This window comes from Perna viridis, chromosome 2 (assembly GCF_037379345.1).
Source record: "Perna viridis isolate PV_CMFRI_1.1 ecotype Kerala chromosome 2, ASM3737934v1, whole genome shotgun sequence".
Classification (NCBI taxonomy): Eukaryota; Metazoa; Mollusca; class Bivalvia; order Mytilida; family Mytilidae; genus Perna; species Perna viridis.
In genome coordinates, this window is record NC_142446.1 from 37081701 (window position 1) to 37203596 (window position 121896).

Here is a 121896-nt window from a genome sequence, read left to right on the forward strand (position 1 = left end):
ATATTTAATAGGTGATACAGGTATTATAATTATTTAATTAGATTATTTCACTACTTTAATTACCATCTTGATATGTCCTAATACCTAATATCCACATTACTTTTGTAAAATTTATAAGTTTTATAAGATTATTTACAAAGTAATAAATGTGATATCTACTTCTGTATTTTAAATTAGTTTTTATTGGTGATATAATTCACACCTTATTTTTTTTTATTTATTTATTTTTTTTTTTTTTTTGGGGGGGGGGTATTTCATTTAATTTCATAAAGTATTTTTATTGCCTCATATATTTTCCCATTTTTTAAAATAATTCAGTGAAAATGATATATAAAGTGTGTGAACATATTTATATTGTAAATGAAAAAAAAATATTCAGGTGAAATTATAAAACATTTTTCATCACTATTAATGCATGATATGTCTTGCAAAAGGTCTTTAATTTTATAGCCCCGTGCAGGTCCGGGTGTTAAAAGAATAGGCCTGCAGCAGCGCTAAGCTTGTCGTAAAAGGCGACTAAATAGTGCTCAGAAACCTAGCCGGGGGCTAGGCGCTCTGCCCACAGAGCAACTGGGATGTGTGCCCCAGGTGGTGGAATGGGGTACCCCTGGCATGTTACATGCTGGGGTTGTCAGGCTATAATACGGAAAACCTGACCGCAAACCATAGTGGTGCACCGTGTTGGGAAAGATGCCACGTTCCTCGCACGTTAAAGAACCCTGCTGTAGTATTCGCTAGGAGTAGGAACCTTTGCGCTCCGCCACAGGAGGCTAAATTGCCCTACCTTACCCATCCCCCCTTTTTCCAGTGGCAATCAAAATTTGTCGACCCTATTATCCTTGTGACCCATCCTTTTTTTTTTCTTCATTTCATGTTCATTTTATCATCCATTTCATGTTCATTGTCTGAATATAGCTGAAATATTGCTGCTCGGACGTTAAACCCCAACAAACAAACAAACAAACTTTAATTTTATATCTATCCAAAATAAAAACCTCCAAAAAATACCAGAAATAATACTAATTATATTAGAGGATTTGTTTTTATATCATTAAATGATTACATTTATGGTGGGTGCCAATTTAACTATATACAGGTGCCGTTTTGACCAAGTGCCATTTTGACCAAGTGCCATTATAAACAAGTGCATTATGACTAGAATTTATGCTCCCTTTTTAAAAAAAAATGGACAAAACACAAGTGGCAAATAATATCCTGAAACCCCTTTCTTTATACAAATTTCTTGATCGTAACCACTGCCCCTATTATCCGCTAGGGCCTGCATGAAATATCTGAAGACAGCTCTTCCAGTTGGTACTCAGCTCAGCATTCCTCTTTATATTTCAATTATATGATTTATGGCTATTTATAATCTCGCAGGGTTTTCGTTTCTAGCTAAGCATCAGATGTTTTTTGAAGCTTCTAAAAATGAATAGGCAACTTGATTATATCGACATTGAACGACTGCTTTATTCGGGTAAATGCACAGAAACAAACAGGTACCGATAAGATTATAGCTAGTTTATTGGGTTTGATTATTGGCGTAAAATTATAATCAAATTTCATGTATTAGAAATACCTATAAAGTGGACCTAACTATCTGCATTTGAACCTTAGTGGAATATGCCAATGGGACTATTTTCTGCGGTAGAGTACGATAATTGCGGATGCTATCAGGCTTTACAAATCTAAAGGCTCTGGCGACTGCTATGTCAATTCCGATCTTCGAACTAAATTGATGATAATACTTCTTGTAAGTTTAATGGTACCTGTTGAAAGTATAATGTATAATAATACTTCTTATAAATATATTTGGGACTTTTTGAAAGTATAATGATACTTCTTTTTAGTATTATACTTATTGAAAGTACAGTGATACTTCTTGTAGGTATAAAGCATAATAAAAAGTTCAGGTTTAGAATACATTGTTAGACATTAAATGTCAAGACGGAATTTTTAACGAAAAAACAACCACTGCAACACACATAGAGTTAAATCAGTTCATTTCCCCTTCTTTAAACTGTTCAGAAGTACATTTGTATAATCATAGACCTGTAGGTCTCGGGTATAATTCAACAAATAATTATACGAATTCTTTATTCTATATTGTGTTGTTGTAAAACTCTTGAATATGTAAATATAAATAATTGAAGTCCTCAATCCTTGAAAATCTCTGGATCAGCCTTTAACATGTCTACACAAACCATAGTTATGGTCATGTATATTCTCAATAAATATAGTGGTTAAAATGCATCCAAATAAATTGATCTTTATGTCATAGAGTGTATAAAATTAATATTTCTGCTTCGGAGGTGAGAAGTTAGACAATCTAAATCAAGCGACGTAAACTTGTATCAGTCCTGTAATTTTAAATCAACTACTCGTATTTCATCATCATCATCATCATCATCATCGTCATCCAGTACGGAAGAGTAATCAAGGGAACCAAGATTATAGCGGTAATCAAAAGAATGTAATCCAGGGACAAAGACCAGACATGGAAAACAGACACACACAACAAAGAACATAAAGTAACTAAAATCATACATACAAAGTAACAAAAGTAAATGAGCAACTCGGACTCATGGACCAGGTGCACCGGTAGGGTAAGCGTCCACTGCTTTTCTAGAAACACCCGCCGAGTTGCTCATAAAAAGTCAAGTCCGGGAGGAAAAGCGAACTATGACCAGTTGAATAAATCAGTTTTCATGGTGCTGATGGATACATCATAACGATCCACGAGTTAATGACGACGACCATAAAACTTCTGTAGTGATGACTTCAATCTTGTAGCAACACAACCCTTTTCCAGAAGCCTATTTGTTAGACTTCTAGCGCGATACAAAAAGTCTGCGTAGTTTCGGCAAGCTCTGGCATAACGTATGAGTTGTGATATGAACACTCCATACGCAGGAGCCGAAGGGATGTTGCCACAGATGAAAGGAAAGTTGACAATTCTGAATGAAAAGTCTGAAAGTTTGATCAATAGTTTTCCTTTACCATCGATTTCTAAGTGTAGGTCAAAATATGAGGCTGACTTCACAGTGTCTGTAGTATCCTTTATCTCAAGTTCTTTTGGGTAGATGCGATGTATCAAATCCCCGAAATTAGGATTGTTTAAAGATAATACGTCATCTATATAGCGGAAAATGAGATTGAAGGATCTAGCCAAATGAAGTACACCCAGCAAGGCGTGTAGAACCTCCCGAAACTTGCCCTGCTATATACATGAAAATGGGGGTCAGAAATTTAACGTTAAAAGACAAGTTCGCAATTCATTACAATTAATGTTAAAATATATAACATAAAAGCTAACATATTTACATTATGAACAGTGGTTGGGGTTATTTTAATATATTATTCAGCTAGATAACGTCCTTTAAATGTTAAAGTGGAGCTACCACTTTTGAAGAACTCCAGGGAAGGTGACATACAGATAGATTCTTGGAGATTGTTCCAATCTGTTATAGTGTTTGGGTAGAAGGAATACTGATAGAAATCTTTGTTTGTAGTAACTTCCACTAACCCCCCCCCCATTTATCTTATAAAGTAAAACAAGTCTTGCTTTTGTTCTGCGAAATTGAAGACTCTCCCAATTAAGGGTGTTAATCATGCCAGTCACTGCACCTGGTTTTTTTTATTTATGTAGTCATTGAAGACATACCTTGCGGCTTTTCTCTGAATCTGCTCAAGTTGGGCAATTTGGTTTTGTTTATATGGATCCCAAACTGGCGAGGAGTACTCTACGATCGGACGCACAAGTGGCTTTTAACCTTACGTGTGCAGTGTTTCATATTTCTACGTAAAAGGCCTAAGGTTTTATTGGCTTTTGCCGTTACATGGTTAATATGTGGACCCCAATCGAGATCACTACTTAAAGTGACACCTAGATATTTGCTGTCTGGTACAGTCTCAAGTATGTGGTTACGCAGTTTATAGTGAAATGAATTTGGTTTAGCATTTTTAGAAATATTTATGACATAGCATTTTCTGGATTAAATTTCATTTGCCATTCTGATTCCCACAGTTCAATTTATCTTAATGTGACTCTAGTTTGAATTTCGAGACAACAACAGTAAAAAAAAAAAAAAAACAACAACAACAACAAGGTAAGGAACTCGCGATCGGATTGTGTATGTTTGTTTTATATCTTTCTGAAAACCGGAAGTTGTAGTCTGAAATCGAAACGAATGACTGGGAATCGTGTGACAGATGGAAAACAGTGAAACAAAACAGTTACCAGGCAATTAAAGATCGAGTATTGATATTTTTCAAATATTTATTAATTCATTACTAAAATTTTCCAAGGACCAAGTATTGTCAAAGGTTATGATTACAGTTTTTCACCCCTATAACTTTGTAGCCAATATAGGTAGCAAAAGGTTGGGAATCAATTAAAAAAAATCAAAAATACTGTGTATCCAAAGTTAGTCACCCTAGTGGTCTAATTACCTTTATCATTGTCAAAGCACATAATGAGTGCCTTTAAAAACTATGTCCCATTAGAACTTAAAGACTGTCATTGTGATTTGTGGTGTAATCGTTGAACAGTTGAAGCCAATAAAGGTGGTGTTGTTGACACAGATGTGCAGTGTTATCAGGACTTCATCTAATCACTTTCGGGATTCAGGGTCCAGAGCTGTTTTCTGAGTTGGCCAAATAAGAAAATAGCTCCAGACACTGAATCCCAAAAGGGATTAGACTTGATCATCTATGGTATTGAGGTTCAATATTCTTGAATTTTTTTTAAACCTTTATAATGTGTAGTTCAAGCTACATCCTTTGAAGTTTTAGCCAGTTTATGTGCAATTTCGGAAATATAGCAGTTCACCACAGATGACGGGAATATTTTACACATCACCTGTGATGTTAACAAATGCAGATCAAACTGATGCATCTCACAGCTTTGCATAAATTCCAGAAATGATTGCCTTTTCTATTTAAAAAAGCTATGCTTCAATTTGAAAAATATGACTGGAGTTATATGTTTTCCAAGGCAGGTTAGGTTCTTGAAAAGCAGGTGGAAGAGCAGAGGAATATTCTGTATACCATGCAACATTTCCTGAACTTTTCCATTCATACATGTATGTATGAAAATGAAAAAAAAATTGAAAGGAATGTATTGAAAACGAGTGTATATTTTCAATGATAAATTAATGCTTATCTATTTTCCTTTATTGGTCTTAATAAGTGTCAATTTCTTATTTTTTTCCGAGGAATTTTCCTGTTAAGGATGTTTCTACTGACTACCAAATGCTATCCAGTCTGGCTGATAACTCTTACTGGGGACCATCTCAAGGATGTTATTTTCACATACACGAATGCTGCTTTTGAGGTTGCTTTGTGTTCATTTTATAAGGCTTCAGTTGTAAGAATCATATGATATGCATGCTTACATGTTATAACATATCAGTGATTCAAACTACAAAAAGACAGCAACATCCCAGTCACTGCACAAAAACTACTTTATTACATCGACACGTATTGCGGCTTCCTGCTTTTGGCAAAACATGTTGACGTAATAAAATAGTTTCCATTCGGTAAATGGGATGTTGTTGTCTTTTTGTAGTTTATATTTATGAGTTTTAAGACAACTGTAGCATACCCCGGTCTCCATCATGGTTACTCTACCTACCATGTACCATCTGAAGGTGTTGGTTCACTTGACTTGGTATATCAGTGGTTGTTTGGTACAAAAATGTATGGAAATTTTGGAATGTGTGTGATAGTACCTGTCTCGAGTTATTACAATGTGTTATATTTGAAACTTAAACTTTTTATAGATTTGATTGTCTCTGTCTCTAAGAATTTTTATAACTTATAGGAAAAAGGGTTTTATGTGCATACTAAACAAAATTTATATTAGAAAATAATTGACAATACATTTATGTAGTTGCTTGTACCAAGTATTTGTAGTTCTTATGGGGTACATTTATAAAATCATGTGAAGTAAGTTCAGATCACATAGCTTTTCAAATATCCTATTGCACCTCTAATTAATTAATTCCTCTTCGTGGAGCTGCTTCAAATATCAGCTGTCAAAATCTCATCTTGCTTTGTAAGGTTTTTAGGACATTCAAATGCTATCCAAGGATCAAATATTATATTCTGCTATGAATTAATTTACGTTTATGTATAATAGGTGATGGACAATGGCAGTAGCAGAAGATGATGATATGGATATAAAGATTCCAAAAGAACATGGGCATCTTGATTACCTATTATCACAGATTCCGAAAAAAGCCCAAAAGGGAATGCTCATGCAATGTGACCTCAATCTTTTGTCTTTAGATGCAAATGAAAACTTTATTGCACTTGGGTCAAATGTTGGAGTTATATTTTTATACAACAGGAAGTCTAAAGAACTTGAAAGACTTAGAACACATGTAAGTTAGATTAGGGTTGTAGAGTATACCATTTGGATTTTATTAATTTAGAGCCCAAATAGAGAACTGTCTGATCAATGCTTACTTTTCATTTTGAAAAACAGTAAAAATGTGTGTAAACAAAGGTTAGAAAAACTTAATCTATGACTCTTTGTAATGATAATTGATGGACATGTATTTTTGTAAATTAATTTGTACAAGTATCTTTTAAAAAATCATTTCAGTCCCATAATGATGTTATTATTTTCCTGGCACTTCATTCTGGACTGGAACAACAGGTTGCCGCAGCTACAGAGAAAGGCGTGGTTTATCTTTTTCAGCTGCCATCAAAGTTACCCTCACACAGCAAACAGGTATGTGTGCATGAGTAAAATAATGAATAAAGAATTATTATGAATGGAATATGTTTTATGGTTGATTCATAATCATGCAATAAAAACTGCATGACATCCTTTTATTTGTGGGTATCATTGAAAAAAAGTTTTAATCCATATATATGTATTAATTTATTTCATTTGGATTTAGTGGTATAAAGGGACCATGAAAACAACAAAATATAACCCAATGAATTTGTTCTTCCACAGTATGTAATGTATATCTTTCTGTTAATATAATTTTAGGTGGGTTATTTTGGTGAGTTTAAAATTTGGCAAATTTTAGGCAGAAAGGTATGTGTAAAATTTTTGCCATTTCTTATTTTGGCACATGCTTAGTGGTGTACAAAGTACTTATGCCCAGAGTAAATATTTTGTGAATTTATTTTTTTTTGCGTTTTAAGACAGATCACTAATATAGCCAAAATTAGCACTCTGTGAAATTTACCTGCTTTACAGTGTTGGATGGAACTGTTTGTACACAAATAATACAAAGGCATTGTCAATATTGTCCTACAGTGTTGTTATATCACTAATGTCTTGAGACCAATAGGAATATGCAAGACATCCTATAACATGTACTGTACATCTGCATCAAAAGTTCGAACAGTCACTTCCTAACTGCATACATCATTTCAGTAATAAGTCTTTTCTGACAGAATGATTGTAAACCATTCATATTTCAGAGTATCTACATGTATATACACTCTACCCCTGCATGTATAGAATGTTGCTGATGCTCCATCTCTATTAGTTTATGTTACACATGTACTACTTATGAGAAGAGCAGCTTTACAAGGTGTTCTTATCTTTGCTATTACAAAATGTATTATAGTAAGTCGAAAGCCATAAAATTTGTACCTGAAAAGTTAAAATACGACATAACAACCATGTTGTTTGTGTTCAAGAGATGAAAGTCCTTGACTTTTGCAAGTTTCAAATCAAATGTCTGTTTGAAGAAAATCAAAAGTCCCCAATAACTGTCAGTTAAAAGGGTTAAAGGTCCAGGACCCATGTAAATTTCAAAAGTCAAAGATCAGAAATTGAGGGTCCCAAACTTAGGACTACCACTAATCTGAACCCCTGAACAAGCATTTGTTCAGCTAGCTGTTAAAACATAACCATCTGTATCTAATCTACTATAAAAAAATCATTTTTCTATTGGCTTGTCTCCACAATGTCTTTTGAAATATGAGGTATGATTGTGCCTTAAAGGTTTACTAATTACTCCATAAAATCAAATGCTTTCAGTATAAATAATTTATTCTATATTTTTTAATAAGTGTCTTGTTTGATTTTATTCCTGAAAATTATTTATTCAAAACTATCTTTTTTCTACCAGCTTCAACAGTTTGTTGTGAAGGATGTACATAGATGTGAGGTAACATGTTTGTGTTGGAGTATGAATGGTATGAAACTATTTACAGGTGACAAGAAAGGACAAGTGTCATGTGTAGAAGTTGACTTTTATGCTGTAAGTCATATAAATAAATAAATAAATAAAAAAACATGTTCAACTTAAATCTTTTACTCATTTGAAACAAAAAAAAACATTGTTAGAATATGTTAACATGCTTAAATAAGTGTTGTTTAAGCTAACTGCTTTTTGAAAGTTCATGGGTTTGAATACTCTATAGAACTTCCCAGTTACCATGGTTATATAGAGTTGCTGACTACAAATATATCACTTAGATTGTTTACCAATTAAGGTTAATTTTTTGGTTCTTCATCCATTTTTCATGAAAACCAGTGAGGGACTGTTCTATTGTCAGGAAAAAGTGATGTGGGTGTATTTTACATTGGTTGGCAACAAGAAAATAGAAAGGAGACTCTATTATTTTCACTTTATTAAATGCTAAATGGCAATTAAAATAGGTTATGAGGTACCCTCAAAAGAAACAAGAAAGGACATGAAAACCCCTAAAATCTTTAAATTTGGCCTTAGTCAGATTGGTGGGTTTTACTTCTCCTAATATATGACTGACATTAATAATTTATAGTTGTATGTCTGTCCACTTGTTATATAAACATTTTGTCTACAAAGTCACTTCAGGAGGCTTCATTTTTCCTGACTTATGAAACTGTTTATTGTCTCTCGCGACGCATCATAAAGGGACATGAAAATGCTAGGTGTTGTTCTTCCGTGTGTTTGTCCATCTGTCTGTCCGCATTTTCCACACTTTTTTTTGTAATGCTTTCACCAAATAATTTTGTTTTTGGTATGTGCCTTATTATGAAGAGTTACAGGTTAATTTTGACTTTGGTTATGGTTAATTGATTTTTACGGAAGTTATGGCCCTTGGACTTGGAGAAGTTACAGATTAAGTTAGACTATGGTAATAGTTGAATGATTTTTACGGAAGTTACGGCCCTTGGGCTTAGAAAATTTCAGTGAATTTACAGTTTTCCGCACTTTTTTTTATCGCGGGGACATTGGTACGCTGTTCTTTTATTGATATACATATATAGTATTCTGTTGGACAGATTTTGTCTTTTACTTTTACCCTGCCAATGTGGTTGTTTTTTTTTATCTGACATGGTTGACTATACTATTATATATTTCATTTTTGTTTATTCACAGGTAGGTTTAGACTACTTTGATTTTACTATTTATGCCATTTGTTTCAGGGAGTTTGTGAGACAAATATTTGTTTGATAGAAAACAACAGTGAAATTGTGCAGCTCAATCATGCCCATAAAGCGTTATTAATATCAACCAATCAGAGAACTGTTATTTATAGAACAGATATTCAAACAGGCATGGTGCAAGTAGGACAGAAGGAGAGAAAAATGTAGGTTTATGAAACTATTTCAGTGTTTTTATTATCGCAAAAACAAAAAGTAAGTTTTTTATGTACTGAAATGGTAAGAAGTGAAATAATCTTTGATCTGTTCATAATGTAGTTGATTTGTTAGGGAACTTTGAAGGAAAAATGTTGTTAGTAAACCACACTTGATACAGATAATACCTGTGTTTATTTTAAATTATTATGAATTTAACATACCATTGGAACAAAAACATAGTGGGATAGTATGTTTTAGGTGCTGCCCATCTCATAGATATTATCTTGTTTCTACATAAAGGTCTCAGAAACATAAAATATTCAAAAATAAGTTCTTACAATGATATATAACTTACAGTATTATTGTAGAGGAAAATTGAATATTATTATAAAAACAAGGAAATGTTTAAACACTTAAAACTGACAATTCTTTATTTTGTATATACAAGTCAAAGTTTGTTCTGTAGTATAAAAAACAGGAAAAGATACCCAAACCTATCCCTGAACAATCACTGTTGTATTCAAATTATGAAACCCGTGCAAGGAATCAACATGTCTGATAGTCCGTCTGATCACTCTTCCTAAACTGTTTTGTAAATTTTGATGAATTTTTAGGAAGGTAAGGCACCATGATGTAGATGTGCAATTACATGATGCGTTTAAAGAGAGAAATCACTTAAGGATTTAACTTTCATTTAAGTGCAACTTCTCTAATAACCAGATAGATTTTGATGAAATTTCATGAGGAGGTTAGGAACAATATATAGACGTGCATGAAAGAAGATATTTAATGTCAGTTCACTGACTGGAGAGATAGTTAAAAAACAGCATTGTGATTGTGCTAGTGGAATACGTATACCCAATAGTTTCTGATTTACCCTTGACATTTGCTCCTGATGATGTGAGAATTGTCTTTGGCTTTTTAGACATGTGAGAAACAGTACAATTTTAGTCTATGACTATTTTAATTTCTCACTTGAAAGAGAATTAGAGCGTAAAAACTAACATGAGAATGTATTTTCTTTTGCAATGGTTGATTTTCAAATTTAAATACGTCTTTGAAATTGAACTTTAACAAAGTATTGAATGTGCAAGAGACTCTTCCTGTAACGTTACTGGGGTTCAAATTTACAAGTGTGGATGGTTCTGGACTTTTCCATGTTCATCAGGGAAAACTTAAATTCATTGAAAGGGGTTGAAGGCCCAGGACCTTTTGAAATTATATGAGGTCTTGGGTCAGATATTGAAAGTCCATGACCTTAGACCTATTCTAATTTGACCCCTGCATTATATTTGAATGATTGTAGGGCAAAATTTATTTTATTAGTCTATGTCTGTACTATTCTGTTAATATTAGAATTTGAAAAATGGATGATTATCCTTATTCAGTGAAACCTGTTTAAAGTAATATGGGATTCACAGGTTGCAACAGAAATTAGAACATAAAAAATTGATAATGTTATGTCATTTTAGATTTGGGAAGTTTGGTGCTATATTCCTCCCTGGACTGTGTAAGCCAGAAGATGCTGAATTATATGCCTGTCGACCTAGTCTTCGTATATGGAAATCTAAAATGGATGGCTCTGTTCAGAATACATATCTATTTAAAGAACTTATCAACAATCCTCATCCTAACTTAGAATTATTGCCATTTCGACACAAATCCAAAATGTTCCTCCCAGAAAGCCAGTTTGGACCAATATATTTGTATAAGGAGAAATACATAGTGACCTGGCATGAATCTAGTCTGTTTTTATTGAATCCATTAAATACTTCTGTGATATGTGGATCATTTCATGTTGGCAATATCAAGACTGTTGCTGTAACTAATGATGAAATATTTGTGCTGCGGATGGGTACAGACAGAAATGTCATAAGATTAGGGGAAAGGCCAGAATCGTTAGCAGGTAGACTGTATGATCATATCTGAGTGCTAATGTAAATGTATATATTCATGAATTGATTTACCATATACATATAGTGGAAAATATTTGTGAGGTTCTAATTTTTGCCATATTCTAAAGGGTAATCATGAAAATAAGTCCAGATATTTCACAGATATCTCCCCCATTAGACCATAAGACAGCCAAAATATAATTCCCCCTATTTATAGAGCAAATGGTGAAAAGTTTGAACTGAGAAAGCCATGTAAAGTGGTCCCACCAAAAATACTACTCTCTCAATATTGTATTATGTACTAAAACACAGCCGGGAACACCCCTATGTTAATACTGCTGATTTATAATTAGTCTTGATTCAAACATACTCATAGTCTAAAGCAGTGCAGCTGAATTATCATACTTCAATAATTCTAACCGTCAAATGGGTTTTAAATGACCTGTTTTGTTTATAGGTTCTTAAAGATTGGAACCTTGTATTGTAACTTGAGAAATTATGATTTTTTTTTATGCACATATGATTTTTCAGTTACTTCTGCCTTTTTTCAGCATTGAAATTCTATCAGCCAAGCTATAGGCTTTGATAAACAAGTCTTAAATCTCAATAAAAACCTAAGGAAAGCAACTAAAACTTAGGTTTTCATTTGTATCTTGCATTTAAATAAACTAATGTAAAATGGTTTGAAAGATCAAGCAAGACACTTGCAGGAAATTTTTTAAGTTGTTGATTTGAATTACAGGAAGTACATATCATCGACTTGTTAAAGACAATAATATGCCTGACTTTGTCAAAGAGCAACAGGTCAAAGAAGAAACTGCTCAATCAACCCCATCACCTTTGCGATTTCTAAAAGAAAATGTAGTGGACAAGCTAAAGAACATCGAATTAACTTCTGAGAGAACAAGTTCTGTCACAAATCTGGCCTTTGTTGTAGAGAAACATTCTGATCACTATGGTGAGAAGCCAACTGCAGAGAAAGATTTACCTCCTGTAATAAAACTTGACAAAGTTGATCTTTTGACAGTGGAAATTTTTAGTGGATCTCCACCAATGGAGAATGATGACAATGTATCTCCAATGCGTCAGGGTAGATTTAATCCATTTATGAAAGAAGATTCATACGATGATAATGCTGAAGTTGATACTTCAGCTCTTGCTACTAAAGTTGGTTTAAACTCTAGACAAATTAGTCAGGACTCATCAAATCAATCAGAAATTGTTGATTCTGGGACATTTTCATTGCAATCTTCATTTAGCTCCCATGAAGTACCAGTAGAGAAGACAACTACAAAACATGATGCAATGAAGCTACGCACAACACCTGGTCACCATGGTAACAGTCCAGATAGTCTAAGCAGGATTCAGGCTATACCTATCATTACACCGGGTGATGACATTGCTGTTAGTGTAAAAACAAAGAAGAAGAAGAAGAAAAAGAAAGGTATTAATCAAATGGTTGTCAAAAGGTATTTTCATGGAAGAGTGCTAGAGGAGTAAAAATAAGAATAATTTTTTAAAAAAACTGTTATGTTTACACAGATCTATGTAGGGAAATGCAAGTTAATTTTTTTTTTTTGGGGGGAGGGGGTCTCAGATCATTTTTCATAAAAAAGCCAATTAGGAAAGGAAGTATTTACTATTTCATTGTTCCTAGAGTTGGGTGAAGGTGTACAGTGTTCACAGCTAAGAAATTGTTGTGTTAGGTACTTTTTTGTTTTTATTTTATTGATATGCTATTTGGCAGTTATAAATGGTAATGTGGCATCATGATAAGGGGGGGCCTGAAAACCAAGTAACGACTAGTAAATAATTTTTAGTTGGCCTTGGTAAATGAAAGTTAGTTTGTAAATTACGGGGTACTTCTAGCATTTTTTCTAGCCCTGAGATTTTATTCATTTTGATGGTGTTCTCATATAAAATAAAGTATTCATAAGTAGTGTATACTGATTTCCTTGAATATTAATATCTAATGTTCAATTGAATTTAGTACAAGCATGAAATCACTTTAATATTTTAGCATTATATAAACTTTTTTATGTTTTATTATTTTAAGCCAATTTATTAATTTTGTGCCCTAAAAGCATAAATTTGATTCAGTGATTTCAAGAATAATCTGTTTTAAAAAAAGCTTACTCTGTTTTGCAGATCCAAACAAGTTGTCTGCAAATATAGATTCAGATACACTATCCCAAAACTCATTTGAAGGAGAAACATTTGACTCAGAAGAGTCAAATGGTACATCAGAATTGCCTAAGAAAGAGAGCACTGATGTAGATATTTCAGATATTGTTGGACTGAAGCCTAGGAAAAGTGATACAGTGATAGCAAAAATGGAATCTGAAGAATCTCTGGGTTCATTGACTCAGAAGCAAGAGGATTGTGAGGATGCAAATTCCTTAAACGAGAACAAGACTGAAAATTATTTAGGAAAGACTTCAGAAGGAGGAAGTGAAGTATGTCCTCCTGTTATTACTCAAAAAGAAGGTGAGCCACAACTTGGTTGTAGACAGTCTCTGCCAAAACATGATGGACAGTCATCTAATAATGAAACTAGCCAAGTTAAAGGGGATAAACCATTACCACCAAATTCTGATTCTAGCATTAGAGAACCTCCACAGTCCCCTAAGTCAGCCTCACCAATGCTTGAACAGAAACTATTGCCAGAGATAAAACTAGTTTCCACACATAGCAATGATTCTGACCATGCTGCTAAATCTACTGTTCATTCCCTTTTCACTCAACATGACAATCATAATGCAGATATTGCAGAAAAGGTGCCAATACATTCAAAGAAAAACAAATCATTTTCAAAACTTGAGAAAAATCTTGCTCATTTAGAAGAGGGGTTAAATTTATTTGGCAGTAGTACATCAGTGTCAGAAAAGAAGGGTGGTGAAATGCATCAAAATATTGATAGTGTCGTCACTAAAATAAACTCAGAGAATGACAGTGAGAACAGTAGTATGTTAAATTTATCTTCAGTAGAAAGTGAAAGTGATAAAGGTTTGGAGTCGCCTAGACAAGAGTCAAGTTCTGTTAAATCGCCAGTGTCACCAATAACTGATAACATTTATAAAACAGGCAGTGGTTCATGTGATGACTTCTATAGTAAATATAATATTCCCACTCCATCACAAAGTGTGAATAATTTAAAGGAGATTACAGAACATCCTTTGTCTGGCATTAATGCCCTGTCTGATCCTCAAGATAAATTTGATGATAAAACTGAAAGTGTACATGTCTGTGATCAGGAGACTGCCATGAAAAGTAAATCCATGCTGAATTTAAATAACTGGACTGAGGTTTATATGTCAGGAAACCTGCAAAGCTTGGCCATTTCAGACACTCATGTATGGTGCACAGACAAAAGTTCTAATATTTGGTACTGTAGCTTAAAATCTGTAGGAATTAAATGGACAAAGGCTACAGGTGGTTATGCTAAACAGATTTCAGTGTCAAGATCAGGAATGATAGTATGGAGACTATACAAGGATATAGTCTATGCTGGTACTAAGATTACTTCCAAACATCCTGAGGGAATGAAATGGGTTGAGGCAGTAAAAGATGTCCGTACTATTGCTGTTGATAACAATTGTGCATGGTAGGTACTTGTTATATACATATGTACATATTTTGCATTGACAGTATTGTGAAAGAAGATGTAAATTTAACCAGTAAAGACCATCTAAAGTCATGAGTGCATTTTCTTGAACAGTGGAATTATAGATACTGGTAATGTGTTGAGAAATTAAAAAACAACTTCAAAGTTGGCTTTTGTCTCAAAATTCTTCCATGACGAAATGTTTTCATTACCGAAAATTAAAGATTTGATAGAAATTTGTATTTGGAATAATTTGTTTCACTAAACAGACTGTGCAATCATACCCTGCGATTGATAGAAGTGGTATAAAAGTGAAATTATTTTTTTTTTCAGAATTAGATTTGTTAGAAATAAACCTCTTGATCCTGAGAGAAAAAAATAAAATGAAAGAAAATATTTATTGTTGTTTATTAGTTTGCAGGCTTATTACAGATTTATGGCTTGTGTGCACATTTTTGTCTTTTTGTCCATCACTACATTCAGGCTTTGTTTTACAATTAACCTGTCTGCTTCAAAAATGCAGACACGTCTACATAGACTTTGTCAAATTTACATTTGCTTTAAAAGTTACAAAATATATATGTGCAAATTTGATTGTTCAAACCAAAAGAAAAATGAAGCCATAGGCCTAATTTTTACAGATAATTAATTTTTCTAGTTTCATCAAACCTATTTAGATTGGACTTAAATCTTATATCAACAGGTATATAAAGACCAATGGAGATGTAGCCATCCAAAAAGGACTCTCAAAAGACAGACCATGCTATAAGTCAACCTTAGTTGAGCAATCATCATATATAATCAACTTCATTGTCTGTAGAGCTGGAGTTGTTTGGGCAATTACTGACCAGTGCAAGCTCATATACAGGGCAGGCATCAAGAAAAACTGCCCAGAAGGCAAGGAATGGGCAGAGTATACACAGTAAGCTTTTCCTAATTTATATTCACAAATCCTATCCTACATTTTTTTTTACATGAAACCTGGACTGAACATATGTATTTCTTTGACTAACTGGAAATTTTTTTAAAGAAGGTTTGCATTAATTTGGAGGGTTATTTGTTTAACTGATTGGGAATTTTGGGCTGAAGGGAAGTCAAAAACAAACATTTTATAAAATTAACTAAATTGATTTGTACGTAAATGGATGAATATCAGTGATATTTTTCTAAAAGGTTCCATACCCCAAAGGTCTGGAAGGGATCAAGTTTTGAGATTATAGGCTAAAAAGACCAAAAGCAAACATTTTCCAGGTTTCTGGAAAATATTTTGTGTAAAAAGGTCCTAACTGAAATCAAAAGAAAGTAATCCAGGGAAAAGACCAGACATGGTAAACAGACAAACACAACAAAGAATATAAAATTACCAAAATAATATGTACAAAACAACATAAGTAAATGAACAACTTGGACTCTACTAAAAACTAGTTGGGATTGATTTTGGGGGTTATGGCTCATACCATTTATTCATTGGAAGCCATTAGACCCAAACAAATGTTTTATCTAGATTGCAACAAAATCTTAACTAACTGAATATCATAGTATTCATGCACCATTTTTAAAATTCATATATTCTTTAAAATAACAATAACCCAATATTTGATCATTCACTACAAGTTTAATCTTCATGTACTTCAAATTTTTTGAACAAACTGTAGTCATTTGCCCATTTTCTTACTGTCCTGTAAGTATTTGTTTCAATATTATTATTGCACATTTCTAGTCCTGATGGTATGATGTTCTCTTCTGTTTCCCTTGGAGATGGCAATGTTGCCTGGGCAGTGGATATCTTAGGGAGAATTTATTTCATGACTCGTGTAAGCATGGAAACACCAATTGGAGACAGTTGTTGGTGGCAGGTGGGTGCATATTTATGTTGACAATAATCTATATTTATACAGTTTTAAAAAGCACAGATACACTCTGCAAGTCATATGTTTAATAAACAACTTTGACAAAGAAATTTATATTCATTGCAAACTAAGTATGTGGGTTTTAAAATAATCAAAATTCAGTGTTGTCAGATTATAGTATAAGCTTTATATTTAGTCATATTGCAGAACACAGTCCGTAACAAAAATCTTTTTAATCTACTCTGTCGAAGACCAGCTTTAAAAGTTTCTCCCTATTTGTTTCTTTTATACAAAGTTAGGGGCAAAGCGCTACTGGCTAAACGTGCAGAATGCATAATATCTTTCTCATTGTTTCTTTCAAAGGTACCAGTACATACTGAGGTTGCTGTCACTGATTATACTCTTGTGAATACCATAAAATCCATGGCTAAAGTATTTGATCCTCAGAAGTTGGCACACTTAATTAGTTCACAGAAAGGTGGTTTGATAGCTTCAGGAGCAGATGGAATATGGATGTGTCCAGAGTTTAAAAATACTCTTCTAGTCTGTAAAAGTTCTTTTGAAGGTAAGTTTTTATTGGGTACATATGTGTATCTTAGACATAACTTCATTTGGACTGGATATTTTGGATTAGTATTTAAGATGGTTGATGTAAGTGAAGTAAAAGTTTTTTGGATCTGTGTGTATGCCCTTCAGATTATAAATAGATTTAACATGTTTCCTGTTACATGTCAGTTATATGCAAATGAATAGAACCAAGTATGTTTTTGTTTAAAAAAATTCTACAGAAATCTATAAAATAAACACAATGTTTCCTGAATAGCTGAAATGAGAAATACTAATGGAAATAAAATTATTTTTTCATATCACTTAAATTTAATAATATACATATAGGTCATTTTTGGAATGAAATACATCTTAGTGGCATTGCAGCATCAACAGCATGGAAACTGATATCTGTGACAGCTTTACATATGGAATGGGGTATGGTTAATCTGAATTCTGACACTTAACCATTTAAAACATGTGTAAATTAATTATGACATTGTTCATTTCTTTTGTTTTGTGTTTCTCAGATTAAGCTTTTTTTTTTTGAAATTAAGTATGGTACCAATATAAAAGGAAAGTTAAATTGATTATGGAAAATTGATATTCTTACAGCTGGTTTATATGTATTTTGTCTATGTTTTTCATTGCTTACAGTCATAGTTTTCCTTTCCTCGTTTGTCTATCCCGGACTTGACTTTTTATGAGCAACTCCACGGGTGTTTCTAGAAAAGCAGAGGTCGCTTACCCTACTGGTGCACCTGGTCCATGCTCTCAGTTTTTAGCGGAGTCTGAGTTGCTCATTTACTTTTGTTACTTTGTATGTATGGTTTTAGTTACTTTATGTTCTTTGTTGTGTATGTCTGTTTTCCATGTCTGGTCTTTGTCCCTGGATTACATTCTTTTGATTACCGCTATAACCTTGGTTCCCTTGATTACTCTTACAGATTATTAAGGAAATATCCAAATGAGAATACTATAAACAGTTTTCCCCTACCAGGCAGGTAACCTTAATAGGCTCAAATCATTGTGAATCATTTAATTTTATCAGATTGAGCACTATTGGTCATATTTTTGGCCTTATGTCCTACTATGAGAGGAAATATAATAGATATTACCATACATGCAGATATTTTCAGATATGGTGGTTTAAAGTGAACTTCACATTTGGTAGCCTACAACTGTCTTATTTCCGTAGAGTTTTTATTTTTCTCAGTTTTGAGACAATGATACTCATATTTATAGCCATGTGAGATTTCCTTACCTTCAAAATGGATGAGATAACATGCATTTTTTCATCACAACCAAAATCTGTAATATGCCTGCATACTAACACACACGGTCAAATATGTTTTTCTTTTTATTTTTTCAATCAAGAGGTTTATTTCAAACAAATCTGATTCAGGGTCAAGATGTAATGCATTGCAATTCTCTTTTTCACAATAAAACATTCTATGAGATATTGTAAATACAAATTAATTTGGCAAGCAAGTTGTTCTGAATAGGAGTACATTTGTACTACTCACATAATCAACATTAAAAGTGAGAAAAAGAATCAAACACCACTAGAAAATGCCAGACCAGGAATCTCAGACACACTTGGGGAAAGATTTCAATGTTTTCTTACTTGATAGAGCCTTATTAGAGAACTTGAAATCTTACCATAGGGTGTCTGAGATTTCTTTGATTTGCACTCAAAGTAGTTTTAGATTCTCTTTACATTTTGCAAGAAAAATTGAAAATTACCTGTCTGTACCATATTGTTTAGCTATTTGGAAATTTGGGTTCCTAAACAAGAGCGAACTAATTGCTTATATGTAAAATTTCCAACAATCTAATTCCATGTCAAAGTTCAAATTCAAATGCTTTCATGGGGTTTTATTTGATTATTTTAGGTCTTATATGGGTTCAGCAACCAAATGGTGAAATATTCACATTTACTGCGGCTAAAAGGAGTGTTAAAACAGTAGAACCCCCACAAAGAGGACAGTTCATATGTCTGTCTGTCTGTGAAGAAGCAGCCTGGGGACTTCATGAGAATGGGAATGTTTTTATAAGAGATGGTGTAGCAGAACATTGCCCAGAAGGAGCTAAATGGTTTGACCTTGATCTTAAACAGCTAGGTATATGCTTACTAAGTTTCTTTTTATATCACATTGTAAAATAAAAAGCTTGAAACAAGGTTTTGACAATTTGAAATATGCACCTGAAGGCCTTTTCTCATTTTTGGTCATATAAATGTGAAACTAGGAATGTAAGATTATTTGTACCAAGGAGATACATCTTTTTCCAAAATAATTAGTATCCATAATACTTAAAATTCATAACATATTGCAAGCATTTATTGTTGTGTTTTTGTGAAAAATCTGGCATTAGCTTAATATGGTAAAAATTTAATACAGGTAGTTTTGATTGTTGCAATTTCAAGTCGGCCATTTTTCTTACAATGATAAAAATATCAGAGATATCTCTTAATTACAGTTTTTTCTACTCATAACTTTGTGTAGGTGATGCCCAATTAGTCCATCTGTCATGTGGAGCTAGGAATGTTTGGGCTGTAGACAGTGACGGTGTCGTTTATCAGAGGATTGGAGTGAGAGCTCCATCAACACATTCCCTTCAGGCTGCCTGGCTACCTGTGGACTCTGGACCATCAGGAACTACATTTCTACAAGTCTATAATGGACCCACAGACACTATGGTAACAGCTTTTGATAATTTAAAAATTGTCTATTGCATTTGTTATAGAAAATTCATACATTTTTATACTCTGCCCCACAAAGTGGCGAGGTATTATGGGATACTGTCAGTCAGTCCCCTGTTATACATTGTGTTTAGTTTAATACCATAAAGTATGGGTTCAATTTTCAGCAAATACCAAAATGCACTTTTAGAGTTAGGCCATTTTGAACATTTTGCAGCTCCCCTTTTTACTCAGAAGTCACATGACTTCTGAGAGTTAATACCATCTGATGTCAATCAAAACAATTTGCGGTTGATAACCGCCTTAAAAGTACTTCCACCGCGAAAGAGATATGGCAGATGAATATTAAAATGAATCAAATTGATTATTTTGTATAAATACATTGCCTGTTTTTACAGTATTAGATTGAAATTATATTTTACATGATTCACTGGCAAAGAAAAAATCAGATACATATATAGAAGTGTGAACTTTATTTTATAAATGCCTTTAATATCCACATATGGATTCCATGTGATAGGCTATGTTTAAAACTAAAAATAGGTTTTCAGTATTACACATTGAGAAACAAAATGAAAATGAAATGAAACGAGACAAAAAAAAGAGAAAGAAAGAGAAAACGAAATTGAAATTGAAATTTCAAGTCATCAGATTTGTGTGGATGTGTAGTTCTATTAGTGGTGAAAGCATTGATCCTGTTGTAAATAATTTATCTTTTTTGGAAATAAAGAAAAAACAAATTACCATCAGCGGATTTAAAGTTTTTAAAATACCTATAAATGTCTCATGACTTCTGAGGTTCAATGCAATCGACGCTTTGATTTCACCATAGCATGGTGGGTATCACTTATTACTCCATTAATGCCTTATTTTTTTTCAATCAAGTAAGGAGTTGGCCGAAAAAGACAAGTGTAAATCTTGGAAAAAAACTTCAAATAGGCCCTAAAAAGGTTAATTAGTTATCAGGCATCTTTTTCCTTAGTTTGAATGACCATACTCCTATGTACATCAAACTTCATACATATTTACACAACAAAATTTCACTATTGGTGTCTTCCTGAAATACTATTTTTAAATATCTTGTAAGTTTAATAGTTGTAAGTTACATGTATTTGAATTTTTAAATTCTCTTTAGGTATGGGCTGTGGATAATAGACGTCAGACTTATGTCAGACTTGGTGTCACAGATGAAATGCCAATCGGAACATCTTGGCTACATATTCCAGGTAGTTATAATTATAGATTCCCTGTTCTCAAATTAATTTATACAGGATAAAGCCATCATAATGGTAACCTTAGAAGCACTGAGAGCCTGATTTCAATCTGACATGAGGTCAATCTGTAATACTGAGTAAGGGCCTTTACTATTTCATATCTTAACATAAACAAAATATTGCTCATATCTTAAAGTTTTGTTAAATTATGAAGAAAAATAAATACATGTTGGTGTAAATGTTAAAATACCAATATATTTAACTGTGTTCTTTTACAGGGTACACCTGCCTCATTTTATAAAACAAAAAAAAAATTAGTGGTCAATCATAATTTAATTCTGTGTTTATACATTGTAGTAGTTAATGAAAAGCTCTAAATTTTTTGTCACAAAGAAAAAAAAATTTCAGACGTACAGCTTGGAATTTGAACAACGATCTAGGAATCAAATCAAGAGCTTTATAATCCCAGTATCTATCTCTTGAATGGAAAATAATCAAGAAATATGGGTACCAACAAAGTTTTCAAGATACTTATTCAGATGTATGGTTTAAATGTTCACACACCTAGATAACAGAACATCAATGTATACAAATATAGTACAATGTACCAATATTTATGAACAAAAACTGCTACCTCAAACTTTGATCTCTACTGCTTTCCATGCACTGTAGGTTAATAATCAATGTTAGACAGATAAGGAATGGGATTAATGTACGATAGACCATAAATGATATCTAACAATAGATGAATCCAAGGCTGATATTCCAGTGAGGCTGGGTGGCATAGTCTTTTGTATTTTATAAAAAACATTAAAAATATTCAGAATGTGATATAAATCAATACATAATTAAGCAATTTTTTATTTATTATTGTATTGTATACAGGTGTAATTCCTGTTTTTTTCACTTTTTTCTGGAGAAAAAAAATTAGCCCATCTTTTGTAAATGTCTGGAACTGCCACTGTCTCCATTTCAGATGTTTAATTGCTGTTTGTTGGTTAAATGATATAACATTTACATTTACTACAGGCAATCAGGTTCTCCAGTTAGCCATTAGTGATAATTTTGTTTGGGCACTAGATCCAAATGGTGAAATTATGTGTCGTCATGGTATTACCACAACAAATCCAGGAGGAGATTACTGGAGAAAGATTCCAGGAGTATTTAATCAAATATCATGTAAGTTCAGGGTGTTTAAATTTAATATCTTGGTTCTCAGGCCATCTTTCATCTCTGGGGAGGTATCTCCTCATCAATGTTTGCCAGTAAACAGTGTAAAAAACAAACTTCATTACTTTTTGGATGATAAAAGGTAAAAAGAGTGATCAAGGGAACCAAGATTATAGTGGTAATCAAAAGAATGTAATTCAGGGACAAAGACCAGACATGGAAAACAGACATACACAGCAAAGAACATAAAGTAACCAAAATCATACAAAGTAACAAAAGCAAATGAGCAACTCATTCTCCTTTAAATACTGGGAGCATGGACCAGGTGCACTGGTAGGATAAGCGTCCTCTGCTTTTCTAGAAACACCCGCCGAGTTGCTCATAAAAAGTCAAGTCTGGGGTAGACAAACGAGGATAGGAAAACTATGATCCATTGAATAAATCAGTTTTGATGGTGCAGATGGATACACCATAACGATCCACGAGTTCATGATGACAACCATAAAACTTCTGTAGTGATGACTTCAATCTTGTAGCAACATAACCCTGTTCCAGAAGCCTATTTTATAGAGTTCTAACATGATACAAAAAGTCTGCGTAGTTTCGGCAAGCTCTGGCATAACTTATGAGTTGTGATATGAACACTCCATAAGCAGGTGCTGAAGGGATGTTGCCAGAGATATAAGGAAAGTTGACAATTCTGAATGAAAAGTCATCATGTTTGTCGTAAAGTTTGGTCAATAGTTTCCCTTTACCATTAATTTCTGAGTGTAGGTCTGAAGTATCCTTTATCTCAAGTTCATTGGGGTAGATGCGATGTATCAACTCCTCGAAATTAGGATTGTTTAAAGATAATACGTCATCTATATAGCGGAAACTGTGATTAAAGGATATAGCCAAACGATATTCTTTCTTTTGGATATTCTTTCTTTCGGAAAAGAAATGCCTCCCTTTATCATAAGCTTTCATTTAAAAATTGGCTTGTGAACCAAATGTTTAACTTTAAATGGCCTTATCATGATTTACATGTGTATAAGAATAACAGAATACAATTAATAAATATCTAAAATTGATTTAAAATAAAATATGAAAATAGAATTCTTTTATTGTTGTGGAGAAATTGAAGTAATATTAAGAAAGTTGTTCATGGATTTTTTTAAAAGATCTTATTTGCAAAATTTGTTTTTAAATGATGGACAATGAATTAAATTTTTCTTTTGATAGGTTCGAAAAGTGACGAATTATGGGCAATCAACAGTGATGGACTAATTTTTTGTCGAAGAACGAAATATTTGATAAGGAAAGATTTTTCTCAAGATGCACAAAGGCAGAGGAAGTCATCCAGTACATCTTTAGCAGAGGATTGGGAATTAGTCTGACAAAACTTTATTTTTATAACATTCTGGATATTCCTTTAAATTCATTTATCTTGTGCTTTTTTTCAGCTCACCTGACTGAAGGCCATGTGAGCTATTGCTATCACTTGTATCGTCGTTAATAATTTTACAAAACTTGGGGTCTCCTGCATAGAACTGATGTGGGGATTTTTGATCTGTTGAAAAATATGGCTGCTGTAACTGAAAATAGAACATAGGGATCAGACAGCAGTTTTTCGCATATATCTCCAAAATCTTTAGGTTTAGCTAAATTCTGACAGAAGGTAAAAGTGTTTAGCATGAGATCTATCTGTGGTCAATTTTTATTTTAATCCGTTAAGCCATGTTGGAGTTACTGCCCTTTTTCAACATTTTTTGCTATTTTTAATGTTATTTCTTTCAAAAATCTTCTTCTTTGACACTACTTAACCAATTGGAACCAAATTGTGTATGAATGTTTCTTGGGGTATCCTGCATAGAACTGATTTGGGGGATTTTTGATCTGTCAAAAAACATGGCCGCCATTACTAAAAATAAACATAGGGTCAGACAGTAGGTTTTTGCATATAATATTTCCAAAACCGTTAGGGTTAGCCAAATTCTTTCAATAGTTGTAATGATCCATATTATTAGGATTTCATAAGTCTTCAGGGAAAAAAGTTGTCAGACGATTCCTTGTAAGAGTTATTGCCCTTGAAAAGGGAAAAATAACAGATTTATTTTAACAGTTTTCAGCTAATATCTTGAAAACTATGATAGACAGAAATTCTTCTTAAATTTACTGCTCTTGAAAGACAAAATTGAACCAGGTGAGCAGTTCAGGCTTGTTTGTGGATAGGACATTATCTTGTCTTATAAAGTGTATATTTAAATATTTGAAATACTGTCAATATAGTATTTTTCTGTGTGCTCTTAATTACCCTATATTCATAGAAGATAAAATATACCAAAAGTTGTACAGTCAAAGTGAATATTAATACAATGATTTTTTTCCTATTTCTTTTTCTTTCCAAATTTTTTAACTTACTATCGTTAGATGTATTTTCATTGGAAAGTATTTATGAAAATTAACAATTTTTGTAAATTCATGTTTGGAAACAGAACATTTTTTTTTAAATTGACATAATCTCCTTTGATCATTAATTAGTTTTTTGTTATTATTAATTTCAGTCTATATTTAAGTTTTGAGATTTTTGGTCAAGAGGGATCGTTGATTGTAACTTGGGCTTTTTAATGTTGTATTAGACATAAGCTTTAACATTAATGTAGAGAAGCTTTAGTTTGTCTTTTGGATTCTATTTTAGAACCTAAGTATTCCAGAATCCTGTATAAACATCCTCTCTTAGTAGAAAGATTCTACTGATGTAAAAAAGAATCCCAAGAGATGAAATTAAAATACATATAAGTATATATAGTTTTTGAAAGAAATCCTGACAGATATTTATTTAAATTATAGTAAAAATTGTTGAGATTGTATGCTGTTTTTTTTTAACTTTCAACAAGAAATTGCCATTATTTTGTGGAAATTAACGAATTGTTAGCCTTCAATTCTAGAGTTTGGATTTACAAATAAATGTTTTTTTTTTGCATTTGCTACATGTTGACTGTAATGTGTGATAATAAAACTACATTAATAAATTCTATACTGCCTCAATGTAAGCAAGGTTGCTTTGAAAATGTGATATGTATATAAGATGTTATTTTTGTTGTGTTTTACTGTCTTGATTAACAAGTGAAGATAATTGTGATAAATGAATAATGGAACCAAATTTAGTATGAATGTTCCTTGGGGTGTTCTGCATAGAACTGATGTGGCGATTTTTGATCCCTTGAAAAACATGACCGCTGTTACTAAAAATAGAACGTAGGGGACAGACAGTAGTTTTAAGCATATATCTCCAAAACCATTAGGTTCACCCAAATTATTTCAATAGCTGAAATTATCCTTATTATTAGGACTACAAAAGTCTTCAGGGGTAAAGTTGTCAGATGACTCCTTGAAAGAGTTATTTCATTTGAAAGGGGGAAAAATGACAGGTTTTTTTTTGTTTTTTTTTTCTTATAGTTTTCAGCCAATATCTTGAAAACTATGATAGATAGAAAGAAACTATCAATTGCTGAAATGATCCATATGGTAAGTCCCACCAAAGTCTTCTTGAGTCAAAATTGTTGGAAAACTTCTTGTTAAATTTACTGACTTTGAAAGACAAAATTCAACAAGGTGAGCGATTCAGGCTTTTTGGAGCCTCTTGTTTATTACACAATACAGGTAATTCTTTTATTTAGTTCAGGTGAAAAAATAATTTTTCAATGGATAAACCATATTGCAGAGTTCTTTGTTTTCTCTGATTGTTTTGGTTTATGATGTCATTTTACCATCCACACCAGAATAGCCCTTAAATATTGATCCCACAACCACTTTAACCTTCATAGTATTAATTAATAAGGACGGAGCACCAGCAACATCATATATATGTAGATGCTCTGAAAATGAATGGCTCAAAATCATTCTGTTGAAACTGGCATATTTAGTAGGAAGTGATTGCTGGAGTTTTCAACACAGACACATAGCATAGGAAGTCTTAAATATCTCTGTCGACATTTGAGTACAAGTAGCTCTGTCCATCATAGACAAAGCCTAAAATCAAGTTATTTTGGAATTGTACTTTCAACAGCTTTTGTGTCAAGGCGTCAAAATTTCACATGGAAGAGATATTGGTAAGATAATTTAATCATACAATGTGGTTTTCTTTTTCATTTGAATGTTACCATTATTCTTGATTGCTAGCATTGAATGAGTTTTATTAACAGTGTAACTGTTTACTGTGAAAGCACTTAATTTTAACTTAATGCACGAATATTTGTGGTTAAGGGGGAAATTATCAGTTTGTAGATTCATTAATTCATGGAATTTTGAATGTTATATTTTTCAATTTGATTACTCTTTAAAAACTTGTGTATACTGTCATAAAAATCATGAGAGAAATTTTATTGATGTGCTTTGTTTTGTTTAATTCATTTATATGTATATAAACCTATATAGTGTTGTTCAATTGGTGTAAATGTGAACACATTGATTTTGTTCTTTAAATCTATATAAGGGATATGGAGATGTCTCAAAACAAAGAAAAATAAAATAGTGGTGCTTCTGTTATTATTTATCATTACTTTTATGATATTTTTTAAATTATTATCTAGAAATGATGAAAATTCTTGTTTTTGGCTGCATGTTCTAATTTGGCTCATGTCACAACCCTTAAAATCATGATGCTGAGGATCGTATGGCAGTATATAGATTGGTTGGTTGCCCCAAAAAATTATATGGTCCATTGAATTTTGGGGGCAACCATCCAGTGTGGTTCTATTTGTTAAGTTTGTGGGGAGAACATTAAAAATATCAAGCCTTTCAATTATATTTCTCTTGTGCCAAGAAGAAAAATTCCTAGTGGTATGCATTTTATATACCTGTAATATGAAATCCATTTCAATATTGCTTAGATAAGACCATTTTTAAACTTAGCTTGATAGCTTTAATGAGCAAGTCTAAATGCTATTCTTTGTTAAAATTGTTGTTTTTATTTTTCAAAATATTCGTATACATGTACATTTGAAATAAACTGAATGAAATTTTTTTGCATTTTCCTTTTTTTCTACAGTTAAACAGTTTATGGAAAAACTCCCATTTGTCAATATCTCAAGTAAATATTCAATTAAAAAAAGTACATGAATTGTATACAATGTACCAACGAGGTAAATAGAAACAGAAACAGATATGCAACAAATGCACCATCAAATAATCATTACAAAAATAGTGATCACTGCACAGCTTAAAACAACTACAGAGCTCAAACCCTGAACAATTTGGGGAAGTATGGGCACACCATTCAAACTTGATACAGCTTTGAATTTTAATCTGAAAACAGGGTAAGAATTTTTATCAGAATTGAACTTTTTTGCCCTTTTTTCCTAAATGGTTGAAGTTGAAAACTCAAAAATCAATCCAAACCTTCCTTTGGGGGAGTAGGACTGGGTGCAATTTCAAAGTGAATCATTCCCTTTTATGGCACCTTGTAGAAGAATTTAAAATCCATTTATTTTTTCTCAAGTTATTGTCCAAGCTTAAGTAAAATTGTTATTTCAGGTCCAAAAAAGTTCAAGTCTTAGTACCCTTATTCAATCCCAGCCTCCCTTTGGTGGTATGGCACCTTGTAACACAATTTCAAAGTGATCCATTCAGTAATTGTTAAGTTTTTGTCTGGACATTGGGAAAATGCATGTTTCTGGCTCCTAATTGTCCTGTTCTAAGTAAAAACTATCATAGGGAAAGAGAGGAGTACTGGATACGCAGACTAGGTACTGCAATACCTTATGGATGCAATGACAACATCAAAAGTATAGGAAACCTTTCCAGCCAATATAACAATAGCATAAATGTGATGAATTTATTTGACAAAAATCTTAGACGGGAAAGGAGTCATGGCCATCGACACAATACGTCACCTAAGTTACATGATGTCTCCATAGATGGTCTCCTTCCTTTCATCCTAAAACCTCTTGGACTTCATCACATTAGAACCAAACTTTATTCTATACCTCTCACTCTACTACACTCCCTTTACGAAACAAGTCTTGACACTCCTGTTTCTGACCCCACCTCATCATTATACAGACTTGTTGCCATCATTTTGGATATTGGTTTCCACAGACTCTTTAAACCAGTTTGTGTGAAAAGTCAAAATGAAGAAAAACGATCATTTCTTCCACTACCGTTTGTTAACAAAGGTATAGATGCAATTAATTTGGCTAACATCCTCCATAACAAAAATGTTACCAAAAAAATTCCCCCATATTTCGAAGACAAATCCATACCAATTATTTCATATTCCTATACTTCACCCATAACATCCAAAATTTTCAATTATAAAAGGCTATTGGAGTACCTCGAGATTGAGGACTTCAAGGCTAAACCACCTGACTGTTCTTGCAAAAACTCTCCATTCAAATATGGTCCTTCTGGTCACGTCGTTTGTTTTTGTCTGCAAAACATTTTACATCCAGTGTTTATTATCAGAGGTAGACATAGAAAATAATAGCAGTGATAAGTTCTATACTGCTACCACACTCTCCAAAGAAGAGATTGTGGAAAACCATAAATCTGTGCTATCCTCTTTTGGTCGCTCTACCAAGGACAATGATTGTGATTTACGTCTATGTACTGGATTCCTAAACTTCACAAGAATCCATACAAACAATGTTTCATAGCTGGATCTTCAAATTGTACCACCAAACCTCTTTCAAAACTTTTAACTTCTATACTCACAACTGTCAAAGAGGGTCTGCAGTCCTACCACAACACTTGTTACTCCCGTAGTGGTATTAATTCAATGTGGATCCTGAAAAATTCGAAAGATCTTTTGGAGACAATCAGTTCAAGACTATTATCTGAATATAATAGCATTGAAACCTATGATTTTTCAACACTGTATACTTCTATTCCCCGTACTCAGTTAAAATCCCGACTTAAAAACATTATACATCATTGTTTTTCCATAAAAGATGGTACACCTAGATACAAATATATAGTTCTTGGTAGAGATTCCGCATACTTTGTAAGAAATACTTCCAAATCATCTTCCAAATATACAGAGGAAGATATTTACAAAATGCTGGAATTTTTAATCGACAACATATTTGTCCAGTCTGGTGGACGTATTTTTCAACAAACGGTTGGCATTCCAATGAGAACAAATTGTGCTCCTTTACTTGCTGACTTGACTTTTTATGAGCAACTCGGCGGGTGTTTCTAGAAAAGCAGAGGATGCTTACCCTACTGGTGCACCTGGTCCATGCTCCCAGTTTTTAGTGGCGTCCAGTGTGGTGGACGTGTTTTTCAACAAACGGTCGGCATTCCGATGAGAACAAATTGTGCTCCTTTACTTGCTGACTTGACTTTTTATGAGCAACTCGGGGGGTGTTTCTAGAAAAGCAGAGGACGCTTACCCTACTGGTGCACCTGGTCCATGCTCCCAGTTTTTAGTGGCGTCCGAGTTGCTCATTTGCTTTTGTTACTTTGTATTTATGATTTTAATTACTTTATTTTCTTTGTTGTGTATGTCTGTTTTCCATGTCTGGTCTTTGTTCCTGGATTGCATTCTTTTGATTACCGCTATAACCTTGGTTCCCTTGATTACTCTTTCTAAAATGTTAGTCTTAATCCCCAAAAATCAATACCAGTCTGACCATTGTGGAGCAGCATAGCAAACATTCCTATGCTTTTACTGGAGTTAAATAATTAAATTCTATGAAATGCTTGTCTTTGGCCCCCAATTCTAAATGGCAATAAGTCCCAAAATCAGTACCAGCCTTCCATTTGTGGTTTGAAACCTTTGTTATGAAATTTCATAAAAGGACGATCATGATGACATTTAGCCACATCATCATACAACCACACATTTTTAGCAGTCATATTAAAATTAGCCTGGGATTAATTTTGGGGTTAAGACTTGAATCATTTAAGAATGAGAATCCAAAAAGGGCCAGAAAGAAGCATTTTCTTGATGCCTTGATGATTAAAGGGGCATCCACGATTCTGGTCAAATTCTTATTTCATGTCAAATGTAAACACAGTCAAAACTGATATTAAGTTTTTGAATTTTGAATTGTCTATAAGGTAATTAAAAATCTATTATTGAAGTAATACAAAAAATTTGGCTTCAATATAAAATTGCAAAGAGACACCTCTTAATAGATGGGAACACAAAGTTCTTGAGCTAGGCTACATGTACTATTCCATACTGTGCTACCTACTAAGTTTCATAAGATTTGGTTGAGTAGTTTAAATGGAATTGTAATTACAAGCTGCCCTAGTTGTATAATTTGGTAAATTTCTAGGTTCAAAGGGACATAATTTAAGCATAAAAGAGAGAAAAAGATTATATTTTCTTGGTATTATGCACAGCTACGTATCGTGTCTGCTTCTCACTACCTTCAAAGTTCCATGATATTCAGAGTAAAAGTTTCCAAGGAGTTTTGGGTATCTGGTATGTACTGCCACTACCACCCAGATATATAATGCTAACAAACAAGGCAACATACAAATCTTCAAGTGCAATGCTAGGAAATGCCTTACCTGCCCTTGTTTAGTTTTTGAAAGTGAAGTTAAATCAGCTGTTGACACACAAACTTTTTCACTTATTTTTGATAATGACTAACCACTTATTGTAGTCTATTTGATAATTTAAATCCCACCACTAATTTCATGTGCCTACAGTCAGGAATCTTTGGTCATAAATGTGTCTTTTTTGTTGTTATATAACTTCTAAGTTAGATTTTGAAGAATTGTCATTGTTCTGTTACCAAGGATTTTATTACTTATGTTGTTTGGCCTTTTAGAGATAACTATATGGAGTGCTTATACTTGTTGAAGACCTTTTGGTGATCCATGAAAGTATTTACCATTCTGTGTTAAGGTTATACACTGGTGCATTTGTTACATTTCACCATATCTGTCTTTTTTTTCTATTCATTAGTATATTTCATGAAAACCGAAGTTCAATTGGGCATTCCTCCAACAAAATTCAGCAGATCAATAGTTCTGGTAATATTTATAATTATATATTGTGTCCTCAGTTCCTACAGTACCAAGGTCTGAGAAGTTGGGGGTTACAATCGGCTTCATTGGTACATGTATATTGCATAGAAGTTCTAAGGGGCATAACTCCCACAAATTTCAGTGAATCAAAAATTCCTGATAATATGCTCAACTTACATATTGCATCCATAGATTGTTCTCACTACCTATAAAGTTTCACAAAATTTGGTGCAGTTGCTTTTTAGGAATTGTGCTTACAAAAGTATGGAAGACAGAAAGACAGACAGGACAAAACAACTAAGTTGGGGGAGGCAAAACTCAAAGCTGTATCAATCTTGAATGATATATCCACACTAACCCCAACTGTTCAGGATTCAACATAAGTGGTTGTATCAAGCAGTGCCCTGCTAGGCATTCTATTATCATTTAAAATAGTTATTATTTTGCAGTCATTTAAAAAAAGTTTTTGTCCATGTGGTTAATTTTTATAACAAAAATTTATACCATTTAATTAAATTGAATGATTTGTTAGGTCAACAACTCTAATGAATGACAACCCTTGCAAATGGAAGTAACTGTATTTTTGGCCTGAATTTCTTAAGAATGAAACAGAATCAATCATCCATATGTAAATGTATAGATCAGCCTTTTGTTAACTTTTGTTATAATTAATCTAGATTTGAGACAGAGCCACCCACTTTCTTGGCATCAGCAAAAGGAATTGTCATACACAATTTCAAATTCCTGCTCATACTGGTCCCTGCATTAAAAATCCAGGCACTTACATGTAAATTAACAAGTGGAGTCTGGGTTATCAAGGCAAAATGAAACACAGACACAAACTACAGCTCATCTTAACAAAAAATGGTGGACTGTAATACAAACAAACATTATATTCTTCAATATATTATACACTACATATACAATCAATAAAAAACAATAAAATGGTACTGTGTCAATCTGAGTCAATATGCACACAAATCTAAATTCTAGTTTCTGTTGCAATCAACTGTGAATGTTTAAGCCCTCATAATACCCTGTAACTTCATTTGTCCAAAAATCTGCAAAAAGAAGAAAAAAATAATCAAATAAATAAATATATATAAAATCACTTTTTGTTTTATCAACTTTTAGTATACAACAATTAGGTTTTTCCTTCATGTGATTTACAAAATGAGTATATGAGTGCAAATATAAAAAAAAAAAAACAACAAACAAAAAATTTACAATGTCAATGAAAAAAAAATGCACAATATTATATAAATATCTACATAGCATTTCACTGACAAATCATTATTTTAATCTTTATTTTTCTGGTGAGACTACTTTTCATGTTTTCCAAATGGTCACTTTCTTCCAAGTTATTATACCCCACCAGAAATGATACAAATCTCCATGATAACTTTAGATATTGAAGGATCTTTTTTTCAAACTTTGTTAATTTACTAAGAATCATAAAATACATATCAATTTCAAATTTCAGTTTGATGGGATTATCTATACAAAAGTTATGGCCATTTTATGTGGTATTTACCCTCAAAAGTTGTTTGCAACATGGTGGGGTATCATTTAATGTCACAATAGATGCCCTGTTTTTTTTTCTATTCCAGCAGATTCTGGATGATTCAGTATGTTCTCTTTCATCATTATCTAAAATTGGTAACAAAACTATACTACGATAAACTTGATGACTGCTATAAGCTCAACAAAGAATATTGATGAAACCCTTATCTACTGCAGATAATGTACAGATTGCCATGTAATCTTTAATTCTTACACACATGTACATTTGTAATAATATACTTTCTTTTACTTACACATTAATAGCTAATGCTCTTCTTTCTTAACTTTTAAGAAGTCTTCAGTTGTACTTTCTTCCTTCATCACATTAAAGCCACTAATTCTCACTTTGTTTATGCTTCCTTCAGTACCACCTGTGTACATCAGAGCAGCTTTCTGTGCTGAAAAAAAAATTTCTATCATCATTGAGAGCATTGTCACTTCCTTAAGACAAAAGTCAAATAACTATCTCCAAGCAAGGGATTATTACCAAACTTTGAAGCTTTTTGTGCAAAAGAGGCAATAAGGTACATTTTTGTACATGAACTACACAATGTATATTGCAAGGGTGCTGAAAGGTACTCAAGCATCAAGAAAAATATGTGAGTGAAGTGGTACATTTACATGTACATATGTAGGTTCAATTGCAACAAGTTTTTAATCATAAAATTAAGTCACATTGAGACTATAATGTTATTAACGAGTAATCAAGGGAACCAAGGTTATAGCGGTAATCAAAAGAATGTAATCCAGGGACAAATGAATTAAGGACATCCCTAAAAGAAATACATGTATCTTGGTTTGAAAGTGGATCTTGCCATTTTCAAGACTGAAGCACTTCTTGCTAATCTGCTAACCTAAGTTTAATTCCTCAATGAAAATCTTTGTATGATACATTTTTCTGTAGATCATTTTTGATTGATTGATTAATTGTTGGGGTTTAATGCCTGAGCAGCAATATTTCAGCTATATTCAGGCGATGAACATGGATGATAAAATGAACATGAAAAGATGATGAAATGAAAAATGGGATGGGACACAGGGATAATGGGGTCGACAAATTTTGATAGCCACTGGAAATAGGGAGAGGTGGGTAGGGTTGGAAAATTTAGCCTCCTGTGGCAGAACCCTACGGTTCCTACTCTGGAAGAATACCACAGAAGGGTTCTTTAACATGTCAGGAACAAGGCATCTTTCCCAACATGGTGCACCACTATGGTTTGTGGTTTTCCATATTATGGCCTGACGACCCCAGCATGTAACATGCCAAGGTTACCCCATTCCACCACCTGGGACACACAATCCAGTTGCTCTGTGGGCACAGTGTCCTAGTCCCCGGCCAGGGTTCTGAGCACTATTTAGTTGCCTTTTACGACAAGCTTAGCACTGCTGTGGGCCTATTCTTTTGACACCCGGACCTGCACATGGTGATAATTTTTGCGAGCGAATTATTAGCAATCTGTTAAGATGTATGTCTTCAATTCTTGGAACGAATTTGTTTCACAGGAGAGGATAAATATAGGTTGCCAGCAAAAACTACATAATGTGCTCCTTGTTCCTCGCCCCACTAATCCGACACTCCTAGTAGTGGTGCATTGCCATTGATCGCTAATTCAGTGCAAATAAATCCATCCACATTAGGCGGCCTAAAATCCTTACGTTAATTAACCATTTAAGATTATCAGTATATCAATTTGGTACCTGGTGTCATTTCATCAAAGTCTGGATGATCTTTCTTGATCTTATTTGTCATTCTCATCCATATCACAGCTCCAAACACATTCCATGCACTAAAAAAATACATTAATGGGAGATATTTCCTCCATCCCGTTCTTTGAGAAGACAAATATCTGTATCTTTTCATTTCCTTATCTGTTTACGGCATAGGTTACATGATTGATAGAATATTTTCACATCAATGACAATATTCCTCCAATGTCAAAACATGAAAAATGGGCGCTGCCATGACACCGGAAATAAATCATTGAAGGTGATATCAGTGGTTTTGATTGGTTGCTTAAAATACTGACTAATCATAAGCGTTTTTACATATTTGCTGAAAACCCCGGGAAAGTGAAAAAAATGAGTACTACAGTTGTGATTTATAATGCTACACATCAGCGAGCCCCTGAATGTATAGTTCATTTGTTACCATGTGAAATAAGCTATAACGGGCAGGCTAAAGTCGAGGAATACTTTACGTCTTCCATCAAACAGGATAAATCAAGCCAACGTGGTAATATACATGTATCATTGGCATTGCAGGTGTATTCACTGCTAAATTACAGCTAATATCACAACGATAAAACTCTTAATAATATAAATATCAAATGATCAGAAATTCAATGCACATCCTTTCAAGAAGATTGTAGTTATGGATGGAGTAATACCTTTTGTTCCTTTGATATATAGTGAGTGTCAGGCGCGTAGCTGAGGCCAAATTGAGGTGTAGGCAAAATTACGGCAGGGGGTCTGGGGGCCGCTCCACGAAGCTCCGTGGAGATAGCGTTTTAGAGCATCATATATGCCTCTCCTGGATGTATTTTATCTCAAAAAAAGAAATGGCAAAATTAAGTGCAGGCAAAAGCTTTTTTGCCTAATGGCAGCTACGCACCTGAGTGTGTTTAGTGAAATCCCTTTTGGGATTTAGTGTCAAAGCTGTTTCGTGTTTTTCTGATTTGACCCAACGGAGAAAAGTGTTTAGTGAACTATACATGTGCAACCCCAGTCCCTCTTTAATTGCCTATTTTACAGTTTTGTATAAAACTATTCAGTCCCGCATGCCCAAAATTAGCTGAGAAATCGTAGCTGTTGATCTTTTTTTTTTTTGATTTTGCGATCTAGAAAGAAAATACAAAAAAATAGTTAGAGCTACGTTTCGCAGCTAGCCCAAAATGGAAGGGTGCTATTTTAAATGGCACCTATGTAAATAGTTAAAATGGCACTTATTTTCTGTGAAATGACACTTGGTTTCTTATTGTATTTTTTGTAAAAATAATTTGTAATTAATTGATGTCCCTGCTGTAATATGATTATATGATGATTTTATGGTGAATTTAATATATACATATGTATTTCATTAAAAAAAGGAAATATTATTCATGTTTTGATTGCGAATTCAATAAGTAAATTAGTTTGGGAATTAGATTATGGCCTTGTTAATTACCTATGATTTATGGCTTAGTTTATTTAATAGGTGATACAGGTATTATTATATAATTAGATTATTTCACTACTTCAATTACCATCTTGATAGATTCAATTATTATAGTCTCACCACTTGCAATATACATATACAATACAATAAAAACAATAGTTACAAATATAAAACACTAACAAGTGCCATTCTAAAAAGAATTATGAGAGACTGTATAAATCTACAATGTATGTCTCTTATTATGACAAACCAATTACATATTCATGAATATAAAAAGGTATTTCATCTATTTAAAATATTAAAACAGGTTTTGGCAACCATATAACCACAATCACCTGATTTAAAAAAGATAAATAAATTTTTCATCTTCATTTAGATATCTAAATATATCACTATATCTATCAATGTCTTGAAATAAATTCAATCTTAAGTCTGCATATAGTGGACACTGCATTATGACATGTTTCTCATCTTCAATAGAAGAATCATTACAAAAAGAACACTTTCTATCTTCGACATTTTTACCCTCGTATCGACCAGTTTCAATTTTGAGTGGGGCAACACCACACCTAAACTTTGCAAAAGCACTTCTATATCTATAATTACTGATACTTAGTAGATATTTCTCAGTTTGATACACATTCTTAAATAACTTATAAGTACGTAATTTTTTACCAACACTTTGAGCAACAATTCTATTTTCCCATTCTGATATATACTTCTCAAAAATAAGATTTTCTAAATTTGAAACATCTCGTCTACTTAAGACATTTTCAGTGTCTATAAAATTATAAAAGTTACACTCTCTTAGCTTATCTTTAACTTTATAGCACCAATTTTTCTTATTTATATTTACACTCCATTGAAAAATATTATAGTTAACTCTGTCCTTTAATTTCAGTGAATCTCTTCCACTGTCTAAAAACATTTGACCATTGTTTTGTGCATGGAGGTCTCCAACCCATATCACCACTGATAGCATCATTAGGTGTATACTTCCCTACCCCCATAAAAAATCTGATAGCTTTGTTCTGGACAGCGTTTATGCATGAAAAATTTCTGGTTCCCCAAATAGCAGAACCATAGTTTATCACTAGCCAGACCAGGGTATCAAACAGTTTAGTAAATGTAGGATATTGGAAACCACCATGTTTTTTACTCTTTACTTTAAGAAGACTAAGAGCTCTATTTGCAGACTTGGCCACTGTTTTAGCCATGTCATTATAATCTAAATGTTGTGTAAGTAGTAAACTTAAATACTGATAACATGGTACAATATCAATAAAGTCACCATTAAATAAAAAGGGCAATGTACAATTTTAGTCTTTTGTAGATGCACCCCAAGACCTTTTCTATTACACCAATTATTCAATACATTGAGCATTAGCTGTAAGTCATTCTCATTTTTAGCCATAAGAACGATATCATCAGCATAAAGTAAAATATTAACTTTATCATTACCAATATCAATACCAATATCTAAGGCCTTTAACTCTGTAACCAGGCTATTTATAAATATATTAAATAAAATAGGTCACAATACACATCCTTGCTTAACACCCGAATTAACATTAAACCAATCAGTCATGTGATTGTTTACCTTGACTGCACATTCTACATGTGTATAAATACCTTTTAATGCACATGAAAATTTTCTACTCAAACCTAATTGGTCTAAATCTTTAAAAAGTATATTTACTGTATTACATGCCTTTTTAAAATCTGCAAAGGCGGCAAAAGTTGACAACTTCTTAAGCTTTCTGTTCTCTATAATAGATGTAATAGAGCTTATATGATCTACAGTGCTTCTATTTTTTCTGAAACCGTTTTGTTCATCATGTGACTTATCATAAGTCTCAAGCCAAAAAGTTCACCTAGCATTCAGAATACATTTACTACAATATAATTTATAAGCACAAGGCGTTAATGTAATTCCTCAATAAGACATAGGATCTTTTGGATCAGATGTAGAACATTTCGGAATCGGATTAATAATTTCGTTCCCCCACGCTGCGGGGACAATACCAAATTGAACACATAAATTGAAAATTCTTTGTAAAAAAGCTATCAAAGAATCATTTCTAAATAATTCTGTAGGTACAAGATCTATACCAGGGGTTTTACCCTTCTTTGCATTATTTATGACAATTACTACCTCTTCTATACTTATATCATTATCTAAAAATTCATCATAAATATGGTTTTCTACACCAGTATCTACCCTATTTTGTACAAAAGTATTACAATTCAAAAGATTTTCAAAAAGTTTCCATTTATTTAATACAAAGTTAATATTATTGCATGTTGTACCATTATCTCGTAGAGCTTCCATAGGAATATGCTTTTGTCTCTCATTGCCAACACCAATTTTCTCTATTTTCTTCCAAAATTCACGGGGTCATCAGATTGAATGTTTATAAGTTCAGCTTGTTTATTATGCCAGTATTTACGTTTTGCTCTCTGACATTCCTGGTCAAAAGTTTTTCTTTCTCTTACATATACTTCACGTAAAAGTTTTTTCTGCCTAGTGCATGCTTTACTTTTATGCCATTCATTTTCAGCTTTACAAGAATTGTTCCATAAAACAGTTAATCTATCAGACCAATTCTTCACCTTTTATTGTTTATATGACTCATTAGGGCGTTTCTCAAATTTATTGTCCATTTCAGTATGTATTATCTAAATGAAACTGTCATAGTAAGAGTCTAATTCTAATTGGTTGGTACAGTTCATTTCTAGAACATTTATGATATTGTTCAATTTATTTATAGTCTCAGGATCTGACATCTAATCAGTTGGTACATTACGAGTATCATATCTTTCTGGAAAAAGCGTACCAGTCTTTACGGACTGATTGTTATTGCTATCATATGATGTACATGTACCTATACTTTTTACTTTCATCTTCTGATGACGGAAAGTTATATGTCCATTGAAGCACTGAATGGTCAGGAATATGTTAAGGGTCATATTGACCTACATCATAAAGTTTATCTACTAATGACTGAGCACGTATGACCTCAAAATTGTCAAATAAATGTAACTGTTCACAAGGGACAATGCAATAATCCATCACTGATGATCCTCTAGTCGACATGAAGGTAAAGTCATTCTTCTGTGTTTTGCGACCATTTAATAAACAACAATTTATATTCATTAAAAATTCACATAAAATATCACCATAATTATTACAGGTATAATCAGATAAAACATCTATTCCTTCTATATAATCAGGTAAATTTGCGAAACAACTATTCCAATCACCCACTAAATAAAATGGCTTTCCATTAGCAATACTATAAATATCAGACATTAATGAATCAAGAAATGCATGAATATCGACTTATCTTGCCGAATTTTCAGGTTGCAAGTAAACAACACAAACATAAAATTTAAAATCAACAATACATTTATCCGTAAAACACAACCATAATACTCCATCTTTAGAATCATCACTGATTATACAATTGAAGTCATTTAATACATCATTATGCACAAGCACTCCCACACCACCTGATCCACCACATGCTCGAATATATATTTGTTTACGATTATTTCCATACCGTGAATAACCTCCTATATCAATTTTATTTCCATTTAAAAGGTGTGTTTCCGCTACACCAACTACATGCAGATCTATATCCTGTATACATGTTCATAACAAACTATTTTTATCACTATTTACGTCTTTGTGCCAGCCGTTTATGTTCCAAAACCCACATTTCAACTACCATCCATTATTTCTAAAATACCTTCTGTTGTTATGATTGCGATCGTAACTCCGCCTACTTGTGTATTCTCGACCTTTTGAAGTATTAATATCACGTGTATTGTGTACCTGTCTGTTGTTTACATTAGTACCTTGATCATGTGGCGTAAGATGGTCAGACTTTCTCACAACACGGCCTGATTTAATTGTAAACTCTTTATCCTTGCCTAGGGCTTTTAATAATGCTATGTTATTGTCATTGTTCAGTCGCTGTTGAAGTGGTAGATCGTTTTCGATGAAAACCTTGTCAAATTTGGTAGATTTTTTTAAATCGCCTTTCGCTTTCAGTACTGACTTTTTCTGATCTAAATCCTTCAAAGTTGCTACCACTACTCCGGGTTTACTATCTGAATGACTTGTTTTACGACTTACATCGGACACTGATATATTTGATAACTTTAATTCATCTTTAATCAATGACGACACGTTTGAATTTAAAACATTTTTATCCCTATCCTCTCTTTTATCATACACTAAGTTTTTGGTGATGACATTTAAATTAACTGGAGGACTATTAGGGTGCACATCTCTTGACATATTAGTGACAGCTTCAGCATACGACTTTTCAATTTTCTCAACTTTTTCCTTAATGTTTTGAACTTCATTATTTAAATCATCTTTAACTTTACTGACCTCATTTTGAATTCAATCCGTTATCACAGTATTAAATTTTGTAGTTAATCTTTTTTCCACGTTTCCCTCTATATCAGAAATTCGTTTTTCCAGGGGCGCATTTCTTTTACCTGAATCTGAAACATGATTCTGAATCATTTTCATGTTTCACTGTTTCTTTTACTTGAAACAGAAACATGATATCGAAACATTTGAAACATAAGTGATTGATGTTTCAAACTGAAACACAAACCGAAACCAGTCCCGATATTATTTTGCTTCGCTACCAAGCCATTTTGTTACTTTTGAAACATGTTTGTTTTGATAGAAACTGAAACATGTTACAGTTTCTCAAATGTTGTATTTTTAATCCCCGAATCATGTTTCTGTTTTTTTGAAACATTGTACTGAGACATTTTTCAGATTCAGGTAAAAGAAATGCGCCACTGGCGTTGAGCCATTAAACTGAAACTTGCCAACGATTCATTCATCATACTGACGAGTGTATCAAACTGTGTAGATTGTGTATTGGGTTGTGCTGAATTACCCCTCGGGGGTGAGCGTCTGAGTTTTTTAACCTCGCTAATAATACTGTTATCTTCACCCGACAAAGGTTTTTTGCATGGTGTAGATTTATCACTAATGTTTATGTTATGCTCATGATGGACTTCAGCCTTTGTAACATTTAAACTTTTACTCACATTCTCGTCTTGTTTACATTGTGTACCGATGACCGGCACCATTACACTATCAACAAAGTTTTTTGCACCAGTTTCACTCATGGGGTTATCTTCCAATCCAACTTAGAATGTGGCTTCCGCTCCGTTAAATATCATCTTCGTCATCTTGACACCTTTTTGATGTCTAATAATGTCAGTATATACTTAAATACTTATAAAATTTTAAAATATTTGGCACTTTAAAATTTCACCGCCACCATTAAACGTGACGTACCTGTATATGTCCTAGTATCCACATTACTTTTGTAAAATTTATAAGTTTATGAGATTATTTACAAAGTAATAAATGTGATACATGTATTTACTTCTGTATTTTAATCTAGTTTTTATTTGTGATAAATTTCACACCTTATTTTTTTTTGGTATTTCATTTAATTTCACAAAGTATTTTTTATTTTATATTTTCCCATTTTTATAAATAAGTTAATGAAAATAATAAAGTATGTTGACAAAATATTGTAAATAGAAGGACAAAATGAAATTTATTCAGGTGAAATTATAAAACATTTTTTTATCACAATTAATGCATGATATGTCTTGCAAAAAGACTTTAATTTTATATCTATCCAAAATAAATAACCTCCAAAAAATACCAGGAAGAATACTAAATATATCAGAGGATTATTTATCATATTATTAAATGATTAAACATACATTTATGATGAGTGCCATTTTAACTATACTGGTGCCATTTTAAACAAGTGCTATTATGACTAAAATTCACCTAATGGAAGGGCGGGCCATCCTTGATGTCCTGACCACTGCCCCTAGATTATCAAAAGGCTAATCACCTACATGTGTAGTGGGCCAAAAATTTGAAGGCAAGGACTGCAAATGCCCCTTCAAGTCATAACACACTTAAAGTGCCCGTTGCGGTGTTCATTCCGGAAAATTGCTAAAGATGGTCAGAGGCCCCTTTGACAGCAAAACAGAGGGTCATTTTCAGAATAAAGGGGGCCAATATGGCAGTATTACAAAGGGCCATTTGTTGTTTTTTTTTATTATTGTCTTCTTTCAAATTGTAATTCAGTGTGATGTTGCAGTTCCACTTAGAATTTTTCTGTTCTTATTTGGATTGTATCAAACCTGGCCCAGACCCACGGGCACTAAACAGTTTCATCATCACTCGAAATTCTCAATTCTATGTTTACCAGCGATGTCCATTTTTTACCTGCAATAGTTTTAACTTTGCTTAGATGTTTACTACGAAACGGTCAAGGCCATTGGTGCTTTTAAATGATGGATAGATGTCCGGACACAGGACTGGAAATAATCTGGAAATTCATAGATCAACCTTCAAAATGGGCCCATATGCCACACTTTTTGTACGCTATGCATAAAATATCCGCACCAGTGGCACAAAGGCAAGGTCTGGAATGAACACTGTTTTGTCAGCACCCTTCCATTTTTAGCTCACCTGGCCGAAAAGCCATGTCTGCATGAATGCTCCTTAGGGTATTTTTTACAATTCTTGTGTAGGGATTTTTGATCTGGCAAAAAAACATGGCTGCTGTTACTGAAAATAGACCATAGGAGTCAAATTGCAGAATTTCAGAAATAATTCATTAACAGTTGGGTTTAGCTAAAAGCTGGCGTGGGGAAAAATTGTTCAACATGATAGAACGGATCTATGCTAAAATTTTCAGAAAGACCTGATAACGAATGAATGAGTTACGGGTCCTGAAATGGACTTTTGTCCCAAATTTTGCATTTCCAACTTTAAAAATCTCCTCTGAAACTACTAGATGGATTGAAAAAAAAATTTGGCATGAATATTATGTAGAATATTTTGAGGAAGCTGTGTGCTGGGATTTTTGATTTGGCAATTAACATGGCTGCTGTTAATAAAAAATAGACAGTAAGGGTCAAATTGTCGAATTTTGCACATAACTCAAAAGCAGTTGTGTTTAGCTTAAATCTGGTATGGAGTATAAATTTTCAGAAAGTCTCATAGACGAATTAATGAGTTATGGGTCCTGAAATTGATTTTTTACAGAATTTTACATTTCCAATTTCAAAAATCTCCGACGAGGCAGCTGGATGGATTAAAACAAACTTAAATAAATGTTATGTAGAACATCTTTCATAATCTATGCATTGGGATTTTTGACCTAGCAAAAATCATAGTCATCATTACTGAAAATACACCATAGGGTCATAATGCAGAATTATGTGAATAACTCTAAAACACTGGGGTTTATGCTGAAATCTGGCAGGGTGGTACTTGTAAATTTGTTCTGCATGATGAGTTTGACCTATGTTAAAATTTTCAGAAATATCCATGACAGGTGAACTTGTAATGGGTCCTGAATTTTACATTTCCAAATTTGAAAATTTTGGCCTCTGAGACTACTAGTGCGATGAACTGTAATATGGCATGAATGTTTGATAGGATGTCCTGAACAATATGTGAGATTTTTGATCTGTTGAAAAACATGGTCCCCATTACTAAAAACTGAGGATTTCTGGAAATAACTTGAAAATCAATGGGTTTAGCCAAAATTAGGGTAAAATTGATCAACATTCCATGTCATGGTGAGACAGACCTATGCCAAAATTTTCATGAAGATCTGTTGAGTGATGTTGGAGTTCCTGCTATTGACAAGTCCAAAAATGACTACGAGAGATTTATTTTGTAATATGAAAACCTGGTGGATAACTAAGTAAGGTCAAGAGCCCAGCTTTAGAAAGCTTAAAAGACTGTTTTTGAACAGGTGAGCAGTTCAGGCACTCTAGAGCCTCTAGTTCAGATTTTGATTCTTTAGGATCAAAATAGCTTATGTCACTGATTCATGCCTGGAACTTCCCTACTATTTCTGACACTACACAAATATATATAATCCAAATGTAATTCCTTTTATTTTATTCAATTCATCTTTTATAACTTGTAAATATGTTTTGGGCAATTATTCATCTCAATAATATTTTATTTTTTCTGAAAATAAAATTAAGCTCTAGTATTCCAAATGAACTGAAGATTTGAGGGACTCCTTTTTGAATGTTTAGTAATAAATAAGCACTTAGGGAATGAAATTCTTGCAGTAATGTGTTAAGGTGCATTAAATAAGCATGTTCCATTTAATACAATTATAAGTCAAAATCTCTGTCCTGTCATTAATATTTTATGATTAATAAACAAGAATTTTTACAAAGTAAAATTGGTGGGAAAATTTAATTGATATAAAATAAAGTGTCTAGTTTTGAATCTTACATTGATCAAGGTTTTGGTTCCATTTGAATATGATTACAGTGTAGGATAATACTATGTTGAAATGCTTTTGAATGTGTTTGCAAATTAACATTTGGACAGGTTTTAAAAAATTTAGAAAAAATGTGAAACAGAACAAAATTTGTAAATGTGTGTGTGAAGTTTGATACTATTTAATTATGGAATACAGTATTCACTTCAGTAGTATTGATTGACATTCAGTTTATACATATTTGCAAAAAGTCCTATATAATTGAATTAACTACATCCTGTCATAATTAACCATCAGGTAAACCTCAGGTAATTATCGGTGATCAATCAGCTGATCAGGGTTATATCCTGATTGGATCTATCACCATTTTATGGACAGCCAATCATTGGTTAATAAATAATTTCTACTGCACAATTAATTTCACAAATATTTTCAAGTTGACTGATCTAAGTTTTGTAGAACCACAAGTGTAAATAATTACATGTTGCACATGTTTGTATATTTAAAAATGTCATTTAACTCCCTTATAATTTAATTTTTTTTAATTTTCTCTATCTTTAACAGTACAGGACATTTTTCAAAAAGTTGTGATTGCAATAGTTATAGGAAATAATATTCCTCTTAATTAAATAGGATTTTGAAATTCAATTGGAGCAATATTAAATATTTTTTTATATTTCATGCGACATATCACCTCATAATATGTCATCAATGTAAAGAATTACTCCCATAATCACTTATAATACATGTTTAAATTCTGCTTTTCACTAAATCCTTCTGATTACAAGCAAATTGTATTTTAGGAGGGCAACTTTGGTTTATTCATGTATGACTTAATCACATTCATTTATAAACATGTATATGTTTTCGCTAGCACTTGGTCAACTGAGAAAGGTCTTTTAATACAATAAGGGTATCATGCATATTAATGCTGTAAAACTTATTCAGTTCAATTGCAAAATATAACATGACACTGTCCATTCACACAATGTCCCACCTTCATTTCAAAAGTTGGCTGGTATGCAATAAGAATACAAACATACAAGAAAAGAAAAAAATTAAGAGAAGATATTTAATACTTAATGCAAACATAAATCTTAAAAAAAACTATGATCAGTATCCCTTGTTGGTTGAAAAAAACATGCTACATGTTAGTGCCCCACTATTTTCAAATCATAGCTAGAACACTGATATAGAAAATGCAAATGTATGATTATAGTTTTATTTTACATCATGTAATCTTAAAAAAAACCCAGTGATAACAGCACTTTGATCATTTTCAGGCTGTAGCACTGGTTATTACATGTACATTTGTATCTGCAAACTCCTGTTTTCATTTTTGCTTGTGACCATATACGTTTATTAAGGAGAAGGCATTAGACTTATATGTACATGTACATGTATTTTCTTTAAGCATTAAGTATTAAGTTTCCTTTTAAACAAAGAAGACTTCATCAGTTTGGGATCAAATAAAATGCAGAGTTTTATCACAGTCTCTTCAACCGGAAGTAATCTCCCTGAAAATGTCCAGATTGTACTAATCAAATGATATGCTCTTTGAAACACTTTACATAAGCACTGAGTGATATAGCATTCTGCATTGAAAATAAATTTCTCAGTGGTCAATATCATGATTTTTAGACAACCTTCTATACATTAATATTTTTCAATGCACATGTTGAGAATTTTCTGAGCCGTTGTAGAATAGCTGTGTTCACAGTAACAACATGGTTGTTGTAATTCCCAATTAAATGGAATCATCGTTAACTTAAAGTTTGAATATGTGTTAAATTGCAGAAGCTCAGAAATTTGCACATGTTGAAAATATAAGAAAATAAGTGGAAATAAACCATTTGGTCCGACAGATTAAAAATCTAATTGATCAGTTCTGTTGCGCTTTAATCACTTATTATCTCCTTTGTCTTTATTTTAGGTCTTACCAGTACATTGAGGGGACGTCCTCTTGATGGTGAAGTCAAACAAGTGCCATCTGGATATACAGGTACTTTAATAAATATTTTTCCCATACAATCACTCTCATCTCCATGTGAGATTGTAATCTCCAATTTGTTGTAAGGGCTCTCATGCAACATGTACATTTTCCAAACAAATTACAGACAAGTTCAAAAATCAATGCTGACTGTTTAATATTTTGAGACTTATCTCCCATGAATTAATTGACGAGATGTTACAATAATTAATCTCTCTGACAAGTTTGGACTAGAGGTATGGAATGCTGATCTTTTATTTTTCAACAAATGTAGGTATCATATTGAAAGAAGCTCACAAAGCATTTACAGATGAAGAAGAAGGAAAGATGTCAGTGACACATAAATTTTTTGATTTCCATTATTGGAACCTAGATAAAAAGCCATCCATTGATGATAAATTACACCAGGTTCTGGACTGGATGAATATCGCAAGTGTAGTAAGGAATATTAAATAGGGTGGAAAAAAGAGTAGATATAGTGAAACACAACAAATGCATATAAATCCAAAATAGTAAATACTTTCAGTGATCACTAAAAGGTCTTCAACAAAAGAAATAAAAATCCATGGTAATAGTACAATGGCAATTCTTCAAAATCAAACTAAAAGATAAATAACAGCACAAGACACATTAATGACCAGCGTCTCTTTCTTGACTATGGATACAAATGAAACCTGTAATGGGGTTAAACTAGCTTCACAAGGCCTTAACCATTCCCCAATAATGTAAGTTATAAAATGAGCTGAAACAACAAAGGAGTCAAAAGGTCAGTCAGAAATTTCACATGAGCCTGAGGACAAAATAACCCAGGGTGAACATGCATAGGGGTGAATTGTGGAACTCCGGAACCAAGCAAGATTTGTGATGAAATAACCAAGATTTTAATGAGATACTTTTTCATAGGCTGAATATAAGCCCCCTCGACTGTCTGATGTCAACATGAAGGTGGTGATTTATATTGTTTTTTAAAGAATGATTTTTTTATAATGAGTGTACAGAACACCCACAAGATAGAACAATACACTTGCAGAACTAAAACTGAAGTTGTGTTGAATCTATTTTGTAGGTTCTTCATGTATTATAAAGTTTGTGTTATTTTGTTATTTCAGTTACACAGTCCTGTTAGACCAGACATGGCTGATATGAAAATGGAAACAAGTTAAACAATTTTGTGAGTGTTTTATGCCCATCTTATAGGTGATGGGGATATAAGGGTTTTATTACTGTATTTTGGTGTGTATATTGCACATATTTTTACATAGAAATCATTTCCAGAGCATGGGGGTGCATATTATGCATCAATATACAAGATTTGGCCAAGAAATAAAAGATTTTTGTAAGAGAAGAGATTGTGTAATGTAAACAAAGCTACAGAAGTGAAATGTTACTGAAAGAAAGTTTATCATATCATCAGATTTATCTTTAAGTATTGAATTTTAAATATTATCTTCAAATCATGTTTAAATGCCTTCTTAATATGTTTCAGTCATAGGTTGTACAATATTTCTTTCTTATAAAACACATTTAGAGATTACAATGAAACAACTAAAAACCAAAATGTAACAGTCCTTTTTTGTCAAACCCTCCTTATTGAATGAACTAAAAACCAAAGTGTAACAGTCCTTTTTTTTAAAAACTTGATGTGGATCATTCATAAATAGAATACAGATCATATTTTGATACGGTGTGTTTAAAATAGTATTTACATTTACAATTTACAAGTAATTTTTTTTTTTTTGTTGCCAACTTTTCAGCCTGGGCTTTCTGATATAATAAATATGCCTTTATATAGTTTGTTTATGCCCTCTGCTTGTCAGAGGTAAGTAATTTTGACACCCTGTCATTTCACTTGTAATATTAATCTCCTTAATTCAGTTAGGGGTCTTGAAATAGAAAAATGACATCATCATCTTATGGTGCAATTTGCTTACAGTTGATGATATTTCAGCTCCTAACAATGTGATTCATAATGTATTGATATCTTTATTAGTGTAATTAAAGAGGAGACATTATCTTTAAAGTAAATTTAGTTTTAAAAAAAACCCAACTTTTTATTACACTTCTTATTTCAATGTACTTGTTTGATTTCAGAATTATTTTAATCTAAAATTCAAATCAGTGAACTGAAGGAAAGTCCTTGGAATAAGTATTCTGGTATTCTAAACAGCTAAAGCTTGGTGGAATCTTGTGCAATATATCTTATTAATTTATTGTACATATACACATTGTTTTCAATATGAGGAAAATTTGAACATATATTGGCTATTTCAGAACAGATGAGGATCATTGGACTCTTAAAGATTACAACTGATAATGAAGGACAATGACAGTCAAGATATATGTATTAAATTAGCTACTGAAAGTACGATTTTCATCCTATATCAATATTTTTACAGAAGGAGTTCAGCAGCATCAATTCAAGTATGGATGAATCTTTTTGAGCCATCAGCAAATAAAGATCTTGAGTATTTTTGAACTATTATGATAGTTTTGGTTTTTTTTTTGTTTTTTAAATTACAATAATTCATGGTAGTTGTATGCTGTTCTACAGTAATGGGAAATTTTCCATCACAGATTTCTCAGCACCCATTGGAAGGAATGATTAGATGTTTGGTGATATAGTGATGAGATGAACTTTTAAGATATTTTTATATACAGCTTTGTATAAGGCATTATTTAATTTATTCAAAATTTCTGTTCGTAGCAAGAATCCATGAAGTCACTGAGAACTTTCACTCAACCTTTAAACACTTCAAAGGTTACACATACATAGCACTTCTGAATATTACAAGAATGGATTTTGATAATATGTCAAAGATACAATGATCCAACTAGGGTAAAAAATGTCAGTATTTCATTGACACTCAATCCCCAAAACTTTTTGGGGGGTTCTGTATTTAGCCTACATTTAAGATTTCTCTGTATATGGTCATTTTTAGGGGCGTGGGTGTATGCATTTAGTAAGCATTGCTCAGTTTTTTCTAGTTTATAATATATACTCTTTTTAGATTACTGGAAATTGCTCTTACTATTTAAAAGGTATTTGGTCATAGGTATTGTATATATATTTTTTCATGTAAAAAATCTCAGATATGGCATTACAGTACATTTTCTGTATTTTTTTCTTTTTTATTCTTATTAAAGATTAAGGGGCATTATATAGCTTTAGGTCTGTTCATCTGTTGCATGTACTGTCCTACAGTCTTACATGTTGTAGTGATTAAAGCTTTTTTTAATGAAAACAAAGCTCTATAAAAGAAAGTGGTTATGAAATCAGGTCCTTTTCAATGTTAAATGCCGCAAATTGCAAAATATAAGAAATAAAGTTAACAACCAAAACCTTTTAATTGGAACAATATGTAGTACAAAATAACATATTCATGACAATACTTTTCTTCAAAATGCAATTAACTTCTCCAAACTACATGTATCATTTGGTAAAAATATAAGTACACATGTATCACAAAAATACTACGGTGGGCTTTTATATGGCTCCTAAGTTTTCAACCTTTAAGGTTGTTTCATAGTTAGAATTTAGTCTTCTACCATCAAGTTCAATAGGAAAATGCTGTTATAATATACTTTTCCTTTGGGTACCATTTTCATGATCTTCTCTGAGACCAAATTTAGATTTGGAACAAAATTTTAATTTTGCATTTGTATTCTTGGAATTCCAAATATTTTCTGCTTTCCACTGCAGGGCCTGGCGTTAATACCATATAGTAAGTTATTTTGGTAGGTGGAAAATTTTGCAATTTTGAGGCAAAAAAGTATTTGGGATGCTAAGTGGTACACTAGGTTCTTTTAAAAGACGAGTAAATATATTAGCATCCAATGAAAAATTACCTGCTGTATGATATTAACTTTTTTCACAACAAATATCAACGAACAAAACAGTACGATTTTCCTTTGGATTAATTTCCCTTGCAAAGGGTAATGTGAAATGTGAATTCTGCAACCCTGTAGTGATTTGATATGTGGTCAAATGCCTTCAACAAATCAAAAACCTCAATAACAACAAAGTTTTGCCCACAAATAATGATACCTATAGATAACACTGTTGTACACTTGTAGTGCTGTTAGTAATATAGCTATAAAGAATATGAATTTATTCATGGACTCAAAATGAAAACTACCTGAAGCACCTGCAGTTGCACTGCATCTATGATGAAGTATTAAAGGACATAAGATACAATGTAAATAAATTAATTGTAATTATTTTCATCACAACATAAAGTGGTGAAATGAAATGTCATTTAACAAATGCTGTCAAATAAAAACTTCACACCTCATTCAAAATAATCAGTTATGAAAAAAAATTACATAACTTCCAACTAAATATTTACTCCATTTAGAGGGAAAAGAGAAATCTGTCCCACAGATCACTATTCCCCGCTTTGAAAGTGTGTGGTATATAGTTATGGCGTCTCGTCAGTTTGTCTATCATTTGATTTTTATTGCATATTACGAGAAGAATTTCTGCATACAAGGTTATTTAATGCAGCAGAAATTGACCAGATCACAACAAATATTTTTTTAGGAAAATAACTAGGAATATAAGTACCGGTACAAAGAATATATAGTATGTTAAGCCATTAATTAAAACAAAACAGTACAACCCTGTTGAAGAACTATTGGCAATTTAGTCCTGTCAGATTATATTTGATAAAAGGCTTCACAGAGCGCAGATAGATACATGCCCAGAGTGGGAACCCTGAATTGATGGAGCAAATATGGATAAAAAATTCAAGCTTGATACAGTTCTGAATGTTGATTGTGATTAAATGTTTGACACAGGACAATATTTTAGTCAGAATGAAAGTGGTCAAATTACTTCAATACTTGCAATAAGACTTTTAAAAGATAACATGAACAGACAAACAGCCAAAGTTTCATTGAAATTACTGTACAGGTTTTTGAGCTATAGTCTGTATAAAAAAAAATAACCAATTTTTTTAACGAATCAAGCAAAAAAAAAGTGGTTATTTATGAAAATTGAAAGGGACCTCACTTCAATCAAAAGAAACCATTCACCAAAGTATCACAAAATTGGTGGTGGCATTTTTTAGTTATTGCAAAGCGCGAGATAGACACCAGTATACCATTATACATCCTGTCTTGAAAGACAGGCTTATAAAAATAGATAAAAATCACATATAAAATGCATTTTTTGGCACATATTTTGAAAGATAATTATAACAGATCTTTCAGTCCCTGTGATTTAACTGTATTTTCTGCATATAAATTTTCAGTTATGACTATACATAGTCCAACAAACATAGAAACTTAGTCAAATGTCCGGTGAAGAGTATCTAATTGAATCACTTTCCCATGCAGGTGCAGGACATTAAAAAGATCTACCTCTTTTTTTTTTCTTTTTTTTTTTTTGTAATAGGTAATTAATAATATCATAATGGTTTTGCCATTTGTTAACTAAACCTAAGAAAAATACAATATATTCAATCAAATACCTTGTATGCTGCATTAGTTCAAAACAAAGGTTTACCCTCTGTTCCATCTATCATGATGTAAAATTTATCCTAGTATCCTGAAATCTTACAGTTGGAATTACCGGCAATGCCTATCCTTTTTAAACATATCCAACAAACCAACATTTGTATCAAACCCATTCTCAACTTGAAATAAAAAACAATCAAATTACTTGAAACTGAAGGTTTTATAAAAAAATTTTGATTTGAAAAGCCTAAGGAACTAAGGCACCCTATTTCCTAAATGGTAAGCAACTATCATACACCCGGTAATTTTTGCAAATTTAAATTTTTGCTGCCTAAAGTTATGTTATTTTTTTTGCTGGGCCTTAAAAAATTAATATTTCGCCACATAATTTAAGAGTCGCTTGTTCATTTTACATACAATTACATTTTAATAGAAGTAAATTGGATAAGGATTAAGGAGTGATTTTATGACACGTGACAGGTTAGCTGTTTAATTAGTGATTGATAAATCTGAATAAATGATCAATTGTGTAGTTGTTGAAACATCAATTGGGCCCTTCCATTACACGTCTGAATGACAATAATAAAAGAAAAAAATAGTGAAGTATAGAATTTAGGGTATAAGATTTAATTTTTGCGATCTCTAAGTTACTGACCTTATTCTTAAGGCTAACAACGTATAGACTGTTCTCACTTGATAAAACAGTTTCAGAATCATGGTTATTTCTGCAGCTGTATCCAAATAGCAGCATATTTCCACAAAACATGGGGAAGGGCTCTTCAGAACAAGGTTCATAAACTATCCTTTCTACATATTTTTTTTAAACAATTTAAAATACCCGACATATTTAAATTTCTACAATATGATACACAACCTTTGTACTATGAGTAAAAGTTTATACAAATTGACAAAGACAGCAATCAAGTATGATACGTGCACTGATAGTGTACATATAAATGATATGTAAAATCCCTGTTTAGATGCTACAATTGTCAATGTGCATCATCATAACTGTTTGATTAATTTTCAACTATAGAAATGCCATCTTGCAGTGCTTTGTAAAAAAAATATCTTAGTGCAAAAATAATATAACAAAATTTACAAAAATGTAGTCTGTGCAATAATAACAAAGTGCAGAATTTTAATACAGATGTACACCTTGTAAATAATAATATTCTAGTTGCAGTTTACCGTTCTGATCTCCAATTTGTAGAATTATATCCCCTTCACAGTGAGTATGTTATTAAAACAAAGTGGACAGATTTCTAGTATCTGCATAAAATGTTCTTCCATCTTGTAACTTTATTTTTACTCATACATACATTTTTCCACACAGGTTTGTAAAAGTATTACTGGTTTTTCATACTTTTAAGAAAAGGTCAATTTGACCTTTGTCCTGAAATTTGCTCTAATGGGAGACATCTCTTGCAAATGGGAGATAACTCAGTATTTAGCAAAAGAAAATTGTATCAAAAATCTATACACATGTTGCATTCCATAAAAAAATAATTTACCATGCACTTTAATACTTAAATTAGCACCTTGCAAAAAGATATATCCATTGTAACACAGTAACTTGTGGTTCAGCAATCACAATTTGAAATGGCTATTACAAGTAGATCCAATGGTCTTTCATGGTTCTAAGACATTCATTTCATAACAAATGGTGTTATTTAAATACCCCAAAGTGCATTAAACAAGTCCTATCAATTATGAATAAATATTGAAAAACAATTTATAAAAATAATATACTAATACTAGTAGTCATTTTTATATGTGGATCAACAAAAACATACAAAAGACTTAATTTTGTAGTCACAAGTAAAAAATTGAACACACTTTGCCACATGAAACATTTCACAACATTTAAAGTTATTTTTTTTATAAATAAACCCTTGAGAGGCTTAGGACATCATCAATTTAATACATGTACTTTTGTTTAATCAAAAATACAAATAGCATAAAATTTGTCAAATTTATTCTGAAGTACATATAAACATATCTAATAACAGAGAAAAATATATAATCAATGTAGCTATTATATCCAATGTACCATAAAAAATTTTCACAAATTATTTTACATTTAAAGACAAATTCCTTATTAAATTACAACTTAGTTTCATACTAACAATATAATAAAACATTATCTGGAAACATGTACTTTACAATTTTTAATATTTCAATTTCGGTTAGAACTCAGTTTCAGCTCTAGCTCTCAGTTCATTGATTTGTTGTAGAAGACTGGATGTACTGCTGTGTACAGAATTAGTGATATGATGTTCTTGTTGCAGATGAATCTCTCCCTCATAGTCATCCATCAAGTCAATGCTCCCTATAGAACTGGTTCTACTGTTCATACCCCATGAATATTCTGAATTTGTCTCTGAATATCTTTCTTGTACTGCAGCTTTGTAATCTTGAATGGCATCATTTAATGACCACAGCTGTGACAGCAATGAAATGTCCAACTGTCTTAGACCAACCTAAAAAAATATTCTAGTTGTTTAATAATGCTCAGTGAGCGAGCATAATAATAATATGCCTATCAAAACTTATACTGACCAAAGCATCAAGAAATATTCTAGAAAAAATATCTAATCAGTGGCAGATTCAGTAAATCACCTTAAAAGGGGGCAGACCTCCTGGGACACTCTTGGATCAACCTACGGGAATGAGGAAATAATAGGCAGGTGCTGTGGAAGTAGAGGACTAGTAATCCTTTTTTGGGATTTGGCACCAAGACATTTTTTTTTATCTCCAGCACCAAATGATCTCAAAAGGGAATTAAGAAAATTACCACTGCAGTTTTTGCCATCACCAAAATTGTGAGATATCTTATTTCTTTCATGAGCATTCCAGACAGGGATTATCTTTTTATAATATATATATATTGTGTCTGTGTCTGTATAGAACTTTAACAAAAAAAAAAAAAAAAACAACAAAACAATAGTTTGAATCCTTGTCCTTGGAAAGATCATTTTAGAGCTCATTGATTTTACCATTTCGTTTTTAAGTCTATTGAGAGCTTCATTTAGCCTCGAGAATGGTGAAGAATTATTAGAAGAATCACTCTGGCTATTTGCAGAAGCACTGTGGTGGTTTTTACTGGCATCTGGATCTGACATTTTTAAGTCATGGTCGACTCCATTCATGATTTTTTCTCCGTTCCCAATGACACCATTGAAACATTTGGGCAACGGCGGGAGTCCTTGAATCTCCGACATTCTAGCAATTTAACATTGTCGTCAAAATGTTTTAAGATGATTCAACGGGAAAGGCAACGGTGTTGGAATTTTGCCGGAGGAAAATTTTTTAGTTAGTTTTCGTTTCCGATAAGAGTTGTCTTCCCTGAAAGTAAATATTTATGGTGACGGAGAACTACAGTCTGGACTCCGGAAAATAAAGACGGTTCTAGAAAGAGTAATCAAGGGAACCAAGTTTATAGCGGTAATCAAAAGAATGTAATCCAGGGACAAAGACCAGACATACACAACAAAGAACAAAGTATATCATATTGGTCAAGATTCCTCCATACTCCAAGAAGGGTGGCTCCTTCAAATCAATAGCTCTTGAATGTCTGCTGTATAGTTTTGGGTCCACCCACTGCACTACATCGTTCTGCGGGGAAAAGTCTAACTAAAACTTTGTCAACTTTAAATGAATATATATTGTGTGTTTTCATGGCTGCGTACCGGAGTTAAGCCTGAATCAAATTTTACTCTTAATGCATGAAGCATGAATTTGCATTTTGACCCTTCACAAAACCACCAATAACATGTTATTAAATATTTATTGATATCAATAAATGGTGAAGAAATTCACCAGGAAAATAAATTGATCGTTTTCCCTGCCTTTGTGTCCTTTGGGGAACTATATTGTATATACTGGAAAGTTTTTCGAACGGAGCCCAGCTGATAGTTGGACACACATAGAAAAAATTGTATTGATAGCCCGAGCTACGTCTGTGACTTTATTCGTTTTCGGATTTTTTCCTAAATGAAAATTCTAATCCTTGTGTATATTTGCACTTGTATGTGCAACACCATCAAGCCCAGAGACTTATTTTATTTATTTTTTTTGGTAAATTAGGTCGACCAGCGAATATGTCGTGCGTTGTCCTTGAAAGACCTTGAAATTATTGTCTCACATTTACATTGATAGTAACTCGAATTTACAGTTTCAATTGCCACTGCTAAATTTGTTGGTGTATATTTGAACAATAATGGTGGATCATGCTGACCGGTTTTGACATTTTAAGAGGCAATTTTTAACAAGTCATCAGCTGTGTATGGCAAGTTTAATATATATACGTCCTGGTTTTAGTTTTTTTTTTAAGTCGAAACGAGTGTTAGTATCTCGCATAACACGATGACATTATCAACACCTGATGATGTATTTTGTGTTTTCAGTTTGAAACTAAATATGTAAATCTGTTTAACACACTGCTGCATGGATAAGTTGTTTTGTCTTTTTACAGTAAGTACATCTACATGTATTTTCAAGGATTCAGTAAAGTAAAATTAGTAAAATGTATGTCGGAATTCATCAAACAATATGGTTTCTGCACAAAGAAGCCTTCTATGATCCCACACATCTTTTGATCTCCATAACAGTACAGAAGTAAAGACAATCAAGACCGAGATCATGAATCAAGTGTTTTATCCCAGTTTTTCTTTCTTCTTTATATTTATTTTTGCTTATTTACTTACGTATGGCTTACCCGAACACATTCTATTGTGCATTTAAATTATAACATATAATTCTGCAATTTAAGGCGATATTTAAAGCGTGGATTATTATTAGTTTGATAAAACAGCTGATTAAATAATAATGTGAGAGTGTTGAGTGGATTTTTATTGACCATATTCTTTATATTACCTGTTATTATTAGGCATCATACTTTAATTGTATAAACACATGATATATTACATTCACAGTTATATAATTAAAAGCGTTTGTTATTCTGGCTTTGGTTTGACACCCATGATTTTAAGAAAGTCTGAAAATAAAAAAATGTCAAACGTTACAAATTCGATAAATAACTGGAAAATCCATACCCTTAATTTTGTTTTTTAAAAAGTTTTCTTTCTTTCCCCAATTATGTATTTTGTTTTTCAGGTTACAAATTTTCAATAATATGTTACCATATGCATAGTTATTCTGTAAAATAATACCATGAAACGATTTTCAAATTTAGGTTACCCTCCTCGTGATGATATTGCATTGATAACCAGTTGATTACATTAGGTCTCAGTATCGTATTAATTTTCCCATAGACTTCTATAGTGAAGTGCATATTTTTAGGATTTTTTAAAAAATATGTAAATTGATTCAATAAAACTTTCACTTATGTAGCATTTCTAAGGACATGTGAAAAAATAATTTCCCGCAAAGAAAATAGGGTGAGTCCACGAAGATCGGACAGAAAAGTAGTCTCGAACTATAAATAGCCATTTTCCCTACTTTCACTTTCGTTTTGCACTCACCAAACCAACCTTTTCAGTGGAACATTTTTATGATATTATGTTAGATTTTCTTTTAAAAAAGTTCTTCATCTTACAGTGTGATGTTTGCTCTATTTTATAAGTCATTGTTCATATCTTTTGACAAAATATTAGTTTGTAGAGAGGCAGAAAGAAAATGCACTATATTTTTATAGCATCCATGTTTTGACGTACACCTGCTCAGGGATATGCAATACGATACTGGTACCATTATAGGTACATTTGCCTCAGTTTGTTCATGGTAGACCGTTATCTCGGACCATTTTATCTCGGACCGTTACAGTCTTCCTTGGGCCATTATTACAAACCTTTGACATATAACTGGTCAATTATAAAAAAAAAAAAAAAACACACACACACACACACACACACATTTATTAATACTTTAATTTAAATCAGCTTGAGGGGCAGGCCGATATCTATTGGAGGTAGGACCAGTGCACATAAAATTCTCCGATTTATGAAAATAAATGTCCTGTCTTCTAAAAACTCCAAAAAAAATCTTGTCCTATGTCTGTTGTGCAATAAAAGTGTGTATCCTGCCTAAAATATTAAAATTTTTAGCATAGATACAATATAACTTTTAATTATTTGTAAAATAAACTTTAGAAAAAAGACTTTTTTAGTTCTATGAGAATGTAATGGAAAAAAGCTTGTGTTCTATTGACCGGTCCCTAATTGAAATAGTCTTTGATAACGTTACTCCCTTGAGTATTTTGACACGGCACACGTCAGATCGCGTATTTTATACAGATTGCTTTTGAGCAACTGATAGTTATATTCTTAACATGCATTATGTCATAGGCGAAACTTTAAATATACATGTACTTCCGTATTTAATACGAGGCAAGTATAAACTTTAAGAAGATGAAGTTCTTGAGCGGCATTCTTGATACCTATATCATGTATCGTAAGTTGGCTAACGTCCTAGATAGTCTTTATTAGACTTAGGACTTGTCTGCAGGTGATTGGTAAAATTCGTATATTGTCATAAGGACATCGTCCTATATCATATATATCATACCCTCATATCGTATTTTTCCATCACTGTCAGTTTTAGATAGGTTTATCATGTCCTGCACTTCTTCGTCTGACAGTTTGTCTCCTAATTTCCTCATCATATACCATACTTCATAAACACTTATTGATTCTCTTTCTTTGAATATAACATTGATAGCTTCCCTCATTTCGTCTTCATTGTCCATTTCATTAATTTGTCTCGACATGACTGTCAAAAACTCGGGGAACTCAATAACACCATTTCCTAGGAAGCCAAACGAATCTTTATGAACTACTTCGATGTGTTGGCTATGATATCATTATAAAAGTCAGAAAATTGAATCATAGCAATTAATATTTTCTGTCTCTTGCAGACCGGGCTTGGGTTTTTAGATTCTTGATCCGGTGTTGTAAGTATAAAGATATGTGCATAGTTCTGACACTTTTATGTCATTCAAAGGTACGCCATTCAATGAGGTACGGAGGTATTGCTAAGCACCTTATTTTTACTTTTCTGTTACCTTAATAATAAAGGAGAGATTTCAAGAAAAATCATTGATCATTGCTGTGTTTTTGTTATTTTAACTGAAATGACAACATGTAAATGAAGTAGATGAAGAGGGTGCCTAAACAAATACATTGTATTGTGTTTTAGTGTCGTACATACTGTTGTAAAACGGTCTTACTTTTGTATCGTATTTGTTGAAAACTAAAAAGAACAATACAACATGTATTGCAGACACTGGACAAGTAGTTTACCTTCCGAGTCTATTTCGTCGATGATATCCTGTACCTCTGTCTCAGAAGGGTTTAGTCCGAGGGCTCTCATTACAGTGCCTAACTGACTTGTAGATATTGTACCGTTTTCATCATAATCAAACATACTGAAAGTTTTATGAAATTCTAAAAGAAAATTATAGGATATGAAACTTGATGATAATGATGATACCAATACACAGGATTAAAAATGTACTTAATCGATAGTAATTTTTTTTGTATTTACTTACTTAAATATGATCATGGTAACTTAATAATATAAATGCCATCAGAATGAAACGAGTAATAGTGGAAATATTAATCACATGTAAAAGCAAACAAATGGTTTCAGTTCTTGACACGTATGAGTTACTGAATATACATACATGTAGCTAAGAAATAAAGTATAATAATAAAAAACTTGCCTTTTATTTCCTCATCTGTAAGCGGTTGGTGCTCGTCCTAAAAGTAATGCATTGATGTAAGTACAATCATGATATGCCTGTAACATCAATATTTCTCACAACTAATATTCGGACGAATTAAAGCGACTTTTTTGGGATGGGATCCGAAAATGTTTAAACAAAAATAAATCAGACTACGAAAATCACTACAAGTCACCTCCTAAGGTATCATTTGGGAATACTTCTAGCAGAAAATACTAAATTTTTCATTATTTACCCAGGAATAATACATCAGATGTTTTGACATTGAAAAATATTTCTATTTATTCCGTAGAATTTTGAACCTTGGAGATTTGATGAACATTTTTTTCATCGACCAGGCCAAAAATGCGCTTACATAATTCAGTTTATTTTATTATTATTTTTGTTTTTGCTACTAAGCAATTCGCAAATAGGACACCCGAAAATCATACATATTTTTGGTGATGTTAGAGTGTTTTCTAATCTATTTACTATTTCACACACTTTAGTAATGGTTCCTAAAATATCTTGCGTGTTATAATTTTCTTAAGTGACATACTGTTTGTCACATGTAAGGATTTTGGTTAACATGCACGGAAGATTTATTGAATGGCAATTATGTATATTTTGAAAAAAAAATCTTTTTGTAACTTACTGCATGAGCTGCATATTACAGCATATTTCTATTAATTGCAAAATAATTACTTATATAACTGTACTTACCATTGTTAACAGAAAACATAAACACATGAAAGTCAGACAACCTTACCGCTTGTAATTTGATAGTACAAACATACTAGATTTTAAATGCATGAAATTCGAATTAACAATAGTAAAACGTTCCATTCAGTCAAGATAAGTGGAAAATGATACTTATGAATTATATTATTCAGTAAACACTTATTGCATATATATTGAATGACAAATGTCCCTCACTCGCTGACGATATTTGATATTAAATATTTAAGACTTTTGTATATTTTTGAATATGAATATGCAAATTATTTTCGATTTTCTAAAGTAATTATTAAGTTGTATACTTTAATGGAATGCTTAACAACCTTGTTATATCAACCGTAAATCTGAAATGTAAAAGTCAATAAGAATGGCTTATGGTGGAGAAATGAGAGCACTTAAAAATAAATTCTGAAAAAAATATCGATTGCAAGTCTCTAAGTTAAAGTTCTAATTTGATTAAATCGACGAGAGATCTTTTAGAAACCTTGCAATTACCTTGTAAATGTTATTCAATTTCAAACATTTTCCTCTTCAGAAAAAGGAAATGTCAAAACTCAAATCTCAATAAAATGAAATGTCAGTAGAGTATCCTTTATATGAAATACAAGGAAAAATCGGATTCTGTGATGCATACATGTAGAAAGGTTTTGGTTTTTTCTATATTGCAAGATACAAGAAGCTTGTTGCTGTAAAAGGGAGAGCCAACTTCCAAAAAATAGAACAGCAAAGCGTCCCACCTTATCCACTCATTTTCCTATAAAACAACAAGGAGAAAATATGAATAAATACAGATTTAATAATATTAGAAGATAATAAAACAAACTAAGACGTACCATTTACGCAATTTACTCATAGCATAGAGGTTTGATTTATTGTTATGATTGAAGCTTTATAACCACTTGGTTTCAATTCGAATGTGCCGTATTAAGCACAGGTACTTGTGGTCGGGATTTTTCCTTTCGTGTTATGACAGTAATATTGCACTTATATTATCCATATGAAGTTTTTTATATATATATATATATATATAAACGAAATATCCCGATCCCAAGTACCTGTGGAATTAAAATGCTTTGAGTAGGCGCTAACTTGTATATAATAAATTCTTTATAACCGTGAACTTCCCTTTTATTTGGTGATTTTTATACCTGTTAATTTTTTCGGGTAAGAACTCGGAGAATTCATATAGCCTCCAATGCTATAATCGCTAAGTTCTATGTGTAATGGATTTTCTACCTTAGATTTTACCTGAAGAAGACAACATATACATATATATCACCTAAAAGCTGCATATTTCTAGGAGCCGGTGTTGCAGAGCAAGGCATGATATTTTCTTTTTTTCCACAGTGACATAACACAGGTGCGTTGAAAATATTTGAGTCATTATTTATGCGTTTGTTCTAAAAGCACATTGTTTGAATTAGTGGTTAGAATGCAAATTGGAGTTGATTTAAGTATGGATGCTTATAAAATATGTATTTTTCTTAAATTTATGTCTTAGAAGTTTAACGCATTTGAAAATTTTGGCAAACTCGTTATAATGCAAGTGGGCATTAAAAATATAAGATACACCCGGATAAATATTACATCTTTTCTGTATTTGCTTTTATATGCGCGAAATTATTAATGATGTTTCTCCATTTTCTATGCACTCAGTTTTTTTTTTGTGGTTTTGTTGTTGTTGACTATTTATCCGGGACCGTTCGTCCACACATTATACCCTAAGAAACCAAATCAAGGGAAGACGTTAAGCCCTTTATAAGTGGTTGTAATGAGTTTTTCTTAATGGATAAGTACTCGCATATTTATCCGAAATTTGTTACAGAGTTCTGAGATTCTGAAACATCGAAAGGGCGTTACAATGAACTCATTTTTAAGTGTAGTTGTTTATTTTTTATTTAAATATATCTGAATTATTTTGATAGCTAGCTAGGCGTATCTCATTTTTTCCTGACTTGTAGATCTATTATGTTCACATATTGTGTTCCATATAAAAATCTAGATATTAACAAATCCAATCAATTATTTGAATGGTTGATAATATAAGAAAATTTCAAAAGTATTGTGCAATTTGATACCAATCATACAAACAACAATATTAAGAACACAAAGAAAATGTAGTTTATTATTATTGCTGAAAGCCCATTATATTCAATAAAATTGATATACTCTTTTAAACTCAACAGAAATAGTTAAATAACATTTCAAACTTAAAACTAATCAGTAACTTAATTTGAACATAGAAAAGGTATATGCAAAAACATAAATCTTATAAATGACTAATAAATGCACTATCACGATACATAAATAGTACAATATATTGTGAATAAAAATGGTGTGAGACTTGTTTCAGCAAACGTTGAAATATAAAGAAAACAAAACGGAAAAAAAAACAAGAGACATTCTACAACCAGGAGACACCAATATGAAAACTGTTCATTAAAATATAGCCAACTAACCCTATATCAATGTAGTCAAATCTTTAAAGTGTGAAGCATGTTAAGTAGCAGTCTTTGTAAGAATCATGCAAAATCTGAAAAATGTGATACACCCCAAAAACGGCTACATATTTTTATTTTTGTAATTAAGTTGCTTTATGGGTGTATATTATGAAATGTGTAATTATTCATTCAAAGCTGCGTGCTCTTAGGAGATAATCAACATTGAAAATCCGGTAAATTCTATTGTATTTGAGTGTTATTTACTGAGTTATCTCCCTTAATTTTGAAATCTACAGTGCATTCTTTATAATGTTTATATCTTATGAGCACAGGTTATATGAAAACTAAATGTTAATTTCTGTTTACTAAAGCATTTTAAACAAAATATCAAAAATAAAAATATGTAGGCCTTCCAACCATATATCACATTTTGCATGATTCTTAGCTGGAGTGCTACTTAACATGTTTCTTGGTGGTATAAGTAAGTTCTTCTGAAATAGTGAAAATTTTGCTTTATTGTTTTCTTTCTTAATTTCATCTTCCTTTTTCAAGATAATAAATGAAATAACAAAGTATTTTAATATGAAATTGGCAATAATAACTTCCTTGTTCAAATGGTTTAAGGTCTTGAACTTTTTTGTTTGTTTTTGGTTAAAAGTGGAAACACTCTTCAGAGTCATACTATGATTTATAAATTGTGTACAATGATTGTACACAAAGAATCAGGAGTTTTACAAACTCATTATACAAACTATACCTATAACAAATCGTCAAAAAAAAAAAAAAAAAACTGCACAAAAATTGCATAACTATATCACATTAGAGATAATACTGGATTAAAAATAGCTTAAAATATACAATTCAAACTTAAAAGCACGTTCACAGCATTCTTAAAATATTGCTGGAATATACAATGTAATACTTCAAAATGCAACACAGAAAATTCCACTTCATTATTATAAAGAATACAACAATTTTGTTTGTAAATGTATATGTGTAAACAGACAAAAATTCAATGGGCAAAGGCTCCCTTTATTTTTGAACATCAAAATACTGATAGTTGTTATACTGTTATTTGATTATAATGGTTGGAAAATACTATTGGTAATTTTTAAATATATATATATATATATATAATGGTATTATTACTCAAAAATGGGAAAAGGATGCATATAACTGCAAAGGTAAAAATTCCAAGAGATAGATGTAAATATAAGGGCATAATATAACTAGACAACTTGTAAAATCTGAAAAATGTGATACACCCCAAAAAAGGCTACATATTTTTATTTTTGTAATTAAGTTGTTTTATGTGTCTATATTATGAAATGTGTAATTATTCATTCAAATCTACCTGCTCTTAAGAGATAATCAACATTGAAAATCTAATAGATTCTATTGTATTTGAGTGTCATTTACAGAGTTATCTCCCTTAATTTTGAAACATACAGAGCATTCTATATAATTTGTTTTCTCCTAAGAACATTGGTTATATGAAAAACTGAATGTTAGTTTCTGTTTACAATGGCAATTCAAACAAATTATCAAAAATAAAAATGTAAAGGCTTTTTACCCATGAATCACATTTTGCATGATTCTTAGCTGGATTGCTACTTAAAATACTCATACTAGTATATTGAAAATATGATGACAGTTTTTTTTACAGCACTAGAAGCATCTATCCATCTATCATTATGCATAAGTCTAGCTGAGACAGTAAATAAAACGAGTTTGACCTTTTATAAAAGATCCATTCTACCCTGAAAGAAAAAAAAATAAGTATAACTTGACCTTTGGCCCTTGGTACCTAAGGAAAAAAATACACTATAAATTTAACAGAAAACATTCTACAAAATAATACTTAATGTGTGTACATTACACTCAGCAGCCGATAGTATATTGTTTGGGTTTATTACTTAAAGCGTCAAAATATGGATTGAAATCAAAACAGTCCATCTTTGAATGCGATAGGCATATAAATTACATATTTCTTCTATTCATTCAAAGTGATATTAAATATGCATTCAAAGCATAAAGGACATATACAAACTAGTCATTAATTATGAATTACAATATTGAACATGTGACCAGCCGTAAGTGTCTTCTTCAAAATAATGAAAAGTCAGCAGAGTTTATTGGCAGTGGTGATTGCTTAAGGCTCGTTCTGTTGAATAGATGGAGGAGGCTCTTTAAGACACTGTGTATTTACAGAACCCTGAGGTGACTTAAGTGGTGATTTTAATTTCGGTTCGTTTATTTGACAAGGTTCTTGAAACGTTACTACAGGCTTCTTCTCCATCTTAGCACCATCGGACGACGTCGGTTGGCTTCGTTCTACTTCTTCAAACTGTCTTTGTTCTCTGATGAATTTCTCAGACATTTCTTTTGAAGCTTGGTCCCACACAAAAGCCCCATGTCGCTAAAAGGAATAAATCGAAATTAAAAACAGTAACCACATAGATTAGTTGTACAATTGCTTTGTGTGTGTGTGTGTGTGTGTGTGTGTGTGTGTGTGTGTGTATTTCATAAACCAGGCCTTTGTTTTATGAGGGATGAACAAGAAAATATTATAATCCATCCACTTGTAGAACTTAAAAAAATATCTAAAAAGTGCAAGAAAGCCTGTGTATACTAGTAGTTACGGTCAAACTTCATATATGCAAAGTAACATATTTTATAATGACAACATTGGCACAAGTGGTTATGATACCAGTAGTATAGTGAACAAATAAGCAATATTTCGTATTTAGTGCCAGGACACTTAAATTAAGCAAGCTGCTGACTGTGGACATCAGCAACATTTTTTCATGCATATATAAATTCATAACAACATGAATGATTATTAAAACAGCATATACATACCGCTACTGTAATTTGAAATTGAAAGGAATAAACAATTTTAATTGGAATTTTAACAGCAAAATAAAATATCCAATACAAGTGTAAGTTGAAGTCCACTGTACTTAATAATACTATTTTATTATCATTTTTTAAAAATTTATACTAAAATTTAAATTAAATAAGAAATAGGTGGGTATGCTTTTTTAAAGATATCTTTTAGAGTCTCTGTAGGTAAATACGGCAAGAGCAGATTAGTGAATTTTTCGACAGCAGCATTTAACATGATTAAAATACAGCAAAGGTACAATTTTGATAAGTCATGAACATTCGATTAAGTTAATGACTATGTCGAATAATGGAAAATTAGTGTATGAATCATAAGTACGTAGGGCCGTATGGATTTTGTTAGATGAAAAAGGCATGCGTTCAAAATCATGTCATTTTTAATAGTTTCAACTTTGAAAAAAAAATAGCACAAAATAGCTACTACTTACAAGGGGAAACTTCTGCAACTATTCATGTTATAAACATAAAGATTTTAGTATTTTTACGTTACTTTAATTGATGTACAATATTTTGTCTGTAATGAGCCTCAGAGATCATGGTTTATTTAAAACATAATTCGAAAGTTTGTTCAAAATCAAAATTAATTCAGCACTGTTCATAGATAACAGAATGGGCGTGAAAGTGGTATTAAATACTCGAGATAAATTATAATTCTACAAGCATTTGCTAAAAAGTAATGAGGTGTTAATCTATGACCAGGAGAAATCATAATTGACAATCAGAAAATCATACTTACTTTATTTCTAATCGGATAATTCGGATCCTTTCTACTATCATACTGATGTTCATACGAAATTTTTTCTTGATATATTCTCTTTTCACCGTCTCTAGCAGCAAGGAAATTTACCGGCACTGAAATGGTTATAAAATTCATATTCACGGTTCCGAATATAAAAAAAAATAATGGATATCATAAATCAAGCATAAGTAATTAAATAGTGAAAGTGATAAGGTTAAACCAAAAGATCATAAATGCCTTTATGATGTAAAAGTACATATGAACGCTTTTAGATCTGATTTGTTCGTTTCTTCCGAATAGCGTTTATGTATTTGGACATTGTTGAAGCATGCATGTTTATACTGCATTCATGAACACTTAGATAAAAAGAGGCTTCTCTTGAACAAACAATTACTTACCAACACCAAATGCAGCATCTTTATTAGGATTAGCTTCATGGCGTGAATAGCCTTTGTTAGACATTGGTCCTTCATTCATATACCCTTCACGGTAAATAGTATCTTTTGTTTTGGGGGGAACACGCAGTGGCTCATTTGAAGTCCGTGATGGCCACCATTGGTCCTGTTCTGGGTGTGTTTCACCAGTGTAGACGCTACAGATGGGATCGTTCAATACACGGACATTATGTCGCAGAAACCCGCAACTGTTAGGGTGAGGTCTGTGCGCTCTGTAATCGGGAACTTCTTTCGGTAAAACTTGTGTTGCTCTATTGTAAATATCCGGGAGTGATATTCCTCGTTTGAATTGTTCCTGCTCTGGAACTGGATAAATTTTGTCACCTGGAAACTTTGGATGAGCATCTTCAGCATTAGTACTTATTACCCGAAAAGAATCTGGACTGAAAAAGATAAAAAAAAATTTCATTTAAAAAGAATTGACCACGTCTTATGTTTACTCATTCTCTCAGTGAATGCATAATTTATAACCATTTTATCCTTTACTTTAACGAACTATGGATCAACTTTTGAATTTCATAAACATGTGCTGTTATACCAAATCAATTCAAGGCAGTCCATCTGCATCTAATATCTTAAAATAGGAACTACTTTTTTACATTTTCGTTTTTTTTTTTTAAATTAATGTTTATATTATTATTTTATTTGTTTGGAATACACTTCACAACCTTTTGACTAATAAGGTAATGATCAGTAAATTTGTACTATCACAGGTCGAGTCTTTATAAATGATAAAAGTAGCAAAGACAATTTTATTGTGATGTGTATTGTCTGTCAGATGTTTATAATTTACTGGCGTTACAGTCACTTGTAAAACTAATTGCTGCAGAATCATTGGAAAATCGTGTATGTCTGACTACACTGTGTATAGGAATGTACAAAAAGAGGGGAAAGACTGAAGTGGTTGTACATTTTGGTAACAATTACGCTTGTAATGTATGTGGGATGCAAATGTACCACTGGAGTACTTCAATGAATACAGAAGAAGATCATGATGAAAAGGAAGAAGGAGGAGGCGGAAGACTTTTCAATACGAATGGGCTCTTTTGGGCATGATATGTTTATTAAAATTATAACATCACATTAAATTGAACTTACATTATAAGCAGATAACAAAGATCTACAATGACTGAGTTACCGTATAGTACACGATATAGTATGAAATTGTAGGATGTCATGTACAACAGAGATAAGGCAGGGAAAAATATATACGTTCCAACCACAGCTAGCTATTAAAGTAACCCAAATGAACATTGCTATTTTTGAGTTGCGCAGACTTTTTGTATCGCGCTAGAACTCTAACAAATAGGCTTCTGGAACAGTGTTATGTGCTACAAGATTGAAGTGATCACTACGGAAGTTTTATGGTCGTCATCATGAACTCGTTGATCGTTATGGTGTATCCGTCTGCACCATGAAAACTGATTCATTCAACGGGTCATAGTTTTCCTTTCCTCGTTTGTCTACCACTACAAGCGGTTGAAGGGCGATATTCCGCGGTACCGCTAAACCTCCAACTTTCTGTATGGCACATCGTTCAGACTCCAACCCGACATATCAATATCCAAATAAAGAAGAGGAGGGTTGCAGGGTCAAAGGAAATTAGGACTATACATACACAGGCAGATGCATAATATATGCATGTGCATGTATCTAAATTGACTAAAATCTTTCAAAACAACAAACTATAGTGGTGGTGAGCATGAGGAGAAATTAATAGAACCAAAGATAATCTTATCCTTTAGTCAATGTATTCAGAGGTTGTTTTGACAATTACTAAGTAAGTAAAGTTCCAAGGCAAATCATTGATTCATGAAAGTCATGAATGTAAAAGTCAAATATCTTTTTAATTGCTAGCTATCTTAGGGTCACAAGGCACACCCTTACTTTCAGTAATCTTATCTAGGCGTACAGATCATGTATGTTAAGTGAATGCTGTATTTCTTGATTCTTTCTTAATTGTTAAGTCCAGGTCAATCGTAACATCATGATCAATACAACTATAGATGTCGTAAAAAGATAGTGCGTGCATACAATTAAGTGTCATACTGTGATTTTACAGTACAAATCGTGCAGTTAGGTAAACTTTGTCGCAGACATTATTTGCAATCGCCAGTTTGTAGAATATCATTAATGTTGTAAATTGATTTATTTGCAGAACACAGAAAATATAGGTAAGCGAAATTTCCTTACTTGTAACGTTCAGGTACTCGCTTTTTGCGTGCAATCGGGGGCATATATAACGTCATTACTGTAAACTTCGTCGGTTTTTGTTTCTGTAAGATCGAAAAATCTTTTATTTTGCCGCCATATTTGTTGATAAACGTTCCCAGGGTGACGACTTTCGGAATGTCTTCAGGCTTTACCTTGTATCCATTATAATTCTTTTATTTGTTTCGTAAAACTGTTGATGTTTTAAATGTATTTTTTTTAATATGAAAAGAATTCATTTATTAAAATATTAGAATAATTTCTTTTCAGTTTGTCCGACAAGCGAGTGGCTAGGTTTCATGTAAAGCCAGGATAATTTTACTTGACAACATAAACAAAATGGCGACGATGGTCAGATTGCTTCGGCAAACTGACCAAATCGTTGAAGATTGCTACGAAAGAAAAAAGTAAGAAAGTCAAATACACGTTAATATACTATTCAATCAGTTTCATGTATCTTTTCACTTCACAAGGTCATTTAGTCGTCTTATTAAAGCCCCATCTCACTTTTCCTTTCTCAATGCCAATGACCTGAATGGGACGGAGGAACAAGATGAAATGCTTTTGGGTTTTTCCGATGTAGAGACAAATTATGTACTATATAATCTTACGCATTCTTGTACTGGATCATGAAAACCATTTTGCCAACACCAGTGTCATTGACTGCATGTGATGTCAATGATCTGAATGAACCGTTGAACGAGTGGCAAGGGGAATGAACATGAATCAGTAAATTATCTGACCACATATTATATGTCTCTATTACTTTCAGTAAATCAGCATTAGGATGTTCTTCTGGGGGTTTCAATTTCTGCTCCAAAATCATTGGTTTTACACAGTCTAATGATAATTCTATATTTCATTTGTCGACCACCTTCATGTTGTTCTATAAGCATCAATATTGTATAGTACAATCGGAATAGGAGCATTCTTCATGATGTCATTACTTACTTGTGATTTGGTTTTGGTTGGCAAAAAATCCTTCGAGTGGCATGGGGTATCAACTTTAAATCATCATAACTTTTTCACTTTTGAAGATAATTGAAAAATTATTTGGGTTCCCAACATTGCAAATACAATTCTTTTTATCCATGGAATTTTTAAATAAACATTCAGTATTTAGACTATATGTACATAAGATTTTAATTGTAATTTTATACAAAAATAGAGGTTTACATATAGATATCACTTAAAATGTATTTTTGGAGTAAAAGAGTTATAAATTCACATACATAATATGAATTATTTTATCTAAATGAAACATTTTACAGAACCAAAATTGGATATAAAAAAAAGTTATAAAGGTTTGAAAATTGGGATTCTAATCATGAAATTGTCAATTGTTTATGTAGTTGTTTATTTGCCAACCATTTTGACACTAAATGATATGCAAATTAGTGAATATGACATCACTAATGAGATTGGCGAACTCTCCTATATAAGGTGACATAAAAGGGATTATGAAGTGTTCTAGTGAACACAGCAAACTGTACAATTCAATGCAATTGTTTTTTTCTCAAGACAAACTCATTAAAATAGAGAGGTGCAACCTAAAATTGTTCAGAATAATTCTTCATGTAAAACTCAGTATTATTGGATTAAAGAGGCAGGGTTCTCAATAAGTTTTAAAGTAGGTGGACCATTGAGGGCCCTCAGGCCCGAACTGAGCACTGAATTGGTTCTAAAACTTTCCACATATGGAATCTGTGATACGGAATCAGTACTGCATTTGAAAGAAAAAGGATCACGTCCTTTACAAAAGCGCCGAATTAACCACGATTAAAGTTTGTTTATTCATACTACCAATCACGACAAAACAAAATTATTAAATTATCAGGGAAACTAATCTGCATTACAATAAACACCACGATCGAAGGTTTCTGACGCAATTTTTTATGTATGAAACGTGAAATAACCAAACATTTTTTTTCAATTTAATTTTTTCTTGAGCAACAAAATATCTGCCGCCAATGTCAAAGTCGGCACTTATTGAGAATCCTGAAGAGGTAGACTTAGGGTGTGGAACACAACTCTTATAAATCAATTGTACATTTGTATTCAGTATTTTACATTAATCTCTTGTAAGCATCAAAGTAACTTGGACTGATTTCATAGGAAATCTTGATAGGCTTTAGTGAAACTGTCAACAAAAAATTAAGTCAGAGTCTTCCTATCAGAGAGGAAACAAAGAGTGTTGGTAACTGGATAAGAATCTGCAAGTCAAAATGTCACAAGTAGTATACTACTATAATACAATATATTTTATTGAGAAAGGAAGTTCTTAATATTGATTTATCAGAGCGCGAAAAAGACTTTAGAGTGATTGTTGACAATCATATAAACTTTGCCTAAAATAAACAACAGCAAATCAACAAGGCAAACAGTATTTGGGTCTTATCAGGAGAACAAACATTTCTCAATAAACCAAGCTTCAAGTACCTATTCCTGGCACTGGTCTGCCCAAACCTGGAATATGCAGCAGCAGTTTGGTCATCATACAAACAAGCAGACATTGTGAATATAGAAAATGTACTGAAAAGGGCAACTAAACAGGTACCAACCCTTAGAAATATGGAATATCCTGATTGACTCAGAAAACTGAAAATACTGACCCTCAAATACAGATGTCTATGTGGGGACATGATCGAAACTTTTAAAATTATGGCAGGTATTTATGATGACTGCATCATAGGGGATTCCTCATCAAAGACAACAACACCAGAACAAGGGGACACAGCAAAAAATTAGAAAAGAAAACGTTGTCTGAACATGAGGAAATATTCCTTCACTAATAAAATAGTGGACCTTTGGAATAGTTTGCCAAACGATGTTGTGAATGTGAAAACAGTAAAACAATTTAAAATAGGACTAGATAAGCATTGGGAACACCAAGATGTTAAATATGATTTCAAGGCAGACATAAACATCAACTGCTAACCCGGAAGTTACAGAAAGTTTAGCCAAATGGACAATCAATTAAAGTTAGATGTAGTGGCAGAGATGCCAGCATCCAAAATAGTTCCTAGAGTATCCTAGAGTAAATTGAATATGATACAAACATATCTCTGATTTCAAGAGTTATGTCCCTTACAATAGGTCTGCCTCCTTAAGGGACTACTGCTAGTTTTTGTCAAATTTTAGACACTTATGTTTATAACAACTCTTTTTTGTCATATTTTGCAGTAAATGTGTGAATGTGAAAGTGATTAATTAAGCTTCCTTACTATAACAAATTTACAAGCTCATCTTTCCATATGGCCTTGAAAAATTAAAACTGACATCTTGTATCAGATTCATGTGTGGTCCCAGTGCTCATTATTTTATATTCATTTCTGTTCCACATAAGTAATACATTGTACAATAAAAAAATATCTACCAAACATAACCTGCCAGGAATTCTATGCAATGTAAGGCAGAGAATAGCTTTCAGTACAGCTTTTTCAATTAAATTTGAATTTTTTGCAGACATTTGTTTGTTGCTATTTCAGTGAAGCAGAATTACAGAGACAAAGAGAGTTTCAATCCTCTGTTAAAATTCAGGCAAATTTCAGAGGATCACAAGTCAGGTCTTACATGAAGTGAGTAATTAATTTTTTTAAGATGCTTAAATATTTCAAGAAACAACCAAGGTTGTAAAGTTCACACTATAGACATAAATTCTCAATTTGGTGTCTGATTTGAATTATTACATGCTTGTGTTGCTTTTCTGCTGTAATTTGCCAAAATAATATCAATGAAAAAAAGTGATGAAAATATATGAAGGTATTATGACCTTATCTACCAATCTGAGAAATCTTTTAAAGGGTTACTACTATTGTCCACTTCTTGCACACTGTATAGATACGCTTTCAAGTACATGTATAATTGTGTTTTTCCTGAATATGCATACTTGCAATTAGTGAAATCTTTCATTTTGAACCAATTTCTATGAAAGTAATTTTTTTTTTTTTTCAGGCATTTAAATAATAGTGCCACAATGATACAGAGGCACTGGAGAGGATTTATTGGTAGAAACTATTTCAGAATTCTTGTAAAGGTATATACAGATATAATATACAGATACTTTAAACACTTTACTCCTCTAAACATGTTATTGATGAAAATGTGAACTTAATGTACCAGTAGTGTGTTTTGTCAAGTCATGATGATTGAAATTCAGGGAGTGTTGTCATTTAAAAAAAAACTGAAATTCACCTTCCTTCTGTAAGTAGTGGTTTACATTATTTCTCCACTGGAGGGGGTGAAATTAAGATTTTCAACATGGAAGGTTTAGCAATCGTGTTCAAATCTGAATTTTATCTAGAAATTATTTAAATCAAGAAAAGGCTGAAGGAGCATCAGTTTCTCCCATCAAATCTGTAGAAAACCTAGAAAATGTAAAATGGCAGAAAATCTCTCGCACAAAATTAATCACCACCTGGTGATCATGCATTTTTAATAACTGGGTTAGAATAGGAGAATTAAAGTTTTCATAAATGAGCCATATTTTTAACTACACATTTTTTGCTGAACAGGTTACTTCAAAATTGTAAGGCTTTTATCCAAGCAACCATGAAAAATCTTAACCTTTAATTCATTTTTTTTTATTTCCCAGACATTATTTTCTTCCACTTTAAAATGGAATTTTGCTTTTTCAAATCCAGATTTAACTGTTATGTCTGTCTTTTTATAGTATGTTTACCTCTAGCTTTGTCAATTTCCATTTTTTTTGGGCTTCGTAAAATCATGTCTGATTTCCATTTCAAATTCAAAATTATGAATGAATGAATGAAATCGATGATTTAGTGAACAAAAAATTCCCCATACTAGTATCAATCAAAATGGTTTCATTTTCTTTTCAGAATAGTGTATTGATTATGAAGTTGAACCACTACAATGCTATGGCAACATATGTAAGTTAAGTTTTTTTCCACGAAACACATTTTATAAAGTTTTGGAACATGTGTAAGTTAAATGTTTACACATGGCATCATTTTTTGGTTAACTATTTACACTTAAGAATTATTCATTGCATAAAAGACTGTATGACAGCACAAAAAAAATACAAATGGTTGTCCTTTATGAAATACTTTCAAAGATAAGAAGGAGTAAGGAACACATTTTTGACACTGATTCCTAATTACTTTATATTAGTTCATTATTTCAATTAAATCTTTGAGCCCTCCTTTTGTAAGGGCTTTCTGTTAAAAGATATGAGGTACCCAGGAAAGGCACTATTTCACAGGGGGGTTCTGTTGATATTTTGTATTAAACTTTATATTTTGTCAAGAGACCTGAACACCCACCTATATACGAAGAATAAAAGTGCATTCTCATTGTCCCTTATATGTTTACTGGAGCAGCCTTAAGTTATAGCTACTTTACAAATTACTGACTCAAGTAATGGTGTATTTTACATGTACAATGTATACAAGGGGATCTCAGCATTTTAACTTACAGGGGTTGGGGTTCAGATTAACTTTTAATAGTAGAAGGTCTGTGACTTAGCCAAGTTTCAAATCAGTGGTCCACTTGGAGATATATAAGAAATCAAACTTGTACCAAAATTAAACACAAATTAAGATGTTTTGTTATTCAAATTATATAACTGCATTGCCCAAACTTATTTATATCCAGAAAAGAATTTACTTGAAATTGCAGTTACAATTGTTGTTTTCAGGTTCAGAAAATATGGAGGGGTTACTATGTAAGAAAATATGTGTACAATTACTACAGCCAGAAGAGATATTTGGAGGCATTGGAAATCAAGAATGAGATAGTCAGGTAGGGTGCTGATACAAGTTTCAAACAATTTTTAAATACTGAAATAATAAGAATTAGATTTCTAAAGTTAAACCTTTTAATTTTTATAAAACCACAATGCAATGGAAAGGTGAACCTTCCATTTTCTATCAAACTTTTACCCCATGATTTGAATTCTACAAAGCATGTTACAGTATCAAGGGGGTTAAATTAACATTACATCAGTATGGAAAGAAACAATATATAGCTTTGGATACTATTAGAAGTTGAATATGAAAGGTCAATGGATTACTTTGTTAAAGGGTTCTAGGTATTTTTATTTAATGAAATGGTCACCCATACATTTAAAAGCATTTAGTGTTTGTATGATAAGATGAGCAACTAAGGAGATGAAAGATTTTGTAAAAATAACACGTTAATTTGGTTTTTTAGATGAAAATGAAATGGTGTGCATATCTTGAATTTTGTTATCAAATTAATTTTAGGAGTGAACTAGAAGACTATGCTGAACAACAGGCAAATATGAGAAGAAGACAGATAGAACATGAAGAAAGAAAGAAGAATGAATTCTTAGCCAGGAAAAATCATCATCTTATTAGCACAGAAGTTATCCCAGGAATCTATAATTCACCATTCAATCCGTAAGTTTATTCTGCAACTCTACAGATTTTTGTATCTTTGATCTGACATCATCATTCCTAATGTTGATTTCAGTGTTCTACAACCTATATATTCAGGAAAATCTTACAAGGCTCTAATGGGTTCTATTTTCAGAGGTTTCATAGATGTAAAAAGAGCAGCATGCTAAATTTCAATTAAGATTTTCTCAGTATTAGTTTACAAACTTCAGATCTCTGAAATACAAAAACAAACACTGCTAAAGTTTTAAATATGAATGTTGTTCAGTTATTTAACATCTGAAGAAATTCTGGCTTTATCATATACTGAAGGTGGATCAGAAGAGTTTGGTTTAACTTTATGTCTTAAATTAAAATTAAGGCAAAGCTCTTATTATTGTTTTTTTTTTTTACTTTGACCACTAGAAATGAAGTAGATATTTTCTACCTGTTAAACAATAATTACTCCTACACATTTACTGTAAAGATCAAAATATTGTATTTTTTCAGATATCCCTCAGAGCAGGAGTTTTTGTTAAGGAGTGTGCCACCACTGATGCATCCAAAACCCAAGAAAATGGGAAATTCATATGATCCTGGTTGTAGTAGTTACGACTGTCCAAAACCTAATCAGTTGCCACCACTGCCAGTTAAACCACAGGTATGAAGTTATTTCTCTTACGTACAAAGCAACAAAAGTAAATGAGCAACTCAGATTCCACTAAAAACTGGGAGTATGGACCAGGTGCACTGGTATGATAAGCGTCATCTGCATGCCTAAACCATACATCATTTGAAATCCCTGCATAAATGCAATCTAAACCAGTCTAAATCAAACAAAACTACCTTATCGAAACAAATCTGTTGAAAAAAGTTCAGTTCTGACAGGTTTCAGTGTAAAGTTTACATTGTATTTAACTTTGTTTACAGATTTAATTTTCCAAGTAATTTTTTAAGTACTGGTAATGGAAAGTTGAGTATCAATGAATACATACAATTTAAAACTTCGAAAATATTTCTGACAGATGAAGTGTGTAGTGTATTTTAACTAATTGTAACTTAGTTTTTCATTTTGTCTGATTCCCAGGGACCTTTCAGAGACCCATCAGAAGTACAAAAACAGAGATACAAGTCATACCAGCCGTCATTACGTGTGGCAACATCATTTACCTCTTTGGAGGAGGCACGGCAGGTCTTGAAAGCACAGGAATGGGTCACGCGACTTAATGATAATATGTAAGTTTATCACAATGCTATAAGATATTTTGCAGCTTTGTACATTTTTGTATGAGTCAGGGTTATACTGTTTGAGGTTGAAAAGCAATAATCAATCGAGATTCTGAAGAGATCTCATGGGGGACTTTTTTTCTTAAAGAAGGTGTTCAAGGCCTTATATCATTGAACAAGAAACTCTCTTGAAATTGTGATAAGAGTAAGAAGGGAACCAAAATTTGAGCAGAAATCAAATGATTACATTACTAGACAGGGAAAATAGACACACAAAACAAAGAACATGAAATAACCAAAATATTGCATACAAAAAACAAGTTTATGAGCAACCTGGACTCCAGTCTTTTTAAAAAATCAAGTCGGGGGTAAGAAAAAGTCCGTAATTGTATACAAAACTGTTCCTGCTCAAATGTTCTGTTGATGTAAAGAAATTCTATTGCTGCAAGGTCCTTATTTAAAAGAAAAACTTTTAAGTAATAGAAGTTAAATCAGTTCAATAATTAGAATTGAAAACTAGCAAACACAGAATGTTATCATGGTCTGTTCAATGATTAATATCTGTTGCAGATTCCAGCCTTTCTCTAGACGAGATCGACCTTATGAACCTTTGCTACACACATCGTCTAAGTTTGGTCATTTGCCATATGGAACAAAGTTTTACAGAGAAGAGTACTTAGACAAACACATTGCACCTAAGGTAATGAGCCTCAGTATGGTTAGATGTATAGGCTTGTAGATGTTAGAGTAATTTTAGGCTTTTGGCTTCATTAGAATTATCATACCAAAAGAGATATTTAGGATGGAAAGAAAAGCCCTTGAGATTCTTCAATTCTTCATTTTATAACTTTGAAATTGCTTCAATCAGTGGTTTGATAAAGATAGTTACCAGTATTTTGAAGTTCTGAAGCTTCCCAGATAATTGCATATTTGAACTTTGTTTTTGTTTTAATTTTTCTTTATATTCAGTTTTTCACATCATATTTTCTCATCATTTTATTCCAATATTATACATGTATTTGCTTACTATAGCTGTATTATCTGGTCCAGGATCCTGAGACTGTTGACCAGATTCATTAAATATTAAGTATGTCTGTGTAAAAATTGATATCAAGAGTATTAACAAGAATGAAGGAAATTAGAAATAACCAAAGAATGATATTGTTTGAAGTGGGTCATAGTTCCGAATCATATTGAAAAAGCAATATAACTGACTGAAAACCCGTGTAAGAACTGCTTGTTGAACTTTTTTTTGTTTAAGTTTACACTTCTATGTGTACACAATATTGTGATTTCATTAATTTTTTACCATAAAGAAAAATTCTAAGCAAGCAATGTAAAAAAATCAATACATTGATTTCTTAGTATTGTGACTACTACCCAGTTACATTTTTTGTAAAATTAGAAACAGCCCAACAATTTCCCATACTTACAATACTGGTAATTTGATGTGAAATGCACAATTTAATTAAATGAATTGACTAGATAACATATCTATGAGGCTGTTTTGAATTGTATAATGCAATTGAGAAGGAAACACTTTCAATTCCTTCATCAAATTAAAATTAAGTCTTGATTTCAAACATTTTTTTAGAAGGTCAAACTATATGTCAAAATGTTTTCATCCAACTAAATGTTTAGTTATATTGCTAACTCTCTGTGAATATTTGATCTTCTCTTGTTAATAATTTGGGATGGATTACAATATTATTTTTTCTTCAAAGCCGGGATCTGGAAAAGGTGAGGGAGATCATGTGATTGACATGTGTGTTATGTATTGTGATCATGTGACAACAAAGAAAAACTTGCTGCATAAAATACTTTTGCTTATACATGTATATTACATTAAATCCCATTTTCTCAAACTCAAAGTTCACTTAGTGAATAAACTGAAATTAGTAGTGACTTAATAAAATCCAATCCAATAAAGTTTGTCATCTTTATGTATTGAAGATAAATATTCCATCAATTAGCAATGCAAAAGTTATAGATGCTGCATTTTGTAATTGAGCTTTTAAACTGGTACTTTGAATTACAAATTAACATTGAGAAACTATATATTTAACAGCAAATACCATTATTAAAACCATCAATGCAGGTACTGAATTGTTTCATAGAATGTTATATTGGTGAAGGGATGAGTGATAATTGTGTACAATGTTTGCCTCTTTACTATGTTGTTTTCTCTGCAGGTGGTTGAAATGTCACTCCACTTGAGAATCATGTGGAATTTCGTATATATTTATTTTTATTTTAGAGCAGGATATGTTTGTTTCTTTGGGGAAAAGCAAAGAAAAGAAAGCTGTTTTTTTAAATGGAATTAAAAATAATTTATATATGAAGCCAAAAAATTCTTACTTTGTTTAATAAAACGTATTTTGACAGGAACTTAAGAAAAAAAACTGTACTCTTTAACATATAATGCGAAAAGAGATTATTTCTCTTTATTTATTTTATGAAAATTAGTTTGTTTCATGTTTAAAATGTCAGCTTTCTTTACAAGGTTCATAACCACTTGATTTCTAAATGATTTGTACTTTGTATCATGAATTGCACACAAAGCTGCTGATGGCTGGGGGAATATGCAAATAGTTATTTTATTGAAGCATTTATAATGTTAGAGTTAAGGTTGTGCCATGTTTAGAAAGCATTGCTATGCCTGGGCATCTACTTTGTATCTACAGTATAAAAAGTTCCCAGAGCTAGTTCATACAATTATTTGACTGATCAATTACTTTAATTGTTAACATCGTTAATGACTTGACGTCTTCAATGATATGATGCACATTTTTATCCTAAAAAAAAACAAGGTTTTGAGTTGGTTATTTCTAAGCTGTTATTCCATTTTACATTTCTCTATTTCTTTTTGTGTAATGCCTATTTTTTCTTTGCTTATTTTTAATGGGCATACATTCATGGTATACTTCTCTCTGCGTCAATCCATCTGTACACATGTTATGAAGTCAAAATTCATAATTTATTTGGTACAATGTTAGTTTGCATGGAAGGAATTAAATTTTTTTTTATATATTTTACTCTTTGGAGTTATCTGATTTGAAAAATCACAAAAAAAAAAAAAGGAATAGAAATGACATGCTAAAGTCATAGTGTAACTGTTTATTTAGTTTCTGTTCAAATGTTTTTTTTTTCATAAAGATGTATGTTGTTTCATAGCTAGTACACCATAATATGAATTTTTCAAAAGTATGCATATGCCAATTTATGGTTCTGTCCAAATATGCTTACTAGAACAAGATAATGTTGTGATGACTTGTTTCAATGGTTTGAGTGTTGATTTAAATGTTTTTCTATTTCTTTTTCAGCCTTTCAAAACCTTGGTCCCACCCATCCCTGTGTTTGACAAGCTGAATGATACATACTCACAAGGACAAGTGTGATATCAGAAAAATCAAGGACCAATTTACTTTTCTGGAGTTTTCTGTCCAATTGACATTTTTGAGGATTTTATTAAAATTCACTTTAAGGTAGAGGACCAGTTGTCATCTGTGGTTGTGTTCAGTTGCTTTTCATAACCATCAGTAACTCTAGATACTGAATTAACACATAAATCCCTGTAAATTTAAGGGAGAATGAGAAGATCAAGAACCTCAATTTTGACAAAGGCTGTTGTAGAGGGATGATCATGCAAAACACTCATCTAAATGGTTTTAGCAGTCAGTACCATAAATAGGATAGTCTATAAAAGTTAAATAAAATAGAAAATTATCTGAACACGACCAACAAACATCCTGTCCACTGATATTATCTGTGATAGTCGAACTGTGATGTCGTCTTCTGTCAGTTTAAATATCATTGTAATATCATTTTAATGAATATTGATTTTGTTTGATTTGAAGTAACACTAGAAAAGAGTTTCATCCTTAATAGGTTGAAGGGATTTAAGCCTACTTCCTATTACTGGAGTCCAAAAAAATAATCACCTTTTTTCAAGGAAGTTTTTGTTTTTATCATATTCACTATTAAATTATATGGAAAAAAGGGCCAGGAAAAAAGTAAATATTTTATTGATCATGGTTTTATAAGACTTAATTGCAAAATTTGTTTTTGTTCATTTCAACCAATAATACTCTTTATATGTGTTGGTTTAAAGCAAGTCTTTTTGTTGTTTGAACTGAACAAATTGAAGATATATGTTCTTGCAATACACTGTTTGGTATGTACAGTTTGAATCAATTGTTTAATAATTATTGTATTTTTAAGTACCGGTACTAATTTAATGTAAAGAAGAAAATTGTGATTTAAGTTTACAACAATTATATTATTATTATACAATGAACATGTACTTTTCTCATGTATTTCGATTGCCAACATTCCTCATCTCAATACTGTAAACAGATTAATGTCCCTATTTTTGTGATGGACAGAAAATAGCTTCCATCCTGAATCTTAACACTATATAATGCTAATCTTTTTTTTAAACAACTGAAGTTGATACTCACCTATTAGCAGCCACGGAAATTATTGTTTACAGTATATGAAAAAAACTTGGAAAGGGAAGTTGCAAAAGTGGTTATCTATCCTTAATGTGTTTCCAATTTGGCTGAACAAAGTAAGATTTGGTACTCAAGTTCTCTGTATAAAGGTCTTTGAATTGAAATATAATGAGCATGGATATGGTGATTTTTACCGAAATATACTCACTTGCATTATGGAGGGTGCCACTGGCAGAGCAGGACATGTTTACACTTCCGAAGCACCTGATGTCACTCCCTGTTTTTTGTGTGAATTTATATTGCTAGTGCTTTAGTGTTTTGTTTGATGTCTTGTTTCTTTATGTGTAACCTTTGTTATTTGGTTCGCTACCTTGTGTATGTAGATCATCTCTGTTGCATGTGTTCACATTAAGGCCATATTTTTGGATTTTGATGTATTTGAATCATCCCACTCTTGATGCTTCAGTATTTTTTTGCTGATAGATAGTAAATACATTTACATTAAAAAAAAAAAAGAGTAAAGTTAACAGTCCAAACCATTTTTCTTTCATTAGTGCATAAAGCTGACTAATATCAAAGGTCAAGATCACTGAACAATTATCACAGTATACAACACTCTATCTTATTGTAATACAAGATCATGCTAAATGCCAAAACCCTACAACAGTCAAAATACACTAACTATAACCCCCCCACCAAATCAACCAAGTGGTAAAACTTGCACACAGTACAACCCATCAAGCTAAAACTACATGTCAGAATTTTAATTCTCATGACCGGTATTACGATTTTTGCACAAAAACCAATAAACCCCCAAAAAGCAGTAAAACTTAGCAAACAGGAAGTTGAAGTGTTGGCACGCAATATTTCAAAACATTCTCATGAAAGGATGCATTTTAGCAACAAAAACTGACACAGATGTACAGACAGCAGTAAAATGTCATGCCCCACACACTTGAAGGTTGGGGTATAATAAACACTTGGAATAGGATTTATTCATTTTATTGGACGGATGTTACAAGGAAATTTCAAAGTAAAATTATACTCTTATACTAGTACATACATTTCATGAAAATGCAGAAGTACAAGTACATGTCTTAAGGTTCCTATTCCAAACATCAAAATTTTAAAGAAAACTTCACAATCATACAATTCATTAAAGTATTAAATTTTCAACTGCTTAATTAGTAATCATGTTTTTCACACTACTGCCAAAAATGCAAACAGTTTTTAATCTACAAGTAAAATTTCAAAAAAAAAAAATGTTTTGAGAGTTATAAGAAAACATACAAGACCTAGAGTCCATTTTTATACCGAATGGTGAGGATGGATATTACATGTACAATAAATGATAACATTTCATTGCATTTCTAAAAATTGCCACTTCTTTCATCCAGCAATAGACTGTGTCAAAACTGTAATGTATTTTCTATTTTCCAAATTGACTTGATTCCAGTAGAGAGATGGGAATGTCTGTACATTTAATAACATTAAATAACAATGATAAAACAACACTCTAAATCACACTGTCTGGTTAATTTCATTAGGCTCTGAAGTCTCATCTACACTCTCCAGCTGTGATAATAATTCTGATGTCACTTCTGTAAAGAGTCGGTCCCAATCCCATGGTTTATCCTCCTGCAAAAAGATAAAGCCATAAATAATGCAAAGAATAATTTGCAACAAGAGGAAAAATATGAACTTCATATAATATAATTCTTTTGCATTTTTGTGTGTGGAATACCAGAGGCACTGACTTGTAAATAAACATCAACAAATAAATTTCAAAAGCACCTGCTATTTATCACTAATTCTGTTTTTCAAAAGTATGGCCGTTGTCCTTTTGCATGTTGAACCTGCCTATATTATTAATAAATTTGACATCCCAAAAATGACAATACCCATCAAATCATTCCATGTATATATGTTTAAAGTCCAGTCAAACATTGACTAGCCATGCCTAATCAGGACAATGAACATGTCAAGTAGGAAGCCTGGACTAGTAGCATCACCATGGGAGAATTCAAAAGGTTGGAATACTGTTCACATGTTTCATATCTACTTTTATTCAAGGCTGATTCCTGAAATCATCCATGCAGACCTGACTGTGTACTGCTTTATAGCAAAATTCAACCTTTTTGTTCATTCTTTTTTCAAATGAGAATTGTAAAAAAATGTTTATTACAGTTTTTCAAACTACAACTTTAAAGCTATCAAAAATCAGGTTTTTACATACATGTACTGCTTGTAATATATCATATACTTTTAACAATAAAGGAACAATTTTTAGGTCATTGTGACAATTTCACTGATTGGAATGATCTTTTGATAATATACCTCTATTAAATCTGCTTCAGTAGATAAATTCTTAGTGAGTAACTTCAGATCTATATCATTATCCTGCAAAACAGAATGGTAAATCACTGTAATCTTGATATGCCAAACGTAAGTAATTACTTCAATATAGATTCATTCAGGTATTTCAGCAATTATACCAGCTTTATACATGTACATTGACTGCATTTTTCAAAGATCCAAGGGCTGCAATCTTTCAAGACAATTTGGCTTTTGAGATTTTATAAAAAGCAACAAATCAAAGGAAAATATACATGTACATTGACTGCATTTTTTCAAAGATCCAAGGGCTGCAATCTTTCAAGACAATTTGGCTTTTGAGATTTTATGAAAAGCAACAAATCAAAGGAAAATACTGCCAAATCAGCTTCAAAGTGTGTAATTCTCACAATGGATTTTGGAAAGTTGTCACTATTAAGATCAAAGTGTGTAATTCTCACAATGGATTTTGTTGTCACTATTAAGATCAAAGTGTGTAATTCTCACAATGAATTTTGTTGTCACTATTAAGATCAAAGTGTGTAATTCTCACAATGGATTTTGTTGTCACTATTAAGATCAAAGTGTGTAATTCTCACAATGGATTTTGGAGAGTTGTCACTATTAAGATTAAAGTGTGTAATTCTCACAATGGATTTTGTTGTCACTATTAAGATCATTGTTTTCACTAGTATTATCTTTATATTTGTGCATTTATCCTTTTCACTGTTCTTAATCCACAACCAAAATTTAGCATGCATTCCTGGGTCTAATCCAAAATGCATTTACCCACGGAAAAACGTGTCGATTATTGAGTTTTACTGTGCTAAGTGTGATTCAAGACATCAAGAACTTCAGTATACAATTATAATAACTAATTACCTATCCAAAAAATAGCAAACATGCTAACAAAGTGACCAATTGATATCTGATATCAGCAAATAACTATTCATTAATTCATATGTGAATAACTAACTTTGTAAATCTTTTTAAAACATTTAACAGAAGACAGAACTTAAAATACCAATGTAGTAAATGCTGCCTGTCTAAGAAGGTCATTATCTAGTTCTCTGTAGGTAGCCACTCTGTTGACTGCAACACTGAAATCATTAAAATTTTCTTCTTATGTGCATATTTTGCATAATCTTGACATGAGTTACCAAAGTAAAAAGGTCCTCTTCAAATCCCAATTCTCCCTTTATTCATACAAAAAGTAAAACTAGAGATTGCTGACAAACCCTTACTGTAAAGTTATTAATTTTCAGGAAAGTGTGAAAAATAGCACCTGGGAAATTGAAATTGAGTGCCATGTAACACTAGTAATTGTTTTAAAACCGCAAAAATTGATACCTGCAAAGATCACAGAATCTGTGATAATTAATACATTTACAGCATTTGTTTGGAGGTGAATAAGAATCCTAATTTAAAAACAGTATATGCACTAGACATCATGTAAATAAAAAAAAATTATGGTCCAAAGCATTGGTAAAAGCTAGTAAAACTTAATTGAATGGCTTTTTAATCATTATAAAGATCGAAAAGTGTGATTTACAAAACAGATTTACAAAACAAATCAAACTAAGGATATAATTAGCACTGACTTCCTTGGTTTATAAATATAATTTATCAAATACTTACTTTGGAGCTACAGCAATTTTAACAGTTAAGTCATCATCCTGTTGTTCTTCTAAGTCTGGTATCACTGGTATGTCTATCATTAAAAAAAATATTAAGTGTTTGACTACAGAGGATGAAACAATTTGGTAATGTCCTTATAAGTGCCACTGAATACTAAGTAAATTGTATTTTTTCTGTGGTTTAAACACATCAGATCTTCAAGATAGATATAACAAGAGGCTCCCAGGAGCCTGAATCGCTCACCTTGTTGAATTTTGCCTTTCAAAGGCAATAAATTTAACAAGAAATTGTCCAACAATTTTGACTCAAGAAAACTTTGGTAGGAGTTATCATAAGATCATTTCAGCAATTGGAAGTTTCTTCTTATCATAGTTTTCAAGATATTGGCTGAAAACTGTAAAAAAAAATCCATCATTTTTCCCCTCTCAAGGGCAATAACTCTTGCAAGGAGTTGTCTGACAACTTTAATCATTAAAGATTTTTGTAGGCCTTATAATAAGGATCATTTAAGCAATTGAAAGTCCCCACACCTGGTCCCAAGGAACACTCATACCAAGTCTGATTCTGATTGGTCAAGTAGTGTCAGAGGTGAAGATTTTTGAAAGTAATAACATTAAAAATAGCAACAACAAAAAAAATAATAATAAAATAATAATAAAAAAAAAAAAAAAAACGTCAAAAAAGGACAATAACTCCAACATGGCTTAATGCATTAAAATGAAAATTTAACCAGACAGATCTCATCATGCTGAACACTTTTACTCAGTCAAAATTGGCTAAACCAAACAGTTTGTGAGATACATGCAAAAAATTAGTCTGGTCTGACCCCTATGTTCTATTTTTAGTAAAGGTGGCCATATTTTTCAATGGATCAAAATTTTTCACATCAGATCTATGCACGATACCCAAAGAAACATTTACACCAAGTTTGGTTCCAATTGGTCAAATACTGTCAGAGGAGAAGATTTAAAAAAAAAATATCATTAAAAATAGCACAAAAATGTCAAAAAAGGGCAATAACTCCAACATGGTTCAATGTATTAAGAGAAAATTTTTTACTACAGATAGATCTCATCATGCTTAAGACATTTACCTTGTCAGAACTTGACTTAACCCAACGGCTTTGGAGATATATGCAAAAATCTACTGTTTGACCCCGATCTTCTATTTTTAGTAACAGTCGGCATGTTTTTTCAAAAGATCAAAAATCCCCACATTAGTTCTAAGTTTGGTTCCAATTCATCTAGTAGAGTCAGAGGAGAAGAGTTTTGAAAAACTGTTAAAGATGACGGACCACGATGATGACAATTACGGAAAACGACAGACGATGATCCCGACGGATGCCAAATAAGTGATGGCAATAGCTCACCTGGCCTTTCGCAAGGTGAGCTATTAAGTAGAAGTACGCAAAGTGCGAATTCGTTTCTGTAAGTAGCAAAAGTTTTATAATCTTTACCTGTGTCCGACTCATTGTCATCCTCAGGAGTTCTTGGTCTTAATCTCTCACTAAAAATACAAACAGTGCAAGATTAGTACATTCATACACGACATGTGATCACAACTAAGTCTGCACTACAAAGCATGCTTATATGAAAGAAGGTATAAAAATATGAAGTTTCTTTCTGAACTAAAAAGAAATAGCTAACAGAATATTTGAACAGAAACTATGCTTAAAAAACTATTAACAGACATCTCCATCAAACTTGCATTTATATAATTTTCTTTCAGCAACTGTGTAATTTAATTTGCAACAAAACACCCAACTCATTTTAGTTGTTAAATAATATTTAGCATAATCTTACTTGACGAAAGAAATGAAAAAAAAAACAAGGACTTATCACACATGCTTAAAAATATCTGTGACCATGCAAAATGCACACAGTGTTTGACAAACCAAGGGAGATCACTCAATGGTTGAAAAAAATCATGAATTAAGTTCTACCTTTTAACTTAGTATAAAAGTGTAAACATTGAACAAATTGAAAGATTCAAACAAAATGAGAAACAAATCATTTAGCTCTAAATTAAAAAATAAGTTTGGCCTTAAATAAATTACACTAACGTCCTTTTCATTGTGTAACCATACTTCATTTTGAATAATTCTACAGAAAAATTCACAAACCAAAGAATCTACTTCCAACCAGTACACTAAAAAGACACCAGATAGCCAGGAGATCTTACTAGGTTATTAACCATACAGACCTTAAAGAAGAGAGTTACTAATACTAACATTAATTCTGTAATGTTGTTTTCTTGTTCAATATACAACAATTGATAAACCAAGTACCCTTATATGATCAAGACATCTTTCTCATTTAAGAAATTATATTTAAAGAGTAACAAGGGTATCCTAAAGTATAACATCCCCTACCACTGTAAAAATATGACCCTGTGACCATGACCTCATACCTATAACCTTGAAACTTAATACTGCCTTAATCATACATTTTCTTCTGGACTTAGTATATATAAAGTTTGGTTATGATGTTTATTTTAGCCTCTTCAATAGAATGCATATAAAAGGAAGAATGGATGGACATGCTATGCATAATTTTGTTTTGATTAAACATGAGTGTTTTGAGATGAAAAGCTTACAAAAAGTGTATCAAAATTATAAGGACTGTAGAGTATTTTTCATAAATAATAGAAACTTGTTAACAAATTTTGTTGACCTACAAGTCTATGTTCAGTGTTATAGGACATCAAAACTGGTACACACACATTGTCTTTAGGTTGTTTGTGGACATATATGCCAAATATCAAAAGCCTATATTGAAAGATGAAAAATAAGTAACAACCCAGACACAATATGTTGCTGACACACAGATGGACAGACACATAAACATGTTGATCACTGAAGGGCATACATCATTTTTTGTATCAGGCACTACACAGATGGACAGACGCATAAACATATTGATCACTGAAGGGCATCCACTATTTTTTGTATTAGGCACTAACTAGATATACACAAGAAAATTGAGGCAATACTAGTTATCATTGTGGAACAAGGTGGTCAATTTGTATTCACAAGAACTTAAGAACAGTGTGAGAGAATAACTCAGAAAAAAGTTAAATTTCTGGGTCAGTCAACACGTAAATTTTTTAATCTCTGTTTCAAGCAAATAGACCATGGAATCACACAATACACTGGTCAACAATAATTTCTAGCCTTCAACTGGTTTGAAGTTTACCTAAGGCATTGGAAATTAAGATATCAAAATATGGCAGATAGGACTTTTGTATTAAAGGACAGGGTGTTTATAGTTAAGGATGTTATGGGAAAAATAGGAAATAAATGGCAAGTTGAACCCATGGTATTTTTGTATACATCTGTTTATTAAAGTTCAGGAAAAAGCAGCTCATAAACATTTTAAAACATTAAAAGATAGATATCCCGAAGACATTCTGAAGAAGTGCAAAGTGATATGGTGTCTATAAAGTCTGTTATAAATTACGACATTTAATTGGCAAAAAATGTTACCCAATAATGTCATCAATATCTGCTAATACATCACTGGAGGAAAATTAAAATATACAAAATTGTTAAATAACATAAAAACACAAAAAGCTTTAAATAGCTCCTAGTTGTGAAATATCACATAAGATTGATTATTTATTCTTTGATTATAATTTCTCATGTAGTCAGTGACAGATAAATGTTACTGGATAAAGCCTCATCAACATTAACTAATGGACAGTCAAATGTGCAGTTTGTATAAATACAAAGAGTTATGATTAAGTTTTATGGAAAATACAAAAAATATAGTGTATAAGTCTCTGTTGTACTGTAAACCTGTATTGGATGCGCTGCACAAGAAACAAAAATTTTGCATATAAAAAGTTTTTTTTCTAAAAAACTTTCATATATTTTAAGCTGCACTAAGGAAATAAAATAAACTTTAAAATCAAACCCACTTCAAAAGCATAGTTGAAACCAATCACCAGAATATGGCAAATATAAAATACAAATGTCTACATTTTATGTATATGTTCTGTGTGGATACTTGTACACTGTATACAGTGAAACAGTGAACCTTGAATAATAATAAAAACAAAAACGCCTACATCAGACACTTTTAAAGTCCCTTATATCAATTTAAATGTAATTTGAACCTTGGTCGACTGCATACCTGTCTAAACTGAACAAATGTTAAAGTCCAAAAGGGGTTCAGTTTAGACAGGTTTCACTGTGTTTGGGTACTGTATACCAGTATATCATACTTTTCTTTTACAGTTTTATTCACACATTCACCAAGTTCTTTCAAGAATGTAGAAATATAACACTGATAAACTTAAAACCTTGATACACAATAGCAATATGTTTAATGCACTATCAATGTTTACATCTATTTAATACCATATGATGGGTTATTTGGCAGGATTTTCAGGCCTAAGGTTACTATTTCAAGGTATGAGGTTAGAATTCCGGCACCAAGTCAGAAAATAGCTTGCCAGATAACCTCTAGCACTGCTGGAGTAGCCTAAGGTATACAAAAAAATTCTAATTTTGACAGATGCTGAGTGGTGCAAAAGAACTAAAGTTTATCTTTATGGATATCAATAATTCCAGTTTCACAGAACCCACTCTGGACAATTCCATACGATACATGTTTGAAAATCCTTATTATCCATTTAGAAGATAGTACCTGTTATGAATACACAGAAAACAAATATTAAACCTAAAATGATAAAATAAAAATACATAATCCCAGAATACGTATTTCACAGAACAAATTAGGAAGTTTTCAGACAGTTCATTTTAATATGTGAAAATTAGCACCCTGCCAAAATTACCCACAATAAGGTACCTACATGCAACTATAGACAGTACCAGTGTCTTCCTACTACTCATTTTTACATGAGCTATAACATTTTTGATATGAAAATATTAAACAATTCATCCTGAAATGAATACGATGGTGACCCAATAACAAACAATTCAAATCCATATACTTCCTAATGAGTAAACAGTGTAATTTTTATTATCTAAATATCTATAAAACATACTACAGTACCCATGCACTTTTTTTACATGTAAATAGATATTATTACATGCATATTGCCTATTTCCCCTACAGTATCAGCATGCCTTCACATTTTTCTACATAAGCTGGCATGCAGATTTTACAAATGTATGAAAGCTAACAGAAGCGGATTCAGATGGAGGGGTCAGGCATATCTTAACTGCAAGATATGGGAATATTTAAGTTTTTGTAAGATCACACATTCTAAGAATAGGGAGAGACTGACTATTTTTAAAAATGAAATATAAGGCTGACTATTACAACCTTTATTTTAGATTTCAAAATCAAATGATTTCAAACAAAGAGCTTCATAACTAAACTTTAGATCACTCAACAAAAAATACGACCCTGGTATTTATGAATCAAATCTTCCATTAACTTGTGTATTAAAGTTCCCCTTTTGACCCTGATTAGACTACCTGGATCCGCTCCTGGCTAAGACCTGTAAGCTAGAGTAGAAACAGTGTATAGCTATGTAGATAGATTTGTGAACATGCATCTTACTTTGAAACGCTGAAACAAGGCACTAAATTAAATACTTTACTGAATATGTACAGAATAATATTAGTATATAATCTGGATATACAACTAATAGATAGAGCTACCACACACTGCTATTCCTCAGCTTCTGTTCAAACTTAAGTTTCCTTGGTAAAATTGTTTTTTTTTTAAATTGAAGGTAAAACAGGTATTTAATCAGTGTCATCATTTCTAGGCCATAATTACATGTACATATGATTTCATACATGTACTAACTACTAAGAAGATAAATGTATAGTACTTGTAAATTTTGAGGCATCACTCATAAAGTTGTTGATCATGAATTGAGTTTACTGGCAAGGTGTCACAAAAGTCATTTAAAGCTGCATTAGCTGTCATTTTCGTAAATTTTTGTTTCTGTTGAAATATGTCTTAACTTTGAATTATGTCTACTAAATTGTTCCTTTTCCTGCATAATTTTATTTGATATCCACAAATAAAGTGCATTAAATACATGAAATAGGTGTAAATACATTCATGGTCTTGTAGACAAAAAGTTGACCTAGATAAATTCGGATGCATTTAACTTCTGGTGACCTTAATCCGCCTATGTGCTGTAAGGGTCGAAAGGGTCGATTCTTCAAAAAAAAAATCTGACTGCAAAGCGAAAGTGGTTAATCAACAGCAAGGAAGACTACCGTCTAGCCGTAAAAGAAAAAAGTACGAATTTACGTATTGTGATGTAATGCAGCACAAATATGGTCAGTAATTGTCATTATTTATTTGAAAACTAATCAAGAAATAGATAAAATGAAATGTAAACAAGACACGTGCTTACCTGTGTATCCACTATTGTTATTTTTTTTTACCAAGGTGAAAGTATTTTTAACTCAGGTGAATGTTCTGTCTACAATCTTCGGAAGTAATGTCGAAATATAACTAGATCAGAGCAATCGATCTTCTTTGATTAAAAAATATCAGCATTTATTGCTTCAATTGAATTAATACAAACTTATTTCATTGGATCAGCAAAATTCAGTAGAATCAGAACTGAATAAATTTGGCAGCTAATGCAGCTTTAACAGTTATAGGATCATCACATAAAGATTAATAACTACAAACTTTCAAAATATAATTCAGTCATTTCCATTATAATGAACTGTGCAATATATCTTTATATTGGCAGTAAAACATCTTAAACATGTATATCTTTAATAAATTGAGAATGTCAATCATGAAATATGTACCTTGGAATTTATGGCATTATCCACTGAAATTCATGTTAAAACAAACTTTGCTTTAGAGTATGTAATACTGATTTAGATGGATAATAAAACAGGCCTAATTTTTTTTTATTAAACTACATGTACTCAATGAGAACATTTTTTTCATAAACAATCTTCTTAGAATAGAAATGTTCTAAATCTTTCTTAAGATAAGGACATCTAAAGACCTAATGTCTTGTTTTTCTCTCTAACAGCCAAATTATTTTAGCCAAAATTTAAATCTTTCATATATTATATCCCTCTTCCCATTAAATTTAAATTAAATGGTTGATCCCCTTAAAGATATAGTAACTGTTATAACTTTACTTGCATGTCTTTTTAAGTATCCTTTGAATTCTAATTCTTCACTAAGCAGAACTACTTATATATATATAATACACTTTAACTATGGTCCCTTTTGTCTGTAGAATATCATACAAGTATAAAAACTGTGTAGGAGCAATACATGAATACTTACTCTTCAATATTTTCGAATCCCTCGCCAAGTCGACGGCTGAAATAAGAACAAATAAACAGATTACTAATTCAAGAAAGGAAGTGATACATATATGATTTCATTCAATACTGTCTAGGCTCTATAGAGCCTGAATTGATCAACTGGCTTGATAAGCTACATTCTAATTTGTGTAAAACTGGACATGTTTTTCTTGGATAAATATTCCTAATGCTCATACCTAAAGAACAATCATATCAACTTTTATTGAATTCTGTCTAGTAGTTTCAGAGGAGAAAATTTTAAAAAGTTATAATATTAAAAAAATAGCAGAAAACATTGTAAAAATAACTCCAACATGGCTAAACAGGTTCAAAAGAAAATTTAACAACACAAAGATCTTATCATGCTGAACACTTTTACTCAATGTCAGAATTATGCTAAACCAAACGGCTTAGGAGATATACACAAACTGCTGTCTGGTCCCTATGTTCTATTTTTAGTAATGGCCACCATGTTTATCAATAGATAAAAATTCCCAAACCAGTTCTAGGAAGAATACCCTAAGAAACTATCAAACCAAATTTGGTTCTGATTAGTCCAGGAGGTTAGAGGACATTTTTGAAAGTAATAACATGAAAAATAGTGAAAAAACTTTGAAAAAGGACTACTCAAACATGGCTTCATAAATAACCAGAAAATTTGCCCCCAGATACATGTAGGTCTCATCATGCTAAATTTGGCTAAACTTAACAGTTTTGGAGATATAAGCAAAAATCTGCTGTCTGACCCCTATGTTCAATTTTAGTGATGGTGGCCATGTTTTTCAATAGATAAAAAACCCCCACATCAGTTCTAGGCAGCATATCATATAGATCATTCATACTTAATTTGTTTCTAATTGGTCCAGTAGTGTCAGAGGAGAAGAGTTTCCAGAAATTGTTATGAAGATGGCCACCAATAGATGGCAATAGCTCACATGGCCCTTTAGGCCATTTGAGTTTAATATGAAAAGCTCAAATTTGGGCAAATCTGAATTATAATTGCATGCACATTGTATTGCAAAATATAAATCTATCAAGGGAAAGAAAATAACTAAGTTCAACAAGAGTAATACTTTTCTTTTTAAACATTAAGTACTATTCTGTAGAAGAATCAGGCAATGGTGGCACGTTTTTCTCAATATAGTCTTTTCAATGCATCTAGAAAACAATTGAAAAGCTTTTAATTTATCCTGAAGCATCTGTGACAGATATTTTTTACTGCTCATATGTATATAAGGAAACTCTGCAGGAAAAATATCCTGCCATTTTTCCATTGTGCACTTGAACTAAATTTGACCTTTCAATATCTTAAAAAGGAAAATTTACAAACACTTGATGGTTATATCTGGCATTAACAAGGTATAAATTCTTCAATAACGCAACTAAATCTCTGTGTTTTTTTTTTCATGTGCCACAACTTATGCAAATTTCGTCTGATTCTAAGACAGAGAAGTACTTCAGCAAAAAGAACATCAAATTTTGTTATTAAATGTGCTTGAAATAAGACTGTGGATGTATTTATTAATTAGAAGTTTGAAACAGCAAACCAATATTTGCCTTAAGAATTTACCTTTTTCTTGGGTTATCTTCTCCCCATCCAGATACTCTAGAGGGTTTGGGTGGTTCATCCTAAAAAAATAAAGAAGTACAATTAATAATTACTTTTTTGCAAATTGTAATTGTTTTTAGTTTCCCTTTTAAAATTTAAATAAACTGAAGTAGAACATAATTTGATGAGCATGATGAGAGCAGATTTGAAGGTTATCACAGGATGTAATTGTTTATGATTATTGAAATTACAAAATCGGGAAAGTCACTATACCAGTTCTCAATAATAAAAATAAACCTTCAAGATGGTAGCTTGGAAAATATTATACCTAGTGTGTCAACCAAACCAAATTATTTTCTATTAACACACTATGTTGGATCTGTGAATGTCTGACTGGTTTTATCGTAGAAAATTGCAACTATGACATTTATTTAAAAAAGAACAGGAAGAGTGGGTACATGTACAGTTTCTCCATCAAAAGCAGTACATGATATATTTTTCACAGTTAATGTAATTTATCTGTGGTTCAAAGAGAAGCTTTTCATGACCTTTTTGTGAAAATATCAATACTTTTTATTGAAATATTCTCTGCTAAGGATCCCCAGTGCTACTCTCAATTAATTCCTTCCCTAAACTTAAAAACTGAATATGACGAGAAAGAAAACACATACACATGGGAATTAATTAAGCTTTTATTTTGAAACAATACAAACTCAGCAATGATTATTATCAAACTCTGCTCTGGTCAGGGGATTTTAGTATTTTAGTTCCCTTAAAATATAATATGTACATGTACATGCTTTAAAAGTGTGTTACAAAGGAAAATTAATAAACCCAAAGGGAGCTACCGTAAATGGTAATGAAATCCAAATTTGGTACATCAGTAATACATAATCTCTTTTTGGATTCGGTGTTGGAGATATTTTTTTGTTTTGACACCACCAACGCTGGAGATATTTTTTGTTTTGACTACCACAGGTGGTGGTCAAAACTAATAATATCTCCAGCGGCAAATCCCAAAAGGATTACTCTACTACTATGGCCTAAAACAAATTTCTGCAAGATGACAGAAAAGGGGTTTCTGGTGCATCAGGGTTCAAGCTACCTGAGAAAAACAGGGAGAAGTGACTCCTTTTTCAAAGAGACATCAGGGAAAGAGGGGAATGGTCAAGAAGTAGACAAGTAAACATATCATTCACTTACACATTTTTTAAAGTTATACATGTAATAATACATGTGTATGATATTACATACATGCACACAATAAGCAAGCATTTTTATAAGTTCATTTTCTTAAAGCTGCATTAATGTGTATGAAAGAGACTAAATATTTTGGACAAAATGAAATCAGGCTGCTGACTGAATGATTGACTGTATTATATATACATGTACATGAAACTAAATTTCTATACCTCTAACCCGTGTCAAATATATGAATGAGCAAAGCAAAGCTTTTTGCAAATCATTGTGTTTGACCTATTCAGTACTGATGAAGAGTTTGCCTTTGTGTTTCAGGCAGAGACATTTATTTTGGAATTTTCATCTTGTTCTGTTATTTTCCTTGGCCCCACTAAATTCATAATGATTTCTTGATCAAATATCCAGTCTCTTATTTCTTGATCAAATATCCAGTCTCTTGATTAAGAGTATCAATATATTGTTGACAAATCAAGATTGAAACTTTACTGACATACATGTTTGTAACGGTTGCTACGAACTTGTCTTAGGCTGAAGAAATGTTATGTTGAAATGGAAATTTAATTGTTTTATTCTGTAACGAGATGATTTACTTTAATGCTTTGTGTTTTCTACCAAATTATCAATAGAGATTAATTTACCCCAAGAAACCATATGGCAAGTTAGCGTGTTTTGTAACAAAGTACATGTATTAACAATAAAACATCAATTACTGTAAGCTGGAGTGAAGAATGTTCATTCCATATCCTGTCCTAAGCAACTGTTACAAAAAGTTGATAAGATTACTTTCTTCTATCCAAATATTTGATAGATTTTGAAAAAAAAAAGTTTTTTCTTCAATGAGGCGCCATATTTGTTTGATTAATATAGGAAGAGAGACAACTCTAGTCAAAATACCACTAAAAGACAGAGTACAGTCCCAATCTTGGGAGAAGTCTGAAAATGAGCTGAGGGTGATGTGAGCGACATCAGGGCAATTATTTTGCCCCAGTCACCCAGTTGCATGAGCCTTGTTACATAGTATGAAAATGTCACAACAGAAAATGTAAAATATTGGACCAAGCACCACAAAAACATTACAAGGGTAACATATCCTGCTTCATACAAGTACAGTATAAATGTATAACTTGAAAATCATTTTTTTTCTTGGTTTTGTCATTTTTGCCTTGATTTTACAGATAAAATTAATGCTTCCTTAATGGTTTTTGTATAAATAACTGTTCTGCACTTACAGCTTCCTGTCTAGCTGGTTGTCTGGATCTTGGTGCTTTTGGGGAATCAGATGTAGCTTCAAAATCAGGAGCATCTGGTGGATTCACAGACTTTTGGGCTCTTCTACCTGTTTTTGCTGTACCCTAAATTAAAGTACATGAAAATTACTTAGTATTTTCATTAATTTAAAACTAGAAGCATCAAAAACCATGAATCTTCCTCAGACAACACCTTCATTCAAAATATCACTCCAGTGGAACTGAAATATTTCATCATTTACTAGTCCAAATTTCCTCTGACCCTGCAACCCTCCTCTTTTTACTTATTTGGATATTGATATGTCGAGTTGGGGTCAGAATGATGTGCCATACAAAAAGTTGGAAATTCAGCAGTACTGCAAAGTACCGTTCTTTAACCGCTTCTTATGACGTTCAAGTTAGCATTGTGCACATCACACCTACCTACATGTTGTTCAATTCCAGAATCATTTTCCTGTAAACTGATACCATATACATGTATGCTACAAAAAATACATTTTTATTGAAGTTTTGACCATTTTTTACAAGAGACCATGCTTTGTTGACATTTTGAATTGTAATACATGTGAAATGGTGAAACAGAGCAAACACAATTTTGAAAACCAGAAACTAACAAGAAATTTCATAATTCTTGGTGTCTGCTGCTGCTCCATTCCAAAAGTAACAAGCTCCAACTAATCTTTCTCACACCATTTCAAATGTATTACGATTCTAAATGTCAACAAAGCATAGTCGTTTGTGAAAAATGATCAAAACTTCAATAAAAAATGAAATTTTTGTAGCAAATATGGTATCAGCTTACAGGAAAATGTTTCCAGAACCACACTATGTAGGTGTGATGTGCACGATTTTAACTTGAAAATCATTAGAAGTGGTTAAAGGGCAGTACTCTGTGGTACCACTGAATCTCCAACTTTTTCTATGGCACATCGTTCTGATCCCAACCTGACATATCAATATCCAAATAAAACAGAGGAGGGTTGTAGGGTAAGAGGAATTTATTTACTCACTACTCTTTTACTAGTCCAAATTTTCTCTGACCCTGCAACCTTCCTCTTTTTTATTTGGATATTGATATGTCGGGATGGGGTCAGAACGATGTGCCATACAAAAAGTTGGAGATTTAGCGGTACCGCAGAGTATCGCCCTTCAACCGCTTGTAACGACTTTCAAGTTGAAATTGTGCATGTCACACCTACCTAGTTTGATTCCGGAATCATTTTCCTGTATGCTGATACCAAATTTGCTACAAAAATTATATTTATTTCGATGATTTTCCACGAGAAACCCTGTTTTGTTGACATTTTGAACCGTAATAGAGAGTAGGCGGAGCTTGTTACTTTTGGAACTGATGGGTAGCGGGCACGTAATTTTTCAGCAGAATTTTGAAATAATCTGTTGGATTCTGGTTTTAAAAATCATTTCTGCTCCGTTCTGTTCCAAAGGTAACAAGCTACGCCTACTCTCTATTACGGTTCAAAATGTCAACAAAACAGGGTCTCTCATGGAAAATTATTGAAACTTCAATAATAAATGTAATTTTTGCAGCAAATTTGGTATCAGCATACTTGAAGGTCGTTGCAAGCGGTTGAAGGGCGATACCGCTAAATCTCAAACTTTTTGTATGGCACATTGTTCTGACCCCAACCCGACATATCAATATCCAAATAAAAAAGAGGATGGTTGCAGAGTCAGAGGAAATTGGACTACTCTTTTACAATGTATGGACTTCATGTGCAAACCATCTGAGTTCTAATGACCAAAAATTGCACACAAGGAGTAAGACTAAGAGCAGCGAAGTTGCATCGCTGTACTTTTTGGTATGTTCATGAATTCAGGACATAACACTCATTCTAATGAAATAAGGCCAAAGTTAAATTTCCTATGTCGCATAAAATGACATGCTATTTAGATGAACAGGGAATATATTAACTAAGGAAATTTGACTTATTTGGTTGATTAATGTTTAAATACAAAGAAAAGATAAAAGAGCTACAATTACTCCCTGTCAAGTGACGATTTTTCGGATGTTATATTTCAGTTGTATAGAAAAAACGCCCTGTCGCTTGCAAATTTTACGTATTTCGCCGATCAATATTTAGTTTATTTCCCAAATTAAGAGAGTTGAATTAAGCAACTTCCAGCGCAAAAGCTTTGTAGAATATATTGCATAAGGAAATAAGTGCATTTGAACATTTTTGATGCTTTTTGCATAAAAAATCACCTGTCGCAAAACTCGCCTTAACTTCCGTAACAATTTCAAAATAATGTGTTATGATTGTTTATCAGTCTGCTGAATTTGATAACTTCTGAGAATAATCAAAGAATGTCTTTTATAACAATAAAAACCATACCTCGTGTAATTAGCACCAACTATATGTCTAACAAAATCAGAAATATTCAAAATTTTCAGTGTCTCCTTTATGAAACTAACTTCCGTAACACATAATTTAAGCAATTTGGTACAAGCTAGGGCAGATATCCTTTACTTTGAATAAGGCATTATAGAATATTTTTATTTTGGAGATTAAGTACATGTATATGAGTGAAGATATTTGAACTACATGCATTTCCAATTCCATATACTAACTTCCGTAACTTCTAACCTCCTTAACAGTATTCTCACGGAAATCCATGTCTTACCGGAAACGGTATTTCATTTATCTGTTAGATTTATATACATCACCGGATGATCTGAGAATGCAGACAGCTTAAAATTGCGAGAATTTTTTATGAAAATAAAGCTAACTCAGTAAAAACAAAAGGTAAGTTTTATATAATCAATGCACTGATGATTTATTTTCAATATCTGTATATCAAAGTTTAAGTTTATACTTGATTTTGATAGAATTAACCAATTATCAAAAATATACATGTTTTTCGTCTGCTAAAATACCGGTGCAATATGAAAAAAATTAGTCTCGAAAAATTTGGATCAGGCCGTTACGGAAGTTATGCATTGGCTATGTAAAATATAAAATAGCAAAATCTACCGTCAGAAGTCATTTAGGAAGGTTTTAAATCGTATTTTTATTGATCAAGTGATCAGAGAGAGCAATTATGTCTGATATAAACGATGATATATGAAAACTCGGAGGAATAATGAACTATAATGCTTATACAATAAAAGCTGTCCAGAAGGTTAGATAATATTTAATAATCTAAAAGTCCAATGTTTTGTGACAAATAGACCTACTGCTTCAGAGATACACCTTCAAATTTTTCTAATGCATTTATGCAATAAATTTTCTTACAGTACTTGACGATTGGCATTACCAGCAATTTGTGAAATTGAGAAAGTACAACTTCTATCACTTATATTAAAGAAAAACTATAAATGTACCCTTTTTATTTATTTTTTTTTCTGCAGTTGAACATGGCTTTAACAAATCCTGAGAGACAAAGAAAATGGAGACAGAAACAAAAGGAGACTAACCTGAACAACTTTATGGGAATAGAGCGAAAAAGAAAACAAGAGGCCTATGTTCCTGTCGCCAATCTCAGGAAAAAAGCTCACACAAAAAGAAAAAAAGATGGCCGAAAGCGATTCAAAAAATATTATCGGAGTAAAAAGTTAAAACAAATGGTAGTTGTAAATTCCCCAGACGAAGGCCCATCAACATCAACAAGATCAGCATGGACCGAACGCGGTTTTCTTACATCGATACTACCAAGGTTTCTGACAAAGGGAAAGTTTGTTAGGAAAAGATACAAGTCTTCTTTAAAGAATGCGAATAGAAAAATAGAAGCACTACAAAAAAAGAATTCAGCACTCATCAGGAACAACAAAAGAATACAAAAAAGGATAGAGAGACTCAAGGCAAACAAGTTTAAAGAAAGGCATGTATCATCAGACGGAGATCTTGATACAACAGATGGTACATTGTCACAGCCTGAATCGCCAACATTAACTCCTAGATCCAAAACCAAAGAATTTGTGAATAAACTGAAACTTACAAAGAACGGACAATGAACGGACGAAAGCTACTTTGCAAACGAATTCTGTTCGTTGAATGCATAATCCACGACTTAAAACAATCTATGGGGTGAGTGAATAAGAAAATCGTTAGAAAACTTCTGTTCTATACTGCCAAAAAGTACAAGCTTATGTCAGAACTGAACAGGCAGACAGGAATCAATAGAAGAATCGGCAAGAAGAAAATGGAACCATCTAAAACATTGATAAGAAAGGAAAAACTTCAGGAAACAATCACAACATTCTTGACCCGAGAAGACAATAGCACAGTATTAGTTGGAAAGAAGAAGTCCAATGCAGTTCGGATAAATGAGACGGAACACCAAAAAAGAATTCCAAATGATTACACACACAATCTGCACGAAAAATTTAGGTTAGAAAATCCTACGGGTGAAAGTTTCAAGAGCAATGTTTTATAATGCACGACCCAAGTATCTTCTGCTCGCAAACTTTGCCTCACGGAGAACATGCCTTTGCCCCCACCACCAGAATATTACGCTCAACCTTAAAGCTTTGAGAGCCTTAGGTGTTAGTGTTTCAAGGAGCCCTGATACATTCATTAAAGAAAACGACACAAATGAGAATGTCAGAGAAACAATCGAACCAAAGTTACCGGAAAATGTCAAATTTACTTCATGGAAGAAGGTGCTGGAAAACAACAAAAACAGATGGAAGGAAATAGAAGAAACTGTATCAAAGAATCAGTTCCTGGAAATAATTGACCTTCAAACCTCAGACTTTAGAGATCATGTAAAATGGGTACAGAACCAGTATTCTGAAATGAAAAAACTCAGAGAAAACTTGCCAGAAAAAGAAATTGTTCTCTGGATGGACTTCGCCGAGAACTTTATGTGTACCTCCGTTGAGGCAGTCCAATCATCATATTGGAACCAGACCATGGTAAGTTTGCATACCATGGTGGCATATTTTCCACAAGATGGAGACCAAAGTCTTCAGAGCTATGTTGCGGTTTCAGATGTACTTTCGCACAATGCTACTGTCGTGTATACCATACTGCAAAAACTTATACCACAGCTGAAGGTCGACTATCCTGAGTTGAGTAAAATACACTACCTCACTGACTCCCCTACTAGCCAACACCTAAACAAAACAATATTTAAGGTACTAGCTGCTAAGCAGACCATAGTGACGACTTTGCAGTGGAGGGTAGATGGAATTATTTAGAATCGGGCCATGGAAAAGGTCCATGTGATGGCCTAGGAGCCAGTATAAAGAGGAGCAGACATGGCCATCCGCCAAGGAAAAGCACTGATTCAGAATGGAGAAGACTTTTACGCTTGGGCCAAGCAAACAGAAGAGAATGGAAGCAAGATAAAATATTTATTTTACAATCAAGGTGAAGTTGATAATGCTGAGAAAATCCTGCAGGAAAAAAGAAAAGCTTCTTACGATTTCTGGAACTTTCAGATTACACGCTGTCGTGCCGATTAGTCGGAACACAATAATGACAACAGATATGTCTTGTTCCTGCAACGAATGTCTAATGGACGTTGGAACCAGTACTCATTCATGGAAACTGCACACACTTTGTAAAGCAGGAAATGGAAATGACAACAATGATAAAACTGATCATGTCATTGAACAAATGGAAACAGAAGAGCTATTGGCCGAGCCCGATCATGAGATTAAAATAAATTCGTGGGTTTAGTGTGCATATGAGAGTAATTGGTACATCGGACAGGTAGTAAGAGTTGACCATGATGATCCTTACAATGAATTCGAGGTAAATTTTCTTACAAAATCAGGAAAATATGGGAAATACAAATGGCCCACTCCTGATCGTGACGAGATTTGGAGGGCTAAAAAACACATTCTGACCATTTTACAACATGAACCAAGACCAACTCGAAAGACTAAACGCACAGTAGGTACATACGAAATTGACCAAAGAGAAATTGACAATGCAGAAAAAGTATTCAGCCAATACAAGTAGACTTTGTGGTATCAGAATCGGTTAGAATTGAATTAGTCGGACTTAAAGATGTGGATCAAAGATATATAAAGCAAGGTTGTTAAATATTCATTACGTTTTGGCTGTAAATTACGGGAATTTGCTCTCTAATTGTTCTTATTAAATATAAAGTGTAACATTGGTTGTATTGACTAACTTTCGTAACACCACAACCTGATCAAAGTGCAACCCCATAACAAGAAACAACAAAACGCCAATATCTTTATAGGAATATTATAATTGTAAATGTTTGAACAAATTAGAGACCCGATATATATATATATATATATATATATATATCCCTATAGATTTTACAAATGTAAGCTGTTGACAAAAAAAAAGGTTATGATTTTCATTTTTAGTGTATCAATTGAACTTCATTTATTTTTCCTCAGTGAGGCTTTTGTAAAAGCTTAAATTATCTATGTTTTGTAGAAACTAGCATGGTATTGGAAAACACTATCAAAATTATCGCTAATAGTCATACATTTTTACATTCTTTTTGGCAAATGTTGAATATAACTTCCGTAACGGGACTTTTACACCTAACCTTCACTAAATTATAAAATTAGAACTGATCAATATTTGTGGAGGATTTTTTATTGCTGTCTCGTCCAATATGCATGCATGAAATAAATGTGACAGTTCAGCACTTTTGGTGTGAAGTATTATTTTCGGTTTCACTTTTCAAATTCAATTTCATTAAAACAACTGATAACCGTCATGACCGACATGAGAACCAAAATAAGTGGACTTGATTCTAGAAAAAAAAATAACATTACTCGTGCACTTTTTGACTCTCCAAAATCGAAGTCATCATCCATTTCTTGGAATAACGGCAATTTACGCACAAAATTTAGTGTCACACTTTCTTGCTGTCAAGGAATGTGTTTATCAAAGGGAGATAACATAACTATCAAAAACTAAACACAAGTCGAAGTCGGTTACATATCCGGAAAGTAATAAACAAAACTTACCTTGTAGGAAGCATTTAGTATCATAAGATTAAGCTTTTCCATGAATCTCAAATTATCGAAATTCTCATCATGCATAATAATTAACATCCCATCCAATCATTATCTGCATGCATTGAGACCGGATGTTACATGTGAATTTTAATTCCGTGTAGAATGTGCATTGATTTGAATATTTTCCTGCTGTCGTAGTAATTTACAATCTATTTATTAATCCTTGGTCGTTTCAAGTACTGTTAATGCGTACGTACTCTATCAACCGTACCCCCTGACCTCTTTCGTTTCTCATAAAACTCTTGTCTTAACTTCCTCTGACGGCAAGCCGTGTTTTTTTTTTTTTTTTTTTTTTTTTTTTGGGGGGGGGGGGGGCTTGTTTTTGTTTTGTTTTGTTTCGTTTTTTTTTTTGGCAGGTTAGGTTCTTAGGTGAGAATGGTTAAGAATTATGTGGCTTTTTAGAAGTTATATTCGACTATGCTAATGGTTAGACCAAGTTCTAAACGGAGAACACTTAAAATTGATTTTTTTAAATCCATTGTAGTCGAAATATCAGATAAAGCACTTCATCGTCAAATTCTTTCAGTTAAAATTTTCCTCCTAGATTTTACTTCTCTCCCATGGTCCGTGTCGTATGGTACAAATCGAAATAGTATTGTAGCCAATATCATCAAAGGAAACTTATAATAGGAATAATTTCGATTGATATGATGAATAAATGTATATACCGTTGTAATGTATATATATATATCAGTCATTTAATTCATTATGGTGCATGACAATGCACATTACAAACTCAAAACATAGATTAAAGTGCTAAATGTATTGTTAAAATCACTTAAAGTTTGACAGTTGTTAAGCATTAATGAAGAACGAACAAGATTACCGATTCAATTCAGGTTTTTCTCACTATATGAGTGTGATAAACATAGACAAAATAAAAGGTTAAATTATTTGACCTTATAATCGCATATCTAATGTTCTTGTAGTTAATTGTAAAAATTCTTAAATCTTATCACAAAAAGTATAGAATTACTTTATTGACTAAGTTTGATAAACTTCAATAGACTTTTAAATTTTGATATTATTTTGTTAAATTAAATGTTGAAACAATATTTGCATTAAAAGTATGAGAGAAAACCCACTCGGGATTTGCAGCGCGCCTACAAAAAAAAAAGAAGTTATTGGCAGTGTTCTTTAAATTAATAATTCGGTTGTTTATAACATACTAATTGCATTTATCGGGTTACAAACGGGGTCATCTCCATAGTAACTCAAGACAATAGGCCTAATACGTCCACATTGGATCATAATTTGTGTAGCTTATTAAATTATTAACTATGTAACAGGTGAAAATTAAATACCAGTACAAAACATAATCCTAATTAACTAAATATGAAGTGATATAGTTGGCTTAATATTACAAACTTGTATCGTAATTTTGTTTTTCTGAAAATTTGAAAAAAATGGATAGTGATGAAACTAGGAAGAGTAAGTTGTACGGACCTGACAGAAATTTGAGAGTTGAAGCAATTCGTAGGAATTTGTCTAAAAGTTGTGTGCTTAAGGATGGAGAATATAATTTTACACCAAAAGGATTATCTAAAAGTGTATTTGGAACTAGTTATGAGACAGATTTCCCGGTAAGAAAATACGAAGAACTGATTATTTTCTAAAGATCAAATGCAATTCAATATTTGTACAAAACATATCATCACAACGCTTCAACTTAAAAAAAAACTGGTCAGATTCAGAGAAATGATCGACTTTGTTCATATTAGTCAAGGGTCAAGCATTTTTTTTTTAATTTAAAAAGTACCCCCATCTCAAGTCTTTTATAAGAAGCTGTCTTTTTGTACGCACGCGTCTGTCTGTAGTATTATTTTCTCTGCTACTCCAGATAGACCATTCGAACAGTCAATGGATTTCAATAAGAAACATTTTTCAGCTTTTCGAGAATTTAGCATCTTTTTATGTAAATGTCCATTTTTGAGTTGGTACCGTATGTTTTCTTCACTGGTCGTTGTTGACTGAAATATAGTGTGTCCATATCAACCATGATGATATTATTTAGTTTTTTCTCTCTAAAATCGCATACGACATGTGGAAATCATTAAATGACTGACGCTAATATATCATTTTTTTATTCTGAAAAAAAAAAAAACCATGTATCCCATAGGTATGCAGAAAACATAGCATATTTTAAACATATAAACAATACATTGGTAAGGTTGTTGAGGAACGAATATCTCTTATTAAACAAAGAAATTAAGAGGAAATTTGGAATTATTAGACAGAATCCAGTTTGTCATTTACTATCCTTATATACTGACACAATTTTCGAAGTTTTGAGTGTTTTGTTTGGTTCATTATCGCACTAAACTTAATAGAATTATGATTTCTGGTAAATGTTCTATCAATATATTTATTTCTGTCTGTTTGAAAAGCAAGACGTTCCATTATATTGTGGTATTCGTCTCCTATATCGTTTCTACATAAAGAAGACAGTCGAAGTTCTCTTGGTATATTGGTCTCAGTATCGTATTAATTTTCCCATAGACTTCTATAGTGAAGTGCATATTTTTAGGATTTTTTAAAAAATATGTAAATTGATTCAATAAAACTTTCACTTATGTAGCATTTCTAAGGACATGTGAAAAAATAATTTCCCGCAAAGAAAATAGGGTGAGTCCACGAAGATTGGACAGAAAAGTAGTCTTGAACTATAAATAGCCATTTTCCCTACTTTCACTTTCGTTTTGCACTCACCAAACCAACCTTTTCAGTGGAACATTTTTATGATATTATGTTAGATTTTCTTTTAAAAAAGTTCTTCATCTTACAGTGTGATGTTTGCTCTATTTTTTAAGTCACTGTTCATGTCTTTTGACAAAACATTAGTTTGTAGAGAGGCATAAAGAAAATGCACTATATTTTTATGGCATCCATGTTTTGACGTACACCCGCTCAGGGATATGCAATACGATACTGGTACCTATTATTCCATCTACCGTTTTCGATTGGGAGTTTATGAACAATTGTTCTGAATTTTACCATTGTTAGTATATCCTTGTTTGATAGTATATCAAAATAGTCCTCGAACTTAAGTGAATCTTTAAATAGGCAATAATTAATTGTCTTTGGTGATTCGTTGATTCTGGTCACCATGTCTGCTTAAATTGGTCTTCTTTTCTAAGTTTTATCACACTCTTAATGTTAGCGGTAGTGTTTTGGTACATCAAAAGATACGATAGTCCACATTTATCCAAAATACCTTTGATCATGTCTATCCATGGAGATCTAAATGTTGTTTCACGGTTCATCGCCAATAAATATTTTAATATAACAGCAGAGAGTTTGCCAATACTCTACCGATACACCAGATCCATGTTTCAAATATATGGTGGAATCTAGAGTCACCACAAACAAGGTTTTATTAATATATAGGAATCACAATGTCCACCCGTCTATTTCCCTGTCCATGTACCAAGTTATAAAACCACAACTGTTGGGCATTAAATGAAGATGTACGTAATACAAGGTTTTCAAGGTTTTCTAATAAAAGATATTACAAGTTCCAAGCAGGGTATCAATCAGGGACTCCAGTCACAGTTTTAATTTAAGTTTTCTGTGTTTTTTTTCTTACCATCGCTTAATCCAGTTGTTGTAATGACTTTTTAGTCCGAAATTCAACAGTTTTGTAGTTATATATTTATAAAATAATATTATTCCAACAGTGGAAGTATGCTGATGAAAATGATCAGGTAATTAGAAAATGAACAGTCTAATTAAAATTAGTACCTCCAATTTTTATTTGTTTTGTCGGATAGAAAAAAATACAAAAACAAAAACAAAAAACGCAAGATCTTATTTTAATTAGACTGGAAAATACGGACATACTAGTATTTTATACAAAGTATGGATACAGGAGAGAACATTTGGGATGCACCGCTCCAAATAAAGTAGTTTTTGTGAAATTCACATATTTGCTTCTGGTAATCGGTTAAATTTGAAAAGTAATAATGACATACAATACAATGAAAAGAGCTTTGGTTAAAGAATTATAAAGTAACTTTTCTATATTATATCTTTTACTAATTTGGTATATATATATATTGTCATTATTACATTTTAAAGTAAATATGTTTGTTCTTGTAAATTTTCATTTTCAATGAAGGCTATTAAAGTGTGGGTAATATGAGTAAAGACCATTTAATTTTCATTCTCACTTGGTGGTTGTTTCTAATACGGTGCAGTTGCTTAAAGCTCAACACTTTGACTGAGGGGTTTTGAGTGCTTTAACATTCATATTTCTATAGTAACAATATACACACCAGTAAGGAAATTAACACTCTGAACGTTTAAATTCCAAAGTGAATTCGGAATTTTATAAACGGGGATGGTACTAGGGTACCATTTGCTGATTCTGCCCTAATTTCAACAAAATCCACAAAACTTTTCAACAAAAGGGGGTTCAACACCTCGACTCGCGGATCCAAAAGGGGGGTCAACGCCTCGGGGATCCGACTCGGATTAACCAGAAATTATGTTTGCAATACTTGGTTGTGGGTAGTAAGTAAATCGAACAGTTTCACTTATTTCGATTGTAAATTTTCAACTCAAAAGTAAACGAAACTATTCCTGACACCTCACCTTCATGGAATTAAAAAGACACTTGCCTCAATTTCTATTCATTCCAACTTAAAAACCTTACATCAATTCTTTAAAGTCATAATTTGATAAGTGATAAGAAGAAACATCTTTGTTGTGTATTATCCTAATCCTAAACCCATAAATCTATCACTATTTTATTTTACAATAGGGACAGTCTTTGGACCCAAGTTCTTTCCCCGAAACCAAGGAACAGGTAAGCATGCAGAATAATTTTAAGGTGTATTGCAATCGAATATCAACTGACAATAAGTACGTAGGCAATGAATAAAAAAAATGAAACTCTATTCAAACCCGTATGAAATCATACAGCTAAACCAGCTAAAGACAATAGTACAATATAGTAAAATGAAAACAAAAAGTAATCCAAATAGCAAACAACTTCTTGAGGATTCATATGACCTTTTCAAACGATTGCAAATAAATAAATAAAAGTTCACCTCCCTCGTTGAAGGAAAGGACAACCATTGTACAGCGTAAATGTGAGTCTTCATTTTAATCACGACGTTCATAGCTGCAATGGGTATTTCAGCTTTCACATCATTTTGACATCGGCAATGATAGCGGAAAAGATGTTCCTAAACAAACATACAGAGACAGTACAACTAAGGCAGACTTTACAAAGAAGCCACGAAGCAAAGTATGTACTTAAAAACTAACCTTTAGAAATTATTCTTGAAAAAGATAAGCATGTATGAGAGCCTAAATCTATGTTTGGTGTTATGCAAGTTTAAAATACACATATAAACCATATAAACAGATTGCTTATCTAGTTTTGCTTTGTGATAACATGGTTTAGTTTGTTGATGATACATGTATATTCAATCCAAGCAAACATTTGAGTATAAGGTGAGAACGAAGACTGGTCTGATGCAGGAGCGGATCCAGGGGCGCCCGAGTTGAGATGTTGGATCATTCTTTATCGTTTATCTGAAGAAATGAAAGGATGGGTGTTCATACTTCTTATACTCAATATCAAAAAGCTTAAATTAATTTGCACATTGGTTCCGGAGTTTCTGCTGCATCAACACAAAAATCTTGTATGATTTTTATTTTAATTTTCGGGTCGGCATCCGCTACGTCATGCAGTAATCTGCCCTTAAAAATGCTTACATATAAATTATTCTGTGTAGAGTACTATGGCAATGGTTCCTATTTTACTTTTAAAAGCCTGAAAAAAAATACCATGATACACCTTTTTTTTGTCTTTTTCAGCCCGAGATGATTCTTGATAGCAAAATTATCAACTGGCCTGTAAGTAAGCACTAAATATCGGATTATAGGAAATATATAAATATGTTTCAGACAATTGATTAATAAAATTCGCTTTACCGTCTGATAGAAGAAATATTTAACATACAAGTTGCACTTTCCAAAAACATAAGGACATTTTCCGGTCTTTACTTGAATCTGCAATGTCAACTAATCGCACTTAATTAACTGGATCATAAGAAAAAAAGTTGTTTAGAACATTAATGTTCATCCTGACATTGTCCTTGTTTTAGCTCGGTACCCTTTTTTAGTTCTGATAGGGAAGCAAGTTTGGTCTGTATTGTTTATGTAATGCCTTCAGAAATGTTCCATATCCGGTACAGGTTTGAATGCCACGATTCTGTCATGACTTTGCTTCTTTAATTAAGGAAATTCAAAACTTAAGCGTACGTCTGTGTCATAATAGCTTAACCTCACACTTTACACAGCAAATGATTTTGTTTTCCAGGATATGGCTCCGAGGTACATGGCATCTAGAAAAATGGAAACATCCGAGTACAAAACATCATACGTCCCGGAGGTAAAGTACATCCTAACCAGATTAAAACGCGGCCACGATTACTGAATATACTGAATAGAATATGATCATTCTCTCTAGCTCCACAATAGAAAAAGAACGGATATGGTGAAACGTAACAAATGCACCTGAGTATAACCTAAATACAATTCTTCAAAGTCTATCTAAAAAGTAATATAACGACACAAAGACATGTTAATGGTCAACATCTCTAAACTGAAATCTGCGATGGGGTTAGACTAGTTTTATAAGGCATTAACACCCCCCTTTAATGAGAGGTCAAAAATGAACTGAAACAACGAACAAACACACCATAAAATTCATTCAATAATACATCCAATTCTCTCCATGGAATACCCCAACATAAACCACATACACACGTGATATCCACTCTGAGAACGCTTGCAGTTACTGAAAGCTAGCTCGGAACATATTAAAGAATGGTAAATACCATAAAAATATAAACATTAGAAATAATCGGTCACTACAATTCCAGATTCGATGTAGTGCAATTTACCTGAAAATAACTTAGTTTTTACGTATGGATGCAATTAGGGGTCGAATATCTCTGTTTGGGAAAGCAAGGTTCGAAGAATAGACAATAACTTGAAAATCTTATTTTTTACCAATAAATCTATTAAGGGCAGTCGATAAACCCACAGGACTTTGTTTGAAAGAATGAGCTTTACAGACTATTTTTCCGGAAAAGCTGGGTGGGCAATACCATTTAAGTACACATTCCCTGTAACAGCCAAGAAGGTGAAATGTACATGTCTTTTATTGACATTATAAAGTTTAACATCTAAGGGTAATAGGGTATATTCGTAAAATATCGTTGATGTCTGAGGAATTGTTTAAAGGTCTTTAAGCATGAATAAGTTCATGATACATCATGAAACAGTTTGGGTGTCAGAGAAAATATAGATATGTACAGTAACTTTAAACTTATTTCCTTTTTAAAAATAAGCATTCAAATTAAAGAACAAACTTTTTAGAAAGACGTAGATCACGTGTAATAAACATTAAAATAGGTTTCTGATCAGTCTGACCGAAACCAGCATCAAGTCTCGTACAATGGTGTAAAGCTAGTAAAGGTAAGGTTGGTCGTATTAGACTCATACTATGACATTGTGTCTATTTTTTTTTTCAGTTTGCACGAACGCGATCCATGCCACCGGGACATCCAAGACTGAATACTTCCATAATGAAACTGCCACTGTCTGCTAAATTTGTTCATCCACAGAGATCTACAAGTATAGCTTTTGGTAGTGATAAACCTGGGTAGGAAACATTGAATAATAACATGTGTGTCTGATTGAGTTCATTTCTGTTCATATTTGTTAGGGAATTAATGTAGACTTCGACTATACCCGGTATGTGATGTATCAGATTTATTAAACAATAATTAGTTCTGAAATTAAATTTCTAAAAGTTTCAATAACGCAAGGTTGTGCATATATTTGCCTCTTCATAAAAGTGCAACATTTAGAAGAAGCTAGGCTATTGTAATTGACATAAATGTTTTCTCTTATAAATTTCAGAGTTTTCAGTGAGTTTCAGAGAGCATTTGGCGTGGGTGAAGAAATGCCAAGTAAAGTGGACCCGCTACCTGGTGAACCAGGCTCCGTCATATCTAACATGAAAAACATGGAAAAGGAATCTCATGTTTTTAGACCAGGAGATTATGATGATATAGGTATGGGTCTCTCGCACTTATAACGTTTGAAATCCGAGGCACTGAGAATATGCAATAATTGTACAACTATATCAATACACTTATTGGACCATGCATGTGTTAACATATCTATATTGAATGACTTCTTTGATAAAAAAAAGAATTTCTGCATTGGACATTTAACAATTATCGCTACGAAGTATAATTATATTATTTAACAAAGACAATTATCTGTCAGAATATGTCACATAACAGCTAGACAATTTGACAAGCATCAAAGGACCCCAGTAATATATGGAAACAAAGTTTCGATGTAATTTTACGTCTATTTCAGTTGGAAAGATGAAATCGACAGTAAACGACGACTATGGACCGCGGACATTACCACCTGGAGAGGCTGCTGCACGGAAAGCACGAAAGGCCGAGTAAGTGTCGTTTTTAAGTTTTCTTTCGATAATTGTTTTTGTTCGCTCTTCGAAATGATTGCTTGGTATCTTTTGATTGTTCTTGTCTGTAGCTCAATTGAAGATACGTGATTGTCGTAGATGTGGAATTCTGGTTTTCTTCATTGTGTTCTTGATTGTTACGTATCTAAGTTACAACTGTCAAAAAGACAAGTTTTAGTTTTTTAATACTTAACAACTCTTATTTCAGGAGAGGAGAACAAGCTGAAAAAGACGATGAAGATGAATCTAGCAACCAGTTAACGAAGTATGCTAGACAAGTCACAGTTCCTAATGTATTTAAAGGTGAACATATCATACAACTCCTAACTTAACTAAGGGTGGGTCAACCTCAAAGAACATGTTGTTACACACTATCTAAAGAGCAATTCTAGACTTTTTTTTATTACCAATTTAAGACCGATTCAAAAAGACACAAGTAGGTACATTTTTATATGAGACTAGTATAGCTATAGTCGGCAATCCGTTGGAGCATAACTGTGTCCAAGTTAGCAAACTCTGGATTAAGCCTTTTTTTCACACTGCTTTTGACATTTTGAAATATGTTAAGTACCATTTGATATGTATCTTTTTAGCTTGTATCAATGAAGGTGTTGCTAAAAGTTTTTTTTTGTTATCTATTATTGTCTTCAGATGCTGGCGATGGACGAACATACCAAGAAACAGCTCATTTCGAGGTAAAGCTATTGTTAAACCCAAAATTAAATAAATGATGACAATGTCGATTTACTTCAGTTGCTTTGTAATAGAATTATTTTCGCGCTTATCACTTCTCGACTGTGTGCCCCTTTCAAGAATTTCCAAAATAATAATAAACTAGCCCCTCACATAGTAATCCCTTTAGCATACCTTTCAAGTACTGATTGTATTTTCTGCAGCAAATGTAAGGCTTAAACGAAATGACATCGTTTTAGAACCAAATTATTTGTTCTTTGTTCACATCTATATCGAGGAATGTTCTAGTTGTTGATTTTTTTTACTTACACTAGAGGTAGTAAAGTTTTAGAGGTGAAACATTAGTTTTTAGCTCACCGGTCCGAAGGTCGTGTGAGCTATTGCCATCACTTGGCGTCCGTCGTCGTCGTTCATAAGTTTTCAAAACTTGACTTCTACTCTGTCACTTCTTGACCAAACTTGGTATAAATGTTCTTTGGGGTATCCTGCATAGAACTGATGTGGGGATTTTTGATCCTTTGAAAAACATTACCGCCGTTACTAAACATAGAAGATAGGGGTGAGACAGTAGTTTTTCGCATATATCTCGAAATTCGTTAGGTAAAGCCAAATTCTGACAGGAATAAAAGTATTCAGCATGGTGAGATCTATCTTCGGTCAAATCTTCATTTTAATCTGTTAAGCCATATTGGAGTTATTTCCCTTTTTCGACATTTTTTTGGCTATTTTTAATGTTATTTCTTTCAAAATCTTTACCTTTGACACTGCTTGACCAATTGGAATTAAACTTGGATGTTCCTTTGAATAACCTGCATAGATCTGATGTGGGGATTTTTGATCCGTAATAACATGACCGCTGTTACTAAAAATAGAATATAGGGGTCAGATAGTAGTTTATCGCATATATCTCCAAAACCGTTAATTAGGTTTAGCCAAACTCTTTCAATTGCTGAAATGACCCTTATTTAAGGCAAGGCCTTCAAAAGTCTTTAGGGATCAATGTTGTCAGGCGACTCTTTGTAAGAGTTATTGCCCTTGAAAAATGACGGTTTTTTTTTACAATTTTTCAGCCAATATCTTTGAAACTACTCAAAAGAAACGTTCAATTGCTGAAGTTATCCTTATGATAAGTCCTACTACTGTCTTCTTAAATTGTTGGACAACATCTTGTTAAAGTTATTGCTCTTGAAGGACAAAATTTAACCAGGTGAGCGATTCAGGCTCCTGAGAGCCAATTGTTTATTTTTTTTTTATCATACTGGTTTTTGTAAATGAGGAAGTCTGTGCTCCTATATATAATCGAACTGTTTCAGAAAAGGTATATTTTTCTTCTAGTTTGGTACTGACCCTGACACATCCAACACCATATATGACAAAGACTTTATCTCCAGATCTGTAACAACACGTGGTCCACCTGCCAAAATGATTACAGCTGATGCTGGAAGTGTAAGTTTTTTTTATAAGTACCATTCTATATAAAATTCGGCCTGTGGTACAGGTGCTTCATGGTGTAGAAAAAACTCAACGAATAAACAATGTTTTTTTCGGTCTTCAGATGCTATATTTCAACGTATTAATAGCTTTTTCTGCAATCAAGTCTACACTTTTGAGAAATCCATACATTCATCTCGCACTAAAATCAACCAAATCAAAGCAAATGAAAAACGATAACTCTTGCAATGTGATAATATCGTGTACAATCAATATGATGAAAAACCAAGACTTGTTATGTGGTCGGTAACTGATTCTTAATAAGAAATACAAGTGAATTCGGTGGGTTTTTTGACGTGCATGAATCACCTGTCTGATTTTCATTAAGACTGCTACTTAAACATATTCAATGTACCAGTATATATATCTAAATAAAAAGGTAAATGTTAAAGATATTAAAATCAAATTTCATTTTTTCAACTGAATATTTGAAAGACCTTGCTAAAAACTGAACTAGAAATTCAGAATAATTCGCAGTTCATGTTATTTAATGGAAATATTTTGCGGCTTAAAATTTCTTTGAAAGCATAAGCACAAGTTATTTGTATCTATTATTCAGCTTTTCCACCAAGATCCATCATATATGAAGGAACCTGGTACATCAAACAAAACAGATTTTAGCTACACACCAGCTATTCCATGGAAGGTAATCATTTCTATCTATCATTGCTCAGCGGGCTCGTCCAAATACATAATACGTGTAGCTGGTACCAGAAGCCAGAAAAATATCATTCTATAATTTTATGTTTTGGTCGTACGGGTGGTATGCTAAACTACCAAAGGTATATTCTTATTATGCGGTATAACTTTAATACTTGTAGTGTACGGACAAGTAACATGAGAAATATCATAATGCTAGTATGTATCTTGAATTTTAAAGAAAATGTACAAATCATTGGAAAGGAAGTGGTCGACAGAAACTGGCGATGGCATTCCACTAAAAACTTGGAGCATGGGCCAGGTGCACCGGTAGGGCAAGCGTCTTCTGCTTTACTGGAAACACCCACCGAGTTGCTCATAAAAAGTTAAATCCAGGGTAAACGAAATGGGAAAGGAAAACTTTGACACGTTGCACAAATAAGTTTTCAAGGTTGCAGATGGATGCACCGTAACGATCCACGAGTTCATGAGGCGTTATACAGTTTAGTGATAGTTAGGTTTTATCTTTGCTACAAAAGATCCAGACAAAAGTGAATATGAAGAAGATGTCTTAATATATTTATGTCTTGAATGCATATAAAGGTAAATGTTGTGTTGTTACGTTTTATGTATGCTACTTTTTTGCCAGAACTCCAAAGGACAAACGGCAATGGAGATGAACTTGGAAAAACGAGATACAGATAATGTCGTTATGAGTTTTGACCTTCAGAAACACACTTCTGACAGACAAAAGTCACGTGAGTTTCATTTGAATACCTTAAAGCTTGTTTAAAGTTTTAAATTTCATGACTAAGAATTCTTATAGGTGCATTCACAGTGACAGTCATGAAATCTGGAGTTCTAAAAAGGACAATATTTCCGCGTTGTATATGGAGATTCACACACACACAAAACAAAAGAAACAAGAAAGTGAAGCATAAACAAATAAATGATACCTTCTTACATGGAACATTCTTCTTAATTTCAGTTGCCCATTCTGATTACGTTGGTCCACCTAGAGGTTACAGACCAATGGAACCTGTTCGAAGGCCGAGGGTTATTTTCGATTATCTGACTCCTAACGATGCACTACCATATTCTGGTCTCACTGATAGGAAATCTGAAGCTAAGGTATGGGACTCATGCATCGTAGTGTATAGTATACTTAATGCCACACAAAATTTATAAAAATAAAAAAAAACTTTCCGAAATGTATTACATGGAAGCTGCCTAGAATTAATGAGTATTTTACCTAAATGAATTCTTATACAAGCGAGAACGTATTAAAAATTCCTATCTTATGTACATATTATAACCTCGAGTTTCTCCTATATGTCGTTTACAGACCAACTTTAGTGGTAATTTGATGTCCGGTCGTTATGCAGTAGGTAGACGAAGCAATCAGATGAGTACATGTAAAGACAGGCTAAACGATGGGAAACAAACCCATTTTACAGTTGGTTACGCTCCATTTGACTTTGCAACTGAAGCCCAACTGCAATTCCAAGGAGACCAGAAAAATAATGGCCATATTCAAGCTGCCGGAAAGACAGAAAAGAAAGGAGAAGCACAATTCTTGCATTTCTTTGTGTCAAAGAACACACAAGACTTGAAAGCAAACGATCCACATATAGTTAACACGAACGAAAGTATACGGGCACGTGCAAACCATGCTCATCTGCCTGCAGAACACGCGATGCGGTCGTCTGTTATGAAGGCCGATTTTACTCCTTTAGATTCAAGAACGTGAGTTGCTTACTTTTTGTATACTAGTACACGATTATGTTAAACAAAATTTGCAAGCTCTGCGTTTTTGTTTGCATTATATGAAAAAAACCTTTTTCTTAAAGATTGAAATTACAAATTTCCAGAAACCATTAAGCTACTTGCAACAATCTTTGTTTCAGCAGTTTGACATTTCTTTTTTTTCGATTTGGCATGTATCACAAAAACACAATAAAACAACAAACGAACGAGAAAAAAAAAGAAATATGATAACAAAAAAGAAAACAAGTAAAAAAAAACAAACAAACAAAGTATAAGCAACCCGAAAAAAAAAAACATGAATGAAAAACGGAAGGGAGATTATTTCCATGAAGGCATACACTAACATTATACCGAGAAAGAAAATAATGAAATTCCCTTTAAGGGCTTTCGAATAATAGTACAATGGACGAACGGACGAACAACGTATACCATAAGTGATATGCGTTGGGAATTCGGTCACACCACCTTAGCACTTACAAGAATTATTAAGTTCAATTACATTTCACAAGGAACTCACTAGTTAAACACAAGTACTAAGCGAGATCAAGCAGATATTTCCTTGAACAGAAACAGTTTAGCTAGAACAATTCGTCGCACTAGGTCTAAGTATATTAAAACTAACAAGATTTTTTTCAGGGTGTCAAATATAGAAGTTCGAACTATGCTAGATTGTGATAAGAAGAACGAAAAGCCCATTTCCTCAAGTCACCTGTTCCATACAGACAATTCTGGGAGTAAGTACATTAATGTTGCATGTCCTTGTGTGTATAGGAAGAAAAACAAAAACATTCGTAATCTTTGATGTTAGGCTTCTGACCAAAGGAATAGTTTAATTGCATTTAATGTTAAAACAGAAAAAACAAAACAAAAACAAAAAAAACAAAACAAAACAAACAAACAAACAAACAAAAAACAAAAAAAAAAATAGAAAGGAAAGTTCGACATTTAGAAGGAAAAAATAAAACAAAACAAAACAAATGGAAACCAACATTATTTTTTTTACATTTGGCCTAGAATTTCATAAACTAAAGATACATCAATTTTGATGATGACTTCTACCACTTTTATTATTTTTGTCTGCTATTGAAATGGTACATTTTCGACGTGTTTTATTGCTCTGTTTACAGGAGACAACTTTGTTAGTACTGCCATGTCCGACTTTATCAAACCAGAATCCATGACAGGTACGTTAACTAGAAGACAAAATAATTCAAATTTTCAATTTCAGTAAAGTGTGCAACAAATTGCAAATTATAAATAATCTCACATTACCATGATAAATCTTCATCGTCTATATTTTATTTCTATATATGTATATTCCTGTCGAAAAGTATAATTCAAGTCATATGTAACGACTCTATTTGAAATGGAAGGAAAAAAGTCTATATGAAGTTCGGCTATTCCTTGTGAGTTACCATATTTGTTCATGTAATTTGCACATCAACAATTATCAACAAAACCATACTAGTGGTATATACATGCATATAAATATTTTGATATTTAGCATCCAGGAGAAGAGCCGGTAAGAACACACGTACTGAAATGTATACCCGTATAATTTTGATTTATACATTTAAAGTGAAATTAAGTAGATAAAAGCTATAAATAAACCTCGTCTATGAACTATTCCGTGTCTCAAAAACCCTTTCACCTGAAATATTCTCTTACCAACTTATTAGTGCAATTCTATAAATTTACCAATCAATCCACAATTTCCATCTCCGACCCCCAAATAATCTCTCGTGCCAGTCCCATCCCGTTTGTTATAAACCTATTTCCGTCTATTTATTTTAGCATTTAATGGATAGCTCTCAGAACTAGATTTTCAAAATAACAAGTGATTAAACGGTTAATGAAGAAATGTTGGAAGAGAATAATAGTATTTGTCCGATTAATTTATAATCAAACATTCTGAATTATACAAATTGTCAATTTTAGTGCAAAACATTTAATGTTAATTTTACTAATGTGCTTCATTATTATATTTATGACATATATAGTTGATGGTTGGCTTCATGGTATTTAGAGCTAAATGTAACTTCATGCAAATATATGACACGCATGTTATATGTAATTTGAACGCCGCTATGTCCATATACCATTGAAATAACACTTTTCATGTGTAAATAAGCATACATTTCTATTTGCTCCTAAAATATGATAAATAAATGGCCTCTTTCATGTTGTCCTTATTATAAGCCCTCGACTGGTATCTACCAGCACTCTGTGCCGATATCAATGCCTTGGAGTGATTATCAGGCTTTTGATGGATGTATATTAAGGTTAACCGCTGTCCTGATCTATTCATCCACACGTCCTATTATTATTACTCAGGGGTTTCAAAGTTTTTTATTCAGTATTTAGTTCCATATCGTTTTTTTTGTTCTTCGTTAAAAGAGCTTTTCAGCATTAACAAGGGATGACGGGTTTATGGGGCGTTTTGGTGCAAATGTTTATTTGCCTCCTTTTTTTATTTTTACGATCGTTCCATTTATTTCATTTTAACATCAAGCACGAGAAAATGCTGTCGTTAAGTATATGACAATATCAAGTTTCTTTTCTTGTCCGCAAATAGTTGAATATAAGATACTTCTGAGCAGATCTAAAAATATTACTTTCCATAAACTCAATTTAAGTTCTAAGCTGTTATCAACAATTGAATAAGGAAACGAGTAACAAGTGCAAATATTTAGCCCCTGAAGTTTTACATTACAATAAACAGACATTATACAACAAAAGGAAATGAGTTGAACTTGATTTTTTTTTCAAATATTCAGTTCAACGCGTACACTATAACATAGCAAGTTTTTACAGACCGTCTTTCGACCCTGACATGTTTAGTAGTCTGATAGATGTATAAAATTAGCAATAAGACAGATGTAAAGGAGATTAGTAGAATAAATCATCATTGTCACTGGTATACATATAGGAACTGAAATTATGGAGACATGTTTCGTTTCAGAGAGGAATGAGTTATTCTTATTTGTTATTTAACATAAAAGTCATGTGGTATTCTTTAATGTGCGTGAAAATGCCAGGGGCATTGACACACAGTATGCCCACTTAATATTGTTCAATGAAATACTAGTAATCAGAATAAAAGTGAATATAGAGGGCATCATCATTATAAATAAATTAACCGTCTGTGGGAAGTGATATTGCCATCAACATGGATGTTTCAGACAATATCACTATCCATTAGTACAACTGAATTTTCTTAGTACTGTATACACTTTCGACCGTGAACAGTCAGGTAGGGCAATGATGCACATTTGTAATGATATCGGTAAAAGAATGGTAAATGTCTATGGCAGTTGGTTAAACTAAGGCAAACAATGTTTTTAATGTTGTATATGATATAAAATGTATGAGGATCGCGGGAAAATGACTTTCGAAGGAATTTGGCTAATCTCGTGTGCACTCCATCTGTGGTACCAAACCTCCTCAGTTTTGACGTTGAGCCAAAATACTTGACAGGGAATTGAATAGGACAGCATTAGACTGGCTGTAATCATATTACCCTACTGAAGTTTAATAGCAACTTAAGGCTTAAAACTACCCAAGTAAAATGAACACTTGAGTACACAATAGTTTTTCCTTGTCCAGTTTCATCGCTTATGCCACACTTTGAGAATCTCCTTGTATTCTGGAGTTTGTTTTAAGCGATTTGATAAGTCGAAGTCGCTGACGAACTCAAGGATAGTTTCAAATATAATGAAAACTATATGAAAGATGCATGATTGTACAAAACAGTACAATTGAATATTCAATTTTGTTTATTTTCTTTTGTGCAGGTCAGAAGTTTCTTGCAGCACTGTAAAGGAACACGGACTTGTTCAAATAAGGATCAGGATGAAAGGCCAATATTTTATTGAATGTGCTGCAAGAATTTTGAATGCGACATTAGTTCTCTTCTTGAAATGACATTTTTTGCTTCTTTTTAAATTATTTTGAAATATTATGCGTTAAGAAAACATAAATATTGGTTTTCTACTCTGTATACATTATTATAATGTTGATAAAGATAATCTAATTGTAGCATTTTCATGAGTCTAGTATATCCTGTTTATTTGTACCGTGTGCAACAATCGTTTTCTGAAGCATTTTATGATCATTGAAATAAATAAAAGTGAGGAACATACGAAGGCAAATAACACAACCATTTAACTTTGATTTGTCCTGATATTCCTTTTAGTATTTTCAATTATTAGATTACTAGTATTAGTCCGATCGGGTATTACTTTGTACATGCGTATATTCTGAAGGCGAACAGGATGGTGGAAAAAGTTAATCAAAGGGGCGGATTCAGGGTTAAGACATCGCGTTTCGGACCTTTTGTTCAGAAAGTTTTAATAACTTAACGCAAAATTTGGGCAAAATGAGTACTAGTACAAAATATTGAACCTTCTTTTTACAATAAATTTCTGGACAGGAACTAAATTAAAACAAAAATGAACATGTACGTTTCCGACAAAAATATGAACAATATTCCTTAAAAAATCAAACACAAATGTTTTTAACGGATATTCGATTTCCTATTGAATACAACACAGAAAAGAATTGCTTAAAAAGGACCTAATGACTTGAACTATAAAGGTGCTATTACCCATCGGTTACACATTGTTGACGAGTTTCTCCAAAGACAATATTATATAACTTCAACTTGATGTTATGTCTGACCGTGCGATAAATGGCGTGACAATCCATTCATTTTTGCCTATTAAGATACTGCTTATGTAAAATAATTAAGAACTTTCTAAAGGTTGAATGCCTTTAGGAATGTCACAACTGGACGAAATTACAGACACGTTTTATTTCATGATCCCTACATAGCAACCTCGTTCATTCGAACTAAGCATCGGTGCGTTTTCACAAGACGAAAAATTCTCTAATTAGGACTTGTTTTCTCTTTTTTTTACGCCTTGTTTAAATAAGATGACTTTGTAGTGTAAGATAAAAAAGGTACGAAGACACGTTTTCGTTGAGACGAGTTTCACAGAAAACCACAGGGATGGTCTCGCAGTCGCTGTGTTTGCCTGAACCGCAGGGAGTCATCGATCCTATCCCCGGAGCCCAGAATTTAAAAAAAAGACCTGGTAGTCAATGTAGTCTCGTACACGTAATAATTTAATTCTGAATTTTGGTCTAAACAGAAAATGTTCTCCCGTGTGTGACGTCATGGCTTCCTGTGCAGATTCTATAGCTGGTAAATTGAAAAAAAAAATTCCTGAAATCATAGAAATTGCTCATTCATTTCTATTGTTACAAGGTGAACACAAGCTCTCCCCCAATAAAAAAAAATACATGATCAAAATAAACCATCATGGTATGGCTCACTGCAACAAATTCTTCTATAAAATTTGAAATGTTAAAAAAT

At 32.4% G+C, this 121896-nt stretch overlaps 9 protein-coding genes, 1 long non-coding RNA gene and 1 pseudogene across 28 annotated transcripts; 4 read left to right on the forward strand and 7 right to left on the reverse strand.

Annotated features, from left to right (window-relative positions):
- Positions 1 to 4153: 4153 nt before the first annotated feature.
- On the forward strand, positions 4154 to 27534 carry LOC148624885 (tectonin beta-propeller repeat-containing protein 2-like). 2 transcript variants are annotated; one of them, XM_088567973.1, is made up of 17 exons: positions 4154 to 4258; positions 6143 to 6386; positions 6611 to 6739; positions 8103 to 8234; positions 9389 to 9552; positions 11017 to 11450; positions 12182 to 12883; positions 13588 to 15043; positions 15747 to 15965; positions 16764 to 16899; positions 17257 to 17458; positions 17788 to 17877; positions 19335 to 19562; positions 19947 to 20140; positions 21279 to 21369; positions 22387 to 22536; positions 23752 to 27534. In XM_088567973.1, exons 2-17 carry the CDS (start codon positions 6153 to 6155, stop codon positions 23904 to 23906), a joined length of 4716 nt encoding a protein of 1571 aa, XP_088424099.1. In that variant the 5' UTR covers positions 4154 to 4258; positions 6143 to 6152; the 3' UTR covers positions 23907 to 27534. The 2 variants fall into 2 exon arrangements, with proteins under 2 accessions (XP_088424099.1, XP_088424100.1); XM_088567974.1 differs by having other exon boundaries at positions 4173 to 4243.
- Positions 27535 to 32332: 4798 nt separating this feature from the next.
- LOC148624886 (uncharacterized) lies at positions 32333 to 35043 on the reverse strand. Its single transcript, XM_088567987.1, has 3 exons — positions 34756 to 35043; positions 33312 to 33455; positions 32333 to 32555 (listed from the first exon to the last, which is right to left on the reverse strand). Exons 1-2 carry the CDS (start codon positions 34916 to 34918, stop codon positions 33322 to 33324), a joined length of 297 nt encoding a protein of 98 aa, XP_088424113.1. The 5' UTR covers positions 34919 to 35043; the 3' UTR covers positions 32333 to 32555; positions 33312 to 33321.
- A 54-nt stretch (positions 35044 to 35097) lies between these two features.
- Positions 35098 to 49004, forward strand: LOC148624887 (ribonuclease H2 subunit C-like). 6 transcript variants are annotated; one of them, XM_088567980.1, is made up of 5 exons: positions 35098 to 35290; positions 46466 to 46534; positions 46797 to 46960; positions 47632 to 47693; positions 48614 to 49004. In XM_088567980.1, the coding sequence occupies exons 1-4, from the start codon at positions 35137 to 35139 to the stop codon at positions 47683 to 47685; spliced, it is 441 nt and encodes a 146-aa protein (XP_088424106.1). In that variant the 5' UTR covers positions 35098 to 35136; the 3' UTR covers positions 47686 to 47693; positions 48614 to 49004. The 6 variants fall into 6 exon arrangements, with proteins under 6 accessions (XP_088424106.1, XP_088424107.1, XP_088424108.1 ...); XM_088567981.1 differs by having other exon boundaries at positions 48794 to 49004; XM_088567982.1 differs by having other exon boundaries at positions 48799 to 49004.
- LOC148624888 (uncharacterized) lies at positions 35441 to 39959 on the reverse strand (annotated as a pseudogene).
- A 3595-nt stretch (positions 49005 to 52599) lies between the features above and the next one.
- Positions 52600 to 55584, reverse strand: LOC148624889 (protein FAM89A-like). The gene is made up of 2 exons (XM_088567975.1): positions 54979 to 55584; positions 52600 to 54462 (listed from the first exon to the last, which is right to left on the reverse strand). The coding sequence occupies exons 1-2, from the start codon at positions 55201 to 55203 to the stop codon at positions 54169 to 54171; spliced, it is 519 nt and encodes a 172-aa protein (XP_088424101.1). The 5' UTR covers positions 55204 to 55584; the 3' UTR covers positions 52600 to 54168.
- Positions 55585 to 56818: 1234 nt separating this feature from the next.
- Positions 56819 to 60507, reverse strand: LOC148624890 (neo-calmodulin-like). Of its 3 annotated transcripts, none has more exons than XM_088567977.1 (5): positions 60387 to 60507; positions 59664 to 59700; positions 59242 to 59385; positions 58508 to 58747; positions 56819 to 56978 (listed from the first exon to the last, which is right to left on the reverse strand). In XM_088567977.1, exons 1-5 carry the CDS (start codon positions 60411 to 60413, stop codon positions 56938 to 56940), a joined length of 489 nt encoding a protein of 162 aa, XP_088424103.1. In that variant the 5' UTR covers positions 60414 to 60507; the 3' UTR covers positions 56819 to 56937. The 3 variants fall into 3 exon arrangements, with proteins under 3 accessions (XP_088424103.1, XP_088424105.1, XP_088424104.1); XM_088567979.1 differs by having other exon boundaries at positions 59242 to 59366; positions 60387 to 60421; XM_088567978.1 differs by lacking the exon at positions 56819 to 56978 and adding an exon at positions 57698 to 58026.
- Positions 60508 to 62499: 1992 nt separating this feature from the next.
- LOC148624891 (ciliary microtubule inner protein 6-like) lies at positions 62500 to 69293 on the reverse strand. Its single transcript, XM_088567996.1, has 4 exons — positions 69137 to 69293; positions 66887 to 67326; positions 66486 to 66601; positions 62500 to 65261 (listed from the first exon to the last, which is right to left on the reverse strand). Exons 1-4 carry the CDS (start codon positions 69190 to 69192, stop codon positions 64995 to 64997), a joined length of 879 nt encoding a protein of 292 aa, XP_088424122.1. The 5' UTR covers positions 69193 to 69293; the 3' UTR covers positions 62500 to 64994.
- Positions 69294 to 69424: 131 nt separating this feature from the next.
- LOC148624892 (spermatogenesis-associated protein 17-like) lies at positions 69425 to 81037 on the forward strand. Of its 3 annotated transcripts, none has more exons than XM_088567994.1 (11): positions 69425 to 69561; positions 72643 to 72732; positions 73109 to 73190; positions 73996 to 74046; positions 74814 to 74917; positions 75382 to 75537; positions 76024 to 76174; positions 76601 to 76749; positions 77311 to 77440; positions 78465 to 78480; positions 80064 to 81037. In XM_088567994.1, exons 1-11 carry the CDS (start codon positions 69494 to 69496, stop codon positions 80099 to 80101), a joined length of 1035 nt encoding a protein of 344 aa, XP_088424120.1. In that variant the 5' UTR covers positions 69425 to 69493; the 3' UTR covers positions 80102 to 81037. The 3 variants fall into 3 exon arrangements, with proteins under 3 accessions (XP_088424120.1, XP_088424118.1, XP_088424119.1); XM_088567992.1 differs by lacking the exon at positions 78465 to 78480 and adding an exon at positions 78809 to 78838; XM_088567993.1 differs by lacking the exon at positions 78465 to 78480.
- Positions 81038 to 82180: 1143 nt separating this feature from the next.
- LOC148624893 (intraflagellar transport protein 43 homolog) lies at positions 82181 to 103631 on the reverse strand. Of its 6 annotated transcripts, none has more exons than XM_088568001.1 (10): positions 103358 to 103631; positions 96415 to 96537; positions 94007 to 94065; positions 92417 to 92452; positions 90613 to 90706; positions 86623 to 86672; positions 85167 to 85239; positions 84553 to 84628; positions 83532 to 83594; positions 82181 to 82832 (listed from the first exon to the last, which is right to left on the reverse strand). In XM_088568001.1, the coding sequence occupies exons 2-10, from the start codon at positions 96486 to 96488 to the stop codon at positions 82716 to 82718; spliced, it is 642 nt and encodes a 213-aa protein (XP_088424127.1). In that variant the 5' UTR covers positions 96489 to 96537; positions 103358 to 103631; the 3' UTR covers positions 82181 to 82715. The 6 variants fall into 6 exon arrangements, with proteins under 6 accessions (XP_088424127.1, XP_088424123.1, XP_088424125.1 ...); XM_088567997.1 differs by having other exon boundaries at positions 90613 to 90642; positions 103358 to 103414; XM_088567999.1 differs by lacking the exon at positions 103358 to 103631 and adding an exon at positions 103163 to 103318 and having other exon boundaries at positions 90613 to 90642.
- A 972-nt stretch (positions 103632 to 104603) lies between these two features.
- LOC148624894 (uncharacterized) lies at positions 104604 to 120557 on the forward strand. Of its 4 annotated transcripts, XM_088567988.1 has the most exons (20): positions 104604 to 104991; positions 107086 to 107112; positions 108171 to 108215; positions 108552 to 108659; positions 109235 to 109273; positions 109740 to 109811; positions 110959 to 111089; positions 111350 to 111504; positions 111818 to 111908; positions 112138 to 112232; positions 112581 to 112624; positions 113958 to 114068; positions 114673 to 114759; positions 115402 to 115510; positions 115741 to 115883; positions 116098 to 116498; positions 117156 to 117253; positions 117647 to 117703; positions 118024 to 118041; positions 120314 to 120557. In XM_088567988.1, exons 1-20 carry the CDS (start codon positions 104815 to 104817, stop codon positions 120337 to 120339), a joined length of 2034 nt encoding a protein of 677 aa, XP_088424114.1. In that variant the 5' UTR covers positions 104604 to 104814; the 3' UTR covers positions 120340 to 120557. The 4 variants fall into 4 exon arrangements, with proteins under 4 accessions (XP_088424114.1, XP_088424116.1, XP_088424115.1 ...); XM_088567990.1 differs by lacking the exon at positions 107086 to 107112 and having other exon boundaries at positions 104605 to 104991; XM_088567989.1 differs by lacking the exon at positions 118024 to 118041 and having other exon boundaries at positions 104607 to 104991.
- LOC148624895 (uncharacterized) lies at positions 106623 to 108739 on the reverse strand. The gene is made up of 2 exons (XR_015919798.1): positions 108680 to 108739; positions 106623 to 106758 (listed from the first exon to the last, which is right to left on the reverse strand). It is a non-coding gene; the product is annotated as an uncharacterized LOC148624895 (long non-coding RNA).
- Positions 120558 to 121896: the final 1339 nt, after the last annotated feature.

Excerpts from the sequence above, each read along its gene's own strand:
- LOC148624885 (XM_088567973.1), top strand. The coding sequence starts at position 6,153 with ATGGCAGTAGCAGAAGATGATGATATGGATATAAAGATTCCAAAAGAA. Across the intron at positions 6,740-8,102 it reads TACCCTCACACAGCAAACAG|CTTCAACAGTTTGTTGTGAA; the intron begins GTATGTGTGCAT and ends TTTTTCTACCAG. Across the intron at positions 9,553-11,016 it reads GGACAGAAGGAGAGAAAAAT|ATTTGGGAAGTTTGGTGCTA; the intron begins GTAGGTTTATGA and ends ATGTCATTTTAG.
- LOC148624886 (XM_088567987.1), bottom strand. The coding sequence starts at position 34,918 with ATGAAAAGATACAGATATTTGTCTTCTCAAAGAACGGGATGGAGGAAA. Across the intron at positions 33,456-34,755 it reads CTTTGATGAAATGACACCAG|CACAGAAAGCTGCTCTGATG; the intron begins GTACCAAATTGA and ends TTTTTTTTTCAG.
- LOC148624887 (XM_088567980.1), top strand. The coding sequence starts at position 35,137 with ATGAGTACTACAGTTGTGATTTATAATGCTACACATCAGCGAGCCCCT. Across the intron at positions 35,291-46,465 it reads GGATAAATCAAGCCAACGTG|GTCTTACCAGTACATTGAGG; the intron begins GTAATATACATG and ends TCTTTATTTTAG. Across the intron at positions 46,535-46,796 it reads AGTGCCATCTGGATATACAG|GTATCATATTGAAAGAAGCT; the intron begins GTACTTTAATAA and ends CAACAAATGTAG.
- LOC148624889 (XM_088567975.1), bottom strand. The coding sequence starts at position 55,203 with ATGTCGGAGATTCAAGGACTCCCGCCGTTGCCCAAATGTTTCAATGGT. Across the intron at positions 54,463-54,978 it reads ATAGACTTAAAAACGAAATG|GTTGGTCTAAGACAGTTGGA; the intron begins GTAAAATCAATG and ends ATATTTTTTTAG.
- LOC148624890 (XM_088567977.1), bottom strand. The coding sequence starts at position 60,413 with ATGTGTTTATGTTTTCTGTTAACAATG. Across the intron at positions 59,701-60,386 it reads TATGTTTTCTGTTAACAATG|GACGAGCACCAACCGCTTAC; the intron begins GTAAGTACAGTT and ends CATTACTTTTAG. Across the intron at positions 56,979-58,507 it reads TGGAAAAATACGATATGAGG|ACTTTCTTAAAATCATGGGT; the intron begins GTATGATATATA and ends TTTTATTTTCAG.
- LOC148624891 (XM_088567996.1), bottom strand. The coding sequence starts at position 69,192 with ATGACGTTATATATGCCCCCGATTGCACGCAAAAAGCGAGTACCTGAA. Across the intron at positions 66,602-66,886 it reads AGATGCTGCATTTGGTGTTG|TGCCGGTAAATTTCCTTGCT; the intron begins GTAAGTAATTGT and ends TAACCATTTCAG. Across the intron at positions 65,262-66,485 it reads ATTATCCGATTAGAAATAAA|CGACATGGGGCTTTTGTGTG; the intron begins GTAAGTATGATT and ends TATTCCTTTTAG.
- LOC148624892 (XM_088567992.1), top strand. The coding sequence starts at position 69,494 with ATGGCGACGATGGTCAGATTGCTTCGGCAAACTGACCAAATCGTTGAA. Across the intron at positions 75,538-76,023 it reads TATAATTCACCATTCAATCC|ATATCCCTCAGAGCAGGAGT; the intron begins GTAAGTTTATTC and ends GTATTTTTTCAG. Across the intron at positions 78,839-80,063 it reads TATTAAAACCATCAATGCAG|CCTTTCAAAACCTTGGTCCC; the intron begins GTACTGAATTGT and ends TTTCTTTTTCAG.
- LOC148624893 (XM_088567997.1), bottom strand. The coding sequence starts at position 103,399 with ATGGAAAAGCTTAATCTTATGATACTAAATGCTTCCTACAAG. Across the intron at positions 92,453-94,006 it reads GAAGATAACCCAAGAAAAAG|CCGTCGACTTGGCGAGGGAT; the intron begins GTAAATTCTTAA and ends TTCTTATTTCAG. Across the intron at positions 86,673-90,612 it reads TTAGCCAGGAGCGGATCCAG|TGAGAGATTAAGACCAAGAA; the intron begins GTAGTCTAATCA and ends TTGTATTTTTAG.
- LOC148624894 (XM_088567988.1), top strand. The coding sequence starts at position 104,815 with ATGGATAGTGATGAAACTAGGAAGAGTAAGTTGTACGGACCTGACAGA. Across the intron at positions 111,909-112,137 it reads CGGAAAGCACGAAAGGCCGA|GAGAGGAGAACAAGCTGAAA; the intron begins GTAAGTGTCGTT and ends CTCTTATTTCAG. Across the intron at positions 115,884-116,097 it reads ATAGGAAATCTGAAGCTAAG|ACCAACTTTAGTGGTAATTT; the intron begins GTATGGGACTCA and ends TGTCGTTTACAG.